The sequence below is a fragment of the Echiichthys vipera genome (assembly GCF_963691815.1).
Source record: "Echiichthys vipera genome assembly, chromosome: 19".
Taxonomy (NCBI): domain Eukaryota; kingdom Metazoa; phylum Chordata; class Actinopteri; order Perciformes; family Trachinidae; genus Echiichthys; species Echiichthys vipera.
The window spans coordinates 462,732-592,561 of NC_139844.1; the positions used below are offsets into that span (position 1 = coordinate 462,732).

At 42.1% G+C, this 129,830-nt stretch overlaps 1 protein-coding gene across 1 annotated transcript; it reads left to right on the top strand.

Annotated features, from left to right (window-relative positions):
- The first annotated feature begins 3,979 nt into the window (after positions 1-3,979).
- On the top strand, positions 3,980-119,397 carry ube2j1 (ubiquitin-conjugating enzyme E2, J1). Its single transcript, XM_083934018.1, has 8 exons — positions 3,980-4,482; positions 38,263-38,336; positions 56,735-56,866; positions 57,353-57,437; positions 80,311-80,416; positions 108,309-108,438; positions 109,989-110,117; positions 115,952-119,397. Exons 1-8 carry the CDS (start codon positions 4,452-4,454, stop codon positions 116,234-116,236), a joined length of 972 nt encoding a protein of 323 aa, XP_083790144.1. The 5' UTR covers positions 3,980-4,451; the 3' UTR covers positions 116,237-119,397.
- The last annotated feature ends 10,433 nt before the right edge of the window (positions 119,398-129,830 follow it).

Here is a 129,830-nt window from a genome sequence, read left to right on the forward strand (position 1 = left end):
TGTGGTGGCCAGTGTACTTTTCTGTGCTGTGGTTTGTTGGGGAAACAGCATTGGGGCCAGCGACACCAACAGATTCAACAAACTGATCAGGAAGGCTGGCTCTGTGATTGGCTGCAAACAGGACACTCTGGAGGCTGTGGTGGAGAGGAGGACACTTAAAAAACTGTTATCCATCATGGATAATCCTCTCCACCCTCTCCAACTCACACTGGTCAGACAGCGGAGCACCTTCTCCAGAAGGCTGCTTCAGCTTCGCTGTCGTAGCAACAGATACAGGAAATCTTTCATGCCACTATCCATCACTTTTTATAATAACTCTCTCGCCTCTGCCTGTTTTGTTGTATATATTATTATTGTTATAGTATATTTTGCATATTTTGTTTTGTTGTATACATTATTGTTTATTGTTTATAGCACACTGTGCACTGTATATATACACTATGTATATATTGGATTCTATTTATGTTATGTACAAAGTTTTTATTTGCTGACCCACTACTACTGCTGTTACAAAATAATTTCCCAATCTGGGATCATTAAAGTAATTCTATTCTATTCTATTCTATACTTCAGGACAAACTGAACAGGATGGGAGTCGACCCCCTATCAGTTGGACTGGGTCAGAGACTACCTCACTGACGTCAGGCTGAAGGACACCACATCTGACACTGTGATCAGCAGCACTGAAGCCTCTCAGGGCACAGTGCTGGCCCCTCTTCTCTTCACCCTGTACACCTTGGACTTCTGCTACAACTTGGAGCTGTGCCACATACAGAAGTACGCCGATGATACAGCCATTGTTGGATGCATTAGGAGCGACAGAGAGGAAGAGTACCGGAGTCTGGTTGGGGACTTTGCTCTCTGGTGCCACACTAACAACCTACAGCTCAACACCTCCAAGACGAAGTTCATTGATTTTGGGAGGTCCAGACCAAGACCGCGACCAGTCCTGCTAGAGGGAGCTGAGGTGGAGGCTGTGGACTCAAATACCTCGGGCTGTGGCTGGGCAATAAACTGGACTGGACAACACACACCAACAAACTGCTGGACATTATGGACAATGCCAGCCACCCCCTGCAGCCAGAGGAGCCTGTTCAGTGGAAGGCTGCTCCTGCCCAAGTGTAGGACCAACAGGCTCAAGAACTCCTTTGTCCCTCAGACCATCATCTCCTCACTCGGGGGGAGGAGGAAATAAGGAGGACAGAAGGGAAGGAGTGGGAGCCACTCACTGTGCAATTAATAATCTACTCATACATACCTGGACACTTATCTTCTTTTCTTTTTTGTGCAATAACTTTATCCACCTCTTAAGTGTAATCATTTAATCTTACTGCTCATTTCTGTCATATACAGTAATACGTATTTTATGTTGTACATTTTCTCTACAATTAACTTATCTGATTTAATTTTCCATGAATTTTATTTTACCTGTAATCTTACATCTACCTCATAGCTGCTGGAAATTCAATTTCCTTGTGAGAGTCATCCCAAAGGGATCAATTAACAGAATTCTAAGTCTAAGTCTGAGTCTATGCTATTGAGTACAAGAAGAAGAAGAAGAAGAAGAAGAAGAAGAAGAAGAAGAAGAATTACTTTATTTATCCCGCAAGGGGAAATTGAATTTTTTCACTCTTATTATTATACATGTTACACACACAGGCCTGAAATACACACATGCACAAACAGGACCTATACATGCAATTAAGGAGAGATGTTAGAGCGAGGGGGCTGCCATTGACCAGCGCCCCGAGCAGTTGGGGGTTTGGTGCCTTGCTCAACAGCACTTCGGCAGTGCCCAGGAGATGAACTGGCACCTCTCCAGCCACCAGTCAAGAGACTCAGAGCTAAGGCACGTGTCATCAAGGAGGCAAAGAAACATAGTTGGAGATATTTTTGTGGTAAATTAGGACCAGATACGCCCAAAAAACGATTTGGAGTCTTGTTCATAGAATGACAGGGGTGTTTCAGCAGGCAGCAATCTCTGTCCTTCACTGTGAGGGAGCTGAAGCAGTAAATAACAAAGAAAAAGCAAATATGCTGGTCAAACAATTCCATGAAGTAGTTCAAACAATGTAAGTGACGTAAATAGGAGGAGGCGATTTAAAGTATTAGGGAAGCAACTGGTTAAACTGCAAATTAACAGTGATAACTCTGATCATATTAATTTGTCAGAGAAAAAATACCTCTCCAAGTAGGGACGGACTGGGCTATCGATTATTTAAACATTCTGGAGTACTGATGGGGGAGGAAGAAGCAGTAATTGTTCCAATTGAAACCTGGAAAGCAATCAGATAACCCTAGTGCCTATAGACCAATTGCCTTGACCTCTGTCTTATGCAAGATTATGGAACGTATGATAACGGATAGACTTGTGGACAAGCTGGAGAAAAGTAATTATTGTGTGACTCACCAGAGTGGATTTAGGCAGGGACATTCAACATTAGATGCTGTTTTAAGTTTAGACATGGACATAAAGAAAGCTATTGCAAATAAGGAAGCCTTTGTAGCCGTTTTTCTGGATATTGTAAAAGCTTCCCTCTAAAGCATGACATGCTTGGGAGGGAATGGTTATTAATTGCACTTTATGACGCTGGAATCAGAGGGAGAATGTTTAACTGGATCAAGAATTTTTTATGGAATCAGTCAATTCAAGTGAGGATTGGAAATTAACTATAAGTTGAGTTTGAGGTGGGGAATGGAACCCCTCAAGGAAGTCCACTTCTTTTTAATATTCTGGTTAATGGCATGTTTAGTATAATGGGGAAAGGATTTTGTTTTTCGTTATTTGCAGATGGTGGGGCTATCTGGAAGCAACCTACCTGTTTAACTAAATTCAAGGTGCTTTAGAGAAAGTGACTGAATGGGCTAATGATTGGGGCTTTAAAATTTCTACAGATAAAACTAAGTAATGGTGTTTGCAAATAATAAAAGTAAGCCGGCTCAGCAAATACAATTGTATAATAATAGTATTGAAAAGTATAGAAAAGTATAGTCAAGTATTTCAATTTTTTAGGAATGTAGTTGGATGAAAGGATGAAAGGGAAAAACATATTGAAATGGTTTCGTTGAAGTGTGGGAAAATAATTAATGACCTCAGCTGCCGGATCAGATTGGCTTCTCTAGCTGCTAGAGAATCACTGATGATGATTTACAGAGCAATGATAAGATCAGCTATTGATTATGGAAGTATGGTTTATGTTTATGTCAGAGGTTGTAGTAAAGGAGGTTGAAGTGTAGCTAAAACTAAACTAAACTAAAATGGGGAGACAACCTACAAATGTACACAGATGGGTCAAAAGATCATGAGAATGGGAAAGCGGCAGTTGGTATTAGCATTCCTGAAATTAGGTATAAAAAATGATACAGAATTTCAGATCATATGTCAGTCTTCACAGCTGAAATGTTGGCAGTTCTGTTGGAAACAAAATGGATTGAGGACAATAAACAGGGAAATTCAGTCATATGCAGTATGTAGTGAGTATTGTGAAAGAATAAACAGGTCTCTAAAAGAAAAGTGACAGAAGTCTTGGGAGAAGGAGAGGAAAGGAAGGGCGTATTTTTCAGTGCAGGAAAGCGTAAGTAAAGACAGGTGCACTTACAGGTGCAGTAGAAAAGACTCAGTTGTAATCTCAAGATTGAGGCTTGGACACTGTGGGCTGAGGAGTGGGCTGGCTCTCATTGGAAAGCATCCTGGTGGCAGATGTGAGTGTGGAGAAAGTGAGACACTTAAACATGTTTTACTCCAGTGCAAAATTTAGTCCAGTCAAAGAAGGACTCTCTTCGGGAAACTGTTTGTAATATGTGCACAGTACTAAACCTAATAATAGAATAGAATAAAGAAAGAAATTGGTGGATTATCTTCACAATACAGGATTGTCAAAATGATTTGATGTAGTTCTCAATAACAAACAGTAGGGGCATAGCTGCGTCTAGTCTGCCTAACTAAAGAAGAAAAAGAAGGAGAAGAAGAAGAAGAAGAAGCAGAAGCAGAAGCAGAAGAAGAAGAAGAAGAAGAAGAAGAAGAAGAAGAAGAAGTAGCAGCAGCAGCAGCAGCAGCCGCAGCAGCCCCCGCAGCAGCCCCCGCAGCAGCCCCCGCAGCAGCCCCCGCAGCAGCCCCCGCCCCAGCCCCCGCCCCTCAGTTGTCAGTCACTTCCTGTTTACGTTTCCATAGATGGCGTCACATAGATAACGTTTAACAAACAGTTTCAAAACCGAAACAGCGGATAACTTAAGAAACAACTCTACAGTATTCTTGTGACGGTTGTATTCAACTATCTCCTACCCTAGCTCCATACCGGGAGAGTGGACGAGCTGCGGTTTCATCAGTCCTGCTCATACTGAACGACCGAAGGAAGCTAGCTGCTGAGTGAAGCTAACGCCGAGAGCTAACTTAGCTAGCGACTTAGCAACAGGAACTCAACAGCACTTCAGAGTGCTCAACATCTGTTAGTATGGAAAATAAATATAACCTCAAGAGTCCAGGTAAGCTCACTTTCAAATGTTTGCCCTGTTCCGCAGCTGTCAGCGAATTATTTAACATGACCGACAACCCACCGCTTCATTGTTGATTTCTTAATTGAAATCATTTAAAATAAGTCATTGTGGACAAACTTAACACAAATGAATTAGTACACTGTCATGAGCCAGTTACTATTGTTTTTCCCCCCAATTGTTAAGTCCATATTGACATACTTTATTTAGTTACTACTTAGTATTCAGAATAAAAACGTCGAAATTCATTCACCTTCCCTTAGAACGGCATAGTTACAGACCAGGGGTGTCAAACTCATTTTAGTTCAGGAGCCACAAGTGGGCCGGACCAGGTCCAAGTCCTAGCATAATAACCACAAATAACAACAACCCCAGATTTTTTTGTTTTTGTTTTAGTGCAAAAAAAGTACAAGTACATTCTAAAAATTCACAAATGGTTAACTATTTTTTGCCAAAAATTATGAACCTGACATAATCCTAAATGTTATAAATCTCTAATAAGGCATTTAGTTGCATTTGGACAGAAACTATGCAGGTTCCTGCAGGGTCTGATTTGGGCCTTCAAAGCTCTTGCATGCATGAGCTTTAATAAGAGTTTTTACATACTAATTATTGAGCTTCTTTGACAACTTCCTGGAAGTGAAACAAGGCCAGATAGTCTGTTTGAGTCAACATTTGATACTCTCAATAAATTGAACAATATAAGCTTCATATGTACAGTGTTTATTGGAAAGCTAGTATATTGTAAATACTTTTTTTCATCCCAAATTAAATATCTTAATTAAGGGCCCGTCCACATGAAGACACATTTTCCTGTAACTGCACAACTTGAGTATTGTTTTGGCCAACCATCCACATGCAGCCGGCGTCATCGGAGCCTGAAAACGGTATCTTTTGTAACCGGGTCCAAAAGTGGGAAGATTTGAAATCGCCCCCAGAAGCTGCATACTTTGTTAAACGATGCCGTCATTGCCCCACCTCAGACCTCTAACCCCCGCTGCGTCACACAACAACAACAACAGTGCTGCTGCGTGGAGAGAGAAGGACCCATAGACTGTATACACTAACTACAGAGTGATTGGTGCATCAGAGTGTCCTAAACACTACAAAAATCTCCAATAACACAAGAAACAGTCGCTAAATTTCTCTCTAGGTTGGATGAGAATTTGGTAGGTCGCCAGATTTGGCATGAAAGTCTCCGGTGTTTATATTATGATTCTACAGCGCTCCCTCTATTCTTCTCCATTGTTGGTGTATTTCTCTGGCAGTTACAGCGCCACATCCAGGCCTGGGATGTGTATTACAGCGTTTTTAGCTGGTTTAACTGGTTTTGTGTGGACCCAGATATTTCTTGAGCCTTTTAAAAATGATGGAGAAAAAAGGGTTGTTTTCAATCAGGTGGACATACCCTAAAACTTCAATTAAATGCTTACTGTGGCCCCTTATATTAAAGAGTATAATATATTATACTAGAATATCTCATCTCATCTCATCTTCAACCGCTTATCCGGCGTTGGGTCGCAGGGGCAGCAGTTCTAGCAGGGGACCCCAAACTTTCCTTTCCCAGGCCACATTAACCAGCTCTAATTTGGGGATCCCGAGGTGTTCCCAGGCCAGTGGGGAGATAAAATCTCTCCACCTAGTCCTGGGTCTTCCCCAAGGCCTCCTCCCACCTCCCTAGGGAGGAGCCCAGGGGGCATCCTTACTAGATGCCCGAACCACCTCAACTGGCTCCTTTCAACGCAAAGGAGCAGCTGCTCTACTCCGAGTTTCTCACGGATGGTTGAACTTCTCACCCTATCTCTAAGGGAGACTCCAGCCACCCTCCTGAGAAAACCCATGTCTGCCGCTTGTACTGGCGACCTCGTTCTTTAGGTCATGACCCAGCTTTCATGACCATAGGTGAGGGTAGGAACGAAGATTGACCGGTAGATCAAGAGCTTTGCCTTCAGTCTCAGCTCTCTTTTCGTTGCGGTAGAGCGACTGCAACACCGCCCCCACTGCTCCGTTTTTCCGGTCAAACTCACGCTCCATCGACCCCTCACCCGTGAACATGATCCCGAGGTACTTGAACTCCTTCACTTGGTGTATGGCCTCAGATTTAGAGGTGCTGATCCTCATCCCAGCCATTTCACACTCGGCTGCAAACCGATCCAGTGAGTGCTGAAGGTCACTGACCGACGATGCCATCAGGACCACATCATCTGTAAAAAGCAGAGACGAGATCCTCAGCCCACCGAACTGCAACCCCTCCCCACCACGACTACGCCTTGATATTCTGTCATTGAAAATCACGAACAGGATTGGTGACAAAGTCCACCCCTGGCGGAGGCCAACCCCCACTGGGAATGAATCTGACTTACTGCAGAGGATCCGGACACAGCTCTCGCTTTGGGTGTACAGAGATTAGATGGTCCACAGAAGTGACCCCCTCACCCCATACTCCGGCAGCACCTCCCACAGTATCTCCCAAAGGACCCGGTCATATGCCTCCTCCAGATCCACGAAACACATGTAGACTGGATGGGCATACTCCCAGGCCCCCTCCAGGATCCTTGTGAGAGTGAAGAGCTGGTCCGTTGTTCCCTGTCCAGGACGGAATCCGCATTGTTCCTCTTCAATCTGAGGTTTGCCTATAGGACGAACCCTCCTTTCCAGCACCTTGGAGTAGACTTTACCAGGGAGGCTGAGTAGTGTAATTGGCACACACCCTAGGGGAACCACCGCCCCGGTCTGCCACTCCCTTGGTACTGCCACAGACTTCCACGCAATGTTGAAGAGACGTGTCAACCAAGACAGCCCCTCCAAACCCAAAGCTTTCAGCATTTCTGGACGAATCTCATCCATCCCTGGGGCTTTGCCACTGTGGAGTTATTTGACTACCTCAGGGATTTCCGCCAGGGATATTGACAATGATTCTCCATCAGCTTCTACAAAAGAGGGCGTGTTAGTCGGATTAAGGAGTTCCTTAAAGTGCTCCTTTTGACGTCCGATTACCTCATGACCTCGGCTGAGGTCTCTTGCGTCCCATCCTTTCTGTAAACAGCTTGGACAGTTCCCCGTTTCCCCCTCCTGAGGTTTCGAATGGTTTTCCAGAAGCACCTTGGTGCCGCTCAAAAGTCTTTCTCCATGACTTCTCCTAACTCCTCTCACACCTGCTCCTTTGCATTTGACACAGCAGAGGCTGCAGCCCTTCTGGCCCGTCGGTACCTTGCAACCTCCTCCGGAGTCTTCTGGGATAACATATCTCGGAAGGCCTCCTTCTTCAGTCGGGCAGCTTCCCTGACCACCGGTGTCCACCACGGTGTTCGAGGGTTACCGCCCCTTGAGGCACCTTGAGGCCGCAGCTCTCCGCTGCAGCTTCAGCAATGGAAGCTTTGAACATTGCCCACTCCAGTCCAATGCCCCCAACCTCCACAGAGATGCCAAAAAAGGCCCAGCCGGGGTTTGTCTTTTGGACAGGGGCCTCCCCCAGACGTTCCCAGTTCACCCGCACTCCTCGTTTGGGCTTACCTGGTCCGTCCACAATCTTCCCCCATCCTCTGACCCAACTGATCACCACATGGTGATCAGTTGACAGCTCTGCCCCTCTCTTCACTCGAGTGTCCAAAACATACGGCCTCAGATCAGATGATACGATCACAAAACCGATCATCAACCTTTGGCCTAGGGTGCTCTGGTACCACGTACACTTATGAGCATCCTTATGTTTGAACATGGTGTTTGTTATAGACAATCCGTGACTAGCACAGAAGTCTAAAAACTGACGACCGCTCAGATTTATTTCAGGGAGGCCGTTCCTCCCAATCACGCCTCTCCAGGTGTCTCCATCATTGCCCACGTGGGCGTTGAAGTCTCCCAGCAAAACTATGGAGTCCCCTACTGGAGCCCCATGCAGGACTCCATTCATTCGGTGCATATGCACAAACAACAGTCAGAGTTTCCCCCCCCCACCATCCGCAGGCGTATGGTGGCGACCCTCTCGTCCACCGGGGTGAACTCCAACACTGCAGCACTCAGCTGGGGATTTGTGAGTATCCCCACACCCGCCCGGCACCTCACACACACACACACACACACACGTAAGAACAGGATCCAAGCCCTATCCAGGACTACGGTTCCAGAACCCAGACTGTCTGTGGCTTCACTGCCACCCGTGCAGCAGCGCACCCGGCCACAGCGGTTCCTCCTGCGAGTAGTGGGCCCACTGGATGGAGAGGAGGGAGATGCCACATGACTTTTTCGGGCTGTGCCCGGCCGGGCTACGCGGCAACCCCGGCCACTAGGCGCTCGCAGGCGAGCCCTCCGTCTGGGCCTGGCTCCAGACGGGGGCCCCGGGCTTCCTCCGGGCAGGGTCTCTCTTCCTCTTCCTCATTTGTCCATGGAGTCTTTGTGAACCATTCTTAGTTGAGTGAGACCACTCTGCCATGGGAGACCCTACCAGGAGCACTAGGCTCCAGATAACACAGCCCTCAGATTCACAGGGACACACAAACCTCTCTACCACGATATGGTGATGGTTCGCGGAGAGGTATACTAGAATAGAATATATTTTATTATATCCATGACATATTTATGACAGTGTTTGTGCTTGACGATGCACGTCTTCTATTTCTGTGCCAAAATATTATAAGCGATGAACGAAAGTAGGACGAAAGAATGTGACGGACCTGGTGATGGACAGGAAGTTGACCACTAAAAGCCAAAACCAAGCCAACAATGCACCAAAGCACCTTTGCTTGACCGATGTTGCCTTACAAAAGGTGAGGGTTAGGGTTAGACATGAAAAACACTTGGTTAGGATTAGAAAAAAGGCCATGTTTTGGTTTAGTATGTCAATCATCATATTGAAAAATTGCAATCCATGTCTTCTCTTTTTTGTACACTTTGAAAAGTCACCCCGTGGGTCTGATTGGACCATGGCGGGCCAGTCCTCCTTTTCAACGGAATTCCGTTGCTAGACAACAGCCTTATTAACTTATTATCAGCTGATGTCATTCACATTTACCTCAACAGGATTCAAACTTGGACACATAGAATGTTGAAAAGACCGATAGATCTCTTCCTGGGCTGAAATAATGTGTGGTGCTCAGTTGTGTAACATTACTCTTTGTTTAGGATGCGTCTGCATGTGTAGCTGTCATGAGTCATGATCATTTATGAACAGTACTTCACTGGTTGTAGATAAAAACCCAAACCCTGTTTTAATATAGTAAACATAACACGTAGGCACCTATATAGGACTACTTTTGATAAATCACGACAATAGTTCCATTATTTAAAAGTAAGCCTAGACTTTCTATTTAGGTTGCAGTGACTGGAAGATTGTTAGACCAGTTAAAGGCAAAATTCATTCATCCTGAGGAAAATTTGTGACATGCATGAGTACCATAATAGAAACTTGGATACTGTGGCATCATGTATACCATCTCTTCGGCTTTGGCTTCAGTTTCTGATCACTGTTTGTTATGGGTCCAGGTGTTTCATAAACTTGACTTACGTCAGCAGCATTTAATCATTAAAGCAAAAATATGATATTTACTATATAATGATGATCTGCATTGTGATAAAGGTAAAAATCTGTTGCTGGTGCTGAGGACAAACATGGTGTGGGACACATGTTTGAATATTTACTAAATGTTTCCCCTTTCTGATTTGTGCATTATGTTAGAATAAGGTCTAGTCATGAGTTTTAGGACGAAACTGAAAATTTCAATGGTCAGCAGGCAGAAAAAGCTACTGGTAACAATGAAAGCACTGAGTTCATGCCACGTATACCTATGTCCTCACAAGATTGTCATGTAAGCATGTTGTTTGCTCTGTGGGTGTACAGTGTGAAAGAAATTCTCTGGAGTCCTCAGTGTTTCTCAAATCATATCTTTACTAAATACTGCTGCAGACAGGAGAGAGGTCAGACCAACAGCCGGGTTTCAATAATCTCTGCCTGTCTCCAAATTTCTTCAGCAGATATACAAGTCAGATCAAAGCATCTTACAAACACAATGACATTAGAATATACAAAACACACTACCCCATGTTTATGTCCCCCGTGGAAGTTATCAGAATTACGACCCCCCTTTTGTCACCATTTGCAAACCCCTGTGACTCCTATCTACAATCCCCCCAGCAGTCATTCTCAGCGTGACTGTTATGCTAATCAAGGATTTACAATCATAGATAAATAAGGTTTTGGTTATTTCTCACAACAGCGCTCGCTCCAAGGACAGACACACACAGACACATGACGCTGCTCAGTACCCAAAGATAGTATACATTATTTGTTGAGAGCTGTTGGGTTGGAACTGGAAAGTAAAGTTTTTCAGTTTCAGTTTTCAGAATGACTGTTCCATAGAGCTGATCTTACCGGACTTATTAATGCACATAGTAAATCACCACAATTTGAATTAGGTTAATCAATTATCAGAATAGTAACTTATGTATTTTCTTTTACTTAGTTATTTGACAAACCATTTCACCTCGTTGAATGTCTCAGAAACAGCAAAGCCTCATAAATGAAAACACATGATATGTTGATCCCTTAGTGGTCAGTTGTTTTAGTGTAGTGGCAGCTTGAAAACATTGCTACTCTTCATTTTCACTAGGCCCTGCTTTGGCTTTGCAACATTACCAGTGCTTTTTGTGTGTTTAATCATTAATCACATTCCAATGACTCAGCTAATCTATTAATTTATCCAATATCCAATCTGGACTAGAGCTTTACCCAAATCGCAATATTTGGGGTATCTGGTATCAGTGAGTACTAATGCGATACCAGTGTGCGAAAAAAACTTTATGGACTATATAATTATATTATTTTATGTTTCATGTTTTATGATCAGCTGTATACTGCTAATCCTGTATGGACTGGTTCAGGTTAAACCCTTTTTTATAACCTAAACAAATTATGCCATGAAAGTTTTTTTTATTAGGCTTTTATTTCGTTTGACAGTCATTGCAGAAAATAACAAAATAACATTAACTACTTTGAAATATATTTTTATTCTTTAGTTGAATATGGTGGAAGCAGTAGCAACAGATCAGCATTTATAAAGTGCTCGGACTTTGGAGTGTTTTCCATCCCTTTTCTGTGCTCTGATGCTCCTTTCACATCTTTGGAGTTAGCTCGTTATTATGCAACAGTCTCTAGTATCTCCCTTCAGGACCAACTATGAATCATATCCAGTGGCAAACACTCAAATATCTTGCATAAGATGATTTGGCATACAGGGATTATCACCCTATATTCTTGGACCAGTGACCGGACCCCTGTGAATCCAGCCGAGGCCAGGAAAGGGCTTTTCTTTGTAATCTTAGCTTACTGTTACAGGAAGGAACAGCCAAAAATGGGCATGGGCTATAGACCACTGGAACGCCTGTAACAGTGTATAGAGGGCCAGTAGTGTTTAGAGGATGCTGTGCTGAAACCTGGAATGCCTCCCCCTCCCATATCATCCCTTGTGACAGTACGCTAATAATGGACAGATCAGCAATGAACAGTCTACATCCAGTGCCAATGCAGGAAGTAGTGTGCAGGAAGTAAGGGTGTGGAGGTCTGGGTAGTGAATGGATGGACTGTGAGCAGCCATAAAAGGGTACAGCCACTCATAAAGGAATACTACTCTAAATAAATACTTGGTACTCTACAAACTGCAATTTCAGTCAAAAGCAACTGGACTTGGTTATTTGTCTAGGAAGATGTTTCACCTGTCATCCAAGAGGCTTCATAAGTTCATGTACGGATCTGACCAGGCTGGGACTGGTCCAATTAACTGGTGTGGAGATCCAGGTATTTAACCTCTCACAAGGCCGATGATGTCACTGGAAGTCCAGTTGCTTTTGACTGAGATTACTTTCCTGAATGTTATGTTCACTTGCCCAAATAAAAACAAAAACCTGTTTAACAATTATGAGTATAATTTAATTAGACCTTTTAGAAGCAATGTCACTTACATGCAAACACTCATTACTAGTCACATCCTGACCACATAAAACCAACATTTACAGCATATTTTGCACAGGAAAACACCATCTTCTGCTTAATGCTGCACCCATGGTAGATCCATGGTCCAGTCATCAACAAATTCACACATACAGTGTAATTCGTATTTTCTTGTAGTTTGGAGTTGACATGTTTTTTTAAGGAATATCAGCATATTTATATTTTTCAGAAGCTGAGATCTCTGCACATCACTCTGAAATAAGTTACGTGCAGTCACAACTTCCTCCACACTGCTACGAGCCACAAGTGTCACTAAGAGCGCATAGGACAGGAAATCAGTGGATGAAGATACACAACTTCTTTCACTTCTTAAAGGCAAAACAGAGTTTGAACCTCTGTCAAAACATCCGCCATCTTTGCATCACTGAGACAACTGAAAACTTCAACAAAGTCAAAAGTAGAAAGCGCCATCCTATTCATTTGTCATCTCAACCAATTAGTAGGCACATTTCAATCGATTTTTAACTGTCTCAAGATGCATCGTTACATCCATAGTTCAGATTTCAGCACCAACTAGAAGTTAGAGCGAAAACTGCACACACACTGTGAAAACCCCCCGACCCTGAATCAATTTGTGGCACTCACTGTTGATTATTTGGGGCAGCGCCACACATTGGTCTATGTATTGTATTAAACACTGTAAAAGTAATTTAAATGGGACATGGTCAAAGACATTAGAAAATAGTCAGCTGAGACAAAGTTGTGGAGAAATTTTAAACATCCTAAAAAGGCACTGTAGTAGAAGATTGGCATTGAATTGACTGGCCTTTGATGATTTATGTTTCAGTGTTAAACCCAGTACATTGCTTTGTGTTTTATAGTTGTACTCCATAAGAATTGAGATAACGTTGTTTCTTGTGGCCTCTTTGGTGCGAAGATGTAGGCTAATTGCAAGTGAGCCTGTTCTTTAGAGCCCTCCATCTTGTCACATTTACAGATCTCTTTTGTAAACTTTATTGAAACCCAAGGCTGTAAGGCTAGTGGTCGCCACTCGCCAAATGCGACTAAAATATTCCCCATGTTACTTAATTTTGAAGGGCTATGTGCCACGAGGCGCATAAATGTTTGTCCTGATGGTCATGCTCGTGAAATAAGTTATGCATGATACAGCAAAACATTGGAGTAGCTATAAAATGATAAATTATGATGGTAGCAAACGAATGTTACGAATGTAACTACGGTTCTATGAATGACCGCCAGAGGCAATGCTTAACACTGAAAATCTTCTGTCGAGCGCAGGTCGAGTATTAATATAAAAAAAAGTCACATGTGACCTCGGATGACCCCCGGCTGGGGTATAAGTTCCGGTGTCATCCACGAGATCACTTCCTACGGAATCTTATCGCGGTTAACGAGATGACCTGGATCTCTGGCGGTCATCCAGGATTTATAGAACCCTAGTAACATTCGTAACTTTCGTTCTATTTCATCCTGACTGACCGCCAGAGGCAGTGCTTAACACTAAATGACTCATACCAACAGAGTCACAAGGAATCCCGGATACCCACCTATACGGATGAGTTGAAGGGAGTCTGTCGGAGAACCACGCCCAATCACATTGTAATATCTGGAGAACATGCTTGGTGATGCCCATGAGGCCGCGGCACATATGACCTCGAAGGGCACACCTCTCAGGGCAGCCTATGATGTCGAAACACTCCTAGTAAAGTGGCATTTCACCCCAGATGGTAAAGAGAGGCCGCTCAACTCATATGCCGCGGTAAAGATCCTACAATCGAGTGGGACAGGCGTTGGTTGGTCACAGCACGACCTTTCCTAGGTCCACCGTGACAGATAAAGAGCTGTTCGGACAGCCTCATGTCTACAGTACAAAGGCTCTAAGGGCCCGCACTAGGCATAGCAGCTCAGAGTTATCACCCCTAATGGGGGTTCAAATCATGCCAGTCGGATAGGCATGGTTGAGCTGCGAGCGCGCCAGCACCGTAGGAAGAAAAGCCATGTTTGGCCACAAAGTAACGCCAGAGCCGTCTGAGTTTCACCTCAAGCATGAATTGCTCACAGACAAGGCGTGCAGCTCACCTACACGCTTTTTCAAAGTGATGGCCAGTAGGAAGGCAGTTTTGGCAGACAAAGACCTCAGCTCTGCCTGTGTCAACGGTTCAAAAGATGGCAAGCATAGGGCGTCCAACACCAGAGGCAGGTCCCATGCAGGAGCTCTAGGGGTGCTAGGAGGGTGTAATCTCAGTGACGACGGTGACCGTTATGCACCGTGGCCTGAAGTTGTCTGGAGGGAAAGCGCGCAGGCTCCTGATGGCTGAGGACAGACCCTGGTAGAGTGCTGAGGCCCACAGTAGCCCCTGGGGGCAGATGCCGAGCCCCATACCCTGCGGGGGGTGGGGTGGGGGTGTGGTAATTAAAAAAATGCCTTTTTAAAATTATTTATTTTTTATTTATTTATTTTTTACCTGCTATAGTGACAGGGGAGTGAGGAAACACCCCTTCACTAATATGGCAGTTATCAATAAGAAACCAGCAACGCTTCTGCTAGCATACCCCATTAAGGCAGCCTGAGCGCGAGCACTCCGCTAGCAGCCACAGGACATGTAACCACAAAGTAACGCAACAAAAATGAGCTTGCTTCATTAGTGAAAAACACCATGAAGTAAGAAAACAACGATACAGGCAAGGAGAGGGGAGCGAGAGCACTCACTTCACTGATACCGTTTCAACATTTGCTAACTCCTGCTAGCATAATATAACAAACCAATCGATCTTACCAAATGGTGATGGCTAGTTAGCTTGCTTTATCAGGGAAGAACACCATGAAGTAAGAATTCAATGATACGAGCAAGGAGAGGGGCCTGAGGGCACTCACTTCACTGACACCGTATCAACATTTGCTAACTCCTGCTAGCACAATGACAATCCAAACGATCTTTTCAAATGGTGACGGTAGTTAACTTGCTTCATTAGCGAGAAACACCATGAAGTAAGAAAACAATGATGCGGGCCAGGAGAGGGGAGTGCTCACTTCACTGATACTGTATCAACATTTGCTAACTCCTGCTAGCATAATATAACAAACCAATCGAGCTTACCAGATGAAGGTAGTTTAGTTCTTCTTTCTCAGTGATGAACGAGGATCGGGGCATCCGTCCGTCCCGACAAAAAGCCGACTGGGCTGTACTGACCAATCCTCCTCAGAGGACAACTTGTCGCAGCCTCTGGAGGGCGAACAATACGCAACTCGGATCTAGAGATCACGAGGCTACAAGCGACGAGCGGAATGTATAGCTAAAGCTAATGATACCGCAGTAACAAGCGTTAACCTGCAAAGCAAGAAGATGAAAAGGAAGTGATCTCGTGGATGTCGGGGTCATCATGTGACTTTATTGATATTAATACTCAACCTGCGCATGCGCTAGACAGAAGATATTCAGTGTTAAGCACTGCCTCTGGCGGTCAGTGAGGATTAAAATTGAACATTAGCACTAAACCGGTAATTGGTTGTGTCGCACTGAAGTAGCTTCCCGACCTTACCGCTGTAGAAAATAGTTCCCCTCATAGCAACGTAGCATACGCGTAACCACTCTTTAAAAGTTTTGTGCGGTGACTTTGAACCAAGCACAGGAGATAGGTGGCTATGATGCTGTGGCACGAGAGTACAGTTAGAAGCAGGTGGCCTGACTATCCGCTTGTTATGATGCTACCAAACGCCCTTTCAAAATATGAATTCCCGTCCAAGCCTACCCAAGCCTTGTATTTCTACAACCATGCAGTGCCGTGTTCCCTGTTCCCTGTTGTTTGAACAAAGCTCAGTTTTTGAAAAAAAAACGACGTTATTGTCATTTTACCTCTTTCTTATCGATGAAAAAGATGTCTAACTGACGAAAGAGGTGATCGCAATTGTTCACATGTTCAGCCGTTGTTACCTGTTTTATTTCAACGGAGCGTTTGGACCCGGAAATCGTGTTTTGAAAGGGTGTTATGTCAGACTTAACAGCTGGTAAGAGTGTGTCTGAGAGGGTGTCTGCTGAAGACCGTGATGAGATGTCTGATTAGAGAGGCAGACTGGAACAGGTTGGTCCCGTCTGTACTGCTGTAACTACGGAAAAAAAAAAGCAAAAATAAATGGCTTTAAAGTGTGTTTACTTTGAACAATTAATATTTGTCACATTGATGATGGATTTTCATTTACTAATTTGCCATTTAATAATTATTATCCAAATCAATCCTAACCTCCATACTTTCAGGCCCAAAATTGGAAAGAAATCCTGTTTGCAAGATGGTAATATGCTCTAAGGTGACTGAAACCCTGAAACAGCAGGTTGTCCAGATGAAGGCTGACTCTCTCAGCCATCAGAGAGAGGTTGGGCCTTTACACTCTGTGATTTCTGGAATATTGAAACTTTACAAGGACACAGATTCATTTAAGTCCCTCAAGGCTGGCTGGTCGTCCATGTAAAACAAGTGCACAAGAGGACAGGATTATGCAAAGACTCAATGGGGAATCAGTTCAACACTGCAGCTGGAGTTGCTCGCCAGTTCAGTGCTGAACAGGGCAAGGATCTGTCTTGGCACACAGTGTCTCACCGTTTAAGACTTCAACCTCTCAAACCTCTCATCAGCAGGAAGAATGCAAAACCATCACAGGATCACCCCATCACCCCCCCCCCCCCCCACACACACACACACACACACACACACTACTCCTCCTTACAGACCCTTTGTCTGCCCCTCACCACCTCACTTCACACTTACCTATTCAACCACCCCCACCCCCGCTCTACATCATGTCCTCCGCAACCTGATGACTTCAGCCCTCCCCCAACGAACACCTCTACAGTGTCCTTCACGCCTGACCTGGTGAGAAGACAGCTGACGAGACTCCACTCTGGCAAAGCTACAGGCCCCGATGGTGTATATCCTAGGGTGCCTCAAGCCTGTGCCCCCCAGCTGTGTGGAGTACTGAGGCAAGAGTTCAGCCTGAGCCTGCACCTCCAGAGGGTCCCTGTGCTGTGGAAGACGTCCTGCCGCGTCCCAGTGGCCCTTAGGACTACAGACCGGTGGCCCTGACATCCCACATCATGAAGACCATGGAGAGACTTGTCCTGGAGCAGCTAAGGGCTATGGTCAGGCACTTCACTAACTGCTACAGTTCGCTTACCAGCCCCGCCTGGGAGTTGCGGACTGCATCACCTACCTGTCATCTGGACAAGACTGCAAGCACTGTGGGAGTCATGTTCTTTGACTTCTGCATTTAGCACCTTCCATCCGGCTCTACTGGGTGAGAAGATGTTTGCGATGCAGGTAGAGGCCCCCATCGTGTCCTGGATTGTGGATTACCTGATGGGCAGACCACAGTACAGAACTGTGTGTCTGACAGGGTGGTCAGCAACACTGGGGGCCCAAAGGGGACTGTCCTCTCTCCCTTCCTCTTCACCCTCTTCACCTCAGACTTCAACAATTGCACTCCTGTCAAGTCCTTCCACCTTCAGAAGTTTTCTGATGACTCAGCAATAGTTGGCTGCATTGGAAACTTTGTCACTTGGAGTTAGCCAAATCATCATCATCATTATGAAGAGCAAAATACGACAACGGAGACCCTGGACTGTTTAGCAACTGAAGTTGTACATAAAGCAAGAATGGGAAAGAATTCCACCTACAACGCCTGAACAATTAGTGTCCACAGTTCCCGAAACTTATTGAGTGTTAAACAGAAAACGTGATGTAAGACAGTGGTAAGAGTCATGGTTTTCATGTGTTTCCAACCCACTATAGTGTGTTGCCTGAATGTTCTTTTATTGGCGTGCTATGGTAGAACAATGTATTATAAAAATAGAAAGGTCTACAAGGAGTCAGAAGAGAGGTCTCACAGCCATCGAGGGGACTTTATTGAATCAAGTTTTAACACACTCATTACAGAGTTCCAAAATCCAAAATCCCAAAATTCCAAGTGTCTCTTAACAGAACTTCCCGTCTTATACTGATGTTCGTGTTGACAATGTTTACACCCCCCATCAGGTTTTTCCAATACACACCCATACATTTACAATCAGTAGAGTCTACTTTGTGTCCAGACGTCATCATGCCCAAATACAGTTCTATTATTTGCTATGTCCCCAGTACACGGTGACCTCATCCTGTTATTCACTTTGTCAATCATGTTTTCTTGCACATTGCCAGCCAGTGTTTAATGAGACAAGTTGATCGTGAGGTTCGTTATAAAGGTCAATCCCAACATGGGTAAATGAATCAGCGTTAACACATTAATGAACCCACCTACAAAAATTCGCCAGGATCACCATTGTACAAACAATAATCAGAGCCACAATGCAAACCCATTTCAGTTTCAGCTAAGGCCAAAGCATATTGGCGCTGCTTCAGCCGGCCGCTTGTCACAGCAGCTCCCGTCGTGTTTTTTTAACGTGTTTATTTGTTGATTCAGTCTTTTCACTTGTTTTGTCGAATTAATCACATTCTGTACATAAACATTGAGCCTATGGCTGGCTTAAGTTTTGTTACTGTTCTCCGCGTTCGTCTGTTACTTTTTCTACTTTTTGTAACAGAGAACCTTGGCGGTAGTAGTGGGGGCATTGTTTACATGCGTAGGCTGCTGAATTCCCTGTGCTGCTGCCCAGAGACAGACCTGTGATCCCGCAGGAGCTACGGAGGAACCGCCGGGCCTGCAGGGCTGAAAACAAACGGCGGGAGAAAAGAAAAGACATAAGCCAGCGGTCCCAGCGATTATATTGGGAAATGTAAGGTCTTTGGGAAAAAAGATGGATGAACTTTCAGCACTGATGAAGACCCAGAGGGAGTACCGTGAGTGTAGCTTATTTGCTTCAGTGAAAGTTGGCTGCAGTCGCACATCCCGGATGCAACGTCAAGGTTCCCGGTTACTGTTTGGTACGTGAAGACAGAGATTGTTCCAAAAGTCGGAAGAAGGGTGGTGGGCTTGCACTTTATGTGAGTGAGATGTGGTGCAATCCTGGACATGTCTGTGTAAAGGGACGTCTCTGTACCCCGGAATTGAACTGCTGACCGTGGGGATGCGTCTGTATTATTTGCAGAGGGCGTTCACGTCAGCCATTGTTATCGCTGTCTACATACCCCTGTCAGCTGATGCAGCGGTGGCTTGTGAAGTTCTCAGCTCCGCCACCGCAAAACTGTAAACTGAACATCCAGATATGTTCATGGTTATTACAGTCAATTTTAATCATGCCTCACTAAACAACACCTTAAAAAATTTCCATCAGTATGTTGAATGCTCCACCAGAGACAATAAAACATTGGATTTATTACATGCTAATGCCATGGACACATATGAGGCCACAGCCCTTCCCCCCTCGGCAGGTCAGACCACAACCTGGTCATGATGACCCCAAATTATGTCCCTCTTGTGAGAAGGCAGCCTGTGAACACCAGGGCATTGAGGAGCTGGACACAGGAGATTGCTGAGATACTGCAGGACTGCTTTGGGTCAACAGACTGGGATGTACTCTGTGAGCCACATGGGGAGGACATTGACAAAATGACAGACTGCATTACGGATATTAGATTCTGTGAGGACACCACCATGCCAGCCCGGACCGTTAACTGCTTCTCCAATATAAAGCCCTGGATTACCAGTGACCTGAAGGTCAGGAGACAGAGAAGAGCAGAGGAGAGTGCAGCATGAACTCAGAGAGATACTAAGGAAGTGCAAGGAAAACTACAGGAGAAAGCTGGAGGCCAAACTCCAACAGAATAGTGTAAGGGATGTGTGTGCAGGAATAAAGCACATCACACGGATGAAGGGGAAAGACAGGCAGACATCTGGGAGCCTGGATACAGCTAACCAGTATAACCATTTTTTTTTGTTTTATTTATACTTTTTTTTTTTATTGGAATTTTCATACAACAATTACAGTGTCAGGGTTAACATACTTCTCAAAGCAATCATACTCATAGCTGTGACCTTCTTGTCCAGTGGTGATGGTGGTGTCCTCTTCATGTGCTCTTTTTTTGGTTTTTAAACATATTATTTATTTAAGTTTCCTTTCAACAATTACAGTGACCAGTTTTACACACTCCATAAAGCAATAAATCACATATCGGTGTCATTACTGTCCAGTAGTATTGGTTATGTCCTCCTGCTGTGTTCTATAATCTGTCCATTTTTCCTGAAATTGTGTCTCTTGAAGTCATAGTTTGTGTCATTTTTTACATTACATATATTTCTTCCACAGTGCTCACCCACTGCCCCTCGGTCGGTCATAACCTTATAATGGCTTTTTTACTAGCAGATAGCAGAACTTTAACAAAATACTCATCATCTTTTCGTATTATGTCTAGTGTTAGATTTCCCAAATAGAGTATCTTACATGACTTAGGTATCTCGTATCCTATTATTTTTCTTAAACCCCGGCATATTTTATCCTAATATCCTATTATCCCTTGGCAAGACCAAAAAATATGCATATGGGCAACATTTATGTCGCCACATAGTCTCCAGCATGGTTGATGGTTTCCTTCCTAATGTTTGGGGTTATAAAAAACCTGGCCATATTTTTCCAATTGAATTCTCTCCAACTCCTGGAGCTAGTGGACGTGCACTGTGTTTTACAAATAACAAACCATTCCTCCTCAGTAATTTGTTCCTTCAACTCTTTTTCCCATTTTTCTTTGATATAAAGAGAGGAGGTCTTTCTGTAAGACAACAAACCTTTGTATAGGTTGAGATTACTTTACATTTTTTCCCTTCATAGGCTTTCAAAAATACATTAATAACTTCATTGTCAGTGTCAGTTTTTATCTCCTTCTCATAATAATCCCTTATCTGTCGGTATCGAAATAGTTCATGCTCATCTAAACCAAATTGAAATCAAAATTGGTCATTGACCATCTCTCCAAGTCCCTCCTAATTTCTTGACTTATTTTTGTGTAATTCACAAAGCTTGTCTAGTCCTTTTGTGATATTTACCCCTAGATACCTTATTGACTTAGCATTCCACTTGAGCTTATATGTGTCCTTTAACACCTGAGATGGAGAATAGTTTATTGATAGTATAACCAGTTTTTCAACAGGTTTAGCTCACCCCCTGCTACCCCTTCGACACCCCCAACCCCCCACACACTCACACTTTCCCAAATGGCTCGACCCTCCCCCCAGCGTTCTCCTGTACAACAGCTCTCAATCTGCCCCCCTCCTCTACTGATGACATCTGCACCAACCCCCACCCAAAGACGACTACAGGCCAGCTAAACAGGCAGCTGGAAAGACTACATCAGCGTATGCAGGGCTCCAGACTAACTTTTTGAATTGGTTGCAGTGGTGCTCCTTACTTTTTTTTTTAGGTGCACTGGCACAAAATTTAGGTGCACTCGAATTTTAACGCCATAAGGAGACCTTTCTGGCTCCATAACTTTAATATAACGTGAATGATTTCCAAACAAGATAAAGATATTGAGAAATCCTTGTCTTTATTTGAGGGACATTGACATAAGAAAAATAAGGTGCTTGACATTAAGACAAAACATTAAGCACAATAAAACATTACAAAATAAAACAGTGCTTGTGCTTAAAGTGCAAACATTTCAAGTAAAATAAGACATTTTCAAATAAAAAGTGCTAATCGTTAAAGGAGACATATTCTGCCCCCTTTTCCCATTATCAAGTCAAGTCTTACAGCTGGTCTCCTCTTGCTGTCACTTGCCACTCAGATGGCCAGCACTTGTAATTTGGCCTTCTCGCCCGTTGGCCTTGGCTAAACCAGCTTGCCACACTCTCCCTTGCATCGAAATCCTCCAAACTGGGCCCCTCCACACTGATCCTGATCAGGTCTTCCACTGTGTCTGTGTGAAGTGATGCTCTAGCATCTGACTTAATCCTCTTCTGTGTGGAGAATCCTCTCTCACAAACAGCAGATGACACGGGGAGGACCAGCAGAATGTGGACAAGATGCAGTATGTTCTGAAAAATATACAAACCACATTCTCATTGGGATGTACAAGCTGTCTTAGTTGTTTTTATGTCAAAGTTGACGTTGATTTTGATATCAAAATGTAATAAAAAAAACAAGTAAAACCTTGTACTCTGAACAGTATGGCTCTCTGGTCAACATTAGCTCCCGAAGGTTGAGGTAGGTCTTGTCCTTGAACATCCTGGCAATTAACAGCCTCAGGCCCACAAACTCTTCTTTTGCCAACTCCGTGTTAATAACCATTTCTGACATGTAATAAACATCCAATCAGTGTTTAAATTAACATGATTGCCACCAGCCCTACTATTATGTAGTGGTCCATTATGCTACCTTGTGAGGACAGGGGAGAAGTGATCCAGGAGGACTGCTAGGTCATCAGCACCATGGTCCACTAAGTCCTGTTGGTTTTCTGGCCAGCTATCATGATTAAAGATGTTAAAGCATTTGACAGCCTTGCCTGTGGCAGTGGCAGATTCGGTGGCATTATCTCCTATTGGAAGGATAAAGACAAATTAATAAACATTAATAGACATTTCTGGTCTGTGTTCATAAGACAGATGAGTACACTTGCCTAGGAGGCTACAGAATCTTGCTTTCAAGTGTTTGACAGTGGAGTTAATTGTTGCCTCCATTGCTCTCTGTAGTCTATTGATAGCACCACCATCCTCTACCAGGTTAGAGACTTCTCCTTTGAGTGTAACTGTCTGTGTGGGACATAAAGCATAAACACATATTCTAGTTAGATATTATAAATACTGTATATATTCATATAATATGTTTTCCTATGTCAGAAACAAAACCACAAATGTACTTGGAATTTGTAGAGTGGCATTTCACTCTGCTCATCCTGCTGCCTCTTCTGCAGCCTGAGGTCAGCCATGAACTTTGACAGTCTGCCCCCAGGCTTAGGTCTGGCAGCCATCACCTCTGTTGTCACCAGCAGATTTTCAAGAGCACAAACTGCCTGTTAAGATATATCAAGCAACAATTGACAATTTAACAATCATAACTGAAAATTAAATTCCATGTCCTCTCCCTTACCTGAGGTAGGATGGTCTCATTTTTCTGAAGCAGGAGGCTAAACTTGGTTATTCCAGCAAAAACATCCGCCAGAAAGTGACAAAAAGCCACAAAAGTGCCATCTTCCATTGATTTCTTGACCTGTATCATACAACCACAGTAACTATTCATATAGCTTTTAACATGAATTAAAAATCTGCCCAGGGAAAATGGCACTAATTTAGTAAATTCCCTGTGGAAATCCACTTACCTTTCTGGCTCGGCCTGCAATATCTGCATTGGAAGAAGACTCTGCCAAATGGTCCATATGAAAGTACACTGCAGTGAACTGGCCATGGCCATTCTGTCCGGGTCTGAGGAATGTCTCCAGGGCCCTGGAGACGTGGAAGCCATCGTGTTCCTTTAACCCCACCGGGGACTAGGACATCCACTCCCAGGTCTGCTCCAATGGCTTTCAGCTCCCTCATTGATTCGGGGCTAAAATGGTAGGTCTTCCACACCAAATGTAGCAGATCATATACTTGACCCACCATAACGTTGTCCCTCTGGACTGACAACATGGCCTATTCCAATCAAAAGCTTTCTTTGTGGCAGCATAAATTCCTAAAGAAAAAAAATGCAGGTTACCAGCCTATAGATTGTAAAGGGGAAACTGTGATATTTTATTTATCAGTTTACTTCTCCTTTTTCAATAGGCTAACAGCCAGGACTATACAATTTTCTTAAGATTTTATTTATTTACTTATTTATGTTATGTATAATCTCTCATGCTGTTATGTGTCTGGGCTTCAAACATACCTTGTGCATGTGCATGCTCCACCTCGATATGTCCAATTAACATGTTGACTGGTCTCCCTTTGCGCAAAATGCGGTTGTAGACGATCACACACTCCTTTGTAGATACGTCTGTGTCCCCGTCAATCATGAAGGCCATGTATGTGGCGTTTCCGACATCCACAGCTGTCTTTTGTTTGATGGTGTCAGCTATTACCCCAATGAATTGGGCACATGCAGTATCATTGCTGTACGTCGGGTTGACGTTTAATCCGTTCTTCTTCATCAGAATAATTTCGGATTTAAATTTAGTGAAAGGCAGCTTTGGCGATGTTGTATGCAACATTAAATTTTATAATCATTTCTGATTCCTCAGAGGACCTGATTGCTGTTGCCTGCCGCTGAAATGCAGCTGGGAGAGGGGCAACTTTCTCCACACACCGGTCCCGGCATGTTGTGTGTGTTTTGGACACGCTGTGTTTTTTTAAAGTTTCGATACGAAACGTTGTTGACCCGCTTACAAATGCGCTATTACCGGCCATACTCAGGGAAACTGATTTAACCAGTCCTGCCTGAAAGAGTAGGTTTTGACCTTCTTGCTCGGAGTCTCAGGGCCGGGCTCTGATTCGGTTGTCTCCTCTGGTTCTGCGTCTGATGCCGCCGAAGGACCGGGGCTTGGCATCTCAGCAGGAACCGAAGGAGTGGCAGTAGAGGTGGTTGTCGGCTTAGACTGTTTAGTGAAAAACGTTTCAATACCTCTGCCCCTCTTCATTTTTGCCTCGTTTTGTCTGTTTTCCTTTACCTTCCGCTGCTGTGGCGCTCAGGTTTTTTTTTATATTTTGCCGCTCGCAAATTTTAAATACACGCAACGGAGAGCAGTGATCACAGCCAATCTGAGGCAAAGTTCCGCCCAAACTCTGTCTCTTATTGGTTTAGACCAAGATAATTATCTACCATGATTGTCAGTTCAGTCACAGGAGAACACACAGAGATGATGTGCTTGCAAAGCACATTTATATTTTTTAGACGCACCGGTGCGACCTCGAAAAATCCTTAGGTGCACTCTTAAAATTTTTGGTCGCATATGCGACCAAAATGGTCGCACTCTGGAGCCCTGGTATGGCTGCAGAACCTGATGGCATCTCACCCAGGATCCTAAAGACCCGCCAGCTGTCGCCTGTACTTGGACATCTGTACAACCTGAGCCTGAGTCAGGAGAAAGTCCTGTTGCTGTGGAAGGCCTCTTGCTTGGTCCCAGTCCCCAAGAAGTCAAGGCCATCTAACTACAGACCAGTCGCCCTGACATCTCATGTGATGAAGGTCCTGGAGAGACTGGTCTTGGCCCAGCTGAGGCCACAGGTGAGGATGTTTCTGGACCCTCTGCAGTTTGCCTATCAGCCCCATTTAGGAGTTTGTGATGCTGACATCTACCTGCTTCAACGAGCCCATATGCATCTGGATGGTGGGGGAGGCACTGTGAGGATCACTTTCTTTGATTTCTCCAGTGCTTTCCACACCATTCAGCTTCTGCTCATAGGTAAGAAGCTGCCGATGGTGGGTGTTGACGACTCAATGATCTCCTGGATTACTGACTACTTGACGGGCAGGCCACAGTTTGTCCGTCTGGGCAGTGTCCTGTCTGACGTGGTGGTCAGTGATACAGGAGCTCCACAGGGAACTTTGCTTTCTCCCTTCCTCTTCACCTTATACACCACTGACTTTTAGTACAACAGTGAGTCATGTCATTTGCAAAGTTTTCTGACGACTCAGCTGTTTGTAGTGTAGCTTCGGGTGTGTAAGGGGAGGGTATGAGAGTATGTACAGGACACTGGTAGACAACTTTGTAGAGCGGTCCGAACAGAATCACCTGAAGCTGTCCTTCCTGTCGATGGTAATCGAGGATGCCTTCACAGCCACTACGGATCAGGGGGGAGGTGGTGGAGGAGATGGAGGACTACAAATACTTGGGAGTGGTGACGACAAAAGACTGGACTGGAAATTTAACACAGAGGTTGTGTACAAGAAGGGGATGAGCAGACTCTATTTCCTGAGGAAGCTGAGATTCTTTCAACGTGTGCAGCAAAATATTGGAGATCTTCTACCCCTCAGTTGTTGCTAGTGCCATTTTCTTTGCTGCTGTGTTTTAGGGCAGCTCACTCAGGCTGCTCAAGCTGTATCTGTCCCTGCCACATGCCATCACCCTGTACAATTACAGTTAAACTTTTCAGAACAATACAATCGGAAGCACCTTATGTTTTTTCTCACAATCTGTCCACTGCACCTTAGATTTTTATACGTTGTAGGTGCAACTGGCATCCTAAAGATGATTGTTCATTTCTGGATTAATATGAACTTTCATTTTGATTATGAGAAGGCCTCAGTCTGATCAAACAAAGGAAAAGACTAGGCCCAAAAGCCTGGTAGCCTTTGTCCCTGAGCGCATGGTCACAGAAAAAGGCCTACCATGCAACTCTCCCCCAACAGGTCACACCCAGGTGTGAACTGTTAGTCCATTGGCTGACCTGACCTCTGGTGATGACATCACCATGGAGTCTATAAAACTGTAGGACACCTCCTGCTCACTCTCTTTCTTGGACTCTTTTCTTAGATTCACTCAACTCGACGCTCTCCTGCTGGAGTTTGTGTGTTGCATTTATTAATTTGTTAATAAATGTTTGTGTTTACTATATGTCTTTTTATTTAATATTACACAAAGATGAATGAGCCAGCCTCTACTTAGAAAATAACTTTTAAATCCTTCAACTGATTCAACTATTACATTTATCGGTGTTCAACCCTTAATAAGTAGTTTAATATATTTAATGAGACTTAGTTGTCATTCCGCCTATGACGGTGGTGCCCCAAGGAACTCTGGTTTAACTAGAGTAAATTTTATTATTATCTTTGATAATTATTGTTGATAGCTAATATTTACTTGATTAACAATACGTTTATTGAGAGTACACAATCTTATAATTTGAACGTGAGTCAAGGCCCTACATTTAATTGGTTCTCGGTGTAAAGTTTTTAATAAATTAAAGTTATTAATTTTTGGTAATTTCTCTTTATTCATTTTCTTTTTCAAATATTTCACTTGATAGTCACACTTTTTATCCAATTAACCTAAAGTACCTTGTACCAGGGAGCTCGCTTTGGTTTGCTTGGACAAGAGAAAACTGACTTTTTCACCCTATCCAGCTGTGCAGATTTCTCCTCCATGTCAGGAAAGTAGGAATGAAAATCCCAATCAATTGGCCAGATGTCCCACTATGACCAGCTTGACTGGAGCTCTGTCCACATCCTCACTAGAGAGAAAATCATCCAGCTGAGGAAAGCAGGTGAAATCCTCCTGTGTACCTCTCCACAGCTCTGCTTTCTTCAAGAAGCCACCCACCTTGTCATACAGGGTTAAAATGCTGGTGTCCTTGCCCTGCAGAGCCATATTCAGTAAATTCAGTTTGCTGAATATATCTGCGAGATAGCAAAACTTTGCCACCCAGTCGGTGTCCTGGAACAAGGTGGCATTGGGAGATCTGTGCTCAATCAGAAAGGCGTTAACTTCGGATCTCAATTCCAACAGCCGGTTGAGGATACATCAAATATATCCTCTCCTGTTGTTTTCCCCTCCAAACTTTTGCAGAATAGTATGTGCTCATAAATGTCGTCAGTATCAACGTACCTCACAAAAGCAACAAGTTGCGCATTTCCACTGACATCTGTGGATTTATCCAGCTGGAGTGAAAAAGAAGCGCCAAGTCCAATCAAAACATAATCTTCATGATACAGCCGGAATTTTGCCGGCTCTGGTTTGGCCTTCTTTGCCACTTGTCCCTCCGTGTTCTCAGATGAATTGCTTTTACGCTTCAACCACTACTCCATTGTTTGAGTTTTGACAGTGATTGACAGGTGGCATATGACAGGTTGGGTAGAATCATCCTAGTATGGGGGAGACTCTGGTTTTTAGGATAGTGAAACTGAATAGCTTACTGAATATAAAATTCATTTTATGAACTTGTACTTGTATTTTCTTGAAAATGTATTAGATGATACATTTTAAAGGATTTTTGCATGGATGCAACTTTTAAAATATATTTTAAGATCTCAAGTACGCCCTGGAGTGCCTTCACGTACCACCATTTAAGAACCACTGCCTTAGTGCATATTAAGATAAATAATATAAGGCTATTTAGTTTGTTTACTAAAAGGACAAGCTGTTCTATAGGAAAGGTATCCTTAAAGGACTCCTGTTGTCATCTGACTCTATTCAGAAAATCCAATTAAATAAAATTAACTTGACTTTCAAAGAGGGCGGGCGCCCCATTATATATTAATATACACTAGCTACAAAAGTAATTCTGCCAGTAAAATGACATTTGTTTTGGATAAAATCATGGAATGCATTACAGTGTAAAATGAATACAGGGAAGGAATACAAAAATGTTCTGATAAGCTGTGTGTATAGAAAACCTGGTTCTTTTAGATGAACTATATAACAACATAAATAACATGAAAATGGTGTTTGTCTGTGGAGACTTCAATATTGATCTACTAAACCCGCAAGAAAACGATTCAACAGCAGAATTCATCGATTCAATGTATAGCAACAGCCTACATCCTACAATCACACCACCAACCAGAATAACAACACACAGTGCCACACTTATTGACAACATGATAAAAAGTAACTACAAAAACCAACAACCACTGAGCAATGTCCTTACCACACAACACCAAGATTGCCATGCCAACTACAGCTGAATTGGACAAACTGCAGAGGATGGAAATGCTAATGGAGCCCTGCAGGTATATTTTACGACCTATATTTCGTCCTACCTGAGTGCGTGTTAGAGAGAAATTGAGTGTGTGTGTTTGAAAATATAGCATGAATATGTAGAGGAATTTAGTAGTAGTAATAACTTTTTTATATAAGTAAGTGAATGCAATACATTTGGAATTTAATGGGTTTCGATTTTTTTTCTGTTGCATGTATTTGGCTGAACTTCTGGTAAGAAAAAGTATGTTTCATGATCTGTGGTTCTGCCTGCTTTTAGCCATCTCTCTTGGGTGATCAGGTCATATGATGACCTGAAGATACGCAAAAAAAATGCCAACATTGCTTATCTGAAGATGGCAAATAGCTTTGGTTTTATATTTGATTTGATTAAATTAACGTTTAAGTTGAGATTTACAATAAATATTTTAACTCCTACTGTGTAAAGGGAATACTGCTGTTTAAAAAGCACCTTTTTTTCAACATTTGTTAATAGTGTTTGCAAACCAAATGTTCTTGCACATTTGTTCATATAGCAGTACTTTAAAAAAATAGTGTGTTCAAACTCCTTTTGAATTAATTATTGAATTTTGCACATAACAATGAGATAAAAATAAAGTTTGCATAAAATTGTCACCCAGCACTTATTATAATATGTTAAGTAATAATAAGTATACTAGTAATGTTATATCTTATTTGTGCAGCACCGCTCTAGAGATGGCCATACCAGTCTGCCAATCAGTGAGTCTGTTCACTGCTTTGGTCTGGATTGAAATATCTCAAATATTTGAAGGATTGCTGTTAAATTTGGTTCAGATATTCATTCTGCCAAGAGGATGAATCCTACTGACTTTGAAGATCCTATGACTCACCCATTACCTTTACATTTTATAATTTTATTGAAATATTGCAACATCATTTTGATGTATTGATGTTAAATTTGATTCAGGGACGTTAATGTTCCCCTCAGAATGTATAATAATAATTTTGATCCTCTAACCTCTCATCTGTGCCATTGTCAGGACAAATTTTTAGTTTGTTCAATACTTTAATGGTTTATGACCAAAATTTCTGCGAAACTAATACCATAACCATTAAAGCTGTGATTGGCCCCGATCCTAGAAGAACCTGCATAGTTTCTGGCCAACCCTGACCCAAGCCTGAACCGCTGCAGCAGTTTTGAGCCGAAGCCTAATAAAAATCCATGTGTGTAAGTTTAAAAACGACATATCCAGAAGACGGTGGTCACACACAGCTGTACACATCCCATATATTATTAATGACATTAGCAAAAGTGTCTGTATTAAACACAAAAACAATGACCCAGGAAGGGCATGGAGAACAAGCCTAAAGTATGTGTATATATATATATATATATATATATATATATATATATATATATATATATATATATATATATATATATCAAAGACACAGAACACAGCACAGAGAGCCCCTGATCCAGACCACAGTCCCTGAGCAGCTGAGGTGAATGATGGGGATGAATTTGTTTGAGTGGTCAAAAAAAACATACCTGCTTATTTTGGACTACTTTTCTTGTTACTTTGAGGTAGCAGAGCTCAAGGTCACATAAGCTGAGGTGACACTTTGAGCTGTGAGGGAGGCTTTCACCCGTCAAGGATATCCAGAGACGGTCGTATCGAACAATTGGCCACAGTTCTCATCAGAGACATTCAGAACATTTGCACAAGAGAGTGTGTAAAACACTTTCATAACAAGCCTCCTTACCCACAAGCAAACAGTGAGGTGGAACGGGCTGTGCGGTCTGTTAAGAACCTTTGGAAAAAAGACAGCAACCATGTCAGAGCAATACTGGCATACAGAGCCACACCATTGGAGCATGGACTCTCACCAGCGCATTTACTGATAGGGAGAAACCTGCGCACATCACTACCCCAGCCTTCAAGTAAACTGGATCCTAACTGGCCAGATTTGCAGGCTCTTCGCAGGAAGGATGAGGACTGGAGGCATAAGCAAGCTGCACATTACAACCTCTACCACCGTTTCAGAACACTTCCAGAGCTCACCTCTGGACAGAAAGTGTGGATCGCCACAGAGGAAGCTCCAGGAATTGTGTGAAAAACTGCACATATGCCATGGTCATGCTTGGAGGAGACTAACAGGGGCATTCTAAGGAGGAACAGGATCCACTTTAGAGCCACAGGGAATCCTCCTGAAAAAACAGCAGGCAGAGTTTCAAAGGTTCCTTAGAGACTGGAACTATGAGTTAAAAGTTCATGTGAAGATGCAAAGTTTATATCGGTTTACCAGGTAATACTTTTCGTAAAAGTTTAAACAAATAATGAATTAATGAAAAGATGCCTTAACAGTTAAGTTAAAAGTATGGCTTATGTTTGAAAGTCTATTGCTGAGCATAAAAGAGATGTAGCAGTAGAGACTACAGTATTCATATAAGGGCTTCCCGGGGTTTTGGGGCAGTTAACAGTTTTCATTACGGTAACCCATGGCGTCCTGTCTCATTTCATTCATTATACAGTCTTTACACAGAGCAGCTGATTGACACAGGCTAATCACACTTACAAAGACCACACTCGCAGCCTTCCGGTTGTGGGATAGTCTTTTAGGCTCAGCATTTTTGAATTTGAAATGTTACGTTGCTACCAATGATGGATGGAGCTCACACTGTGGAGTGCTACAACATCATGTTGAGCTGTTCACAGATTACTGCACAGTTAAGCTTCCTGTCTGTTATTTAATTTGTTGGCTCAAATGTGCGGGGCCACATGGTAAAACAGCTTTCTCTTATTTTGGGGTTTCTGTTGAAGCTTAACATTTTCAGAAAACTGAACAGATTGTCATTGATGAAGATGGAATTAGGTATGCATACGTGTAGAGAGCAGAGATGACACATTAAAGTCTCATGCTGGCCTGCTCAAATATCACATTTTTATAAATCTGATGGAAGTGTAGCTACACTCTTTTGTTTTGGAGTTGCCATTCAGTGAAAAAGACATCTGTCAGCTGGCAGATATGGTTGTTTTGCATTGAAAAGCAGTGGAAAATATCCTGAATCCTTATTATTTCCCCCCAATACACTGGACATCAAAATAACAACAAAGTATTCATTCTTGATGTATTCTGAAATACTTTATTTTTTTTTGTGGTTATACCACTGCTGTACTAGCATGTTTTTAAAAAAACAAAAAACATAGGCACTTCAACGAAAACCTTTTATTTTGAGAAAAAAACAGATCAATGAGCAAAATTAGAGAACAGAACCATTGTGTCAGAAGAGAAGATTTCAACAATGTTTTCTTCTATGGGATTAAAAAATGAATAGGAAGTGTAGAGGCCACAGCTTTGAATGACTTTCTCACACTGCTCTGGTTTGATCTTCTGTTCATTCTTCTTCAGTCTCTTCCACAGTTAAGTAACTGTAGCGTGTTGCATGCATTCTGTATTTGTGCTTCTGCTTTGCGTGGTGTGATGTGTCTTGCATCTTGAATGATGTTTTCGAAATTGATGTTATATATGCTATTTTGTCATGGTTGTTAACTTCTGTGCATGTTTTGTAGATTGCCCTGGCTAGTAATTTTAATCAATTGTTTTCTATATTCTGTTCTGTTTTTAGGGTGACTTTAGCATCTGTCTAGGGACTACAGATGAAAAATAGCCTCTTGGCTAATTCTGGCGAATTTGCAGTAATGTTATTAATGTGCACTGTCCCTGTTTTCAAATAAACTAAACTACACAGGTTTCTTATCAATTACTTTACCGATGATTTTCCAGAGATTCTCTATGGGGTTTAGATCTGGCCTCTGGGCTGGCTATTTCATTGTTTCAATTCAATATTCTTAGCTTCAAGGAACTGCTTCACCTGTTTTGCAGTGTGACAAGGGGCATTGTCTTGTATGAAAATTTCAGCTGATGGAGACAGTGAAAGTAATGCATGTTGCCGAAGGAGGTAAACATTTGCAATCACCCTGCCATGTTGCTGTACAAGAGGCCAACCCCTGCTGCAGAAAACATCCCCCAAACTAGGGATGGGCATTCGATTAAATTATCTTAGTTGATCGTCGTGAGAATTAGCGATTGATTTTCAAAAAATCATTAATATTTTTACATTAAAATGAACTATATTTTATGCTATATTCAAAATGCAATGAAAATACAAAACACAGCGTGATTTTGATTTTTATGGACAGGATCTCAAGGCGCAGCCAGGGGGATGAGTGTCGAATTTGGGAACCTTAGAATTGCGCCTCTGCTCTTTGTGGAAAATCTGGTTCTGTTGGCTTCACCAGAACATGCACACACCCTCAGCACGCAATGGAGCAGTTTTGCAGCAGAGTCTAGAGCAGTCAGGATGGAAATCAGTACCTCCACGTCTGAGGCCTTGGTAGGCTGCCAGAAAGCGGTGAATTGCTCCCTTCAGCTTCTGCGGAGTTACTGCCTGCAGTGAAACAGTTCAAATATCATGGGGTTCTTTTCTCGAGTGAGGGTATTTGGAGCGTGAGATGGACAGGCGGTTTAGTGCTGCATCAGTAGTGTACATGGCACTGTAAAGGGCCACTGTGGTGAAGAGGGAGCTGATCAAGAAGGCAAAATTCTTAATTTATCTGTTCATCTATGTCCCAACCCTGACCTATGGTCATGAGCTTTGTGTAGCGACTGATTGAATTTCTTATGTAGTCTGGCAGGGCTCAGCCTTAGAGATATTGTGAGGAGCTCAAACATTCAGATTGAGCTTGGAGTAGTGCCACCTTCACGTCAAAAGGGGCCAGTCGAAGTGGTTCGGGCATCTGGTCACGATTCCTCCCATTAGAGGTTTTCCGGGTGCGTCCAACTGGACAAAGTCCCCAGGGTAGACCCAGAACACACTGGAGTGATTATTTTTCTTGTTTGGCAAGGGAACAACTTGGGGTCCCCCAGCAGGAGCTGAAAACCATTGCTGGGGAGAGGGGTGTCTGGAATACTCCGTTTGGCCTTCTGCCCCCGTGATCTGGCACCGGATAAGCGTTGCTGAGAGCAGGACGAAACTTTAACCATCTTTTTAACCTTTTAACAGCCACTGGTTTGTCAGCAATCAAATTCTTCAGTATGGTGATTAGCATATGAGCTTGCAATACAGCTGTGCACCCAGCAGTCAGTTATATGGCTTTATTTTTACCATCGGATCACATTTCTGCTGGAACATGTCTTGTGTAGTGTTTGGTTTTAAAGCCTTTATCTGTAATTTTTGAGGGTAGAAATTGCTGCTATATTCCCTCTCACTCCATGTTAACTACCATGTAGCTACATTCTAAAGCAGACAAAGCTGGTGATATTGGTTGCTTATGTTTTCAATTTTTCGCAAGATTTGGATCAGACTCCTGCTGAACATGTCTGATTGTGTGGTCTTTGGTTTAGAATACTTTATTGGTTATTTTTGATGGGAGAAAATGCCACATTATACTCAGTAGTATATATACGCAGTAGTACGGAGAACCGAGAGCTAGAAGTGCTGACCAATCAGAGCAGACAGGGCTTTTTGGGAGGGATTCTTAAAGAGACAGGCGCTGTAACAGAAGGTGCAGCAGCCATGAGCAGTATGAGAAAAATAAAGCGTTTTTTTTTAACATTAAAGCATGTAAACATGTTCTAGTAGAAACACAAAATTAATTTATGAACCTGAAAAAGATTATAATAGGTACCCTTTAATAGTTATAAGCTTGAGTAAGACTGCAAGCACTTCATGACCTCTTGCACTGTTGTGCATTTAGGAAAAGGGTTAGGGTTATGGTTAGGATTAGGGTTAGGGCTAGTAAACACAAGTGCACAGACTTTTCCCACATTCTCCTTGTGTTTACAATGTGAGATTACTGTGGTTGGTTCACATATTCACTGAAGAGTGTCTGTCTTCAGGTAGAATCAGAATGAACGAATGCCCTGAAAGCTGTGTGGTGTCAGGCCATCTTTCTGCTCCACTGCTTCTTTCACCCCTGCAGCCTGCACATCTTCTCAACTCGCCTCACTTTAATCCCTGTTATTTGCCCTCCCACCCATTCCCACTGCTGCTCTTCCTCTTTCCCTTTGTTTATTCATTCACACTTGATTGAATTCCAAAGGAATTTTGCCATCATGAATACTTCTTAGTTCCGCTTTACTTTCGCGGTTTTCAGCTTAATTCTTTTTCCTCTTGCAGTGGGCTGGTAGCTGATAGCTTGAGCTCTAGTATCAGCCCATCAGATAGCAAAAGCAGTCAAACTGACCTTGCCGTCCAATAACTCAAAAACTCATTTGAACTTGCAATGAGCCCTTTGTTATCATGTCAGCCCTGGTGTTGTGATTCATGACCTCGTGTGAAAGTATGATGGGATATTTAACCTAAGTCTCTGCCCTAGATGACCTCACTTTCAGGCCTTGCCTCTTGTACTCTGACTGGTGTAGTAGCTGCAGCCTGGTAGTCAGCATTAAATCAAGGAACATATTTGTGTCCTTTATTGCCAGGGCAGTGAATAAATCCCCCAACAATCATCATCATCACCACCAAGCTGGGCTTGTGTAACCATCCTCCCTAGAGTGATGAGGTTGTTAATATTCAGATTAACACAGCAGGTCTGAGTGTGTTGTCGGTCATGACACATGGGTTAATGCCAGCAGATGTTTGTCCGCCACATCATTCTGAGACTATGTTGCGTCTGCACATGAACTCACAGAATGCTGGGTTTATATCATGCAGCAGGAACATACAGTAAGTCCTGCTGCCGTCTGCTAGTCAACTGCTCACCTTCAATAAGCAACTTATTAGCAATCTGTCAATTTGACAACAGTGGGTTCAACTCTAATGTTCTTGCCTTTTTAAAAGGAAGGATTTAGTTGCCAGTAACCTTTTGGCTCAGATGCCAAGGGGACCGGTAGATGAAATAATCTACAGTCCAAGTAAACTTTTTTAAAGGCTAAATAATAAATTATGAATAAAGTATTATTTAAAAACACATTTTAATATTACTAATTGATTTTCAAAACTTTGCAAATTGAAAACTTTTACAGTGCAAAACTTTGACAAAGGAAACACTCACAACATATTAATTACTCATCAGAACTACAGATGGGGCCGAGCCGATCCAGTGTGCATCTCTAATCAGAACTACTCCTCACTGTCTTCAGCAGACACCCTCTTTGCACTATCATCTATGTAGTCAGGCCGCCCGTTTCTAACTGAGCTCTCGTGCCACAGCATCATAGTGTGTCCGGCAGACGGAGCAAAACATGACACCCGTTGAGTCGTCATACTGAAGCCATTCCCATTCAGTCTTCCACTTCTCACTGAACTTCCTCACTCCTGCTTTTTTCGTCAATGTTTCGTCTTCTTTATCACCTTCCTTTCCACCAATCTCCTCTGTGTTTTTCACAATTATTATCATTATTGATGAGTCTGACAATTAATTTTACAAATAACATAGATAAGTGAAATGCAAATACAACCCCATTTCCAAAAATGTTGGGGCGTCGCGTAAAATGCAAATACAAACAGAATGTGATGATTTGCAAAACATTGCAAAGAATTTGGGGAAGTTCATTCATCGTCTACAGTGCATCATCATCAAAAGATTAAGAGATTCTGAAGAAATCTTTGAATGCAAAGGACAAGGCTGAAAACCAATATCCGTCACCTGCACATTTGTGAAGGCACCATTAATGCTGAACCATACAGGTTTTGGAGCGACATATGCTGCAAAGTAGATAACGCTATTTTCAGGGAATGTCTTGCTTATTTAAGCAGGACAATGCCAAACCACATTCTGCATGTATTTCAACAGCACTGCTCCATAGTAAAAGAGGCTGGGTGCTAAACTGGCCTCCTGCAGTCCAGACTTGTCACCCATTGAAAATGTTTGGCACATTATGAAAGGTAAAATACGACAAAGGAGACCCCAAACTGTTGAGCAGCTGAAATTCTACATCAAGCAAGAATAGAAAACATCCCACTTTCAAAATGACAGCAATTGGTCTCCTTAGTTCCCAAATGCTCACAAAGTGGTATTAAAAGAAGAGGTGATGCAACAGAGTGGTAAACCTGACCTTGTCCCAACTTTCTTGAAATATGTTGCTGGCATGACATTCTAAATGTCGATATAATTTTCAAAAACAATTATATTTTGCTGTTTTAACCTTTGAAACGTCTTTGCGCTGTGGTGGGTGGACAGAGGCACAAGAAGAGAACTACTACCAAACCTTCTTTTGGATCATATTTTCAAGGACTTTAACTTTTGGATTATCTATGTTATAATTTAAAGGCAAACAAAGTGAAAAGAAAATAAGAAAGGGTAACATGACGCCTGCTGCATTATAGTACGCTTGAGTAGGGTCTTAAAATTCAACCACAGTAAGTCAGAAATGTTCCTTTAACAGTCATGTCATCAGTCATATCTTAAGGAGCTTGAAACTACTCTAAAAGGCAGATGTGAATATGAGAGATGACGGTTGCTTTCTTGTTAAATCCATTAATTATTTTATCAATTACCTATAATAAAAGAGAAGAAAACTTAAAAATATTCCCATTTGCACAAGCAGTGAATTCTGGCTTATTTGGGGGGGGGGAAAAGACTTCCACAATGGATAATTAGGGTTTAAGAGTTAGGTTAAGTTACTATCAATTAAGCTCAGCACTTCCATGTGATGCTTCACATTAAAACCTTGAATGAAACTGTATTGTACTGATGGAGTTAGTGCTGTGGAAATGTAGCCTACGTTATACTGAATTTAGACAACAGGTAATTGTTGAGTTTGTATTAACGGCAAATAAAAAAAATAAAACTGGGGAGGCCTTATGAAACAAGGAACATTACTAACTAAATATGTACACTTCTGCTTTCTCACATGCATGCATTATGTCAGTACACACAGAAAGGGCTTAGTAGGAGACTGTCTTGTTGAATTGTCGTGAAGAAACAGAATCGCCAAAGGTTGCTTTAAACCAAGACACATTTGTAAGAGCCTCCTTGCTCTAGCTCTCTGAATGAGTGACAGTCAGTTTGATTTTTAGCAGAGACTTGCCAGTACATGGATCCCTGTCCTTCTGTTTGCTCGCCATCTGTCAGTCTTTGTTAACTCATTTGCTACCATCTGAATCTGAAAATCAGGAATGTTAGCCTGTGAAATTGCTGTCGCTGTTGATGGGTGTGGGGTTTCACACACACACAATGCATTGTGATGGACACTGACTGTAAGCTGTAATCATGACGATGTGAACCCTGTTTTACCCTGAAGGCACTAACCTCAAATTTCTTGTGTCTTTGTTTCCATTGAATAACTAGCGGTAAAGAGGCTGATGAAAGAAGCTGCTGAACTGAGGGATCCCACAGAGCACTACCATGCCCAGCCACTTGAAGTAAGTTCACCACAGGACAGGGCTGTGCTGTAGTGCCTGTATAGTGCCAGGATTATTTGAACAATATTACTTTAATTGAGGTTCACAACACCACCATAGTAGAGCCAGACCGTATCTATATCGTTCAGCTGATATTATCTGCTCATTTTGACCTATAACACAGGGTTTTTCCTGCATTAAAATTTTTTAAGGCGGCCGCCTCGCTGAAATTGTCTTGCCGCGCTGGAATCTTGATTGAAAATCAATGTAGTTCTACGGAAGCTGAGTGGCGATGTTTTCACTTTCAAAAAGTGCAAATAGTCCCACAACAGTCAACCAAAGTTAAATTAACATAAACATCCATATTATAACAACTGTTTCAAATCAATAGGCCTAAATTAAAACATAGTCCAGTCATCTTTCCATTATGGAAAGGGCCACATTAACCAGCTCTAACTGGGGGATCCCGAGGCGTTACCAGGCCAGTGTTGAGATATAATCTCTCCACCTAGTCCTGGGTCTTCCCCGATGCCTCATCCCAGCTGGACGTGCCTGGAACACCTCCCTAGGGTATCTGAATCAATTAAATAAAAAATACATACACACATACACACATTGCGGAACTGTGTGGCAAGTGGCAACGAATCTAGTCAAGATTTTTCACCAGAAAAACCAGCATGTTTACTTTGTCTGGCTTTAACAGGGCACGTTGTGGACTGACAACTTTACCTGCGGTGCTTAAAACCCGCTCTGATGGTGAGCTTTGTAGCACAGACACACAGGTACATTCGAGTCACTCGCGACATCTGGGAAAAGTGCCCGGCAGCACATTTCCACCAGAGAAGTGGGTCCTCATCTCCTTGAATAACTGGCTCCAAACAGTAAGCTGCTATTTCAGCTCCGACTCGGTCCTCTGCATTGCCGACGGGACCCGCCACTGCATCGGCCTGTTTTTGCAGGAGACTTTCCAGAGTCATCTTTTTTCGTGGGGGTTCGGTTGCGTCTCTCCCTCTTCCACTCTGATGGCCACTGGACCTGCTGGTGCTTGCCTCACTAAGCTCACAATCTGAGCATGTAATTCAGCCTTAGTCTCAGCCAATGCGTTTTCATCAGTCTCATATCCTCCACGGTAGCCTCCAGCTTTGTTAGAATTCCAGTTTTTATTGACTTTGTTAGCTGGAGGTCGTTTTCTGACACAGCCAACACATTGTCCCTGCAAAGCTGGACTATGGGGACAATAGAGGAACTGGTCACATCATTTTCTCCTGACAAAATATCAGTGAAGTCACCGACTAGTTTTCAGTGCGTCTTGAACATTTTTCAAGACGTCTATGTCCTGCCAGGTCAGAGACAGGCTGCTCCTTCTGTCATCAGACAGGACGTGTCTGACCACTTGGGCCTGCTCGAGGATGCGCTCCACCATTGCCAGTTTGGAGCCCCAGTGAATTGCGCAGTCCTGCCGATGGATGAATGAATGAATGAATGAATAGGCCTAAATAAAAAAATGTGCACGCTTACGTTGCCAGTTGTGTGAAAAGGCCCCGACAATATTACGGCATAGTCCGAGGGCACAAGTTTAGATTGTGACCGAAGCAGTTAAGCCACGACCAATGATGGGACCTGATTGCGGCAGAAACGTTGGCAGCGTTGTCAGTGGTTATGGCTGAAAGTTTTTTCTTGTCAATTTGCCAGTGCAGCTCTGAGCGCACAAGATTGTCAAATGCATCCTTGCAGCAGTGAGTGGGTGATTGTTTCGGACATGCGTCCTTTGGTTAGAGGTGTTTCCATCTCTTGCGGACACCTATTTACAAATTGCCTCGTGAGTATTTACCGCCTCTCCCTTTTCATTAGGTCGGAGCCCGAAATACTGCCAAACTGCAGAAGTCGTGTTCTTCTTTGAGACCAGGTCACTCGGTGCACGACTGGCCATCTTTCCCCCTCTTTCTCTCTCTTTCTCCTCCACACAGTCACGTGATAACAACCACAAATGCATGTTTAGGCATTAAATAAATTAGTTTTAATATTTAATCCTTGTCTTATATATAAGTGCATTACATGTTTTAAATGCCGGTATTGAAACTGATACGTTGCTATTTTTAAGACCCGTGGTATACCGTATTACCTTATAACCGCCCAAGCCTAGTGTCCACACTGACAAGTGATAACTTCATAATCAAACTTAACGCAGACTGACTTGATAACTTCACAATCAAGCAGATTGACTTGCCGGTTTAACGAGTGACCCTGTTAACTGGAGTGCCTCTGTAGTTGCAGAAGATGAAAACAGGATTGTGTTTTTAAGAGATACTCATAGACTGTATAAAAAGGGAATACTCTGAGATACTACAGTAAACCAGAGTGACAGGTTCGTGGCTGTTGGAGCACCAAGTTAATCTAATCTAATTTTTATTTATTTATTTTTTTCTATCTGAATAAAATTCTAGATGTTTACACAAGCAGGTTTCAAAGAAAAATAGATTAATTCTCATCTCATCTTCATCCGCTTATCCGGGGTTGGGTCGCGGGGGCAGCAGCTTTAGCAGGGGACCCCAAACTTCCCTTTCCCGGGCCACATTAAGCAGCTCTAACTGGGGGATCACGAGGTGTTCCCAGGCCAGTGTGGAGATATAATCTCTCCCCCTAGTCCTGGGTCTTCCCCGAGGCCTCCTCCAAGCTGGACGTGCCTGGAACACCTCCCTAGGGAGGCGCCATGGGGACATCCTTACTAGATGCCCAAACCACCTCAACTGGCTCCTTTCAACGCAAAGGAGCAGCGGCTCTACTCCGAGTTCCTCACAGATGGCTGAACTTCTCACCCTATCTCCAGGGAGACTCCAGCCACCCTCCTGAGAAAACTCATTTCGGCCGCTTGTACCCGCGACCTCGTTCTTTCGGTCATGACCCAGCTTTCATGACCATAGGTGAGGGTAGGAAAGAAGATTGACCGGTAGATCGAGAGCTTTGCCTTCCGGCTCAGCTCTCTTTTCGTCACAACGGTGCGGTAGAGCGACTGCAAAACCGCCCCCGCTGCTCCGATTCTCCGGCCAAACTCACGCTCCATCATCCCCTCACTCTTGAACATGATCCCGAGGTACTTGAACTCTTTCACTTGGGGTAAGCACTCATTCCCTACCCGGAGTAAGCAATCCACCGGTTTACTGCTGAGAGCCATGGCCTCAGATTTAGAGGTGCTGATCCTCATCCCAGCCGCTTCACACTCGGCTGCAAATCGATCCAGTGAGTGTTGAAGGTCACTGACCAACGATGCCATCAGGACCACATCGTCTGCAAAAAGCAGAGACGAAATCCTCAACCCACCGAACTGCAACCCCTCCCCACCACTACTACGCCTCGATATCCTGTCCATGAAAATCACGAACAGGATTGGTGACAAAGCGCACCCCTGGCAGAGGCCAACCCCCACCGAGAACGAATCCGACTTACTGCCGAGGATCCGTACACAGCTCTCGCTTTGGGTGTACAGAGATTGGATGGCCCACAGAAGTGACCCCCTCACCCCATACTCCGGCAGCACCTCCCACAGTATCTCCCGAGGGACCCGGTCATATGCCTTCTCCAGATCCACAAAACACATGTAGACTGGATGGGCATACTCCCAAGCCCCCTCAAGGATCCCTGTGAGAGTGAAGAGCTGGTCCGTTGTTCCACGTCCAGGACGGAATCCACATTGTTCCTCTTCAATCTGAGGTTCGATTATAGGACGAACCCTCTTTTCCAGCACTGTGGAGTAGACTTTACCAGGGAGGCTGAATAGTGTGATACCCCTGTAATTGGCACACACCCTCTGGTCCCCCTTTTTAAACAGAGGAACCACCACGCCACTCCCTTGGCACTGCCCCAGACTTCCATGCAATGTTGAAGAGACATGTCAACCAAGACAGCCCCTCCAAACCCAAAGTTTTCAGCATTTCTGGACAAATCTCATCAATCCCTGGGGCTTTGCCACTGTGGAATTGTTTGACTACCTCAGTGACTACCGCCAGGGATATTGACAATGATTCCCCATCAGCCTCCAGCTCTGCCTCTACAAAAGAGGGCGTGTTAGTCGGATTAAGGAGTTCCTCAAAGTGCTCCTTCCACCGCCCTTCCGGGATGTGTTATCCCGGAAGGCCTCCTTCTTCAGTCGGACAGCTTCCCTGACCACCGGTGTCCACCACAGTGTTCGAGGGTTACCGCCCCTTGAGGCACCTAAGACCTTGAGGCCACAGCTCACCGCTGTAGCTTCAGCAATGGAAGCTTTGAACATTGCCCACTCCGGTTCAATGCCCCCAACCTCCACAGGGATGCCAGAAAAGCTCCGCCGGAGGTGTGAGTTGAAGATCTCTCGGACAGGGGCCTCCTCCAGACGTTCCCCGTTCACCCACACTCCTCGTTTGGGCTTACCTGGTCCGTCCAGGATCTTCCCCCATCCTCTGACCCAACTCATCACCAGATGGTGATCGGTTGACAGCTCTGCCCCTCTCTTCACTCGAGTGTCCAAAACATACGGCCTCAGATCAGATGATACGATCACAAAATTGATCATCGACCTTTGGCCTAGGGTGCTCTGGTGCCACGTACACTTATGAGCATCCTTATGTTCGAACATGGTGTTAGTTATAGACAATCTGTGACTAGCACAGAAGTCTAATAACTGACGACCACTCAGATTTAGATCAGGGAGGCCGTTTTTCCCAATCACACCTCTCCAGTTGTCTCCATCATTGCCCACGTGGGCGTTGAAGTCTCCCAGCAGAACTATGGAGTCTTCTCCTGGAGCCCCATGCAGGACTCCATTCAGGGTTTCCAAGAAGGTCGAATGCTCTGAACTGTTGTCCGGTGCATATGCACAAACAACATTAAGAGTTTTCCCCCCTACCACCCGCAGGCGTAAGGAGGTGACCCTCTCGTCCACTGGGGTGAACTCCAACACCGCGGCGCTCAGCCGGGGGTTTGTGAGTATCCCCACACCCGCCCGGTGCCTCACACCCTGGGCAACTCCAGAGAAGAATAGGGTCCAACCCCTATCCAGGAGTACGGTTCCAGAACTGAGACTGTGTGTGGAGGTAAGCCCCACCAGATCTAACTGGTAGCGCTCCACCTGCCACACAAGCTCCGGCCCCTCACCTTCACTGTCACCCATGCAGCAGCGCACCCGACCCCGGCGAGCCCTCCGTCTGGGCCTGGCTTGAGACAGGGGCCTCGGGCTTCCTCCGGGCAGGGTCGCTCTTCCTCGTTTGTCCATTGAATCTTTGTGAACCATTCTTAGTCCGGCCCCTCGCCTGAGACCACTTTGTTTACTGTAACAACAAGCAACGAACAAAACGCCACTGATATATTTACTCAAACAAAACTATTAAGACTGATCAGGTAGGTAATTGACAGCTACGCATTCTCTTGTTTTTATTAACCAACATCTGCCGTCACAATGGCAACTGCAGACTCTTTCAGCTGAAAGTGTCCAGTTAACGGGTCACTCTTTAAACCCAAACACCGGTCAGGAGAGAAAACGTCGGTCGGAGCAGTGATGTCTTCGAGTGTGCACAGTTTCAGGAGACCTGCAGTGGATTCAACGCGATCTACTTGACATCGGGTCGGTGCATGTCAGTGTTTCTGTGGCTGTAGGCCGTTCTTATGTCTCATTCTGCTGCTGGTGTCTGTGCTGACCTTTCTTAACAGAAACATTACAAATACATACATCACAAACAAATACACATACACATGCTACTCACACACACACACAGACACACACACACACGCTAGTCTCACACACACACACACACACACAGACACACACACACACACGCTAGTCTCAGACACAGACACACAGACACACACACACACACACAAGCTCGCTTGTCTCACACAGACACACACACACATCCTATTCTCACACACAGACACACACACACACGCACACATACATTTTCTCAGCTCCAGTGGCTAACGTTTAAAGCTAGTGTTAAAGTCCGACACATTAACCGTAGCCTCATGTCGCATGAGCTTTCTAAAACAGAAAGTATCGTTACGTTAATGTCTTGACTTAGCTAAATGTCATTATGGGATGCCCTGAGATGTCTGTTAAGATTTGTTGTGTTTTTTCCTGTGATTTTGTGGTCGCATTTCTCGGCATCTTTTTCCACAACACCTACCGTTTTCTGTTCCATGTCTATGTAATGAAAGTGTTTCTACTTTTTCTCCCAAAGACGACCCCCGGCTGGTGTCAGACTTTGTTCTCATTTTTCTCTCTCAGTTGTCGTTAACGCTAACCCACAACAGCTGCATCTTCTGAATCTAAATAATGCCGTGTGTGGGGATTGAGGAAGTGACGTCGCCCAGACGCGAGACTGGGATAAAACTACAAAATAATAATAATAATAACGTGACTGTACTTTGCACATTATTACGTTACATTACTTTTGATCTGTACATATTACTTTTGGAAATTTTATATTTTTATATATATATATATATATATATAGTTATACATAAAGTTATATACAGTATATACTGTTTTATATTTTTGTTTTTACAAATAAATGTTATCTGTATAATATTGTTGGCGTTAAATATGTTGTTTGTATAGCTGGAGTTTGAAACGAAAACAATTCCCCCCTGGGATTATTAAAGTATTTCTGATTCTGATTCATAAAAGGGTCCTGTTTGAGCCGACAAATGTAATCTTATATACTGACTTTCACTATATCATAGTTTCAGGCACACTTCAGTACATGCCAGTGGTCTTAGTATCAGTTTATGCGCCCAGCTGGGACAATTTTATAAGGCTATTTGCCAAAATCCCAAACGCTGATCCTTGGAGGTTTAGAAATCCCCATGGGAAAGCTTTCTCCTTTTTTTCCCCAAGTACACCACACATTCTCCTGAATTGATTTATTCGAACTCGATAACAATCTCCTTCGACTCTGTGAATGCATGTGAATATCACCCAATAGTCACTTCTGACCATGCTCCCACCAAAGACATTATTTTTCCACGGGATACTATTCCACCATGGAGGTATACTTCACACTTACTGTTGGATAGTAAGTTTAAAGATTTTGTTGCGACCCAAGTCGGCTCTTGCATAGAATTTAATGACACCCCCGACGTCAGCAGTGGCACTCTGTGGAAAGTGCTTGAAGCGCTTATTCAGGAACAAGTGATATCCTATATTTCTCAAATGAGATGGGCTGAACAGGCTAGGCTGGTGGAAATTGTGGAGGAATTGTTAAAACTCGATGGAACTTACGCCACACCAAATATCGCTAGGGAACTTTGTATCATCTATGTAGCATCTTGCTGTTGGAGGTGCATGAGAATGTTAATTTCATGTTTTGGACGTGCTGACATGTCACGGTGACGTATTGCGTAATTTTGTATGTGTTGGTCACTCGTTTCACTGTTTGCTGCTCTTGCTAAATTCAGCTGTTTTTGCTATAATATTCACCCGAGTGGTAACTAATGCTTAACATTTAATCATCCACTAGTTCTACTCAAGCACTCACAGCTCTCCTTCTTTCAGTCACTTTTCATGTAATTCTACAGTCTTTTAGCCACTTCAGGTCAGCAGATAGCTTCACGGCTGGTGACAGCCAGGGTCCTCCTGGGTGACTGAGAGGAAAGCGTAGATCTAAATGGAAGCCTATGGTCCGCCCATTCACGTTTCAAACAAGTTTTCTCCACTCAGTGACACACCCGCTGAGAAAAAAACATTAGTTATTGGGAGCTCCATTCTGAGAAACGTGAACCCAGCGACACCAGGGACCCTAGTAAAATGTGTCCCAGGGGCCAGAGCGGGCGGCATTGAGTTCTATTTGAAACTGCTGGCTAAGGATAAACGTAAAAATGGTAAAATTGTTATTCACGGTGGCAGTAATGACACCCGATTACGTCAATTGGAAGTCACTAAAATTAATGTGGAGTCGGTGTGTGCATATGCAAAAACTGTGTCGCACTCCGTAATTTTCTCTGGTCCCCTGCCCAACTTGACTTGCGATGACATGTATAGCCGCATGTCATCATTCCGTCACTGGCTGTCTGGATGGTGCTGTAAAAACAAATAAAAATGCTAAAAGAGGATGCAGCAAAATGTGCCAAAATCATTGACATGTTTGCTGCTACCACAAGCTCGGCGGTTGTCGTTGGGTCGAGTGCAGCAGTCCTGGACCCGGCGCAGGCAGCGAGTGCACAGGTGGTTGTCGGAGAGATAGCAGAGGAGGAGAAGGAGGGAGAGGAGGAGAAGAAGGGAGAGGATGATAATGATGAGAGAGACGTGACCCAGCAGCAGCAGGGACAGATTGAGGTCTTAGAGGCCACTGAAATATTAGAACCAATGTGGCATCACCAATGAAAATGTTATTGGATGTGTACTGGGGAAAATGTAGGCTTATGCAAATGGTCAACCTAGGAATTTATTATACATATAATAATATTAATATATTAATTTTATTTAGGCAAGGTAAGGCAAGGCAACTTTATTTGTATAGCACTTTTCATACACAAGGCAGACTCAAAGTGCTTCACAGCACATGTCATGAATTAAAATGCATTACAGAAAGACAAAGATAATAAAAACATAGACAATAATAAAAACAGTGCGGACGTTAAAAGTGCAAAGATTTAGCAGAAAGCTAAGGTGAACATAAAAGTTTTCAGTCTAGTTTTAAAAGTGGTCAGAGTGGGTGAAAGTCCTACATCTTCGGGAAGTTTATTCCAGCTGTTTGTTGCATAATGACTGAAAGATGCTTTCCCATGATTTGAGTTTACTCTGCGAACCACTAACAGATTGGCCTCAGAGGATCTTAGTGATCTAGAAGGCTTATGTAGTGGGAGCATATCAGTGATATACTTCGGCCCTAGACCATGTAGTGATTTATTTATTTTGAAATCGATTCTCTGACGTACAGGAAGCCGGTGTAATGTGCTCACATTTTTTGGACTTTGTTAGAACTCTAGCAGCAGCGTTCTAAACAATGGGAAGACCTGCAAGGAGACTATTACAGTAGTCTAGCCTACTGGTAATGAAGGCATGGACGAGTTTTTCTAAGTCTTGAGCTGACATGAGCCCTCTAAGTCTCTAAGGCTGAATTTGTTACTGATTTGATGTGACTGTCGAAATGTAAATCAGAATCCATAATAACCCCAAGATTTCTGGCTTTATTTGAGGTTTTCAGGGACAGTGATTGAAGGCTGTTGGGTGACTTTAAACCTTTCTTTCTTAGCACCAAAAACAATTATCTCGGTTTTATCCTCATTTAGTTGAAGGACATTTTGGCACATCCAGTGTTTGACTTGCTCAATGCACTGGCACAGAAGATCTATGGGGCGATAGTCATTTGGTGATAGCGCTACATAGATTTGGGTGTCATCGGCATAGCAATGGTAGTCAATGTTATTATTTTGCATGATTTGTCCTAGTGGGAGCATATAGATGTTAAAAAAGTCAGCCCCAAGATTGAACCTTGGGGGACTCCACACGTTACGTTGGTTTGTTCTGATACAAAGTCGCCAATGGAAACAAAATAGTTCCTATCTTGTAGATATGACTTGAACCAGTTTAAGACTGTGCCTGAGAGCCCCACTCAGTTTTCCAACCTGTCCAAAAGTATTGAGTGGTCAACAGTGTCAAATGCAGCACTGAGGTCCAATAGCATTAATACTGAAGTTTTGCCAGAGTCTGTGTTAAGACGGATGTCATTTATAACTTTAATAAGGGCCGTCTCGGGGCTATGAAAAGGTCGAAATCCTGACTGGAGGTTGTTGTGGCAGCCAGTAGAAGCCAAGAAGTGATTTAGTTGTTGGAGTACAACTTTCTCAATTATTTTACTTATGAATGGTAGATTGGAAATTGGTCTGTAGTTGTTGATAATAGAGGCATCTAGGCTCCGCTTTTTTAGAAGAGGTTTAATGACTGCAGTTTTGAAGGCCTTTGGGAAATTGCCCGATTGAATAGAGTTATCAACTATTTGCAATACGTCTGTTGATAGGCAGTCAAAAACATTCTTAAAGAAGTTGGTAGGTAAAGCATCAAGACAGCAGGTGGTTGGCTTTAGATCTGTCACTGTTTCCACTAGAGTTTTAGAGTCTATGGCATTAAAGCTTGCCGTCATTGCTGTGTTATTTTGGCCTAAACGGGGTGGTGATCCAACTTTTTTGTTTGAGATATTGATGGCACGTCTGATGCCTTCAATTTTATCAGTATAAAAGAATGCAAACTCATTGCATTTCTGTGTGGAATGGAGTTCGGCTGGTATTTGTGTTGGGGGGTTGGTCAGTCTGTCAACAATTGCAAATAGGGTTTTGGCCTTATTAGTGTTGCTGTTTATGATATTGGAGAAGAATGTTTCACTAGCACTTTTTAAGACTAAATTTTAGGCCTGGAGCCTCTCTTTATAGATGTCATGGTGAATATGAAGTTTTGTATTTCGCCAGATTCTTTCAGCCTTCCTGCACTCTCTTCTCTGGGCTGTTACAACAGCAGCTTTTCTCCAGGGTGCCTTTTGCTTACCAGAAATCGTTTTAACTGTAACAGGTGCAATGACATCTATGATATTCACAATTTTGGAATTTAAGTTGTTTACAAGATCATCAGCATGGCATGGGTTTAGAGGTGGTAGCAAGGAGATGGCATCTTTAAGTACATTAGCATGTTCATTGATGTAGCGCTTTTTGACATTCTTTGATTCTGTTTGTGTTTCCGGAATTAAAGAAATATTAAAGAAAACACAGAAGTGATCAGACAATGAAAGATCAGTCACAAGAACGTCAGAAACATTGAGACCTTTTGTGATAATCAGGTCCAGGGTGTGTCCTTTACAATGAATAGCCTTTGTAGCCTCAGTAGCCTTTCACATGTTGAGACAGTTCAAATGTATCTAAAATAGTAAAAAGTTCCTTTGCACCCCTGTCATTCAAATCGTCAATATGAAAATTAAAGTCACCAGTTATAAGTAGGCAGTCAAAGTCAGTGGAGATGCTAGACAATAATTCGGTAAAATCATCGAAAAAATTTGCTGAGTATTAAGGTGGCCTGTAAATAATTAACAGGAGAATTTTGGGAGAGCATTTCAACACAGCACACAGGTGTATTCGAATGATGCAAAATCACCAAGTGACATCTGTTTCCCCTGAAATATGTTTTTAAATATAGCAGCAACCCCTCCCCCCCTTTTCCCAGATCTAAATGCATCAATAAATTTATAGTTGGGGAGTGCTGTCTCGATCAGAATGCTTGCACTGTTATTTTGCTCCAGCCATGTTTCAGTTAAAAACATAAAATCAAGTTTGGAAGTGGTAATAAAACCGTTGACTAAAAATGATTTTTTATTCAGAGACCTAACATTGAGCAGAGAAGGGGGTGCCACTGAGATGACGCTGAGGGGGGTAAAAATATAAGTTAGCTCCCGGAACTCCAAGGGAGAGAAGAGGGGAGAAAGGCTTATTTGAGGAAGGGAGGATGGAGACCTGGATGGAGGCTTGGGGGGTGTGGGGGAGGGATCTTCATGCGCATTCGAAATGAAGGGGGCGGTAGAGGGGGATGGACACCTCACCTCTTTGCTCTGGTGTCTCTCATGGTCAGTGCTCTCCTTTTGCAATGGTGGTCCTCCTTCGACGTTCATGATTAGCTGTGTTGTGTCTGTCTTTTTCGTTCGTTCCTCTTGTCTCTTGTCCTTGGCAGTGATGATAGATGGATGACGCAGGAAGTAAGACATGTTGGTCATGAAAAGCTTTACTCCCAGCTTATTTAGACAAAGTCCGTCTGCCTTAAAAAGATGCCTGCGGTCCCAGAAAAAGCTAAAATTGTCAATAAAATGCATTGAACGAGGAAGAAAAGCGCTGGAGAGCCACTCATTCAGCGAGTAAAGTCGACCGAATCTCTCAGCTCCTCTCCTGATCGGGGGTAGAAGACCACTGATAAACACCTCAGCATTCACAGCGCTGACTGTTTCAAAGAGTTTATTGAAGTGCTCTCTCAGCTCCCTTGATTGTTGTTTTTCAATGTCATTAAAACCAATGTGCAGAATGATAATTTTTAACATTTGGGTGTGCAGCCACAAACCTGTTCTTTAGTTGAACACTTGCTTGCTGGGGAGGTTTCTTGGTACTTTTCCTCTTCTCAGCTGTCTGCTGCTGTGTCCTACGCAGCAGTGGAGTTGATGAAGCGCTATGCCTGGATAGAGATGGTAGCGCAGGCCAATCGGTCAGATCAGAGATATCGGGGCGCTGGGTCCTCCCAGTTATCCATTCACCCTTGTCGCAGGGAGTTGGTCTTCTCTTTGGCTTTGCACTAAGTGTGTTCCAGGGAGGATTATCGCTGGTAGATTTATTACCCTGTACAGGGACCTCCCATTTCCTCGTAGCTTCATCATTGCTAGTTAGCTGGGTTCTGGCATGCCCCTGTCCACTGTTTTCAGTCAGTGCTAGAGTGGTATTGTTTCCACAATATCCATTCACTTCTATATATACTTCTAACCGATTAATTTTTGTTTCCAACAGTAAAATCTTCTGTAGTAGTTTGTGGTAATCTTCCGTAGAGAAGGGAGGCATCTTCTGCTGATAACCTTTAGCACTGTAGCACAGGCTCAGGCTTATCTTGAATGATAGGCCTCCCTGCCTAGCGTTGAGGAAGTCGTAAAAATATTGAAAAATGCCTCTGTTATCTAAAAGAAATATAATCCCACTGGTTTTGTAAGTATCCAGGAGCTGTTGCTCTTTGTTTCTTATTGAGGAGAAGCAAATAGTAGCAGATAGTAGAAAAAATGCAAGCAAAGGCGAGAGCAAGCAGAAAAGCGTCCGCACTGTAGCAAAGCAGGAAGCAAAGCTTCACTCGGAAATTTGTCAGCACATCAGACTTAGTCAGACTTAAAACATACGTGTGTGTGTGTGTGTGTGTGTGTGTGTTGCCTTTATAGCCTATATTGCCAAATAATGCTTTGAGTAGATCGATTGTATTCCTAATGTCTTCTTTATCTAGTCAGACAAATTAGTTGTATGGTAAGGACAAACTGGTTGGGGAACTTTATTTTGAAGGCCAGGTCAGCTGTTTTCATAAAATGTCATACCTGGAAGAAAACAGCAGCTCTGAGGAAGGCTGGAGTACAGCCGAAACTGCCAGCTAAGAAAAGGTAAGAGGACATCCTTACCATACAATCAACTTGTCTGACTAGAAGAAACTTTAACTTTCAAAATGCTTTGAGTAGATTTCGTGTCCAACTCAGTGTTATTTATTTTAGCTTGCCATAAAGTTATAGTTTGCAGGTGTTGCAGCTTACAGTTAGGCCTATTATTATCACATAATAGTAGTGAAACATTTCTTTGCTGATATGGATGATTAATCATTGGTAAACAGAGAAGAAACACTAGTGACACTAACATCCCTGCCTCTCTCTCTTTCCTTTGTCTGCCTGTCTCTGCATATCCCTCTTTCTTACTGTAGGCCTCATTGTCTTGTGTAAATTGTATGTTTAATTAAACACTGAAAGACATCTCTAGCAGTGTTTCTTTGACAACCACTTTCACTTCAAGTTTGAATTTTGGCACTGTGGTTGTCTCCCCCAAGAAGAAGGTCTCTGTGAGTAGTAAGAGCATATACATTTTTTAAAACATGGTTACTCTCTTCCATGTAGGCTACTGCACTTTATTTTAATTTTTGAAACTTCACAATGTGCACATACATCCTCTGGTATGGCGTGTGCTTACACATATCATGTAAATGACTATGGTGGGCCACCAGGGACGAAAATGCCAAGCCCATTTTTTGGTCCCAGTCCAGCCCTGGTCTAAAACCATGACAACCCAATGTTCGGATCAGGAAGCAGCGTCACAGTTTAATACACCTCTCTGCGCTGCCCTTATCACATATTCCCAGGAAGCAGAGTTGCAGTCTTACACACCTCTCTGCGCCCCACGATCATTTAAATTAACTAAATCAAAATGTAATAGAAGAGGAGCTATACAGAAAAACGTGATAAAAATTAACAATAATGATCTGATATCAGATAATCAAATTGATTTACTCTGTCTGACTAAAACCTAAATGTGTCATGAAGAATATTTTAGCCGAAATTAATCCACTACTCACAGTCATATTAATACTCATATTCCTCAAGGCAGTGGTTGAGGAGGAGGCGTTGCAGGTAAGTTATGACTCAGGCCTATTAATCAACCCTAAACCTAAACTAAATTATAATTCATTTGAAACTCTTGTTCTTAGTCTTTCACATTCAACCTGGAAAACCGTGCAGCCAATTATATTCGTTCGTAGTGTACCATGCTCCTGGTCCGCATTCTAAATTTCTATCTGAATTCTCAGAGTTTCTGTCAAATTTAGTCAATCTGATAAAGTAATCATTGTAGGAGATTTTAATATTCACGTTGACATTGATAATAATAGCCTAAGTACCGCGTTTATCTCTCTATTAGATTCAATTGGTTTTAGTCAGAGTGTACATAAACCTACTCACTGTTAGTCACACCCTTGACCTTGTTTTGGCTTATGGTGTGGAAATGACTTAATAGTCTTTTCACAGAATCATATTATATCAGACCCTTACTTTTGAATTCATATTACAGGACTAGGAGGGCTAAAGTTTCTACACTAGAGGTTTATCTGATAGTGCTACAAATAAATTTAAGGAAGCAATTCCATTTGCATTTAATTTAAGGCCTTATCCTTATATTCAAAATTCCTGTACCTACATCAGTGTTGACAGTGTTGCAGGCTCACTACGAACAACACTCGACTTTGTTACTCCTTTAAAAATAGAAGATAATGAAATAAAGGAAGTTAGCTCCATGGTATAACTCACAAACCCTTGAATTACAAGAAGTATCGCGAAAACTGAAAAGTAAATGGAGTTCCACTAAATTGGAGGAATCTAGCTTAGTTTTGCAAGAACGTCAGTAAAGTAAAAACATATAGGAAGGCCCTCCATAATGCCAAAGCAGCCTATTACTTCATCTTTAATGGAGGGAAAAAAGAACGGTCCACAGCTCTATTGAGCCATGTATTCCTATAACTCTCAGTAGTAATCAGCCTGTGAATGTTCTCATTTGTCCAGGTCATCGTTATCCCGAAAGCATTTCAGTCAAAAGCAACTGGACTTGGTTAGGAAGTCATTTCACCTCTTATACAAGAGGCTCCATCAGTTCATGTACGCATCTGACCAGGCTGGGACTGGTCGAACTATCTGGTGTGGAGATCCAGGTAATTAACCCTTCACAAGGCCGATGATGTCATTGGAACACTTTGCGCTCCAAGTGCCAACGACAACCGTTAGAGTGACAGTCATTGATGAGATGTTGGTTTCGGCTTTGTTAGTGCTCTATTGGGTCTTAACGACGGCTTCTTTTACTCCTCTTTCAAACCATCTTTACTTGTCCCCAAAGGCCTCCAAAACTCAATATCTAAAGATATTGTTACTCTGGATGATGTTGCGTTGTCCTCCAGCACCACAGTAAGGAATCTGGGTGTTATTTTTGATCAGGATATGTCCTTCAATTTTCATATAAAACTAACGACAAAGAATACATATTTTCACCTGCGTAATATTGCGAAAATTAGTAACATTGTGTCAGTTACTGCTTTTGTTACTTCTAGGCTGGACTATTGCAACTCCTTATCATGCTTATTCTTATGAGGCTGCTCCAATAAGTCTGTAAAAAGTCTCCAATTGGTCAAAATGCTGCAGCTCGAGTAATTACTAAAACCAATCAAAGAGAACATGTTTCTCCTGTATTAGCTTCTTTGCACTGGCTACCTGTAAAATCTAGAATATAACTTAGAATAATTTTTCTTACCTACAAAGCTCTTATTGGTCAGGCTCTGTAGTATCTTAAAGAGCTCATAGTACCGTATTACCTGACTAGATCGCTGCGCTCTGAGAATACAGGGCTACTTGTTGTTCCTACAGTCTCCAAAAGTAGAATGGGAGGCAGAGCCTTCAGCTACCAAGCTCTTCTCCTGTGGAACCAACTTCCAAGTGTTGTTCGGGAGGCAGACACTGTCCCCATATTTGTTTGTCCCCATAACTTAAAACTTTCCTCTTAAAAGCTTATAGCTCGGGCTTGTGGCGCTAGATGCAGAGAAAGCATTTGGCCGGGTATGGTGGGGCTTTCTATTTTTCCTTATGGAGAAATTTGGCTTTGATTTTAATTTTATTTCTAGGGTTAAGCTTCTGTATGTAACCCCCTCTGCACCTGTAAACACTCACGGTTTCCGTTCATTACATTTTCCTCTCAAATTTGGGACCCGGTAGGGCTGTCTGCTCTCACCCTTGTTGTTCAACATAGCCATCGAGCCATTAGCCATCTGGCTTCGAAACCAGAATGAGTTTGAAGGCATTACCCATTTCGGTCTAGTCCACAAACTCTTCTTACATGCGGATGACTTCCTCTTATTTATTTCAAACCCCACATCCTCCTTTCCCCCCAGTTTTAGTAATTCTGGATCAGTTTGGGCACCTATCAGGGTATAAATTGAATATTCAGAAAAGTGAGTTATTTTTTGTCAACAACTTGGCGAGATCACTCCCACAATCCATATTCCCCTTTAAAACAGCTGACAAGGGGTTCAGGTATTTGGGGGTGTTCACCAGCTCCTTCAGGGACCTTTTTCAAAAGAACTTCCAGCCGCTATTGGACAAACACAAGTCAGACTTGTCTAGATGGGCGGGCCTCCCCCTGTCCCTTGCAGGCCGGGTTAATGTTATTAGGATGGTAATTTTACCAAAGTTTCTGTACCTACTGTCAACATCTCACTTTGTCTTACCAAATCATTTTTTACTAATCTAGACCAACAACTTAACATCTTTATTTGGCAGGATAAACCAGCCCATATCAGAAAACATATTCTTCAACTCCCTAAACCTGAAGGGGGACTGGCAGTCCCTAATTTCAGTTTATTTATGTTGGGCTTGCAACATAAATAAACTTTTTGGAAGGAGGAATGGTGAGATTCATGTGGGGTTTTTTTTGTTTTTTTTGTTTTTTTCAATTTAAAGAAGACACACTGTACGGCTATTATGCCTTTTTTTGTGTACTTGTCTGAAAAATCCAATAAAAAAATTTGGAAAAATAAAACTTACTAAGGCACTTCAACAAAAACCTTTATTTTGTGAAAAAAAGCTGTGAGCAAAATTAGAGAACACTACCTCCCAGTTATTGGTGTTAGTCTGGTACCTGGTGACAATTTACTTAATTGTTGGAAATACCCTATTTATGTGGCAGCTCTCCTGGTTACTTTGCAAGATGGCAAGCTACTCTAAGGTCACTGCAACAGCAGGTTGTCCAGATGAAGGCCAAAGGGATGAACCTCTCAGCCATTCCAAGAGAGGTGTAGTTCCAAATCTGTGATTTAAAGAATATCAGAATAAAGATACTTTACAAGGACACAATATCTCTCTCAAAAAGGCTGATCGTCCACCTAAAACAAGTGAACGAGAGGACAGGATTATGCAAAGACTCTCAATGGGGAATCGACCTAGCCCAAAATGTGTAAAGAAGTCAATTATTGGAGGAGGAAGTGTCATGGTTTGGGGGATGTTTTCTGCAAGTGTAGTTGGGCCTCTTGTACAGCTACATGGCAGGGTAAATGCAAATGTTTATGTAAATCTTCTTCAGCAACATGCAATACATCCACTGCAATTGTCTCCCAATCAGCCTGCAATTTTCATGTAAGACAATGCCCCCTCTCACACTGCGAAAAAGGTTAAGCAGTTCCTTGAAGCTAAGAATATTGAAACAATGAAATGGCCCGACCAAAGTTCAGATCTAAACCCCATAGAGAATCTCTGGAAAATCCCTGTCAACAAAGTAATGTCTAAGACTTCACGAACTGTGGAAGAGACTGCAAGAAGAATGGACCAAGATCAAACCAAAGCAGTGTGAGAAATTAGTGATGTCCTGTGGGCACAGATATGCTGAGGTCATCCAAAGCTGTGGCCTCACACTTCCTATTCATTTTTTAATCCTATAGCCCTAAGAAAACAGTGTTGAAGTATTCTCTTCTGACACAATGCAGTAACTGCTCTCTAATTTTGCTCACTGTTTCTTTCACAAAATAAAAGTTTTTGTTGAAGTGCCTTGGTTTTTTTTTTTTTAAACATGCTAGCACAGCAGTGGTACAGCCACAGCAAATATTCTATTAAATTATGAACAATGAAAGCTAACAGTATTTCAGAATAAATCTGTAAAACATGTTAATAAAGGTAGAGAAAATGGGGGGGCTAGACTTAAATTCTAAAGATTCATAATTTAAGACCTAGTGATGTTTTCATAGAAATAGAATAGATAATACATTAGCACACTTCACAGGACACTTCCCTGTCAGTATTGTCACTTTAAATAGACATGAGAAGTAACAGGTTTGGTATCTCCTACTGAACGTGTCAGTTATATGTGACATTTATGTCTCCTTGCAGGATAATCTCTTTGAATGGCACTTCTCCGTTCGTGGGCCCCCAGATTCTGACTTCGATGGCGGCGTTTACCACGGCAGGATCGTGCTTCCCCCAGAGTACCCCATGAAGCCCCCAAGTATCATCCTCCTCACAGTAAGATGCCAGCGAAGGCCACCTCTCAATTACATCAGATTATAAAAAAGTGGAACAGGAAGATGTCAAATCAGATGATCAAAGAGTGGAAAATGGACAGCATATCATTTAACTCGCAGCCTTTTCTGGTTACATCACACATCGTGACAGTTGTCAGATCAAAGCTGTCATCACATTGTCAAGGGGAATTGCACAGGTTTCGTGGGAATATGAGACTGTCTTATTATATCAGACAGCTGTATGACACTTGCACTAATGACAGGCTGATAAAAGTTAAGAGCACTATGAATAATTTGTAAGCCACTCTTTCATTTTGTCCAGCTTTTCTTATGAACTAGTCAAATGACCACAGCAAACAGTTCAATGTCCGTTCTACTCCCATTCTTTTTCTATGCTCTTAACTGTGTCTGTATAGACAATGTGTTTTATTAATTTATTTCCACCACATACTTACCTTCACCTTCTTTTTATTGCCTTTCTTACTAGCCAAATGGAAGATTCGAAGTTGGGAAAAAAATTTGTCTGAGCATCTCTGGCCACCATCCAGAGACCTGGCAGCCCTCCTGGAGCAGTAAGTTTCCACAAAGACATTGTAGCTCATGCCCTGAGTTCCTCTAATTAGTTATTTCTCTTAATACAAGTCACTGTTTTAAGAGTCACGATTAAACAAATTGAGTATGGTGCAATCATCTGTAGTCCAATGGTTCACAGGGTACATTCAGCAAAATGTACGTTTTCACAGCACTACTTCATCAGTACAGCAGGTGTATTGCATTCAATACTCTGCTGCGCTGACATGCTGTTTTTATTCACTTATTCAATAATGGTGTGCATCTCTTTTTTATAAGACAATCCAATATGTGTATATTTACATGGGCTATGATACAGGGAATGACATGTTTTAATATATAACAATGCTATACCATGCAATTTGATAAAGTTCTCAACATTTGTTTAATGGAGACATACATTTTCCGTAATAAATTAAAAAGAGAATTCTATAAAAGTGGCACTGCTGCTTACCTTCAAATAAATACATTTTTATCAAAGACCAGGGAATGAAAGTAAAGTATTTTTGTTAGCCTACATTATGACCTGGGTAGAAAATGGAATACAAATGACAAAGCAGAGATAAAATCATCAATACAAATCATTTCCGAATAACATGCCATTGTGTTTACTACTTTTCCAATAGACACAGATAGACAAAGAAGTCTTACCATTAACACATATCATACCTACTCTATGAACAAACAAACTCTAACGTACAGGTCTTTGGTAAAACCAAAAGTTAACGTTCACTTTTTTAAAGTTTAAGTTGTAGTCATAACAAGGTTGTCAAAAAATATCAATACTATGAAATAAATTATACAAAAAATGTGTTTGGATTAGGTACTAACTAATGTATTGATACCTCTGCCATCAACAGTGCAGCCTCCTCCTCCTCTAGTTGACCAATAATGTCACCCAGCAGTGCTGCAGACAAAACAAGACAGAAGCTACAGCTCGTCTTTGTGAGCACATGAACACTAGTTCATCACATTAACAACACTGAGCTTGACTGAACACTGAGCACACCTTCAGACCAGTTTTAGTAGAAAATGAACAAAGTAAAAGTGCAATTCGGAAGTATTTAGCCTAAGAGGCTAACGACCAGGGAAAGGCTAAGAATGTAAACAAGCTGCTAGAATCTAATAACAAACAGCTACGTTAACGGTGGAGCTAAGCTGTCTAATGTTAAGAGATGTTAATTCAATAGAAGGACACAATGACGTGTCTGAAAAGTCAACCAACAACGAGATAGTAACAGTGGCAGCTGTTTTGCCAACTCTATTTAATCAGCAATGAAAATATGGAGCCAAGTAAGCAGAAGCATCAAAGACAAACATGACTGTAGCAGAATCCATTAGCATGGACCAGATCCCTGTTTACACTGTGGAGAAACCTGACTAACAACAACTGATTTACCCACTGAATCCCAGATTTAACCTCCTTCATGGAATCATTTAATGTCCACACCAATCCCTGAGCTATAAAACACAGTAAAACAATCAGAGTTTGAAAATATTTGTCATATTTATACACCCTACAGTTATGTTTTCGTTTTTCTTTTCACTATGAGACAACTTTCTAAAAGTTTTGTTATTGACGTTTGTATTGTTCTAATCTTCATTTTTCATAATCTCCTAATCAATTATTTTTTGTAGTTTTCTCTCTATGGTGTTATGTATGTATGAATATTTTCTTGGGGATCCGTATCGACTTTCAAATTCTGGTATTGTACAACCCTAGTCCGTGAGATTTTCCTCTAGTTAATTCAATTCAATTTTATTTATAGTGCCAAATCATAACAAAAGTTATCTCAGAACACTTTACAGAGTAGGTATAGACCACACTCTATGACTTATTTATGATTTACATAGACCCAACAATTCCCCCATTGAGTATGGTGGCAACGAAAACTTTCCCTTTAACAGGCAGGAACGTTGGAAAGACCCAGCTCTTTGGAGGACGGACATTTGTCTTGACTGATTGGGGAGGAAGAAAAGGAGGGAAAAAGAGAGAAAAGATGGAGAGAGAGACAAAGACAGACAGAGAAACACTTCCAGAGATGCAAGCAACCAAAAAGTAACAGTAAATATAATAATATCTATAGTAATGTGAATATGACTTATATGTTATGGCAGTTAATATAGCAGTATAGTAAGAAACATGCACAGCTAAGGTGACTATGAAAATGATATTAGTTATGGTGTCAAACATGATCAATGATGAGTAGTGCAATACAGCAAGACATACCACTGATGGTGTTTTTATGGCTCCAAATTTATAATTTATAAGACTAATGATAGCATATATGGCTAATAGTGATAATAATAGCAGGAAGCGTCATGCAGGACCATGGCAGCAGGCACCACCCCGATCAGCAGTCACCACCCCGATCAGCAGAGACCTGCGAGACGACAAAGCACAAACAACTCCGGGGAAGAAATTGAATTAGTAACAATATCTTTAGATATGGAGTTTCGGAGGCCTTCAGGTCCAAGTACAATAACTTCAGTTTTATCTGAGTTTAACATCAGGAAATTGCAGGTCATCCAACTTTTTATTTCCTTAATGCAAATTGAAGTTTATCTAACTGATCAGTTTCAGGGTTTGTCATTAACATGTAAAAACTGAGATCTATCTGATAAATAAGACTTAAACCAGCTTAATGCGGTTCCTTTAATGCCAGTTAGATGCCCCAGTCTCTGTAACAGGATGCAATGGTCAATAGTGTCAAAGGCTGCACTAAGATCTAGTAAAACAAGTACAGAGATGAGTTCTTTGTCTGAAGCTATAGGGTCATAAGTAATTTTTAGAAGTGCTGTTTCAGTGCTATGATTCGATCCTGACTGGAAGTCCTCAAATAACTCATTATTATGTAAAAAGTCACACAGCTGATTGTTGACTAATTTCTCGAGGATCTTAGAGAGAAAAGGAAGGTTAAATATAGGTTTATAGTTGACTAGTACCTCTTCATCAAGACTGAGCTTTTTAAGAAGAGGTTTAATTACAGCTACTTTAAAAGAATGTGGTACATAACCTGCTGATAAAGACATATTAATCATATCTAATACAGGAGTGCCAACTAAATGTAACACTTCTTTAAGTAACCTAGTTGGAATAGAGTCTAGGAGACAAGTAGAAGGCTTTGATGCCGAAATAGTAGAGGTTAATTTGTTAAGGTCAACTGTAGAAAAGCAAAGAAAAGAAAAGAAAAGAAAAATTGGTGCCAAGCGAGTTGATTTAGTCTCTAATGGTTATAATTTTATCATTAAAGAAGGTCATGAAGTCGTTGCTACTGAGGGTTATAGGAATACATGGCTCAATAGAGCTGTGGCTTTCTGTCAGCCTGGCTACAGTGCTGAAAAGAAATCTAGGATTGTTCTTATTCTCCTCTATTAAAGATGAGTAATAGGCTGCTCTGGCATTACCAAGGGCCTTCCTATATGTTTTTAGACTTTCTTGACAAACTAAGCGAGATTCCTCCAATTTAGTGCAACTTCATTTACTTTCTAATTTACTCCATAGTTGTTTTTCACAGGTTTTTTAGTTATACCATGGAGCTTACTTCCTCTGTTTCGTTATCTTCTTTTTTAAAGGAGCAACAGAGTTGAGTGTTGTTCGTAGTGAGCCTGCAACACTGTCAACAAGGTGATCGATTTCAGAGAAACTAATGTTAGTACAGGAATCTTGAATATTAGGATAAGGCATTAAATTAAATGCAGATGGAATTGCTTCTTTAAATTTAGTTACAGCACTATCAGATAAACATCTAGTGTAGAAACCTTTGCCCATAGGTGAGTAGTCCTGTAATACGAATTCAAAAGTTATTAAATAATAATAATAATACATAAATAAATAATGAATAAAATAGGATTCTGTGGAAAGACTATTAACTATTTAATTTCCACACTATAAGCCAAAACACGGTCGAGGTTGTGATTAAAACAGTAAGTAGGTTTATGCACACTCTGACTAAAACCAATCGAATCTAATAGAGAGATAAACGCAGTATTAAGTACAATTTGATTATCTGATATCAGATAATTTACCAATACAGCTTTAGATGGCACAGATCTGATGTTTAAAAGTCCACATTTTATTTTACAACTTTGTTGCATTATTGCAGATTTGGTGTTAATTTTTATCAATTTTTTCCGTATAGCTCCTCTTCTGTTAATTTTTGATTTCATTAATTTAAATGATCGTGGGGCAGACAGCATTTGTATAGGATACTGAGCTGGAAAGTGCTCCACAGGAAGCGCAGAGAGGTGTGTAAGACTGCAACTCTGCTTCCTGGGCATCTGTGATAGGGGCAGCGCAGAAAATTCCAACATAGTTTTTGCATATGCACACACCGACTAATTTTAGTGACTTCCAATTGACATAATCGGGTGTCATTACCCCCACCGTAAATAACAATCTTACCATATTTACGTTTATCCTTAGCCAGCAGTTTCAAATAGGACTCAATGTCGCCCGATCTTGCCCCTTGGATGCATTTAACTATGGTCCCCTGTGTCACTCAGTTCACGTTTCTCAGAATAGAGCTGCCAATAACCAGTGTGTAGGCATGGTTACGCTCACTACTGTTGGCTGCTGCTTTATTGTATACATATGCTACGCCTGAATATTTAATAAATTGTTGGTAAGTAATTCAAAAATTTCTTCTGATGTGACTTTGGAGAAGATTTACATTTTCACATTTCGCATATTGCTTTGTAAAATTGTTGTCGGACCGTTAAGCTGAACCAAAACCAGAGCCATACTACAGTCTTTCAAAATCTTGCCCCAGGTCGAGTTTAGAACCAGGTTTCGGTACCCATCCCTACTACTCTTGGATTTAGTGAGTAATAAAAACAATTGAATCTCATATGTACAAGATAAACTTTAAGGCTTAATTAGTGCCTGCTGTTTGTTGCTCGGATTGTGTCACCGCTGCAGGTGTATGTTCGCCTGCCACTTATATATAATATTATTATTATATATTATTATATATTATACTATTATTTGTGACTCTTTCGAAAAGTTACCAATTTGTGGCTCTGATGGACACTCAAAGACGCTGCCGCTTCTCCTGACGTCCATACTGCCACATCTACGGCATCTCTGTTGGTTACCTCGCAAAAGTCGCTACAGAAGATGCCGAAAGCGAGGAGGGATCCTAATTAAAGTGAAAACTTATGACCTATCTGGTCGATGCTCAGTTCACCTGGCGCTGTTAAACACCAGATCTCTCACAAATAAGACCTTTCTTTTGAATGACTTTTCACAACACGCAATCTGGATTTCCTCCTGTTGACAGAGGCCTGGTTGAAACCAGATCAGCGCCTTCTCAGAGCTCCTCCCACCCAGCTGTTCCTTCTTCAGCATGCCCCGAGCTGCGGGTTGTGGCGGCCGTTTGACTGCTATATTTAAAGAGAGCTTCAGATGCGAAATAATAACTTCTAATAATTATCCCAGCTTTGAGCTGCAGTTGTTCATGATCGACCTCTCTTGTCCTGTGCTGTGTGCCACAGTTTATTGCTCACCCAATTTTAAAAAGAACCTTCTCCAAGAATTCTCTGAGTTCTTGTCTGATTTTATTCCAAAATTTGATAGACTCTTGATTTGTGGGGACTTAAATATTCATGTTTGCTGTGCAGAAAATCAACTGGCAAATGAGTTTAAAGGCCTTTTGGATTCGTTTGGCCTCACTCAATCTGTTAATGCACCAACACACGAACATGGGCACACTCTTGATCTTGTCATTTTTCATGGGCTTTCAGTTTCCCTTAGAGAAATAGTGGACACTGCTATCTCGGATCACCTCCCCATTGTTTTTGACCTGCCAATAAGCCTGTTTCCCCAGCCCGCAGACGCCGTATCTTCACTCCATCAACGGCCAGAAAATTTGCTGTTGCCTTTTGGGGACTCTCAGCTGCATGCAGCAGTGGCTGACAGCGGACTTGTTCCTCCCCTTTGTCCAGACACCTTACTCTATGCCGATCCCTGGTTAAATGACTACACCCATCTGCTCAGACAACAATGCAGACAGGCTGAGCGGCGGTGGAAAAAGGGCAAACCGCATGTATCACTGGGCTGGTCAAAGGACAGTTTGGCTGCTTATCAGAGAGCTGTGAAGGAGGCCAAGTCCAAATATTTGTCCTCTTTTATAGCCAACAGCTCTAATCATCAGAGTGCTATTTAAAGCGAGAAGGCCGCCTATTTCAGCCAGTGCACTACTGCGTTGCACTGGTCGAGGTTTTTTTTGAGTTCCCTTGATGAGCTGAGACTTTGGAGAAGATCTCAGAGCCATTGGAGGAGATCTCAGAGAATTAGAGACTTCAGAGAGAGAACCTTTTCCAGTACTGAGCCCACGAGATAAAGAACCTGAAGCCACAGTAAGAGGGATGTGAACTGAGCACCTACGTCAAGTGCGGTAGGAATGAACTGTACACACATACAGAGGACAGAGAACATATCTTCCTTCATACCAGTGACACACTGGATTTTGATTGCGAACTGTGACTCTCAAAGAGACAATGAACTACCCGGGTCTTTCTTTATTTCTTTATGTGCGAACAGTTAATTTTTTAATGTTTGTTATTTTCTATGTGAACCTGTGATTCGACCTTACCTATTGAACTTACCTTGGGGATTCCACCTGCTACTACCTGTTCAAATAAGCAATATACAGGTACAGTTAAAATTTACTTTGTCTCATGTGTTTTCTATTTCATTGTGATCATCCATCCTCTTGGCTCCAGTCAAACCTGAAGTCCTCTGAGACTGGTCCAATCCTTACAATTATCCTTAATATCATTTTCTCATACTGTACTTAATGGTAACACATACTGGTTACATTTGTCTCTTTTTTTATATACAAAGTGGCATCAGTCAGAATATCAGTAATATGCTTATGTCACCTGATGATGTATGTGCTCTTCCTGCACAATCTGCTGTTTTTTGAGCAATTTGAGACTATTTCTCTGTCATCTCTCACTAAGGTGGTTAGTGTCCCTTAGACAATCATCCCAGCACAGTTTCTGAAGGAGTTTTTTAGTTCTGTTGGATCAAGTTTGCTGTTTTTATAAACACATGTCTTAACTCAGGGTCTGTCCCAGCTGCCTTCAAACACACTGTGGTTAGGCCCCTCCTCAAAATACCATGACCCCACTGTGTCTCCCACTTACCCTTTCTTTCTAAGATATCGGTTTTTATTCAATTACAAACATTTTTAGAGATTAATTCCGTTCGTGATAAATTTCAGTCTGGTTTTAGTTCTGGACAAAGTCAGCAATGTTAAAGGTGCATATTGCCCTGTCCGTGGATGCTGGGAGCCCTGCTGTGGACCTCACAGCGGCTTTTGATAAAGTTGACCATGCAATCCTTGTATCTCGCCTAGAGCAGTATGTAGGCATCCGTGGCAACGTTCTCCAATGGTTTAGGTTGTACCTGGCAAATAGGAGTTTTATGATTGGTGACCTCTGCTACTCACAGAGGTCGCCTTTTGTGGGATGCCACAGGGCTCTATTCTTGGCCCTATTCTGTTTTCATTGTATATTCTGCCGCTGGGATCAGTTGTAAAAAACACAATCTGTCTTTGAATTTTTATGCTGATGATTTACAGTTATATTTGTCGATGAGACCCAATGAAAACATTGCACTTACTCAGTTACTGGACTTTATCACTGATGTAAAAACAGTGCATGGCTCTGAACTTTTTGCACCTGAATGACTGTAAAACCGAATGTATTTTGTTTGGCACGCCATCTGTGTTTTAGTTAAAACTTTGCGACTCTGGCACCCTTTTGTTTAAATCACATCTTGGGGTAACATTTGACAATGGGTTCAGATTTAATAAACAGATTAGGTCTTCGAGAAGGAGATCCACGCTTCATCAGTTCAAGACTGGACTACTGCAATGCACTTTATGTCGCCTCAGCCAGTCTTTAATCTCGCATCCCCAATTTGTTTAGAACACAGCTCCTCCGTTCTTCCGGCCAGCTCCTCTTAAAGGTCCCAAGGTCAAGATTCAGACAGTGGGGCGATCGTTGTTTTGCTGTCACAGCTTCTAGACTGTGGAACAGACTGCCCCCCGACATTCGCACCACTACTGACCTCAGCCTTTTTAAATCGAAGCTGAAGACACACTTTTTTAGATTAGCACTTAACTCTGTCTAGGGCAGTTCTATGTACTTATTTTTGCTTGTTTTTATACTTTATGTTCTTTAAAGGGCCTTAAACACCCTGCAGCACTAGTAGCACTTTCTTGTGTTTTTATATATTGTTTTATGTATTATTTTATTGCTTTGTGGTAAAGCACTTTGGGTACCGTCTGGCTATTGTAAAGGACTATACAAATAAAATTTGATTGATTGATTTGATTAATATAAGGTCTGATGAAATTATATTGTGAAGAGACTGCCGGTGTGGACCCGGTCATATGCCTTCTCCAGATCCAAAAAGCACATGTAGACTGGATAAGCATACTCCCAGGACCCTCCAGGATCCTTACAAGAGTGAAGAGCTGGTCAGTTGTTCCACATCCGGGACAGAATCCGCATTGTTCTCTTCAATCTGAGATTCGACTATAGGACGAACCCTCCTTTCCAGCACCTTGGAGTAGACTTTACCAGGGCGGCTGAGTAGTGTGATACCCCTGTAATTGGCACACACTCTCTGGACCCCCTTTAAAAACAGGGGAACCACCACCCCGGTATGCCACTCCTTTGGCAATGTCCCAGACTTCCACGCAATGTTGAAAAGACGTGTCAACCAAGACAGCCCCTCCCGACCCAAGCTTTCAGTATTTCCGGACGAATCTCATCACCCCTGGGGCTTTGCCATTGTGGAGTTGTTTGACTATCTCAGTGACTTCCGCCAGAGATATTGACAATTATCCAATTATCAATTATCCCCCTCCCCCTCCCCCCTCTATAAAAGGCAGAGCTGGAGGTTAGTCGAAATAAAAAGTTCCTCAAAGTGCTCCTTCCGCCGTCCGGTGACCTCATCAGCTGAGGTCACCTGCGTCCCATCCTTAATGTAAACGGCTTGGATGGTTCCCCGTTTCCCCCTCCTGAGGTGCCGAATGGTTTTCCAGAAGCACCTAGGTGCCGTCAGAAAGTCCTTCTCCATGATTTTATCCGAACTTCTCCCACACCCGCTGCTTTGCCTCTGACATGGCAGAGCCTGCAGCACTTCTGGCCTGTAGGTACCTTGCAACTACCTCCTTCTTTAGTCGGAAAGCTTCCCTGACCATCGTAGTCCACCACAGTGTTTGAAGGTTACCGTCCCTTGAGGCACCTAAGACCTTTAGGCCACAGCTCACCGCCACAGCTTGGAACATTGCCCACTCCGGTTCAATGCCCCCCATCCTCCACAGGGATGCCAGAAAAGCTCCGCTGGAGGTGTGAGTTCAAGATCTCTCAGACAGGGGCCTCCTCCAGACGTTCCCAGTTCACCCGCACTACTCGTTTGGGCTTACCCGGTCTGTCCAGAATCTTCCCCCATCCTCTGACCCAACTCATAACCAGATGGTGATCAGTTGATAGCTCTGCCCCTCTCTTCACTCGAGTGTCCAAAACATACGGCCTCAGATCAGATGATACAATAACAAAATCGATCATCAACCTTTTGCCTAGGGTGCTCTGGTACCACGTACACTTATGAGCATCCTTATGTTTGAACATGGTGTTTGTTATAGACAATCCGTTCCTCCCAATCACGCCTTTTCAGCTGTCTCCATCATCGCCCACGCGGGCGTTTAAGTCTCCCAGCAGAACTATGGAGTCCCCTGCTGGAGCCCCACACAGGACTCCATTTAGGGTCTCAAAGAAGGCAGAATACTCTGAACTGCTGTCCGGTGCAGAGTCTTTGTGAACCATTCTTAGTCCAGCCCCTCCCCTGAAACCCCTCTGCCGTGGGAGACCCTACCAGGAGCACCAGGCTCCCGAAAACACAGCCCTCAGGTTCACAGGGACACATAAACCTCTCCATCATGATGAGGTACTGGTTCCCGGAGAGGACATTTGGGTAAATCTCTGTAAATCATGACTAAGTCATGAATTGTGGTCTTTATCTACTGTATGTGTAAAGTGTCTTGAGATAACTTTTGTTATGATTTGGCACTATGAATAAAATTTGATTGAATTGAGTACATTTTGGAAATAATACATTTAAAAGAATGTTGGAAATGTTGGAAAAAAAATATGTCTTCTACTGTTTGCTTTCATGCCTGGTGATTATTCTAAATTTACCATAACATATGCTTGGGCTATGATTTTGCAAACATCATGATTTGCACACTGATCAAGAGACCCTGCATAAGCAAGACGCTCGGTTTTGTGGCCTTTAATGGGTAATACAGTGACACTGATGTTGATGATTTTTGATTCGTGAAGCGCACATCATGAATTCAATTCAATTTAGTTTAATTTACAGTGCCAAATCAAAACAAAATTCATCGTAGGACACTTTACAGAGTAGTTATAGACCACACTCTATGACCTATTAATGATTTACATAGACATAGCAATGCCCCCTTTGAGCACAGTGGCAACGAAACCTTCCCTTTAACAGGCAGGAACGTGGAACTGACCCAGCTCTATGGACGACGGCCATCTGTCTTGATCGGCTGGGGAGGAAGAAAAGAAGAGAGAAAAGGCAGACAGATGGACAGAGAGAGTCAAAGACAGACAGAGAGACACTTCCAGAGATCTAAGCAACCACAAAAGTAACAGTACTATAATAATATAATAATAACTATAATAATATCTATAGTAATGTTAATATGACTTATATGTTATGGCAGTTAATATAGCAGAATACAAGCACAGCCAAGGTGATAGAATATGACCATGATAATAACAATAAGGGTGGGAAATATGAACAATGATGAGTAGTGGTAATAACAATAAATAACAAGGTGTTCAAGGTATTGTGCATTGTTACATTGCTTGAGTATCTTATAACAGCGGCTATTGTAGATTATTGGAAAAAGCCATCTAACTTTGACAATATAACTTATCAGTTACGGTTCTAGGTCTGACTATTGCTATTAGTATTAGTTTTGTTTAAAAATGCAGGATTTCATGGCTCATTGTTATTTGGACGCGATGCAAAGACAAACCATAAGGAAGTGTGATCAAGCTACATTGTAAATATGTATAACCCTACATGAGAAATCAAAGCTCTTACTATATTAAAAAGTATTATAAGTTCATTCTTTATTTTTTCCATCTAATGATCACACTTTATGTCCCTCCAGCCCTCTACCCTTACCTGAAATTTTACCGGCGCTTTGGCAACAAGTACAAGCTGCTGTTGCCTTTCAAAAAACAATAAATAAATAAAATTCAGCACTATTAAACAAAACTAATTACAACTACCAACAGTTATAATATGAAAATACTTAGGGATCCACTTCTTCAATGCTGTGTAGAAGAAGACAAAATCTGTTCCCTTGTGGAAGTAAATCTGTGCCATCAAATTTTGAAATTAAAAGTTATTGAATTTCTAGCACTGAATATTTATGCATTGAAAATATTTATCTGTGGCCGTATTCACAAAACATCTGAAGTCCTAACTCTGATTTAGGAGTAACTCTTAAAAATAAGGGGAGTTTAAGTCCTAATTTTAGGACTCCTAACTTTTTAAGGTAAGTGTAAGTCACAAAGCGTTTTAGCACAGGAGTTCTCTGAGGACTCCTAAGTCACTAAGAGTTAATCAAGAGAGGACCTAACATGGCTGCTGCAGTCAACATTTTGGAGAGATAAAATTATTGTGAGCTTTTAAAAAGGTATCACCTTAATGGAAATGGCATTATGAACGTGGTAGAGCTGGTCAGGGATGCCATCACATCACCAACCAATAATAGCCACCCTATATCACTGCAGATTAAAGTTAGGAGTCCCTCCCACTCTTAAGGAAAAGTTGGTCTCAGAGGGTTTGGGAATAGGTTTGAAGAAATTACTCTTTACTAAGAACTTTTAGTGCTCCTTGGGAGTACTCTCAAGATAAAACATTTTGTGAATACAACCCCTGAATGTTTTGACTCTGAATTTAACTCTTCGTTTTTCAATGTTCCTACATTCAAGGTTAAATAATTCAACATTAAAAAATTCAATATACCATATACAGCTGCAAAATACAGTGTATAAAATTCAGTGTTGACAACCAAGGAAGTGCAATCGATTCTAAATACTACTCAGAGTAGAGAGAGTGGCTGCTAGTCGGCTAATTCCACCACAGACTGGATATACAGGCATAAACTTAATAATCTATGATCCACCATGCTTTCGTGGTACACTGGTTAATTTCTGATTCAAAGTGAAATTTAAAGTCAGTCAGTTAAACTGAACTCATACTACCATAATCCATCGTCAGTGTGCCAAATATTCATTTGTTGGGACAATACATTTTTAACTTAAATGTTTTCATAGTTACTGCACTTTGGCTTTGTAGGGCAGTATAGGCCACATTATACTGTATAGCACCATTCATAAACACTAAGCGAAAATGTAATCTACTAGTCCGTTTCCTTGTGTAATTTCATTCAATTTTGGAGGGGATTATGAAAACTATATTTTTGGAAACCTTATAATATGAAGAATCAGACAAAAAGTGATTGACAAATTTCCAAGGTCAATATGGAGGCCATCTTAGATTTTTTTAAATGGCTGCCTTTAAATACTGATTTCTCAATCTCCAGGATTACCTAGAATTTAATTTCCAGAAGTCAGATTGTCACGTTGGATGGCAAGAAATCGTGTTAAATTGATTTAGAACAGAGTCAGTCAAACTGTACTCATAATACCATAATCCATCATCAGTGTGCCAAATATTCACTCTGTGGGAATTGTGGCTCCACCTGTCATGCCACTAGGGCTCAGGACTGCCCTGCTAAACATGCATGACACTGTCAGAAACCTAACCACTTTGCTAAATGGTGCCAGTCTGCTCCGGCTGACTACCCTGAACAGTCACGTGACTCGGCGTTGCCAGTGAGCACCATAGGCTCCCACACAGTGACCCTCTTCAGGTGCCTCGTATACCTGGATGGCGGCTGTGTCCCTCTTCTCGACACTGGGGCCAAAGAGTCACTGCTGAATGTTGACATCTGTAACCCACTCTTCCCAAACAGACAGTTGCAACACCCAGCCACTGCTCTCTGTGGCTATAGCCACAGCAAAATTGACGTTGTCTGCCTACTTTACCTCCCAGTTCACTACGCCTCTACAAATGTGGGCCACTTCCCATTCCACATTATGCGCTGCAGCGAGAACATCATGGGCCTTGACCTCTTTCTCAGCTTTGGCTTTACTCTACAGGACAACAACGGAACATAAATACTACAAGGGGGTTCCTCTTGGCAACAAAGCCAGCCTGAACTGTTCAGTGGCCTTGGGTGTCTCACCTCCTTCACACACAAACTGCTCCTGGAACACAGCTTGCCTCCCATGGTCCAGTCGCTTCATCTTGTTCCCCTGGCTCTGCGGGACGGCGTTACACAGGAACTCCAATGGCTCCAGGCTGATGGCATCATTGAACCCATTGATGCCTCTCCGTGGGTGTCCAACCTCGTCATCGCCAAGAAGAAGTCAGGTGGATTGAGAGTCTGCATTGACCATCGCCAGGTTGACAAGGCAGTGGTGCCTGACAAGTACCCTCTCCCAACAACAGAAGAACATACAACCCACTTCTATGGCTCCAGGGTAATTTCTAATTTGGACTTCATCAGGACTACTTACAAATTCCTCTCCACTCAAGAGTCCCTTTTCTAGTCGAATGTGGCAGCCCAGCACCCCGCAATTCCCCACCCCCACGACAGCCTCGCAGCTGGCTTTGTTGTTGTTGGGGATGACAGCCTACTACATGTGTTCCCTGCCTCAGTACTCCTCCGTCACAGCCCCACAGAGGATGCTGCTCAGGCAGGATGCTCCCTGGACCTAGACTCCTGAATTCCAGGGCATTTGTGACCCGTGATGCGTCTGCTTTGGCTATTCTGTCACAGCTCCATGACGACATAGAGAGGCCCGTAGGCTTCCCCTCCCGGGTGCTCAGCCCCACCAACCAGAAATACAGAATACATGCATTTAGGCATGCAAGAAGTGGCATTTGTACCTGTATAATTCAGGATGCCTGTTGTACGCACATTTTGACACTAGGGCCACTGTAGGTGTGCTGTTTTGTTTCTGGTTCTGGTTCATAATTAAGTGCTTAAGTACCTTAAGTTTATTTTTTTACCTTATATCACCTGAGAGCAAGGCACCCATTTTTGAATGAAAATTCCAAGAAACTGGGGACCAGATTTAAATGCTATGCTGTGGATTTGCATTAAGGACCCTTTGAATTTTCTTAAAATGCTGTATAACAACTTTTCCTCAAAGATTTTTACCTCACTGTTTCTTAATTAAGTCTTAGGCAAGACGGCAGCAAATTAGCCCACGGTGTTTTTAGTGTAATAGTACACCATTTTCAGGACCAAATGGACTGCAGTAAAGACTTCGAAAAATTGTCAATCAAAGATTTTCTGCTTCTTCGGTCTGTAAGGATTCCAAAAATATATAGTTTTACAAATCCCCCCCAAAAATTTAACAAACAAATTAGTGTGAACATAATGTCCTTGACAATAGTAAATTTAAGCCATAGGCCTACAGAACCTTTTCGCATCCTATTCAAAAATAAAAAAATAAAATACATTACTCGAACCCTTCAAGATAAAAGCAGTCACTGACTAATAAATTAATGACAATCAATAACTGTCATTATTAGCATATTTTATTTTAATTTTACAATAGATTGAAATAACTGGCGTTCCACAATCTACTTCATACATCATCACCATACACCGTACGGTTTTCTCCAAGGCTGCAGCTGGATACTGTGGGACAGGGGAAAAATCAAATGCCAATAGGCTATAAGCAGCAGATTCACTTTGTGAGAGTGCTTACGCCCAACTTTTTACCTCAACTTTTGCCTTTGACCAGAGGACAACCTAAGAGAGAATGTATCAATCATATACAAGTATATCAGTGGCGTCTGCTGGTCTTTCAAGGAGGGGAAGCTCATTTTTCCGGCCTACATCATAAATGTGTTTGTTTATTTCGTGTAAATTCTACCCTTAGTTCCTTTTCAAGAAAATGATCTGTGACTTTGCGTACCAACTAGGCGCCTTTTCCAGGGACTTGACCAGTGTCCTCTCAATGGCAGCAGAGCTAGGCTGCTTGAACGGCCTTGGCCCACTGTCCCATAGACCCCCAGAGACACTGAGCATCCGATTGGCGGGACAAAGCCCAGCATTTATCCACTGACCATATAGTTTCGCTGCAGTGGAACAACCAGCTCTACGCTTCCCCATTGAAGTCAGTGGAAGCTCAGCGTCCAACTCTGTAAAGCGCTGTGGGGATGAATGAGGAGGAAGTTGATTCAAGATTCAAGGTCAAGATTCAAGAAGCTTTATTTATCCCGAGGGAAATTATTGTGCAACAGTTTCAATACAAAGTGGGAAAGGATCAGAGTGACAATAAGCTAACAAAATCAGATCAAAATAAGTGGGACAGAGTGCAACAGACATTGTGGTTAAGCGTAGGTATATACAATATACAATACGCACCGTGCCGTTTAGCAGCATATTGAAATAAAATAAGTACAAACTAAATAAGTGATTAGGAGCGATAAGTGAAAACAGTGTTAAAAATGTAGCATGATTTCCTACAGAACTAAGTTACAGTAAAGCACAGTAAAGTGTAGCAGCAGTAAGTTACAGTACCACTAAATAAAGTGTTGTAGTGGTGATATAAAGTGACAGTGAAGTGTAGCAGCCTTTCTTACTGAAGTAAGTGACAGTACAACTTCATAAAGTGATGCAGTGATGATATAAAGTGACAAAGTGACATTTTCTCAGGATACAGTGTCTCCACTGTTCCTTACCTGACCTGTAGATGAATTATAGAGTTTGATGGCCACCGGAAGAAAAGACTTCCTCTGGCGTTCAGTGTTACACTGGGGGAGAATGAGGGAATAACTGAAGGTGCTTCTGCTGGAGGTCAGCAGCTGGTGGAGAGGGTGAGTGTTGTTGTCCAGGATGCTGTGCAGTTTAGACATCATCCTCCTCTCAGACACCGACGCCAAAGAGTCCAGTTTGACCCCCCAGGATGGAGCCTGCCTTCCTGATGATCTTACTGATTATCTTGGCGTCTGCTGCCCTCAGTATGCTGCCCCAGCACACAACAGCAAAGAAGATGGCACTGGCTACAACCGACTGGTAGAACATCCTCAGCATGGTGTTACCTACATTGAATGACAGGAGCCTCCTCAAGAAATAGAGACGACTCTGGCCCTTCTTGTAAACAGCCTCAGTGTTCTTGGACCAGTCCAGTTTATTATCCAGGTATACTCCAAGGTATTTGTAATCCTGGACAACATCCACAGTCACACCGTTGATGTAGATGGGTGTGGGGGCCGATTTACTCCTGCGGAAATCCACCACTAGCTCCTTAGTCTTGGTGGCGTTTAGAATCAGGTGATTAGCTGCACACCAGTCGACGAAGGAGTCCACAAAGCCCCTGTACTCCTCCTCCTTCACCTCACTGACACAGCCAACAATTGCAGAATCGTCAGCAAACTTCTGCAGGTGGCAGGACTCAGAGAGGAGCTGAAAGTCTGAGGTGTACAGGGTGAACAGAAAGGGGAAAAGAACGGTTCCCTGTGGAGCTCCAGTGCTGCTGACCACAGTGTCAGACACTCCGTCCTGCAGTCTGACATACTGTGGTCGACCAGTCAAGTAATCCAGGAAACCACAGGGTCCACCTGCATAAAAATATAATAAAATAGGCAAATAATGACAGTTGTCAAATTGTTATTGTCATACATTTATTTTCAGTATTTTAATCTCTTGTTTATTACTATTAGACTACAGTTTTGCTTAGTGTTTATGAATGGCGCTATATAACATGGCCTATACTGCCCTACAAAAAGTGCAGTAAGCAAAAAAAAAGTTTAAACATTTTTTTACAGTTAGTTTTTTTGTCCCAACAAATTAATATTTGGCATACTGTTGATGGATTATGGTTAACGAGTTTGCTTTTTAATAATTATTAAAAGAAGCTGCCTTGTGTATAATGGGCACGGCGAGCGCAGAAAGAAAAACCCTCGAGCAGTAAAGCTGCTTCTCCCCTGAGCGAAATGCATGTTTTATCGCATGAGTGCTTCATGGCACTACAGTGGCACCATACCATTTTCTCTCAGTTTGCGAATCTGTGCGCACAGATCTCACAACTGACACTAGGGGGATATGTATCCATTAATTAGCAATGTACGTTTTTTTTCCCCGCCCCAACTCAGCACTATCCTCATATGCGCTCTTACCCTGTAAATGGCATCTTCTGTCCTGTCTTTTAGTGGTTTTAATTTTTGTTATTATAACTAGGAAATGAAAATCAAATTGTTTTTTTAATTTACTCCATCCCTTTCTGACCTTGATGAAAAAAAAAAAGCTTTGTACTTGGATTTAAATTTTCAAATCAAGTAACCACAGTTAAGCTGAACCTTATCAATACACCTGTTCAACAGGCATTATTTAAATATGTAGAACACCGCTGCCGCTGTATGTAGTCTCAATGTTCATAGTCAGCAAATTCTTGGAAACTCAGCTAGGTCCACATGGCAACTTTATATTCATGACGTCATCGGACTTCAGAATTAGAAATACTTTGATAATCCCAGTGGAAATAATTTTTGTTGCAAACTCCAGCTATACAAGCAACATATTAACAACAAAAATATATACATGCATTTATACAATAAACTATAAATTTTGAAAAAAAAAAAAAAATATATATATATATATATATATATATATATATATATATATATTCATCCCCCTTTCCAATCCAGTCAACTATTGCTGAGTCATCAGAAAACTCCTGAAGGTGACAGGACTCGGGTGCAATAGGTGAAGAGGAAGGGAGAGAGGACAGTCCCCTGTGGGGCCCCAGCGTTGCTGACCACCCTGTCAGACACTCAGTTATGCAGGCGTACATACTGTGGTCTGCCTATCAGGTAATCCACAATCCAGGACAAGATGGGGGCCTCCACCTGCATCGCAGCCATCTTCTCACCAAGTAGAGCCGGACAGATGGTGTTGAATGCACGGGAGAAGTCAAAGAACTTGACTCCCACAGTGCTCGCAGGCTTGTCCAGATGACTGTAGACTCTGTTCAGCAGGTAGGTGATGCAGTCCTTAACTCCCAGGCGGGGCTGGTAAGCAAACTGTAGTTGGTCAGTGAAGGGTCTGACCATAGGCCTTAGCTACTCCAGGAGTCTCTCCATGGTCTTCATATCGTGGGACGTCAGGGCAACCGGTCTGTAGTCCTGAGGGCCACTGGGACACCGCGTCTTTGGCACAGGCACGAGGCAGGACATCTTCCACATCACAGGATTATGTCTCATAAGCCTCCTCACAGTCCTTGTGGTCGTAGGCTTCCCCTTCACCAGAGGAACATAGCAGGGTTTGGTCTGACCTACCCAGAGGGGGGAGAGAAGAGGAGATGTATTCATCCTTAATGTTAGCATACATCAGGTCCAGAGTCCTCTCCTCCAGCCTGATAATAAGGAGTTGCAATAGTCCAGCCTAAAAGTAACAAATGCATGGACTAGTTTTTCTGCATCTTTCTGAGACACAATATTCCTAATTTTCGCAATATTACGCAGGTTAAAATATGCATTGTATGCATTGTCGTAAGTTTTATGTGAGAATCGAAGGACATATCCTGATCAAAAATAACACCCAGATTCCTTACTGTGGTGCTGGAGGACAACACAACATCATCCAGAATAACAATGTCTTTAGCTATTGAGTTTCAGAGGCCTTTTGGGCCAAGTACAATGACTTCAGTTTTATCTGAGTTTATCATCAGAAAATTGCAGGTCATCCAGCTTTTTATTTCCTTAATGCACATTTGAAGTTTATCTAACTGATCGACAAATATAATTATGTATCATCAGCATAACAATGAAAGTTTATGGAGTGCTTCCTTATAATATTTCCTAAGGGAAGCATATATAAGGTGAATAGAATCTGTCCAAGGACAGAACCCTGTGGGACTCTGTGACTAACTTTAGTGTGAATGGGGGATTTGTCCTGAGATCTATCTGATAAATATGACTCGAACCAGCTCGGTTCAGTGCGGTTCCTTTAATGCCAATTAGATGCTCCAGTCTCTGTACTAGGATGTGATGGTCAATAGTGTCGAAGGCACTATTGACCAAGCACTAAAATCTAGTCACACAGCTGATTGGCGACTAATGTCTCGAGGATCTTAGAGAGAAAAGGAAGGTTAGATATAGCTCTATAGTTGGCTAGTACCTCAGGATCAAGACTGGGCTTTTTAAGAAGAGGTCTAATTACAGCTACTTTAAAAGACTGTGGTACATAACCTGCTGATAAAGACATGTTAATCATATCTTATACAGGAGTGCTAACTAAAGGTAACACTTCTTTAAGTAACATAGTTGGAATAGAGTCTAGGAGACAAGTAGAGGGCTTTGATGCTGAAATAGTACATGTTAATTTGTTAGGGTCGACTGCAGAAAAGCAGTCCAAGAACACATTAGGTCGTACAGTTAGTTCCTGAGTCCCTGGGTTTGAAGAAAAATGTTTGCCAAGCCAGTTGATTTTGTCTCTAATAGTTATAATTTAGTCATTAAAGAAGGTCATGAAGTCGTTACTACTGAGGGTTATAGGAATACATGACTCAATAGAGCTGTGGCTCTCTGTCAGCCTGGCTACAGTGCTGAAAAGAAATCTAGGATTGTTCTTAATCTCCTCTATTAAAGATGAGTAATAGGCTACTCTGGCATTACGGAGGGCCTTCCTACATGTTTTTAGACATTCATGCCAAGCTAAGCGATATTCCTCCAATTTAGTAGAGCGCCATTTACTTTCTAATTTTCGGGATACTATTTAACGGGTTTGTGAGTTATGCCACGGAGCTAACTTCCTCTGTTCCATCTTCTTTTTTAACGGAGCAACAGAGTCAAGTGTTGTTCGTAGTGAGCCTGCAACACTGTCAACAAGGTGATCAATTTCAGAGAAACTAACGTTAGTGCAGGAATCTTGAATATTAGGATAAGGCATTAAATAAAATGTAGATGGAATCGATTCCTTAAATTTAGTTATAGCACTATCAGATAAACATCTAGTGTAGAAACTTTTGCCCAGAGGTGAGTAGTCCTGTAATACGAATTCAAAAGTTATTAAATAATGGTCTGATAAAATAGGATTCTGTGGAAAGACTATTAAGTCATTGATTTCCACACCATAAGCCAAAACAAGGTCGAGGGTGTGATTAAAACAGTGAGTAGGTTTATGTACACTCTGAGTAAAACCAATAGAATCTAATAGAGAGATAAACGCAGTACTAAGGCTATTATTATCAATGTCCACGAGAATATTAAAATCTCCTACAATGATTACTTTATCAGATTTAAGGACTAAATTTGACAGAAACTCTGAGAATTCAGATAGAAACTCAGAGTACGGACCAGGAGCACAGTACACTATAACAAGTATAATTGGCTGCCCAGTTTTCCAGGTTGAATGTGAAAGACAAAGAACAAGGCCTCCCCCTCGACCACTGCCTCGAGGAATATGAGTATTTATTAATATGACTGGGAGGAGTGGATTCATTTAGGCTAACATATTCTTCAGGATACAGCCATGTTTCAGTCAGACAGTTCTTTGTCAATATGGTTATCTAATATCAGATCGTTTACTAATACAACTTGACAGAGATCTGATGTTTATTAGTCCACATTTTATTTTCTGATTTTGTTGCATTATTGCAGATTTGGTGTTGATTTGTATCAGGTTTTTCTGTATAGCCCCTCTTCTGTTCATTTTTGATCTGGTTAATTTAGATGAAGGGCACACAGCGTTTGTATACTATACTGAGCTGGAAAATACGCCTCAGGGAGCGCAGAGAGGTGTATTAGACTGCCACTCTGCTTCCTGGGCACCTGCAATAAGGGCAGCGCAGAATGATGTATTAAACTGTGACTCTGCTTCCTGATCCCAACGCTGGGTGGCATGGTTTTAGACTGCTAACAACTGCGTCCAAGTTCTTAGATATGAGAGCAGCACCCTCCAAAGTAGGATGAATACCATCTCTCCTAATAAGACCAGGTTTTCCACAGAAAGACTGCCAATTATCTAGGAAGCCCACATTATTTACTGGGCACCATCCAGACAGCCAGTGACGGAATGATGACTTGCGGCTATACATGTCATTGCAGGTCAAGTTGGGCAGGGGACCAGAGAAAATTACGGAGTCCGACATAGTTTTTGCATATGCACAAACCGACTCCACATTAATTTTAGTGACCTCCGATTGACGTAATCGGGTGTCATTACTGCCGACATGAATAACAATCTAATCATATTTACGTTTAACCTTAGCCAGCAGTTTCAAATAGGACTCAATGTCACCCGCTCTGGCCCCTGGGAAGCATTTTACTATGATCCCTGGTGTCGCTATATTCACATTTCTCAGAATGGAGCTGCCAATAACCAGTGTTGTTTGCTCAGCATGTGTGTCACCGAGTGAAGAAAACTTGTTTGAAACGTGAACGGGTGTATGGTTAACCATGGGCTTAGATTTAGAACTATGCTTTCCTCTCAGTCACCCAGGAGGACCCTGGCTGCTCAGGGATTGGAATTATTGGGAGGGTTAACAGAAGCTAACGCTACACTATGTGGCTTGGCACCGGCTAAAGTTATAGGTGGCCGGCTAGCTACCATAGCACAAGACTGAGCTTCCATGGTGCTGATCCGTGCCTCTAACTCACTGGGCCTCGCCTCCAGCGCTACAAATACACTACACATATAACATTTTCCATTATCACTAAAGGAGGCAGAGGAGTAGCTAAACATCAGACACTCCGATGCAGAGATCAATGGTCAAAAAAGATGGCCAAAGTAGATAGCGATCAGGGCTCCAGACTTCGACTAAAATTTGAGTGTGCGTAACTGAAATTTAAATTCCAAATGTCTCGCCATATCAATATGTAAGTTGCTAAACAGCAACAGAGTGACAGAAAAGACAGGACAATATATAAGCACTGTAAGAAGATAGTACTGTCAGCACCGTAACACAAACACATAGCCTCACACGTGAGCCCCACAGCTTTCATTAACATCAGGCTCCAAGTTATAACCACAGTGTCGCACCTGATGGCCCCGAAGCCGCCGTATGTGATGAGCTCCCGGCAGTCTCTGCCGTCTGTTGGCAGCTCCCAAGCCGAGTGACAGCAGAAATTTACTTAACCAAAATAGTTTTCATGTCGGTGTTTAACTGATTCATTGACGTTGTTTCTCCACCCAGCGCAGCGATTGAGGCAGCCGGCAGCAGGTGACGCACACAGACTGACCTGCTCAGTCAATGTAGATGCGGTTCATATGTTTATATGTTTAAAACACAGCGGGAGAAAACTCGGGCGGGAGTCAATCCACTTAACGTATCTGTTCTGTGAGATGAGCGAGTCACATCGCTTGTAATCTCGCTCTCGATATGTTGGATAGACTGAAGCACAGACGAAACAGCCAGTCATAACACATGACATGACACAAACAAACCCTTGACCCTTGTAAAACATGTCCTGTGCCAGCTGGAGAAAGTGTGAGTACGAACACACATAGTGGATGTCCTCAAATAGGCCATTGTAAATCCAGGCTTACACTCAGAAAACAAAGCATCATTCCCACTTACGTAACACGGGCACTAAACATGATGACATGTGCAGCCCGCAATGTAATTTAACCTTCTCTGTTTTACCCAAGAATATTGAACATGCTCTGATTTTAATGTTTCTCACATCCACTTTGTTTTTTCTCCTCTTGTGTCTTTCTCTTGCAGTCCGGACTGCCCTAATAGCAATAATCGGATTCATGCCAACAAAAGGAGAGGGAGCAATAGGATCTCTTGATTATACTCCAGAGGAGAGGAGGGCCCTTGCCAAAAAGTAAGATTTGTTAAACGATAATCTTTCAAATGTTTACTCTCTGCAGAGTATGTGTTGTGTGTGCACTGCCATGGATAGAGAATGATAATGAGGTGAGTGGTGTGGAAAGTAATCAGCACCTGAGCTTTGGTGGACATGTCTCCCACTAATAACTCACAAAGGTGACAGAGTGCACCAAAGCCAATCCTGCTTTTGCAAGAAGACCAATTCATATTTGCCAAAACACACAGTCTCAGGAGGGAGCATGTTTTGGTATGTTGCTCTTCATTTCACACCACATTTTCCTCTGAGGAAACAGTACAAAGCCAGAAATGTTTCTATTAGCAGATGAGATGTGTGTGTGTGTGTGTGTGTGTGTGTGTGTGTGTGTGTGTGTGTGTGTGTGTGTGTGTGTGTGTGTGTGTGTGTGTGTGTGTGTGTGTGTGTGTGTGTGTGTGTGTGTGTGTGTGTGTGTGTGTGTGTCAGTCATCCAGGATGGTCCTGGTAATCCATGATTTGTGGTTGTGGAATGATTTAACTGTAGTTTTTGAGGTCATCAGCGACTTCTACAGCAGTGTCCTGGAAAGTTTTCCAGACATCATCATGTAGTGCAGACTCTGGGCAGCTTCTGATTGGCCTGACCATTTCCTGACCTCTCTCTCTGTGACCCTCCCTGTGCAGGGGTGTGTACTTGACCCCAACTTTGACATCTGCAAAATTACCGAAATCGTTGCTCTTCACGGACGCGGGTATTGAGCCGGTTTTGAATAGCTAATAGCAGTGATCCAGAGTATTTATTGGCCTTGTGGCATAGTCAGTATTTTGATGGAAGTCAGTCATAACCATCTTAAGGTTAGCAGAGATGGTCTTGCTTGTCCATGTTAGGGCTGAGCTAACAACTATTTTGATAATCGACTTCTCATGGGTTATTGAAACGATTAGTCAGCTAATTGGATTAGAAATCGCACTATTATTCAATGGCTTTCTTTACCTACCAGTTTTTAAATTTACCTTGATGTTGTTTAGGGCATGTGCTAACTAGCAATAAAGACAATACAAATACTTGATTCAAAGTATTTTTTTTTTTTAAATAAACATTGCTGCTGTTTAGGATACTACTACAAAAGATAAATGAAAATGCTTAAATAAAATTTTTGCTGATATAAGAAATAAAAAAATACAAAAATGAAGTATCAATTTTATTGTAAACCAAGGAATCATGAACTAGAAAATAATGTTTTAAAACCTTTTCCTTGATAAAAAGAAAATTAAAGTGCATTTGCCATGAATTTTGTGTTCAGCAATCTGTACTCTTTGTCGTGCTCGTGCATTACCAACGTGCTCCTGTGATAAGCAAACTCGGCTTTGAAAATTTTACATGATTTTTTTTTTCCTGGGTGCGTCCAGTGTGGAATGTTCCCATATATGGCTGTGCGATCTGACAATATCGTATGGTGATAGTCCATCATTTCATATCTTACTCTAGCGTTTATCTTGCAGTGTCATGAATCATGCACTTTAGAGACCGAGGGGTGGGTGAAGATGTAGTTAGCCAAAGTCACCCCGAGCGTTGTTAGCGTGGCATTAACTGTGTTTCTCTCTTCATTAAATTGCCAGAAAACTACTATGACACACACACACACACACAGACCTATCTACAGTACACACACCAGGGGCACGACACACGCTCCGTTTGTGACTCTGACACAGGCTCCTAATAAGCATATGGCACTCTAAAATGTAAAAGAAATCCACCAGGTGTTGAAACTCATCAATATTCAATTCTCATATATTTCTCATATACTGACCAATCATTTTATCCGGTAAAGTGCACTGGAATGCCTGACAAAGTGGAACCTCTTACTAGCAAATTCGGGGTAGGTCAATCTCCCTCGAATTCAATAGTAAGATGCACTGTGGTCTGGTGGAAAATTATAGTTTATGCTGAAATATGATGCACGTTTATGCTTATTGAAGAAATGGTACTTGGCTTGGTTTATGGCGCTGTGGAAAGAAACTGCAGTAAACTGCGTCGGCCAAAAGGATTAATCAGTCGACCTCTAATAGCCAATGCAGAGAAGCTTATACAGGAGAAATACAGTATGATCCCTTCAATTGGTTTTATTCACTACACGAGCTGAAGCATTTTGGACCAATTGGAGACTCTTAACAGACTTATTGGAGCAGCCTGATAAAAAAGACTTGCAGTAGTCCAGCCTAGAAGTAATAGATACATGTACTAGTTTTTCTGCATCTTTCTGAGACACAATGTTCTTAATTTTCACAATATTACACAGGTGAAAATATGCAGTCCTTGTTCTTAGTTTTAATGTGGGAATTGAAGGACATACACCCAGATTCCTGACTGTAGTGCTGGAAGACAACACAACACCAGCCAGAGTAACAATATCTTTAGATATTGAGTTTATGAGGCCTTCTCGGCCAATAACTTCAGTTTTATCTGAGTTTAACATCAGAAAATTGCAGGTCATCCAGCTTTTTATTTCCTTAATGCACGCTTGAAGTTTAGGAGACTGATATATTTGATTCGATTGATACCAGAAGAAATCTATCTGGGTATCATCAGCATAATAACAAAAATTTGCGTGCTTCCTCATAATATTTCCTTAGGGAAGCATATATGCTAGAACCCTGTGGAACTTCGTTACTGACTTTAGTGTGCATGGGTTTGTCATTAACATGTACAAACTGAGATCAATTTAATAAATAAGACTTCAACCAACCTAATGCGGTTCCTTTAATGCCAATTAGATGCTTCAGGATTTGATGATCAATAGTGTTGAAGGCAGCACTAAGATCTAGTAAAACAATTCCAGACAAGTCCTTTGGTAAAAATTACTAATGACCTTCTAATAGCTTCAGTCAGTGTCGTCTTAGTGCTATGATTCATTCTAAATCCTGACTAGAAGGCCTCAAAAAACCCATTATTATGTAACCAGTCAGACACTATTTTCTCAAGGATCTTAGAGAGAAAATGATGGTTAGATATAGGTCTATAGTTGGCTAGAAACTCTGAATCAGAGTTTTGATTACAGGTTTGATTACAGCTACTTTAAAAGACTGTGGTACAAAACCTGCTGATGAAGACATATTAATCATATCTAATACAGTAGTACTAACCAAAGGTAATACTTCTTTAACCTAGTTGGAATAGAGTCTTAAGAGACAAGTAGATGGCTTTGATGACGAAACAGTTGAGGTTAGTTTGTTAAGGTCAATTGTAGAATAGCAGTTCAACTGTCCAGTGTAGATCAAAATTAGTAATAAACTAATAAATACTTGATTTATTCTGAATACTGTTAGTTTTTTGTCCAGAATTTGACAGAATATCTGCTGTAGCTATACCACTGCTGCATGTTTTTTTTTAAATAACCAAGGCACTTCAAAAACAACCTTGATTTTGTGAAAACTGAGCAAAATTAGAGAACAATTTCCTATACCTCCCAGATACTTGTGTTAATCTGGCATTTGGTGACAATTAAAACTTAACTTATGTTCATGTCCCAAAGGATGAAGTTGTTGAATTTGTTGAGACTCTTCTCCAGATTCGTGGACCTTGGCAGTGAGAGGGCATGCCAGTTATTGGATGTTATGCCCCTCTTCCCTCTTCCCCTGTGGCCCAGGCCCACTCACATTAATTGAAATGATCTGAGCCTCAGTTCAAATGCTTCTTGCTTAAAGGTCATCACCCTTCTGAGATTTAGTTTTGTCTGACTATTTTTGAACATTTCATCTGAACAAATCTGCAGTAAACACTCCACCTCTGCATCAGACCACCGCAAACCGCTCAGCAGCATCATTTTAAATGTCTGTCACAGGGAACAGTCAAATATAAATAGACATCAGGACTGCCATAAATGCTTGTGCTCCTACATGTGCATCCATGCTTTGCTAAAGCCCAACTCTCTCAAATGGGCCGCGGCTAGCAAGCATGCACGGTACGAATGGACAGTGTGAGTGCGCTCTAAAAGAACATTTGCCATGCCTTGCAAATAGCCTGATGCCTAAAAAGCCCAGCTTCTTCCTAGCTACTTTACTTCTTCACTTCTTGGATGAAAATCAATTTCAGTCTGGTTAAAAAAAAGACACTGATTTGAATAATTTAAACAATAACGTATCCAAACCTTTCCATGCCACCTTTAGCCTGGGGAGCGCCACAGTTATGATGTGGTGTTCCTCAGAGTATAAGTCATGCCTACTCTTCACAGCTGTATTTTTTTCTAAGAAAAATCCACAAAAAACTCTTTAATGTGTTAGGGGTAGGGGTAGGGTTAGGGTTTTCCCCACCTCACTGCACTTAGGGGCTATGTTGATCTTTCTGTTAGCAATATTGCACTGAACCTTGGGGTGTAAAGATCCACACAGCCATGTGAATCCTTAGCAGGGACCTGGCATGTGAATGTGCTACAGGTCGCGGAGGTAAAAACATGCTTGTAAGCTGCTGAACACGTACACTGAGGCAACCAACAATACCAACAGACAGTCGATGCCAAATACCCCTGTTCACATACACAGATGCACACAACTTTTGAAGCTGGGTGTTCTGCCAGTTTGTTGACAGGATTCATACACATCCCTAAAAAGTGTGGGCAGCTTAGTCTAAAAGTTTTTGTAGTAATTGGTAAATTACCACTGGTTGAGCACCAGTAACAGTAGAATTTTCTTTGGCAGAAAAAATCAATGGGCCACCCACTGTACCGGCTGCTGACTTTGGGGAATATAACTTTTAAACGCATAACTAATTGAGTTCAGAGCTCTTTGTCTGGATTCCCCTTTGTTTGTGTCAGCCAACAGATCTGAAGTGCTGTATCAAACACACTGTTGACTGGATACCTGGCACACTGCTCTGTGAAATAATTCTCTGTGTTTCCTCATGGTAAATGGTAAATGGACTTGTACTTATATAGCGCCTTTCTAGTCTTCTGACTACTCAAGGCGCTTTCACACTATTTGTCACATTCACCCATTCACACTGACATTCACACAGATGGCGGTTGACATCTTCATAGGATCTAATCTAACCATTCACACGACATTTACACACCCATGCGCAGCACGGGGAGCAATTCAGGGTTCAGTGTCTTGCCCAAGCACACTTCAACATGTCGAGCGGGGGAGCTGAAGATCGAACCGCCGATCTCTCAAACGGAGGACGACCCACTCTTACACTGAGCCACAGCCGCCTTTGTGGCGATGTTCATGTTTACATCGCCACAGTGAGGACATTTTTGGCAGCCATCACCTCTTCATGATTTAAGGGGTCAGGTTTGAGTTACTTTACATCTTGGATCTTATTTTCATAGTTTTACAAATAGCTGTGATAAAACATTGTATTCACCAAAGTAATGAGATGTTAGCCAGAGAGATAGACCGACAGATTTATAGATGTTGATAGATCGATAGATATTTTATTGACCCAGAGGGAAATGTAGGCATCCAGTGGCTTGTTACAACATACAAAACACTGACACACACAGAAATGAAAAAAAGAAAGATAAGAATAAAAACAGTAGTGAAGTGACAGTCTAGACCTTGGTTGTCCAACCCTGCTCCTAGAGGGCCACTGTCCTGCATGTTATAGGTTTGTCCTTTGTGCTATACACACCTGATTCTAATGATGTTCTCGTTATCAAGCAGCTGAAGCTTGTCACAGGTGTGATTATTGTTAGACTCAGGTGTGTTAGGGCAGGGAGAAACCTAAACATGCAGAAAAGTGGCCCTCCAGGAGCAGGATTGGACACCCCCCGTCTAGCCACTAGAACTACGACAGAGAGCTGTCACTACTTTACGCAGGGTTCTCTTTCATAATATTGTGTTCAATGTCTCACTATGGGATGCACGCCTTGCTGCAGCCCTCAGAAGCATTTATCTCAATGCGCCAATCCTGATTGGCTGGTAGAAGGTGTCCATCCGCCACAGGTAGTCCCATCTACCTTAAATAGCTCATGCGGACGGCACCACCTCATTCAAACACCTCTTCTCACTCGGAGCATATCTCTGTGTCCGACGTGTCTTCCGTCTTTGGATGACAACATCACTGTCTGAGGGCTCACTGATGTCTAGAGATGATGGGGGAATGACATAGACAGACAGACAGACAGACAGACAGACAGACAGACAGACAGACAGACAGACAGACTGACTGACTGACTGACTGACTGACTGACTGACTGACTGACTGACTGACTGACTGACTGACTGACTGACTGACTGACTGATTATGGCTTACCATGGGGATTTTTTAAATCTTTTTTTATCAAGGCTAAGTTAACTGTTCGGTGCAATATTGGGAGCTTTGAATCTGATATTATTCCAGAGGTATAGATTTAACAAATATGTTAAACTACAAGTTCATCTCATCTCATCTTCATCCGCTTATCCGGGGTCGGGTCACGGACTACAACTTCACCAGATGGTTAATGAAAGAAGGCCTACTTCGAAAATGGATACAATGCCCCTCTTGCTCTCATGTTATGAAGCTGAAACAGCCCTATGGCGAAAAGGAGGCAGCATTGTGAGTAGAACAAGTAGACATGTGCCTTATTTATTAATTTTTTATGTGTGTGTAAGCATAGCAGCATGCAGCCATCAAATATCTGCTAGAATTCAGTGCCAAATCCTATATTTTACGACATTTTTTTAAACTACAGAAGATATGACACAAAATATGCTAAGTCACATGTAGAAAGTCACAATACAGATCACACAACTGCAAATTTTAGTTTTTAAGTAAGTTAATGTTAATTTGGTAGATCGGGGTGTTCTGCATGTGTACAAAATCTGAAATGAAAACAATGTTACATTTTTATTAATTTAGTTTTTATTTATTTATTGAAATCAGTACAGTATCATGGGTTTTTATTTTGTTACATTAAGCTTTGGAATTACTCATCAGGATATGCCGAGATGCCGAAAACAATGTCGAGGTCCATCCGAAGTGGCTCCATATTTGAGAATTCAAATATCACATTAGACTGCATACATGGATGCATTACATCTACAGGTGCGTGGTTTTACATTGTATAATAACAAAAGACATCAAAGACAAACTATAACTCAGACCATTATGTTTTCTTTGAATGTTCACACTGTACTGTTGGTTGGGATGGGTCCTATAAGGGCCAATGCTTACAAGACATGAGTTTATAAAGTGTATGAGAAGAATTCTGAATATTGGTCAAAAATATCAAGCATGTGTAATTGTATAAGTGCTGGGTTGCAAAGAGTCCAATGTAGTACAAAGGTCTTGTGGATTTTTAGGTTTTAGGTGGTTCCCGGAAATTGTCTCAAAAGACAACCCACAAAAGGACTTAACTTTTCTATACAATTTCACTTCACTGTGCTAATTTACTCAGCATCCATTTTTTCAGTTGTTTCTTAAAATTATTTAAAGATACAGCAGATTTAATTTGTTATCAGGTTTTATTCCATTCCTCCCCTCATACAGGGAATCCCTGCTTTGCTTTTGAGATTTGTTGTTTCAAGTTCAATACACTTTTATATTCAGGGTATGAGTATCTACTCTGTCTGCAAATGGTACTGCAAATGGGATTGCAAATGAGAAATTATGGTTATAATTATGGTTATAAAAAGACCAATGACAAACTTTTAACCCACCACTTCTAAATTGTGTCATTGAAATATTTATCTGGTTGATATATTACAGATTCGCCCAAGGCCTTCGACTGAGACAAGTGGACATGCTGCAGGAAGGAATTACTTGGAGTTCTGCAACTCTGAGTAAACTTGCAGACAAGCTGCGGAGAGTTTGCAAATCAGGAATGAAAAGAATGAGAGGCAAGCAGACTGTTGGACAAAGAGCAGATATTGTTATGATAGATGAAAGCAAATTTGTCCATGAAAGAAAGATATGAAAGTTACTTAAACACTTGTGAGTATTACTTTGATGCCAAATACATGCTTTTGTGTTTAAAAACATGCATTTAATGTTGGTTAAGTCTGTGCTAAACTCTGAAATTATAGACAATATACACACATTTAAAACCTGTTTTTGCCTGAGGTGTTTTGAGGTGTATCTGCTGTATCTCAAGGAGTAACTACTGCATTATGGAATAAGGTACATTGTAGTTCATTGATGCAATCGAGGGGAATGTCGGTTTTAAGATACCACATTATTCCTACACCCCAGAACAGTGCAGTATTTGTAAACATGCACCACTACTCCAAAGCTAGAGAGACTTTTTGAATTTGCTCTTGTGAATTTCAGTACAACAGAGGATTGGCAAGCAACAGGAGTTCTTGGGTGTTCGGAATGCTAGGGATTAAGAATGACAGGAGAAGACCCATTCTTAAGATTGTGCCCTCTAATAAAGAAGCACGTCATTTCAGATGGGTGGAGGTCTTAGCTGTCTTCAGGATGAAGGTTACAATCACCTGAAGATTTTTTTGTCGACCCTGTTACAGGTGCTCATACACAAAACCTGGAGAGATTTTGGGGCTATTTGGTGACAAAGAGGGAACCGCACACAAAAACTACTGTGGATGTAATTGAGTGGACTTATTGCCGCGGAAACCATCACAGTAATGGAACACTTGCTTTTGCATGACATAAGGAAAAAATATCCAGTATGAAACCTGTCTGAAATGTAGATAAAAATATCAGGTGTATATGTACACTACAGGTCAAAAGTTATGAAACAATAAATGTACTGTTACCTCTGAGAAAAAAGGCTATTATCATGGACATGAAGGCCAAATGCCAACTCCTTCCTAACATGCAAGTGAGCTTTTTTGTTCAGTTAAAATGCTGTTATATGTATTGGAAAAGAAAAATATTTGTGCACTGGGGAAATAAATCACCTGATGCAGTAATTCTAGAGTAGGTTTAAGCTCTAAAGTGCAATGTTTGTACAGTTCAGTACATTTGTTCTAAGCATTGACAAGTGTAGTTTACCTGATAAAGAGCAAGTTCATGTTGAGCTGTGCAGGGTTTTTTTTTTTAGATTTCGCAATATTTTGTATTTTTGTACTTAATATTGTGCAGTATTTTATGTTGTGCTGTTTTTTGTAAGCAGGTAGATTTTGGTTAAAGGATCACACAGATCTTTAACAATAGAGGACCTGTATACAGTATGTCATACTGTCATACAGTATGACCTGCTTATACATTTGATTCCATATTGTATGACAGGTTTATACTTGTCAGTGTTTGAATTTTCAGGCAGACCTCATTACCTGTAAGTTAAACTACACAGCAAGTTAATGCAGTATTTGTTGTCAGCCTTGGGAAAATCTGAACCAGTGGTTTAATAAATGCCTTATTTGTACTTGCATTTTTAGGCGATACAGTGGGGCTCAGAAGAGCAATCTTATTATAAATGACAGATATCAGTCGCTTGCGTTGTACGTTTAGAGCCAGGAATTGGTCCATCTCAGCTTCAGGCAGTTCAAAAATGTGGGAATGGATTTTGGATAAAATATCTCATTTGAAGGTACTGAAAAAAGTGACTATCAGGCAGGCTGTATTAGTCAGACATCATCATCATCTGCAGCTCAGCGTGACTAAAACAAAGGAGCTCGTAGTGGATCTGACGAGGGTGAAAACACAGGTGACCCCTCTCTCCATCCACGGGGTTCCTGTGGACACTGTAGAGGAGTATAAGTACCTGGGGGTGTACTTGGTGTACTTCAATAATAAGTTGAACAAAACTAGACTAGGACGCAGAGGCTGTCTACAAAAAGGGCCAAAGTCAACTCTTTTTCCTGAGGAGGCTGAGGTCCTTTAACATCTGCTGGATGATGCTGAGGATGTTTTATGAGTCTGTTGTGGCCAGTGCGATCTTCTTCGCTGTCACATGCTGGGGGCTGGGGCTGCAAAATTTATAATGCAGAAAAAAACCCTGTTCATATAATATTCAAGAGCAGAGCCAAGGAGAGTTTCAAATATATACACTAAACATAGAGCATATCTGAATTGTTTAAAAAAAAAAAGCTTTCTTATTTTTCGAGTCAAAGACTGTTTTGATGTGCTGTCCAGTTTCCTTACCAAAAGCAATAAGACCTAAATAATAAACCTTCTACCTTTGTCAACAATACTCGTCCTTTTAAGGATGAATCTCTCTGCTACCATCATTTCATCTTCAACTGCTTATCCGGGCGGGTCGCGGGGGCAGCAGCTTCTTTACACACTCTAAAGCCTTCACTTCCTTCAGGAATTTCATTTCATATTTTAAAGAGGCATTATTCAGTTGAACAACTGAAGCATTGTTTACTTTTATTATGTGGTTGGAAACTGGACTATACAACCACACCGTTATACTTAGTGATCACATGTATCAACATTTTGTGTATTTTACCAGTTGTGCATGGTAACGTTGATAGAATGATTAACAATTGCTAACGTCCATTAGGATAAGTCCCCTGTTCATTGTTTATTATGAATGATAAGAAAACAATTTACATGTTTGAAAGTACAGCAAAAACAGCAAAAAACCATATCTGAGAAAATAATTTTACATAAGAAAAATATTCCCATATTTAAACAATGAGGTTATAATAATTATATAATATTATAACCTCTCTGTTTAAACTTAACACTAATCAGTCTAAAGACAGCTGGTCATTAGGCTGGTTATAAGTGTGGGGGGCAGGGGTTATCGTGAGCAAGCGACATTTCTTGAAGCCATAGGAAGCTGGAAATACAGAGCTTTTGTAACAACACAATATACCCTCTTAGTATTAACGTTTACTATTGACGCAAAATCCAAGCAATCGTCGGTACAGGAGTACAAACTGTCTCCCTGGAGTATGGCCGTTGTCAGAGGTACAGAAGAAACTAGAGGGAGCCTCAGAGAAATCCCCATTTAACGTATACAGACACGGCGTGACTATCGTCGGACAGTGATACATTGCTACAGAGTTCAACCAACCTCACTTAACCTGGTAAGTTTCACTTTTCATTTATTTTGGTTTACCAATTTAACGTTACTCCCTACGTTAGTAACGGTATCCATTAGTAGCGATGCTAGCTTGGGTAATGTAAGCTGGCCAGCTAGTGTTCTATCGCTAACAGTAGCTAATGTTAGCATTCATGCTAACGCTACTTTCTAACGCTGCCATTGAATCACTAAACGTTAGTAATTACTAGTGCTGTCAGATGATTAAAATATCTAATCACGATCAATCCCATCAACGTCATAGTTAACTCACAATTAATAACACATTTTTATCTATTCTAAATGTCCCTTGATTTCTTCTTGTCCCATTCATTTTTCTCATTTTATTGCTCTTATCAACAAAGGAAAAGTGGATTGGCTTGCTTTATGCAAATGTTCTTTTTTATTGAAAGAAAACATTAGCAAACGAAGCGGTACAAATAATTGAATTATAAAGTGCACGTCAGGTAAACTAAGCCATGGCTTACTACTTTCTTTTTCTCAAGTTTGCTTTGAACATAGCAGTCAGGCTACTGCTCATTATTTACCAGAGGCTCATCAACCCAGCCTCTTATTTCAGAAAGAATGGTAACAGTTAGCTTACCAATAAAAGGTAAGCCTGCTACTTCTTTGCTTTGAGCCAGTTACTCAAACAGACAAGCCTGTTGACATTTTCAGACAACAGGGAAGCTCTCTTCTTTTGCCCAGACACTGAAAACAACCTTTCTGAAGGTACTGATGTTGCCGGTGCTGCTAAGTACTTGCGTGCAAGGCAGGCCATTTTCCTGTGTCATCCATGCCAGTAAGAGGCTCTAACTTGTAGCGCTCTAGACATTGCTCAATACTGTCCTCCTCTTCATCAGACGAAGTATCGTGTGCAAGTATGAGAGGTGGTTTCTTCGTAGGAGGCTCAGGCGTGACTTGATTATCCGGCTGTGCAGGCCTCTCCCTCTCTATCTCCTGGAGCAAGGCGCAGATTGTACCCCACACCTCAGCCCTGTCATGTTTACTCAGACACTTGAGGTCCTTAAACCTTGAAATTAAATGAAATTCAACTTTAACACAATTGCAGGTGCCGGTATAAAAAAATTGCGACAATACCCCTATATCTACAGTGCTAAATTAAAAAATACAAGGTAAAGACGCAAGCAAGCAACCTAACAAAACAAACACACTGAGAGAAACACAATGCTGATAATGGGGATGAGTGTAACAATGAAGCATGGCAATCTAACCTTGGGTCAAGTGCTGTTGCAACTCTCAGCCATGTGATGTTGGTCTCCTCCTTACGACCCTCCATGTCTGCTGCAAAGACTCCCTTGAAATTGAGCATGTATGCCGGGTCATCCTCCGTGACCTCCATTACTCGCGACAGATGACACAATGCTGGCAGCACCGCTGAGCAAGACACAAACTTCTCTCCTCCTAGAAGTTCAGACACATACCTGCAATAATATACAGAAGCACTTTAGTGGGGAACTATTAAGGCCTACTGTAATTTCACAGTTTTTTCACTCACTAAGGTCACAACCGCACGCACATAAACACACACCCGATCATTAACATACCTGTTATGACACAGATCTACTTTGATTATTAAACAAACAATAAATTACCTGCAGTGCTCCAGCACAGCTTCGAGCTTCTTCAGGTTCTCCAGCTTAGCAGCTGTTGGCATGGCGACGTTGGTTGTGTGCAGAGCCAGTGCATCTCTCAGAGGTTCAGCATTCCGCTGCACACACCTGATTTTTTCCAGGGTACTATTCCATCCGGTTGACACTTCATGTGCAAGTGACTCTTACTTCTGATGTTGTGCGACTTGTTGCTGCTCGAGCTCCGCTTGGTTTGCTGGGCTATGCTTAAAATGTCCAACAACTTTTCTGCATTTTTCCAATGCACTGTCAAACGGGCTGTTGCTTAGAGAAACCGTTACAGCTCGTTGCACACTGTGCAATGCACAACATGTGCTCAAATGGGAGCTGCCTGGCCGCTGCAATTATATTACGTGCACTATCTGTTGTCATTTAGACAACTTTGTGTTCGATGTCCTACCCTCTAGCTACTTTCATAAAGTGCTCTGCAACTACGTCAGCGAAGTGCCTATCTTCTGTCTTCATAACAGTGAAAGCATATGACTGAAGTTTCCATTGTGGATCAAATAAATGGGCTGTGACCCCGAGGTAGTTTCTGAGGGACGTTCAGTAATCACCAGTGAGCGCGACTGCTTTTGTCTTCTCCAATGCCTGCTGTACCTTAGCCTTCTTCGTTTCATTCAATTTCTTTACGTGGCTTGTTATGGTGGCTCTCGAAGGCAATCCATAGGTCCAGTCATTGGATGCTATGCGAATTATATCAGCTAGACCCTCGTCCTCCACAACGTTAACAGGCCTACATGCAGTAGCCACCCATTTAGCTATAGCTGCAGTAAGTTTGTTCTTGGTTGAGGTATTCAAGTGCTTCTGTCGGAAGTCATCTTTTGTTGCCTGGTTACTACGAGGGAGCAGAGAATTCGCATCAGCTGTGTGCTTTGCCATCAAGTGACATTTAAGACTGGATGTTCTACGATGATAGCTCAGTTCGCAATGACAATAGACATAGATCACTTTTTTCTAGGGATGTCCGATAATATCGGCCCACCGATATTATCGGCCGATATTGAGTTAAAAATGTAATATCGGGAATTATCGGTATCGGGTTTTTACATCCGATGTTAGTTCTGTAGGCTTCAGCATTTCCGAGTGTACCTGAATGCAACACGGGCCGTTTACAGGCGCGTGCTTGATGACGTATAACAACAACAACACGCTTCACTCGTAGGTTGCTAACCGTGGCTAACAAGCTCCAGCTCTCCCGGTGCATGAGATGTCCGTGGTTTGGAAGTATTTCCAAGTGTCATCTACTAATAGTATATGTGCGCTTTGCAATGACTGCAAGGCGTTAGTTATGAGAGGAGGAAAGAAGGCGTCTTCCTTTAGAACATCAAATTTGATCACCCACCTCAAGAAGATTCATGGGGAGTGATAAGCTACATCTGTGCAGCAAAGTGATGGAAAGAAGCAACAGCCGACACCGAGAAAAAAACTTTTTCTATCGTTCAAGATGCCGGATTCACCAAACGGTGGAGTTCCTCGAGCCCCGTTATGTCTGTATAACGCCCAGTCGCAAGTATTTCTCAGACCAGTGCTTACCCGAATTGCACAGCATTGTTTACTGTCACGTCGAGAAGCTAATTTCTGGTGCTGTATACGTTAGATCCAATACAGGTTAGCATGTTGAGCTTAACTGCTAATTTATTGATTGTATTATTTGCCAAGTTACGGCCGGTTACTCAGTCTGGAAAAAGAGGACTATGGTTGTTTACTACTCTGGACTGAAGCTATGCATCTTCCTTGTTGTGATGTTGTCTGTAGTGTTGTTTGAGGCAAAATATTCTCTCTAAAAAGACAAACAAATAAATGAATGGCACTTTTTTCAATAACTTATTTTGGACAGACTGTGTTTACATTTGAAAAGCCGTGTTGCATTTATGTATGCATCCAGTGGGGCATCACATAAAATTAGGCATAATGTGTTAATTCCATAATAGGTGATATGTGATGAATTTTGGTGTAAAAAGGCTGCATATATCGGTATCGGGTGATATCGGTATCGGAAATTAAGGGTTGGACAATATCGGAATATCGGATATCGGCAGAAAAGCCAATATCGAGCATCCCTACTTTTTTCTTGCAAATGGAACCATTAGGCAACTGTTTAAAAGTAAACTTTCCATTCAGGATTGTATCGGCATCCATTTCTGCGTCTCGCGCTCACCATCCACTCAAAATATAACCTCCTACTCCTTGGCCGGTGTGACTGTTGTTTTGCTTCCAGTCTAGCTAGATCTGGTGTGGTGTTGTAGTTTTTTTTAACGTTACTAGCTGTCGCAACAGCATGTAAAAAAAACTTAATCTTGTGATAAAAAACTTTTCGCCGTTAAAACGACTTTGCGTTAACGCCGTGGATAACGCGTTTAACAGCAGTAGTAATTACCCAAGTAACTTAACACCTGGCTTCACAAAAAGCTGACACTGTGTAGAGTGTAGTGGACAAGTTTGTGGCTTGTGACTGTTCTCTTGTTTGTTGTTGTTGTTTATAGAGCTGTCGGCCATCGAAGATAATGAAACCGAACGGGGCCCAGAACGCAGGCCCAACAAACTCTGAGCCTGACCTCTGAGTTGATCCTGAAATGGTTGACTCTGCCTTTTCTGAACAGCTGATCAGAGTTACTTCAATCAATGCAAGCATGTAAGACTTATTATGTGACACTCCAGAACAGCTACAGCTACAGAACCAGTCAGCCAGACTCTGCACCCCAAGCTGAAGCCATGAGAGGTTCAACCCAGAGAAGAAAGAGGGTAAGGGCCCATTCACACTTTCCATTTGTACCGTGCCCAAGAACGCTTAACAGCTAAAGTCTAGTTTGTTTGACCAGTGTTAGTGCAACTGTTCCAAGCCCAGGCGAGGCACGCTTTTGGCTTTGGGCTTTTGTAAAGCGCGGATGCACATGTACGGGCACCCATGTAACCCATGTGCACACTCGCACACACAATACCAGAGAACAGCACTAATGTATTACTTGTGTGTCCAGCTGCTGGATGCGAGGATCCAGGAGCTGTCTGAACTGTGTTCAGTTTTGCAGTAGAGACAACCCACCCTGCATATTGTGCCACCCTCAGCGAGACCAGCTCTGACATCATATGAACCTGATGCAGCCAAGAGACCCTTCATTCAAATGTTAAAGCATGTGATCCAGACCAGGGAAACACAGTGGACAGTGTTTGTTTTTAATTTATTTTTTTAATAAAGCTTTACTATTTCAGTATGTTCCTTCCTTTGTCTCTTTTACTCTCAATAAACTGCTACTGTGACAGGTTAATAATAGCAATAAAGATCATTAGTAGTAGCGGTTATCTCATTAGTTGTATTATTATTATTATTAGTAGTAGTAGTAGTAGTAGTAGTGGAATCATTATTATTATTAATATAATCATTAATAATAGTATTATCGTTATTATTATAAAAATGACCACATGTCCCAAAGCTGACCAATGAGTGAGGGATTTGCTGTCCAATCACAGGTGACTTTACTTATGAGCTGTCTGGTGTTTCATTCAATGGTTGGTTGTCATTCAGGCAGGCCAGATGAGTGTGACATTAAAAAAAATGCTAATTAGAGCCATTCGCACCTAGCAGGGTCTACGCATCCCCCGTCAACCCGTTTTTTGACGGTAATACAATTCCACGTTCATCATGGAGGTTCAGCTCACACTTAATGTTGGATAGTAAGTTTAAAGATTCTGTTGTGACTCAAATCTGCTCTTACATAGAGTTTAATGACACCCCTGAAGTTCTTTTTGAGCAAGGAGATAAGGCAGGGAGTCTCTTGGAGCAGCAGGCCCGTGCAACTAGTGCTTCTAGACTGATCTCTAAAATTCAACTACCAGACGGAAGGCACACTTCTGATCCAGTCGTTTTCTGATTTTTAAACTAGACTATATACTTCTGAATGCAGCCCAATAACTGCAGCGACCCTTAATCCCATGGAATGTCTAACGTACCCTCAGATTGATATAGATAATCTATGAATATATAAATCTCTGTTGAAGTTGCATTAAGTGAACAAGTCTATGCAAAACAGGAAATCTTCTGGACCCGATGGTTTTACAGTTGAATTCTTTTACCGAAGGCAGACTGCCAGCGACCTTGTACGAGGCATCTTTTTCATTGCTCCTGAAGAAACACAGGGATCCTACCTCATGTGGCAGCTACAAATTCTACTAGATGGTAATTCTACCAAAGTTTCTGTATCTTTTTCAGCATCTCCCAATTTGTCTGAACAAATCGTTTTTTACTTATCTAGACCAACAACTTAATGCCTTTATTTGGCAGAATAAACCAGCTCTTATCAAAAATCATATTCTTCAACTCCCTAAACCTGAAGGGGGACTAGCACTCCCTAATTTCCGCCACTACTTCTGGGCTTGCAACATCGATAAACTTTTAAACTGGCTCCGCGGTGAAGTTGCAGGCATCTGCCCACCCTGGGCTCATACCAAGATAACATCTTCTTCCTGCTCTTTGCACGATTTGCTCACAGCTTCCCATAACTGCCCACAAGGTCTCATCTAATCCGGTTGTCGTTAATACCATTACAATTTGGATCCAGCTCAGGAAGCAGTTCGGCTTGCAAAGGACTTTGATACTTGCATACATAGTTTTGAATGACTATGCATTTCTCCTTTCCTGCACCGAATTGACATTCTGCATATGGTCGGATAAGGGCCTCAAAGTGCTTAACGACCTGTATGACGAAGGTGTTTTTGCTTCCTTTGCTCCAACGCTTTTCAAACTGTGAAGGGTCTAAGGTGTCGGGGATGTTCTTTTTGATGTGTGTCATGACTATCCTCTCGAAACACTTAGTGCAATGGGACGATAGTCATTCAGACAGGTCACAATGTTTTTCTTTGGGAGGGGAACGATGGTGGTGGATTTGAAGCAGACAGAAACAACAGCTTGTGCTAGTGACAGGTTGTAGATATCAGCAAGCACATCAGCCAGTTCCCATGAACAGACCCTGAGGGCACGCCCGGAGATGTTGTCTGTGCCGGCTGCTTTCTGTGGATTCGTTCTCCTCAGAGCTGTGTACACCTCAGCTGTTGTCACAGTGAGTGGTGAGTTTTGTGCACGCTCCGTAGTCAGTGGTCCTCTCTTTTGGTTGGTGTTGAGGGCCTCGATGCGGGCATAGAACTCATTAAACTCATCTGCTAGTGAGGGCTGGCTGGTTGTGGCCCATCTGCTCCCCTGTTGGTAGTCAGTGATGTGCTGCAGTCCTTGCCACATGCGACGGGAATCTGTGGTGGAGTAGAAACCCTCCAGCTTCACTCTGTATTGCCTCTTGGCATCTCTGATGGACCTACGCAGGTCATATCTGGCCTTTTTGTAGTCCTCAGCGCTGCCTGAGGCAAATGCAGTGGAGCGTGCACGCAGCATGGACCGAACTTCACAGTTGATCCAGGGCTTTTGGTTTGGGTATATCCTGCGACGTTTTGTGGGTACAATGTTTTTTTCACATGTACTGATGTAGCATGTTACACTGGAGGCATATTCCTGCAAGTCCACAATACAGTCAGTCCCTGTAGCAGCAGCTTTAAAAATGTCCCAATTTGTACTACCAAAGCAGTCCTGAAGCACCAGTTCAGTTTCTTCATTCCACACTTTAACAGTAGTACTTACTGGGGGGGGCTTGCTTGAGGCGTTGTCTGTATGCCGCGTAGAGGAAAGCTGAGATGTGGTCGGACTGACCAAAGTGAGGCTGAGGCACAGCCTTGTAGGCTCCCTTTATGTTGCAGTAGACCTGGTCCAGAGTGTTGTTCTCCCTCGTCGGAAAGTTCACTTGTTGGTGGTATTTGGGGAGAACACTCTTGAGGTTGCGGTGGTTAAAATCGCCGGCAGCAACGAACACTGCGTCTGGTTGTGTGGTCTCGTATTTCACTGATTCTTGAAACTTTGGCAAAAACATGTCCCACTAAAAAAGTGCTAATTCTGTTGGAAATTAATACAATTTTCATGAATAAAAAGAATCAATGTTATAATCAGAGGGTCCTTTGCACATATGTAAGGTTCTTTTTTGGGTTTATTTTTAATTTTTATTATTTGATGATTATATGCTGGCCCATTGCCTACAAAAGCAGGTGTCCTCGGATAGGAGATAATCATTTCAACTTGATTAAAAAAACAAAATTTAATAATTTTATTGAAAAATATCTTTACCACATGAAAGAGTACATTGTAATATGTATTAAAAACTAGAAACAGTGAGTTTTTAACAATATTTACTATTATTTTTGGGATGCTCAAAATGTGTCCCACATATTCGTCACCACCGTCAGATATTTATAAAAAGCAATAAAATCAGGCAACTACAGGGTCAACTACATTCCTGAGGACCCCCTTTTGAAATCTTCAGCTCAACCGCATACTTCAAGATCACTCAAGCTCATGTAAGTTTTCTAGTTTCTCTTAAACTTGTTCATATTTTTGGACACTTCTATTGTCACAACCATAACATGTCACCACCGTCTCTTTCGTATAAAAAAATATTAGATTAGATAATGACATAAATGTTTACTTTTTAAGAAGAGGTCTGAAGTAGCTAGCAACAGAGGGGAAACAAGATGGCTAATGTGAACAACTCATGCATATCATGTGAAAGTGTAGGTTTTTGTCACCACCGTCAGACGTCACCACCGTCAGGTTTTCTATCTGACGGTGGTGACGCACAGTCTGATGGTGGTGACAAAAACCTCCAAATGGTCCTCAACGGAGGCTAGAATATAATTGTTGATCAGTAATGTTTCATTAACCTCTTTAATATTTTCTAATTATGCAATTCCCCCTATATTTCTTCCATATTGTCCAACTCGAGGGGATGGGTGTGCCTTCCCTCTCTCTCAATTCACTATTATGCCATGTTCATTTGACTTATATCATTTGGGACGCACATAGTGCACCTACTACCTACCTACATAGCACATTGTATATGTATATATATATATATATATATATATATATATATATATATATATATATATATATATATATATAGTAGTGATGTAGGCTATGCATCTCCAGTGACTAAAAGCCAAATGAAAATGGCATGACAGCATTTAATCAAATCTAACATTCACTCTAATTCCCCACAATTTCATAGTCATTACACTCAACTTTGACTTTATGTATTTTAGGAAATTATGGCTAGGCAGCAGTTTAGGAAATTATGGCTAGGCGGCAGTTATCTGTGGAGGAGAGAAGGAGAAGAAACAGGGAATATCAAAAGAAGCGTAGAGAGAAAACACACAGTGATCCTGAGTTAAAGGAGGAATTCCTCAGAATGGAAAGGCAAAGATGGAAGAAGAGGGTGGAGGAAGGGAAGATAAAACATATCAATGACTTGAATGAAAGTATCAAGAGAATGTAAGAAACAGGGCTCAGATCCACAGTCCAGTGGATCAGGCCATACATGAGCCAGCTCGGAGTAGGCAGGCTATAGCAGGAGAAAGGGAAAGAAAGAAAACAAGAGCAAGATACTCTAGAGAGATGAAAGCGATGAGAAATAAACTTGAAAAGTTAACAAAGGATAGGAACAGAATGAAAAAGCGTTGGGTACGAGAAAAAGCTTGGAATAAAAAAACACAAGAATCACCAAAAAGAAAAACAGAGCAGCTGCTGCTGGGAAGCCAACTCAGAAACCCCTCCGTCAAGAAAACTCTGCTGTTCCACAATGCACTCATTCATGAATTAAAACAAAACAAGTCTGCCCACAAGAACAAGAACTTGACTCTGTCAGGCAAGGTTCTGAAAAAATATCGGCTAATTCACCAGACAAGGCAATTTGGCGTAACATATAACACACTGCGGAAGAGGAGGCCTACTGACAAAAAACCTACATACATTCAAGCAATTACTCAGCAGGTTCATGATTTCTTTCATAATGCAGCACGAATGACAACTGACAAACAGGACACAATCACACGCAAGAAAATAAAGCATCAGAGAATGATTCTGACTGATACAGTATTGAACCTCCACAAGGAGTTCACCAAGAAGGAACCAAGAGTGAAGCTTAGTTATTCTTCCTTCTGTGCCTTACGTCCATTCTATGTCACAGCACCGAGACCGTCGGATCGTAAGACATGTCAATGTCAGTACCATGAGAATGCTAAGCTGATGCTTGAAGTCCTAAGAGAAAATGGTGTAATCAAGTCTAGCAAGCTGGAGGATAGTTTTGAACTTGTCTTCTGCGCTCCTGCACCCGGTGTCTCCACAAACATACACTTCCCACACCCCAGCAAGACCAGACCAATGTTGAATGGCAGCAATGGGAACGAGTTCAGGATCAAACAGCAGATGGGCCCCACTTCAACACAAGACTTATGATGCACAGTGGCACGCTGGGAGAGCTTCTCCAACAATATGAGGACAAACTGAAAACAGAAACAACAACACATGTGTGCTCTGTTCAGAACCAGACCAGAGAATACAGGAGCACGATCGAGAAGTGCAATGATAGCACAGTAATTGTGCATGTGGACTTTTCTGAGGCGTGGAAATGCAAATATAGTTCTGAGGTACAGTCATGCCATTTTGGTCAGATCCTCCCACAGCACACTGGCATGTACTATACAAAAGAAGAGAAGACCGGCTTTTGCACAGTATCAGAATCCAAGCGACAAGATGCGTCTGCCATTTGGACTCACATGGAACCAGTCCTTACAGATATTCATTTAAAGTTTACAAAAGTTGATACTATTCACTTTTGGTCAGATGGCCCCAGCAAACAATACAAAAACAAGAAGAATTTTTCTTTCCTCTGCAGTGTCCCTCCAACTCTAGGTTTCAAGAGAACAACTTGGAACTTCTTCCCCACCTCACATGGGAAGGGAGCCTCAGACGGCATTGGAGGAACTGTGAAAAGGATTGCAGACAGCCTTATACTTCGAGGGAATGACATTGTGAATGGGAAGATCTTCCATGAGATGGTTGGCAGAAGCCTCTGCAGCACTAAGCTCTATATCATTACTGAAGCTGACATGCAGCCATATGATGCACTCCTTTCTCAACCACTAAAACCTGTACCTGCAACAAGGAAACTCCATCAGGTCACACCGACACACCGAAACCACTCTGAGATCCATTGCAGATCACTTTCCTGTTTCTGCAGTGAACCACAGATGTGCAAGTGTTTCAGCCCAACAATATTCCAGTTGAGTGCCAACACACCCAGGGTACAGGTTGAGGATGATGGTCCTATGCCAATGCAAAACAGGAAAGGTCCTTTGGCAATGTTGATCGAGGAAATGGAACGGGAGCAAAGTGAGCAGGAGGAACTGGAAGGGGAGGAAGGTGAGCAAGAGTCAATGGGGCAAGAACCAATGACCAGGTGTGGTCCTGACGGGACTGTGACAGATCTATCTGCTGATGTAGTTCGTTGTGGAGATTGGCTTGCGGTCATTTATGACCAGAACTGGTGGTTAGCAAAGGCTGTCACTGTGGACGCTCATCATCAAGATGTGGAAGTGGAGTTTTTCCATCCTCCTGGGCCCAACACACAATTCTATCCGAAAAGAGGTGGAAAGGATACATGCTTCATACCATTTCACCATATTCTGGTCAAACTTGTGGAACCGTCATCACCAGGTCGTGCAAGCAGGACAAGGGAGATATACAACCTGTCTGCCGAAGTCATGGGCTTCATAGAGGAGAAACATATACACCATATACTTCCTGATAAAGCTAAATGAGTGCTGGGGCGATGTAAAACAGCCAGGGAGTACTCACAGGAGTTCACAAATTATCATTATTGTTGTGCCAGATGTGTTTTGTGGTATATACACAGAATGCTTTCTGTACTCCTAAACATTTCAGTTTATGGAAAAGACTGTAAGTCGTAGTTATTCCTTTATCTGTTCTTCATGTTGAATATACAGTTTATAGTTTACTTAACAACAGAATATGATCTATATAATTTTATGAGTGGGGAGCACTACATGCAATGTAAATATGAGGTCAGTGATGAATTCTATCGTACAGCTACGAGTGATGACTTCTATTTAACTTGTGATGATTATTAGGGGTACTTTTATAAATGATAGCCGATTGCTTATTGAGCATGTTTTCTTATTGAATGTTTGTCACAGTGTTCACAATTGTTATTTGTTATCTGTTATTCACATCCAATATACAGTTTACAGTCCAGTTTACAGAATAATATAATGTATTCTTTTATGAGTAGGGGGCACTAGATGACAGTTTAAGATGAAGTCAGTGATGCATTGTACATTATTCCTACTGGTAATTACTTTATTTTTTACAATGTTGATTTGATATTTGATGATATGGATACTTTTATTGATATTGCTCATTTTTACCTTATATTCCTTTAAAAATGTTTATGACAGTCCTGAGGATTGTTATTTTTTTGATCAAATAGTTAAATAAAGTTGATAAGCACTAGGGCATTGACTTGAGTTGTGTACATTTTGGAATTGTATGTTGTAATGAGGCCACTCTCACCACCGTCAGATTAGTGTCACCACCGTCAGTTCTAAAGTCACCACCGTCAGAGGGTGTTTTATTTGTTTTCAATTAATATGATACAATATGTTTCTTCAGTGCTGTTGAGTAATTAAAGTAATAGTCTCTTTTAATACAAAAATATGTTTGTCAAATAAAAAAACATTACTTTTTCTAATTAAGCTTAAAGTAAATCTTGTATGATGTTAGATTTTGTAAAGGAGTACACGAGAAACAGTATAAAAGAGGAATAAAAGGGAATATTCAACATTTAACAGCATATATGTATACTAAGAATGCCAGATAATGATTAAAACACTCTAAATACTTATTAGGCCAAATAAATAAAAATAAATATGCTTTTAATTGTGTCTGACGGTGTTGACAAAAACAAAGTATTAACTGGAAAAACGCCTATTTTATGAAAAAAATACAACATGAGGAGGTTGCACCGGTACATTGCTGAACAGCCAAGACCTTGATCTATGATGATATACCTTCAGATTTTGTCATTTAAATGACTTTTTATTTTCAAAATGAAAACCTGTTTTATCCAAATTCCCAAGAATCAGTAATTTGTTAATGATGTCATTCAGCAGCCTCAGCGCCGTGGCGGAGTCCGCCCGCGGCATGATGTAAACACTCAGCAAAAACACAGCACTGAACTCCCTAGGCAGATAGAATGGTCTGCATTTCACCATTAAAAGTTCGATATAAGACGAGCAGTGTCTTTCCCCCACCTGTACGTCCGAGCACCAACTGTTGTTTACGTAGACGCACACGCTGCCGCCTCTCTTCCTTTCCGAAGCCACTGTACGGTCTCCACGGTGGACAGAGTGCGTTTTAAGATGAATGGCAGAGTCTGGGATGCTTGTCCGAAAGCCAGGTTTCCGTGAAAATAAGAGCATAGCATTCTCTTATCTCACGCTGTGTTGTTATCCTGGTCCTCAGCTCAACCATCTTGTTATCGATAGAGCGAAAGTTGGCTAGCAGCAAGCTAGGTAGGGGTGGGCGTGTAGCCCTTGCCTTTAGCGTAGCATGTAGCCCCCCTCTCTTGCCGCGTAGCCGCCTTGTCCGCTCTCTCCGTCTGCTGAGCTGGTCACCCACTGCCGGTGCTGTTGGGCCTTCCTGGTTGTGATTAGTGGGGTTTCGGCGTAACAGGAAGTTAAAGTCTGTCAAGCTGAAAGTGAGCTCATGGTGAGCTAATCCAATCTCCAAAAGCGCATCTCTGCTCTATCTAACTGCAGCATGGCCAAGCTTAAAGTCTAGGGTGCAAATCAAAACAATAATATAAACAAAACAAAGTAGTTGCCGGGGAGACGACGCAAACACGTCCGCCGCAGTTGGCGCCATGTTGCTCTAAGCTCTAGTCTCTGTAACAGAATGTGATGGGCAATAGTGTCGAAGGCAGCACTAAGATCTAGTAAAACAAGTACAGAGACAAGTCCTTTATCTGAAGCTATATATATAAGCTAAGGTCATTAGTCATTTTCACCAGTGCCGTCTCAGCGCTATGATTCATTCTAAATCCTGACTGGAAGTCCTCAAATAACTCATTATTATGTAAAAAGTCACACAGCTGATTGGCGACCGATTTCTTGAGGATTTTAGAGAGAAAAGGAAGGTTAGATAAAGGTCTATAGTTTGCTAGAACCTCAGGATCAAGACTGGGCTTTTTGAGAAGAGGTTTAATTACAGCTACTTTAAAAGACTGTGGTACATAACCTGCTGATAAAGACATATTAATCATATCTAGTGCAGGAATGCTAACTAAAGGTAACCTAGTTAAGTAACCTGGTTGGAATAGAGCCAAGTAGAGACAAGTAGATAGCTTTTTGATGAAATAGTTGAGGTTAATTTGTTAAGGTCAATTGTAGAAAAGCAGTCCAAGTATACATCAAGACGAACAGTTGTTTCTAAGGTTCCTGGGTTTGAAGAAAAATTGGCGTCAGTCGAGTTGAATTGTTCTCTAATTATTATCATTAAAGAGCGTCATGAAGTTGTTAATACTGAGGATTATAGGAATACATTAATTGTGCATTCTTACAATCAATGCACAAACAGCTGTTTGATCAATTTTCTCTTCAGTGCAAAAAAACAACAAGATGTAGGATCGTAAATTCAAATTAAGTTATCTTTGAAAAAAAAACTCAAAACCTAAATATGTTCTGTAATTATTAAACAATACTTGCATATTTTGGAGTTTATTTTAATAAATCATACGGTGTAGCGCCTCGACTCACATTCAGATTATGAGATTCAATTTTGTGTGTGTGTGTGTGTTTGTGTGTGCGCATGTGAATGAGAGGAACAAAGAGAAGGGGGGATGTGTGGGTCTGCACCCCTCTTTCAAGGTGTGATTTTCTGGTCACACAATAGGCAAGCAGCTGAAACAATATAAAAAGGTCTAAAAAGCCAAATCCAAGTTATGTGTGTGTAGTTATAGTTAACAGAGTGTTAGTGCGTGCAATAACTGTGCCGATCATTGCTAACAAACTTCCTAAACTTCACTGAATCAACACTATCACACATAATCATCATCAAACTCATAACAGTTTTAGTTCCACAACGTGCTAAGCCCAGTTGGTGTTTAGTTACCACTCCATGAGATAGGATAGATAAGTTGCGGTCCTACTCCATACAGGCCATGTTCAGGGCCTAGGGACAGATGGCAGCTGGTCCCTGGATCCAGCAGAAGAGAGTCAAGAAGAAGAGGGATCCAAGTGAAGAGCCGAGAGGAATAGAAAGAGAAAATGGCACCCTCCAGTTTTGTAGACACGATGAACATCAGCCAGAGGTCAGGTCAGCCAATGGACTGACAGTTTGGGGTCTTTGGAGGGTTTTCATACCTGGGTGTGAACTATGTGATCCTTCCGGGTCACAGGGCAGTTTCTTTGTGGCGGGCAAACCGGCTTCTGGGCCTTGTCTTTTCCGTTGTTTGATCAGGCTGAGGCCTTGTCTGAACTAAACTGAAAGTTCACATTAATCCAGAAATTAACAATCATCTGTGGAATTCCAGTTGCACCTACAGCAGTGAACAGGACGAATAATGTTTACACGCTGATGCTGTTATCGATGCCTCCGTCTGGCAGATAGGGGCATAATTTTAATATGGTTATCATATACAATATCACAGTGTTTAATACAGTCTTTATTTTTATGGCTTTAGTTCATTATAATTTTGTTTTCAATGTGTTTATTTCTATTAGAAAACATATCAGATTAATTCCCACACCTGTAGCTTTTTAGATCAATCAAATCAAATGGATAGATCTAAAAAGGCATGACATCACAATGTGTAATGACGCACACTCACTGATTCACTGACAGATGAGGACAAGCGGCTTATGAGCCGGTTCTGACTGCAGCACACTGTTCTCTTGGTTCATTTGGATCTCTGGGAACAGGCAAATAAAAAAGCAAAAGTTGCAACAATGTCCTGTTTCTCGAAGATCGGTGCTGTTGACTGCACTCATGTTGCTATAAGAGCACTGAGTTAAAATGAAAATGCTTTCATTCATCTCTTTTTCATTTCTTCCACAGTCCGAACTTCTGACACTGCATTAATTGTGTCTGTATCATGTCTCCACTTTACGGCCGTTTGGTCATTAGTCATGTCCACACTGTGCCCTCCAAACAACATGTTTTTTTCTTTTTTCCACCTCTCTAACAAGAACGTCAATCTCACATTGATTGTTGTGTCTTTTTTTGTTTTCCTCTCTGGGTTTGTCATGTTGTCGGTATGAATGAATATTAATTTTGGGCGTTTCATTGACTATTTATAAGCATCTATGGTGACATGAAGCCACAAAAGCTGTGCCACATTTAGTTGATTGAGATTCAATTAAATTCAATTTATATTAGACTGCCAAATCATAACAAAGGTTATTTCAGGACACTTTACAAACTAGGTACAGACCACACTCTATGACTTATTATGATTTACATAGACCCAACAATTCCCCCGTAGAGTACGCCGGCAACGAAAACCTTTCCTATAACAGGCAGGAACGTCGGACAGACCCAGCTCTATGGTGGGCGGACATCTGTCTTGACTGGTTGGGGAGGAAGAAAGGGAGAGAGAAAGAGAGAAAAGACAGACAGATGGACAGAGAGAGACAAGGACAGACACAAAGACAGAGACAGACACACTTCCAGTGACTATAATAATATCTATAGTAATGTGAATATGACTTACGGCAGTTAATACAGCAGAATAGTAGAAACAAGCACAGCTAAGGTGATAGATTATAAGACAGATGGCAGCTGGTCCCTGGATAGATTTATTAAGGGAACCTCACTGTTTTATAAATCCCAATATTTTGATATGCACACAAGTCCTATGTTTGTCCGTATGTTACCTTTGATGTGAATTATATACACAGTTTTATAAATGAGGCCCTAGGAGAACTGTACACTATAACAAATAGAATTGGCTGCACGGTTTTCCAGGTTGAATATAAAACACTAAGAACAAGACTTTCAGATTAATTATAATTTACTTTAGCTTTAGGGTTGATTCATTGGCCTGAGTCATAAATAGCTGCAACGTTAGGAATATGAGTATTAATTTAACTAGGAGGAGTGGATTCATTTAGGCTAACATATTCTTCATGACACAGCTAGGTTTCAGTCAGACAGAGTAAATCAATATGGTAATCTGATATCAGATCATTTACTAATACAGCTTTAGATGGCAGAGATATGATGTTTAAAAGTCCACATTCTATTTTCTGATTTTGTTGCAATATTTCAGAGTTGGTGTTAATTTGTATCAAGTTTTTCTGTATAGCTCCTCTTCTGTTAAATTTTGATTTAATTAATTTAAACAATAGGGGGGAAGACAGCGTGTTATAGGATACTAACTGTCTGTTTTCCGGCAGATCCCAGGACTTTTGCTGTGAGGCGTGTGGTTGCTCCATGCACTCCGCCCTGCTGGCTCTGACCCCCAACAGTAACCCCAGTGCAGAGGACCACAAGGCTAAACAGCTGGCCCAGCAAATCAACTTCAAGGTACAAACACTGGTTATTAGGCGAGTACTGTTTGATGTTAAGGCTGGAGAATAAACCTTTATCTCATACCCATTTAAATTTATTTTATCACCTTTTTCAATAAATTGTCTAAATACTGTACAATTTAAGTGAGAATACTAAACTAATAAATGGTGTCCAGGGCCTTTATTTACCTTACGAGATGATAGATATAGCAGGCTTTTATTTGAAACAGGCTTATAATTTACTGAAGAGAAACAAGCCCACAACATAATCCTGCCACTACCATGCTTCACTGTAGGGATGGTGTGTTTTGGGTGGTGTGCTGTGTTTTCTGCCAGACATAGCGGAGTACAGCCCAGAAAGTTCAATTTTGGTCTCATCTGACCATATAACCTTTTGTCACATGGCATCAGAATCTTCAATATGTTTTTTAACGAGACTCAGTGTGACATTATTTCAGAAGAGGCTTCTTTCTTGCCACCCTGCCATGCATGTAGAACTTGTGAAATTGTTGTCACATGCACAGATCGACCAACCTCCGCCATTAAGACTTGTAACTTTTTCAAGGTCACCATGGGCCTCTTGGTAGCTTCCCTGATCAATCTTTTCCTAGCTCGGTCATCCAGTGTGGAGGGACGGCCCGATCTAGGCAAGGTCTGTGTGGAGCCATATGCCTTCCACTTCTGGAAAATACTCTGAATGGTACTCAGAGTTAAAGCCTTTGAAATCTTTTAATATCCTTCTCCTAACCTGTGCCTATCCACAACTTTATACTGGAGCTCTTCTGAAAGTATCTTTGCAACCATGGTGAATTTGTCGTGTTACCATGCCCTACTAGGAGTGGAATCCTCAAGGAACAGCTGATTATTTTTCTAACTTTGTGTGTAATCTGGAAGGCGATTGGTTATACCTGATAATGTTTATCATTGTTGTTCTAACGAGACTAAACACTTCTCCAACCCTGCTATTCCCGTTTTACATTTTTTATTCATTTTTAGAAATTCGGAAAAAAAAAATCACTTAAATGTTGTAAGGCAAAATGTGCTCCATATACCGAGACTGAGTCCTCACCGCAGCGGCCCGGGACTGAGACCTGTAAGCAATAATAAAAATGACATCTAACCAGTCAATCAATCAGCCCACAGTCCAGTAGAGAATGTTTAACTGGTAATTAATCAGCCATAACTAGGGATGGGTGTGAGTGATCAATTCCTCGAGTAGTCCTTGCTTCAAATTACTCGATCGGTAAACGGATCCAGTTTTTTCCGATCCAATCCGATACCGATACCTTGCTCTGAGCATATCAGCCAATACTTGATAACGATCCGATACTACTGTTGAATGAATGAACCGTATACCTTGCCATGTGAGTGAAGGCATCAGGCTTGACATAAACATTTAGCCTTGTTAGAAAAAGGTAACCAATCAACACAGATAAAATGTATTTATTATATGTTGTTGAAGTAAATGACAGTTTATCAAGATGAAGATTCAAGGTCATGTCTTCCAGCCCTATGACAAGAATCAAGGCACAGTGTAAAAGACTTCTGTTCTTTGTGTGAATGCAGGCAGATTCCAGTTTATCCAGAACGGCAAGTGAGAATGGAAGTGTAGAAAGCGAGGCTTCCACACTCACCCAGGGGGACACTTCCACATCTGCAGGCCTGGAAGCCTCTGAAAGGTCCCGGGCTGAGCAGGTAGGAGTAATACTGCCACTCTGGGGTTACACAAGACAGCACATAACCTGCTTGCAGCCAACACACTACCTGCAGAACACACCATCCCCTTGGTTTTACATCTTTTAGACTATCAACTAAAAATTGAACTTCACTGACAACCATTTCACAATGCATAATGTTATTAGATGGCTTTACTGTCCAACCAGCCATTTGTTTCTTTCAGTATTCAATAGAAAGTTATTCTTGCTGAACTCCAGTGATTTAACCTCTCACCTTGCTGCAGTGGTGTAGCAGTGTACTCCAGCAGGGTGTTGTGTTCACATTTCTTACAAAAATACATACATACAGTACACTAGAGATCAAAATTGGAGAACAAAGTATTAATACTTGATTTATTCTAAAATATTGTTACAGTATTAAAATACTTTTTAACAAAATAAAGGTTTTTGTTGAAGTGCCTTGGTTATTTAAAAACATTCTAGTACAGCAGTGGAATAGCCAAACTGGACATTCTATCAAATTATGAACACTAAAAAATAATGGAATAGAATAGCATTTCTATTCTATTCTATTATTATTTTTTATTATTTATTATTAAATCTTCTCTTCTGACACAATAGTTACTGCTCTGTAATTTTATTCACTATTTTTTTCTACAAAATAAACGTTTTCGTTTAAGTGCCTTGTTTATTTAAATACCATGCCAGTACAGCAGTGGTATAGTCACAGTGGATATTCTATCAAATTCTGAACGATAAGAAATTAATAATATTTTAGAATAAATCAAGTATTATATGTGTGTTCTGGAGCTCTCATCCCAGGCTTAAATATAAACTGATTTGAATTTAGGAGAAAATAAAAGATATCTATTCATCATATTGGTATATTTATTTGTATTCATTATTTATTTTAAGTCAACATCTTATCTGTAAATGTGCAGAGCATCCTTATAGCTTTTGTTGAATGTATTGAGTGATTGGGAAAGTGCCAATATAGTATAATATCTTACAATAATATTTAATTTAAAATTGTTTAAAAAATAATCAACTTTCTGTGTACATACAGTATAGTATATACATGTATTACAGTGGCAGCCTTAGCTCTGTTTCACCTGTCAATTAAAATGGGCCCTGCCTTCACAAGGGTCCCTACATGCTGGCAAGATTTAATAATTCACCCGTTTTCTAAACATTTTTACTCGGCCCTGTCCCTCTCTTTACTTGTCATTAATGAGAGCATGCTGTTTACATATCCCAGGGCTAGAGGGATGGACTGGCCATCGGAAGGATCATGCGATTTTCCATACGGCCGGTCCATCCCTGGCCCAACCGGCCAGCGGCCATATTTCAATTTCCGTTGGTTGCAGTCATGGACGTATTAAAACAGGTGACGGTACGGCCCTCAGCCGCAACATTAGCTACTGTGGCTTTCGCATCCGCAGACAGCACAAAACTGAGCTCTGGCACAGCAGTCAGCAGAACAGCACTTCCAAACTTGGACCCCTCTTTTTTTTAGTTCAATCTGATTGGCTCAGCCTAACCCTCGGCCACGTCATTTACTTCCCTCTGAAGTTACACAGAGAAAATGTCCAGTGACTATAGTGGAGGTAATGCTGGGACACAATGTGACTCAAGTCATGGTGATGATGAGGAGGAAAAAAAAAGGATGAAGAGGAGAAGAACAGGCAGGAGGAACCAGCAAAGATACAGTCAAGTGTGCAGGGCTTGATAGGGCTTGAATCTGCTGTAGCTGCGTTAGGGTCAGGGCTGCTAGCTCTGTTGCTACCATACAGTCTATAGCCACTACTGTTGCTGTAAAACGGTGGATAAATAGTTTGGAATGGCAAAACCATTGGTGAAATGACTCGTTTCACTGTCAAAATTCGATTCGGTTGGGAAGATTGAAAGAGCCACATGATTTAATTATTTAAATGTCATCTTCATCAACGTTAAATTAATTTGTGAAGAACTTATATTATTTAGTCCCTGGAATTGGGCTCCAGTTTAGCTCTTTAAACATGCCCCCAGATGCTTAAAGCCGCCTCTGATATGGGGGGGGGGGGGGGGGGGTGTTGTTCAAGCTGTCTGCAAATAATTTCAACTCAATAAGTTATTTTTGTGTAATTTGGGCTTTAACTAGAACTCAGGTAGTTGCTTTCGCAATAGCCTATGGGCCAATGGTTTGCACTAAAAAGCCATTGGAGAATTCTTATTTGAAATCATGGATAAACAACAATGAACATAGTTAAACAAAGGCCCACCTTATCAACAAGAGCCATGTATGATGAAACTGTTATTTGTCTGGGTGCCAATCACCCACAAAAACTTCATGCCCTATGCTGAATATGTTTCATTTAAACATTTGTGTAAAACCTCAGAAGTGTAAACAACAGTATATGTAGTTGCTTAAGCCTGTGAATGTTCTCATTTGTCCAGGTCATCGTTATCCCAAAGCAATTTTAGTCAAAAGCAACTGCACAAGCAGAGTATTTCCTCTTATGAACAATCAAAAACAAAATCTTTAAAAAGACTATATTGAAAATAAGAGGCCTCAAAGTAGAAACGCAATGCAACAAAAGTGAATACACCTGTGATCACTGAAACAAAATTGAGTACACCTGTGATTTCCAATTACACTAATTGTATGAACATTGTTATCAAATGACCTATGGACACCAGAACTTTCTCAGTTTTGGACCTATGGGCTTTGTCCATCTGCATGTCTGCATCATGGCTCCAAATGGAAAGAATTGCCAGAGGAATTGAAACATCTGATTGTCGTTGAAACATCGGATTGTCGATTTCAGAAAGATGGAAAAGGATACTGAGACCAACTAAAAATCAGTGGAAACACAGCTGCAGCAGTAATCAGGAGTTATAGAACGAGCCATCGCACCTCTAACCAGAGCCGCAGTGACCATCCTCCTAAAATGACGCCACAAACAGTAAACTACTTGCACAATCTAGCTCTGAAAAACAGACGGGCAAGTGCTTCAGACTTGGCACAGGGGTTATCAAAGGTAATCAGAGTTTCTGTGACAGCTCAGACAGTGCGAAGGACATTGCCTAAAGTCAACCTCTATGGACGGCGTCCAAGAAAAAAACCCTTGCTTGCTCTTTGGCACAAAACTGCAAGATTAAACTTTGCTAAAGAACATGAAAATGAGCCTGATACATTTTGGGAGCACATTTTTTGGTCAGATGAGACCAAGATAAATTTGTTCAGCTCAGATGGGGTCCAGCATGTTTAGCCTGATCCTGGCCAGGACTACCACAGTACATTGTGCATCACAATGCATCGTCCCAACAGTGAAGCAAGAAGGTGGTAGTGTGATGATGTGGGGCTGAGTGCAGTAGGTGTTGGAGAGATGCCATTTTTAGATGGCACCATGAGTACATGTGGATATACTAAAATACTGACTGACAAGATGACTCCCAGTCTCCAGAAGATTGGCAGAAGAGGAATATTCTATGATAACGATGCAAAGCACACTGCCAAAATGACACAAAAGTGAAAACTATGACCTGGCCAAGTATGTCAACACACAACACATTTGGGGTATTTTAAAGAGAAAGGTAGAGCAACACAACCCCTCTAGCAAAGAACAGCTGAAAAAAAATATCACTGAAGAATGACAGAGCATCTCTCCAGAAATTTGTGCAACACTTGTGTACTCCAGGCCAAGGAGGATTGAGTCGGTTAACCCTAACCCATGGACATACGAAGTATTGACAAAATACAAGATTTGAATCTCACTAATGAAAGGTGTACTGACTTTTGTTGCTACTGTGGGACCTGTATTTTTTATATAGTAAATTGCAACTTACTTTTTTAAATTTTACATTAGAGCAAATACCCGACTGTTCAACTCAGAAGTGATGCAATTACTGTGAGAAGATACAATTTTGTATCGTTTGACATTTATGTGATGTTGCAAAGGGGTGTACTCACTTCTGCTGTATACTGTAGTTTGGGTATAGACAATTTTAGGGAATAGTTTTTAAAGACAGGAAACAACTTTTGAAGAGGAAGATTGAGGTGGTTGATGGGTCACACAAACAAAGAACTTTCACCTGGGAGAGTGGAGTGTACCCAAATCTGACCAAATAGTTTTGTAACCTAACCCTAACTAAGTGCTTTTATTGCCTAAACCTAATCAAATCATTTTGTTACCTAAATCAAAGTACTTTCATTGCCCAAACCTAACCAAATTATCTTGTTACCTACAGCAAACATGAGTAGTTTTATTGCCTAAACCTAACCAAATAATTTTGTTGTCTTAACCTTAACCTTCTGCAATTTCCCAGTTTTGGATCAATAAAGTATTTATATTCTATTCTATTGTAACCATGTACAGTAGTTTTGTTGCCTAAATCTAACCGTATAGTTTTGTTGTCTAAACCTAACCATGTAGTTTTGTTGTCTAACCCTCACCAAGTACATTCGTTGATTACACTAACCATGTTGTTTTCTTGTATAAACCTACCCATGTACTTGTGTTGCCTAAACCTAACCAAGTACTTTTGTTGATTACACCAACCATGTTGATTTCTTGCATAAACCTATGCATGTACTTTTTGCCTACACATAACCATGTCATTTTGTTGTCTAAACCTAACCATGTACTATTGGTGCTTAAACCCAACCATGTAGTTTTGTTACCTAAACCACACCAAGTACGTTTGTTGCCTAAACCTAACCAAGTTATGTTGTTGACTACACCAACCATGTTTTATCTTGTATAAACCTACCCATGTATTTTTGTTGTCTAAACCTAACCAAGTACTTTTGTTGCCTAAACCTAACCAAATACTTTTGTTGCCTAATCCTATCCAAGAACTTTTGTTTTCTAAACCTAACCAAGTAATTTTTTTAAACCTGACTTGATGAATCATATACCACTGAACATAAATCTCATTCACAGACATGTAGCACAGTTGATACTTTGGATTATTTAGGCTTTGCTAATTTCTTCTCCTGTTGTTTAGCAAAATTAAAAGCCTGACCTGTCCTCCGTATTCTGTGGTCGGTTTTTCAATCCATTTAAGCTACAAAGTATAAGGCAAAGCAGTGGGTGTTCTGATGCTCAACAGTTTACAATCAAATGGATTATATGGTGCTGTCTGTTTGCAGTCAATTACACATCTTTCACAGTATTCCTTTTAGTTGGTGGCACGCTTCGTCATTGCTGACATCCCACTAAACTCCAAAGTCATTCTGAATATGTATGGGAGGAAATGATAGTGCATCATGCTGACTTTGCAGTAGCAGCATCATGCCAGATGTGTTGATTGCACTGGGTTACTCTAGTTGTGTGAAATCAAGCAACAAGATATCAGCACTTTCTCTTAACATCATATTGGATGTCTACTGGAAGCCTGAATCCTGTGGTACTGTGGCTTCCTTTTACCAGTTCAGAGGATATGGACGTGCGTTGTTGCCTAAGAGGATTGATTTTTGTGCCAGCTGCTGCCAACAGAACTAGTCTGAAGGAGCTGAGAGGAGGATCAACGTAGATTAGTGTTGCTAATTTTAGGTCATGTAAAGAAACATCTGCCTGTGAAGTTGTAGGGACAAAAATTATAACTAGTCTGAAGCAGAAAAGGGTTGGAACCCTAAAGGTGTATGTACAACACAAAATATTTCATCAAAACAACTCCAAACAATATTATATAAACTGTATTATGTTATATCTGCTGAAAACCAGATGCTCCTTCCTTAATGTTTCCAGTTTAATTTAGAACCAAGCTGTAACACAAACCAAACGCAATGCAGCCATATCCAGACGGTATAATCAATAATTGTTTCACCTCTAATGCCAGGTTTTGTCTCAATGCCACCCTCCTCCACAGGCAGGGGCATCTCCAGCCACAGGAATACAGGGAACCCCACCTCCTGCCGCTCCCAGCACTGGCCGCCCACTCAGCCCCCGGCAGCGTCGCGCCCAGCAGCACAGCCAGCTAGGTCAGAGAGAACCAGCCAGCAGGCCGGTGTTCGTCCCGGCTCCTCGCCAACCTCAGGATGAAAGCCATGCAGGCTCGGTAGCCCTCATCGTGGTGCTCACTCTGGCCCTAGCCGCGCTTATCTTCCGCAGGATCTACCTGGCTCACGAGTACAAGTTTGACTATGAGCTGTGACCACACACTCCTCACCCAAGAGTCAACCCCCCTGCTACCACCTTAACAGAACTATGGCCAGCTGAAGTGGAACAAGAGCTGATGCGGTGGCTGACACTGAATTTCTGCCTTCCTTGCTCGTCAGCAGAGGGTTGAGTCTCCGCTGAGGGGAATTTTCATTCTTGCAAAGGAGGTGCTCCACTCACCAACACACCTCCAGGGTGTCTTTTAATCAATGTGAATTTTATCCTCCGGAGTGTCATGCATTTTTAAAAACCCGAAGCTTTGTTGTGTTTGTGGGCAGTTCGGCAGCCACACACAACACATATACCCTTTCATATTATTGTTCTGTCAAAGAGCTGTCGCTTGTTCCCAATTTTTAATTAAAACTGAAATATGCTGTCATTTGTCAACAGGGTTATGGGGGATTTGCTTCTCAAAGTAATTAATTAATCACTGAACCATCAGCAGACTGTATGTACTATAATGACTTCTTCTTTATGTGTTTTAACTTCCTGTTTGTTCAGGTCAGTTATACCATACTACTTTAACAACCACTATCTCATGTCGAACAGTAAATGGATCATATTGTAATTAATATGTTTATGAAATTGGAAAGGAGGCAGTGATGATGGAGGTTTGATGAGCCCTGGTCGGTTTTGTGTAGACGTGTGTGTGGCAGCTTACCTGACGCCGCCAGATGGATTGATTCTCATTTGCTCAGCAGATCCATCAGGGAACTCTCGTTTGAAGATCTTTCGGGAAGGGGCGAAAATACTGGTTGCTCATTGCATAAACCATCCGTCTATCACCAACATACGGGCCAAATCAACCAATCAGATCACCTTATTACATACTAACAGCATCGAGGCAAAGTAAACAACATGTCGGTAAAAGATATTTGCTTTGTGTAACGGGAATTTACGGATAAAGGCACAATTTTAGGTGCCCGGTCCATATTCCAACAGAAGGATCCAAGAGAAGAAGCGTTAGTGAGCGGCTTGCTCCATAGCTGCGCTCATCTCATCTGCGGAAGCCTCCATGTTGTTTACACTAAACAGTTGCTTCTCGTTTCCTCACTTAAATCCGCCCCAACTGATTGTTTCGGTCGCTTGGCAAACTTCTCCAAATTTTCTCCACCACACGTTACAAGACTGATCTGAGAGTAAAATATAATGGAGCTGAGGGATCAGGATGGTCTCACTATGTGCTATGCTATGTGGCAGCACCTTTCAAATCAGAATTATCAACATATGTGCCCTGCAGGGATTTAATGAACTGAAGGATAAGCTTTTCATAAAGTATAAAGTAGCTGTGGACAACAGATACTGTAAGAATCACTGGCATTCATTTATAGATCCATGCAGACCGCTTCACTAACATTTGTATGTTACATGATGTTCTGTGTGTTGTCATGTTTGACTGCAGGGGTGCTATTGAAGAGATGCTGTCACATTTTCTTCAAGTGAGTAGTCGAGAACATGCCTTTAGGTCACAATTTCTGACACAAACGATGTCAATCCAGTATTGTCAGGTACTTGACATCTCTCTCACCTCTTTTTAAAAACTGACCACCTGATATAACGCGATTCAACAGAAGCACAGCAGAAGACAGGTATTTCAGACACTTACTGAGGAAATGTGAGCATGCATGTGTCAGGTACTTAGCCCCTTCTTTCTGCCCTGCATAGACAAGATGACTTTTCATGTGACACATCAACGTGATTCTTGCGTGATTTTGTGTTGCTGTGTGTCAGAATTCGGCTGCGGTGCAAGGAGCACTACTTAAAGCACTACTACTAACCATTTAGCCATGTGTGAAAGGTTTTAAGTTTCCCTTTACAAACAGAATAATAACAAATAAAGATATAGTAATATGGATATTTAAAGTCTAAATGAAAATCCTCGACAACAAGCAACCAGAGGGCACACCTAATAATAGTTACATTCTGCCAAACTAATGTTAGGTGAGCAGCTAGCAAGTATGCTAGTACTCGCTCTCTAGCGTCACACAGCGGACGCAGAAAGCGCTGCAAGAGTTGCATCAGACCGTCCGCAGCCCCGCGTACCCCGCACGGCGTCCTGCGATTCCGTAAAGTTGCGGCTACGGCTAACGAGGTACGGCCGGCTCCAACGATGTTCAACGCTGCTCTCACCTTTAGTTATTATTATCATTATTATTATCACATTAAACTTTATTTTAAAGTTAATTGAAATGCATCTACTGCTTGGAGACAAGACCTCATTTCTACCAAAATACCTGCTTTTTGCTCCCTCATTTCAATAAAACTCTAATACCAAAAGCAAAAGGAGAATCTCAAGTTCAGGAAAATGTCACTTCATGCTCTGGCTTTTAAAGGGGTTTAAATTAAAACGCATAGTGTAATAAGCAGTCCCAGTAGTCCTGGGTAGGGAATGAGTTAACTGATCCAGGATGGACTAAATACAACATGTTTACTGAAACACAGCAGGGGGGGCAGTTTGCTTTGAGCTGTTCTCTTCGCTGCAGTGTTTATTGGTGAGATGCCGTACTTTTAGGGATTATTTGCACCAGTAAACATGACTGTGTTCTACAGAAACCACTTAGAGGTTCAGCCAACTGCCTGTTCATTCTGATTCTACTTTCCAACCTACAGCAGCTTTTATATATTTAATTTGAATCGGGAACTATTTTTTCTGTGATCCTATTCATTTGTATCTGTCCTCCCTCACTGCCTCTCTCCTATCTCCCCACTGTTTCATATTCACACCACGTCCCTGTGCATTAATCTCTTGTGGGGCTTGCCTCCCTGCTTTTATAAATAGACCCAAATACTGTCTAACGTTTACCCTCTTTAATATAATTTGAGTAAGGTGTATCACTCAGATGAGACTTGGAGGAACTGGGAAGCCGTTTCAACTAATTCTTTGCACATGGTAGCTGACCTGTACAACAATTTAGCAGCATACAAATAGCTCAGAGATAGTGGAACCAGTCTACCTGTTAAGGGGAACAATTCTGTCTCTATAGCTTGTTTTTTTATCTGAGCAACATGGTCATACCTTCATGTGTTCAGGTATTGCTTCAAAGCAGCAGAGATTCTCAATGAATATCCATATTCGCAGAATATCTTCCTGTCTCTCTTCAGATATTGTGCCCAAGGCTGGTGTACTGGGATATGAACAAAAAATAAATCTCTTGAATGAAATAAAATGTTTGCCATGTGTCAGGTTTTATAATGTCTTTCTTATACCTTCACATTGGAAATAACATAACTATCACCTTTACATACATTTAGTGTCAGGATTCCGGTCCTGTCAGTCTCTTCCCTCTTCCTTTTGTGTGAGTTTGTCTCCCTCTGTCTGTTTCTCCCTGCTTGTGTCTTTCCCTGTGTGTTTGTATGTCGGAGCTGGTGGGCGTGGTTCCCCCAGCTGTGGCTCATCGCCTCATCACTGTCTGGATAAATAGCCGGATGTGGCTCACACCCGGCGCCAGACCGTTATTGCTATTTCGTGGTTCGTGTCTCTGTCTTGGTTGGCTACATATTTCTTATGATCGTGTTCTCTATCCGTGTTTCTTTGTTTTTTTTGTTATAGTTTCCCAAGGTCCTGTTTTCCACCACCCGTTCGTGTTTCGTCTCATGATCCCTGCGTTTGGTTTTCCCCTCGTCTGGACCCTGTACCTGTCTCCCGTTCCCTGGCTTTGTTTGTTTTCTCTTTTTGTTCATTAATATTTGTTTAAACCTTACTCGGTGTCCTTGTCTGCATTTGGGTCCTGCTCCTCGTAGTTATGCCCCGCACCGTTCAAATGTTTGCCCTGTGTCAGGTTTTATAATGTCTTTCTTATACCTTCACATAGGAAATAACATAACTATCACCTTTACATACATTTAGCTAATGTTTCAAATACATTGCGCTATTTTAAAATCTCACAGTTTCTATTATACATGGATCAAAGGCTACGTAAACACTGCAAGCTTTGGTGCTGTGAACTTTGAATTTTCCCATTTTTTATGTTCCATTAAGTTTTGCTATAACTGGCCCTCAAAGTATACTCAAATACTGTGGGCGGGGCTTATATAACCAAACATGTCACATCTCCTGAACACTTTTTGATATTGTGACCACATTTGATGGACGCGTAGATATGATGTCTGAGTGGCAGTAACAATGTCATTTGGTCAATAGGTGGCGCTGTAGCAGCATCATCTGACTATAAAGGACTTAATCTGTCTGTCTGTGTGTGTATGAAAAGGTTGTGTACAAAACGTCTGATATCTTAGGAAACAGTGAATCGAAGTGGACCGAAAAGTCAACAGCAAAGTCCACATCAAGACGGCGACTGACTAGAAGTGGACCCCGACAGTTGATTTTATTGTCAGGTTTACAGTACCAAAACTACCATTACGTGACCTGTTTTAGCCTACAAAAGGTGACGGTTAGGGTTAGGCATCAAAACAACTTGGTATGGATTAGAAAAAAGATTGTTGTTTGGTTTACATGTTAACGACGAATCATCCACGTACACTAACATTAGTCAAGGGTGCTCCACAGGATTCTGTCCTTGGACCGATTCTATTCACCTTATATATGCTTCCTTTAGGAAATATTATAAGGACGCACTCCATCAGTTAGCTAAACTTCAAATGTGCATTAAGGAATTAAAAAGCTGGATGACCTGCAATTTTCTGATGTTAAACTAAAAAAAACTGAAGTTATTGTACTTGGCCCCGAAGGCCTCTGAAACTCAATAGCTAAAGATATTGTTACCCCGGATGATTCTGTGTTGTCCTCCAGCACAACAGTAAGGAATCTGGGTGTTATTTTTGATTAGGATATGTCCTTCGATTCTCACATAAAACTAACAACAAGGACTGCATATTTTCACCTGCGTAATATCGAAAATTAGGAACATTGTATCTCAGAAAGCTGCAGAAAAACTAGTCAATGCCTTTGTTACTTCTAGGCTGGACTATTGCAATTCTTTATTATCAGGCTGCTCCAATAAGTCTCCAGTTGGTCGAAATGCTGCAGCTCGTGTACTAACTAAAACCAATCGAAGAGAACATATTTTGTCTTTATTAGCTTCTTTGCATTGGCTACCTGTAAAATCTAGAATAGAATTTAAAATCCTTTTCTAACCTACAAAGCCCTTATTGGTCAGGCTCCGTCGTATCTTAAAGAGCTCATAGTACCGTCTTAACCGACTAGATCGCTAGTCTGCCGGAGGATAATACTGTTCCTGGTCCTCTGAGCTTCTATCCTCTCCGTCTGTATCATCCATGTCTCATCAATGCATGTTACTAATTAAACTTCTTCCCTGGAGTTGTTTGTGCTTTGTCGTCTCGCAGGTCTCTGTTGATCGTGGTGGTGCCTGCTCCCGTGGTCCTGCATGAAGCTACCTGCTGCTATTATTGCTTTTACTCAAATATACTAGGGGTGGAAAGTTTTTTTTTTTTTTAATTCTGTCCCGTTCGGTACGCTTGTCACGGTTCAGGACACGTGTGTACCGTTCGGTTTATGAGTTGCAACGTAGTGTAAGTCTTCATGACCACTGTCCTCTCTCGTATCCATCTCAGCGCTATGTCTCAGCGCGTCAAATCCCAGCATGTTAGGAGACTTGCTCCACGCGCTCCCTGTAGGCACACGGCCATAACGCTACGCACACTCCCGCTACGCTCTTCTTCGTGGGTTTCTGAATCCTCCTGGCAGCAGCTCGCTAAACTCCGCTCCGTTTGTTGTTCTCAATCGTTTGTGTCTGGTTAAATCTGTGGTAAAATCACCACATCAATGTCTCTTTCTACTCTGAAAAAAGAGTACAGAGAGTCGACACAGAAAACCAGAGAACGGACAGAGACGTTTTAGTTTCACTATGAGTCACTATGAGGCCTATGTTTACTCTGCAGCCATATCTGAGTGTAAAGAGGATAGAAGGCGTTGAGAAGGTGTTTTTTTTTTTTTTAAACCAAGCTACTCTGCATTTATGTTACGTTCATTTGTGTCAGTCCAGTTTTTGATGAATAAACTAATGTTTCATATGAACTTGTCAGCCTGGTAAGGTAACTAGTAACTGAAGCATTCAGATAAATGTAGTGGAGTAAAAAGTTGAATATTTCCACTGATTTATAGTGAAGTAGAAGTATAAAGTAGCATGTAAATAAAATACTCAAGTAAAAGTAAAAGAGCCTCAAACTTGTACTTTAGTCCAATAATTGAGTGAAAACCTCTGGTTAACAGGTTTGTTTGTCACGAATCCCCGGCCATGAGGTCTGTTTGGGTGTTTTGTTATGTCTTGTGCTGTTTGTCACTTTCCTGACAGTGCTCGGGGGCGTGTCCTTCTTTGGCTGCTCACACACCTGGCTGAGGTCACCCACACACCTGCTCCTCATCAATCCCCTGCAGTACTTAAGGAGCAGCCACACATGCAGTGAACGCCGGATCGTTGTGAAGTATTGTGTATGCTACCGCATTTTCCAGCCACTTTTGTCGTTGCTACTGTTGCTTGTCTGTCTGCCTCAGCCTGCTGGAGCTGGCCTCTTGGAATCCTTATCTGCAACTAACCGTGTCTCTCTGCCTCAGGAATCATTCCAGGAAGTCAGCCCGGGAGCCCAGTCCACTTAGCCCCGCCGCCTGTGAGCCAGCCACTCTCTGGACCTTCCACACCTCTGGGATCCAAACCTCGCCTGCCAGCTTCTCCGTTCTTCACCACCTCACACTTTATCTAATAAACTGTTTAAACACTGCCTTTTGTCCGATCTGCTTCTGGGTCCTCCTCAGAACCTTGACAGTACGATCCGGCCATGACGGACCCAGCGGATTTGGACAGACTACGTCAAGCCATAACCCATCAAGAATCTGTTTTAGGACAACATGGTAAGGCCCTCAGAGAAATCACAACTGGGCTACAGACTCTTACCACCTGCTTGACTGACTTTCGAGCCCAACTCGGCTCACAAGCCAGCGTCGCCTCTATGCCCGGGCCCTCTGCTGCTGCCGCCTCCCCCTCACTCTCCGCCTCCGATCGGGAGCCCTGGGTTCCCGCACCTGAGAGGTATGATGGTAATCTCGGCCATTGTCGCTACTTTTTATTGCAATGTGGACTCGTTTTTGACCAGCAGCCCCGCACCTATGCAACTGAGAGGTCAAAGATAGCTTATTTGATTGGGCTCCTCCGAGGTGAAGCGCTGGAGTGGGCTTCTGCTGCATGGGAGAAGCAGTTACCAGTCACCGCCACCTACGCCGCATTCACAGGGGAGATGCGTAAGCTGTTCGACCATCCTATAAGGGGTAAAGATGCATCTAAGAGGTTGTTTGCACTGCGGCAGGGGGGTCGCAGTGTGGCCGAATACACCATCGAGTTCCGCACTTTAGCAGTGGAGAGCGGGTGGAATGATGATGCACTTTCTGCTGTTTTTTCTAATGGTTTGACTTACCTTTTGAAGGATGAGCTCATCTCTTACCCAGAGAGTTCCAATTTGGACAATTTGATCTCACTCGCTATCCGCATTGACAACCGCTGCCGGGAACGCCGGAGAGAGAGACGCCAGGTTGGAGGCTACGAACGCTCCCGGGCTCCCCGCTCTGCTGGTTCGGTAAGCCCCGCACCCCCCAACCCTGCTCCAGTTCCTCAGGACGTCTCCAGGAGGGAGAGTTCCCCGGCTGCCGAGCCCATGCAGCTGGGTCGTTACCAGTTGGATGAGGAGGAGCGTCAGCGACGCAGAAGAACTAACAGCTGTCTCTACTGCGGCCAGCCCAGTCACTACATTGCCACCTGCTCCCAGCGGCAGTCAAACGGGCAGGCTCGCTAGTAGGAGGAAGCGTCCTAGCGAGTCGTGCCTCTGTTTCCCAAGCTTCCCATCAGCGAACCCCACTTCACATTACCCTCTCCCATAAAGGTCAGTCCATTACACTGCAGGCTTTGATTGATTCAGGGGCAGATGAAAGTTTTCTGGATTCTCTTGTTGTCAAACAGCTCGGCCTCTCCACGGTGCCTCTGGAGGTTCCCTTGGAGGCTAAGACCCTGGATGGCAGACTCCTGGCCAGAGTGAAAATCAAGACCTGCCCAGTCCGTCTCCAGCTCTCTGGTAATCATATTGAGGACATTAGCTTTTTTGTTTTGGACTCGCCTTACATGCCTGTTATCCTCGGTTACACTTGGTTAACCAAACACAATCCCCATATAGACTGGTCTGCAGCCAAAATCCTGAACTGGAGTGTGTTCTGCCATGCAAATTGCCTTAGATCAGCTCAGCCCCAGCCCATCACTAGCCCTAGCTCTAGCCCTGACGCCCCAGAACTTAATCATGTGCCCCCTGTCTATCACGATCTCAAGGATGTGTTTAGCAAACTTCAGGCCTTGTCCCTACCCCCCCATCGCCCATATGACTGCAGTATCGACCTGTTACCTGGTGCCACGTTGCCTGGAGGCCGCCTGTATAACATCTCCAAACCTGAGAGAGAGGCTATGGAGACGTACATTAGGGACTCCTTGGCAGCTGGCATCATCAGGCCTTCCTCCTCGCCACTAGGGGCGGGTTTCTTTTTTGTGAGCAAGAAGGATAAGAGCCTAAGACCATGCATTGACTTCCGGGGCCTCAACAACATAACTGTTAAGAACAAGTATCCTCTACCTCTGATGTCTGCCGCCTTTGATTCCCTCCAGGGGGCGACAGTCTTCACTAAATTGGACCTGCGCAATGCCTACCACCTGGTGCGTATCAGACAAGGGGATGAGTGGAAGACTGCTTTCAATACGCCATTAGGACATTTTGAGTACCTGGTCATGCCTTTCGGGCTTACGAATGCTCCAGCTGTTTTTCAGTGCCTAGTTAATGATGTCCTTAGAGATATGTTGGGTCGTTTTGTTTTTGTGTACCTGGATGATATTCTTATTTTTTCCAAAGACCCCATTGAACATGTCCAGCATGTCCGGCAAGTGTTGCAGAGACTCCTGGAGAATCGCCTTTACGCCAAGGCCGAGAAGTGTGAGTTTCATGCCTCCACTGTCTCATTCCTCGGGTACGTAGTCTCACACGGACAGGTTAAGATGGACTCTGCTAAGGTCCAAGCCGTCCAGGAGTGGCCTCGCCCTGAGTCCAGGAAGCAGCTACAGAGGTTTCTGGGATTTGCTAATTTTTATAGGAGGTTCATTCGGAATTACAGTCGTATTGCTGAACCCTTGACTTCACTCGCCTCTGTTAACAGACCCTATTCCTGGTCCACTGAGGCGGAGAGCGCGTTCCAGGGGCTTAAGGACCTGTTCGCCTCTGCCCCCATCCTCACCCAGCCTGATCCCACCTCTCAGTTCGTGGTTGAGGTGGATGCCTCCAACATCGGGGTTGGAGCGGTTCTCTCTCAGCGCTCCCCTAAGGACGGCAAATTGCATCCATGTGCCTACTTTTCTCGTCGTCTGTCTCCTTCAGAGAGGAATTATGATGTAGGTAACAGGGAGTTGCTGGCGGTGAAGATGGCCTTGGAGGAGTGGCGCCATTGGTTGGAGGGGGCTGAACATCCGTTCTTGGTTTGGACAGATCATAAGAACCTGGAGTATATCCAGACGACTCAACCCTCGCCAGGCCAGGTGGGCTTTGTTTTTCGGTCGCTTTAAGTTCTCTCTGACCTACAGGCCTGGATGCCAGAACACCAAACCAGACGCCTTATCCCGAGTGTTCTGCAAGGAGGGGGATTTGGACGAGGTGGCTGATACCATTGTTCCTCGTTCCTGTGTTGTTGGTGCCATCACCTGGGACATCGAGAAGGAGGTCAGAGAGGCACTGGTGACCCAGCCCGATCCAGGTAACGGCCCTCCTGACCATCTGTTTGTGCCCCAGTCTGTCCGACCCTCTGTGTTGTCGTGGGCTCACGCATCCAGGTTGACCTGCCACCCAGGAATTGCTCGCACCCTAGCCTTCCTCCGCAGAAGGTTTTGGTGGCCATCGGTGGAGGCTGACACGAAGTCCTACGTCTCTGCTTGTCACGTCTGCGCTCAGAACAAGGGCTCCAATCTTCGATCCGCTGGACAACTTCACCCCCTGCCCATTCCTCGGCGTCCGTGGTCCCATATTGCTCTAGACTTTGTAACTGGCCTGCCACCATCTGAGGGTAAGACGGTGGTTCTCACTGTAGTCGACCGATTCAGTAAGTTTGCTAAGTTTCTACCCCTGCCCAAACTCCCTTCTGCCAAGGAGATGGCTGATATTCTGGTCAGGGAGATTTTTTGTGTCCACGGTCTGCCCTGTGACTTGGTGTCTGACAGGGGCCCCCAGTTCGTGTCCTCCATATGGAAAGCGTTCTGCGTTGCTATCGGGGCCTCGGTCAGTTTAACTTCTGGTTTTCATCCCCAGTCCAACGGCCAGGCGGAGCAGGCCAACCAAAAGATGGAGAGCTCCCTCCGTTGCCTGGTCTCCTCAAACCCCACCACCTGGGCTACTCAACTTCCCTGGGTCGAATACGCCCACAACACCTTGCCTACCTCTGCCGCAGGTTTGTCCCCGTTTCAGTGTCTTTATGGTTATCAGCCTCCCCTATTCCCCTCACAGGAGAGAGATGTTGCTGTACCTTCAGTTCAAGCCTACATCAGGCGGTGCCACCGCACTTGGCTCCGTGCCCGCAAGACCCTGCTTAAAGCCTCAGAGCGGTACCAGCTCCACTCCAACCGCAGACGTGCTCCTGCCCCTACATACAGCATAGGAGATAAGGTATGGCTGAGCTCCAAGGATCTGCCACTCAAGACTGACTCTAAGAAGCTGTCCCCTAAGTTTGTCGGCCCTTTTGTCATTGAGAGAGTGATAAACCCGGTGGCCGTCCGCCTCAAGCTGCCCCGCACTCTCCGGGTCCATCCCACTTTTCACGTTTCCCGCATTAAGCCTGTTCTCATCAGCCCTCTGCTCCCACCCCCCCCCCCTCCCCCACCCCCTCCTCGGGTCATCGATAACGAGCCTGCCTACACTGTCCGTCGGATTCTGGATTCCCGTTTCCGGGGTCGTGGCTGCCAGTATCTGGTCGATTGGGAGGGGTATGGACCTGAGGAGAGGTGCTGGGTCCCACGGCGCCAGATTCTGGATGGTACGCTGGTGAGGGAGTTCCACCGTCTGCATCCTGGGAAGCCAGGTGGGGCGCCCAGAGGCGCCCGTCGGAAGGGGGGTACTGTCACGAATCCCCGGCCATGAGGTCTGTTTGGGTGTTTTGTTATGTCTTGTGGTGTTTGTCACTTTCCTGACAGTGCTCGGGGGCGTGTCCTTCTTTGGCTGCTCACACACCTGGCTGAGGTCACCCACACACCTGCTCCTCATCAATCCCCTGCAGTACTTAAGGAGCAGCCACACATGCAGTGAACGCCGAATCGTTGTGAAGTATTGTGTATGCTACCGCATTTTCCAGCCACTTTTGTCGTTGCTACTGTTGCTTGTCTGTCTGCCTCAGCCTGCTGGAGCTGGCCTCTTGGAATCCGTATCTGCAACTAACCATGTCAAACAATTGTTTACCTTTTTGCCAACTAAATATATAAACGCGTAAATGTAGCAATGTGTCTCCTAGTGTTTCAAAATCTCACTTACCTTTGATTTAAGGTTGTTACAGTAATCCCTAAGCATGCTGCCTTATTTCATTTTTTTGCATGATTGCATGACATGTCCTTTAGAATATCTGATTCAATTTTTTTAATTTAAGGCTATAGATCTGATACATGGTATTTTTAGAATCTAAAAAAAACAACGGAACCGAACCAAAAAAATGTGACCCGAAAAACGTGATATGAACCGAACAGTGGATTTTGTGAACCGCTCCACCCATAATATATATTATTACAATATATATTGAATGTGTGTCTGTCTGTCTTTATCTCTGTCTGTTCATCTGTCTATCTACTCTCTCTTTCTCTCTCCTTTTCTTCCTTCCCAACCGGTCAAGACAGATGGCCGTCCTCCATAGAGCTGGGTCTGTCCAACCACCCTGCCTGTTATAGGGAAGGTTTTCATCGCCACTGTGTGCCCAAGATTGCTGTATTAATACTGTATAATATAGTTGTATAGAGTTATACTGTATATAAATCTAATAATAATTACTATTTTAATTAAAGATAATGCAATTGCTGCTCATGTAGGAATTGTTGGGGCTATGTAAACCATAAATAAGTCAGAGTGTGGTCTTTACCTACTCTATATGTAAAGTGTCTTGAGATAACTTTTGTTAGTATTTGGCACTGTAAATAAAATTTAATTTAGCACATCCACCACCCCAACCTGCCTACTGCCGTCTTGTACTACATCTTCTTCTTTTAACACTGGTAAGACACACAAATTAAAGTGCATCGCTTTTTTTAAGATTTAGAGTTTTATTGTACATTTTCCAATATGATCATAAAGAAAATAATAAAAATAAAAGTACGTTTTTGATGTTATATGTACGAAAAATGAATGAGAATAGCTTGGTTTATGTATAACTATCCTTCTCAAATCTCAAGAAGCGTTCAGCCAATCGACCTCATATTTGGCATGTGTGTTACTGAGAACTCAAAGGACAGCAGTGGTGAATGTGAAGTCGATCAAGTGAGCAGTTCTCAACATGTCGCGAGCTGCACTTCCTAAGGCCAAGCAACTGACCTGCTTCGAACGGGCACAGCACACGTCTTTTTTAAGAGAGGGAAATCTATTCTCTTCACATCCTCAAAGCAATTTCAGTCAAAAAACAACTGGACTGGTTGTTTGTCTAGGAAGACGTTTCACCTCTCATCCAAGAGGCTTCATCAGTTCATGTACGCATCTGACCAGGCTGGGACTGGTCCAACTAACTGGTGTGGAGACAACCAGTCCAGTTGTTTTTGACTGAAATTGCTTTGAGGATAACGATGACCTGGACGAATGAGAACATTCACAGGCCTATTCTCTTCACACTTGACTTGTCAATCATTGAATACTTGGCATTCATCAGGCTGGACATAGTCATCTAGAAAAAATGGTTTTGACTGGATACTACTTTCTTATCTTTTAAATTAAAAGTTCTTCAAGTAAAAGAACAGAATGTTCCTCAGCTGACACCACAGGCATGTTCGAAATGCTGCCCAGCCCTGTGAGATATTGTTATTCCACTGGTTTCTGATGCCATTTCAAATCGTCTAAAATTTTCTTTCCGCAATCCAGGCGGCCCGAGAGCAAGACAGACTAAGACTTAAAAAGAGACGGCTTTACTGTGTCCTTCACTGCAAAAGAAATACCTCCAAAACAAACTGTGCAGTCACTATTGAGATTTTAAATCTTTTAAGAGAATTTAGTATGTGAGATTTAATTTCACTTTTTCAAAAATATCAAGTGATAAATGAGTGACAATTTTTACGATAACTAATAAAAATCACTGTGAAACTTACCCAGTTGATTACTTACATTAAGACAAATATTTGTTGTATTATTGTTGCATTATTATGTTGTTTAAATATGCAAATGGTAATTGTCTTGTGAAATATGAGCTCATTTTCATACATTTCCAGAATAGAAATGTTAACACTGGATCAAGCCAGGTTAAAAAAATTTATTTCATTTTGTTGACATATTGGAGTCAAAGGTTTGACAGAAGGGATTTTGTATTTTCATCATTATTTAGAACTCCCTAAATAAGAAAATAGTCAACAGCCTTAAAAAAGTTA

Excerpts from the sequence above, each read along its gene's own strand:
- ube2j1 (XM_083934018.1), top strand. The coding sequence starts at position 4,452 with ATGGAAAATAAATATAACCTCAAGAGTCCAG. Across the intron at positions 38,337-56,734 it reads ACCATGCCCAGCCACTTGAA|GATAATCTCTTTGAATGGCA; the intron begins GTAAGTTCACCA and ends GTCTCCTTGCAG. Across the intron at positions 56,867-57,352 it reads CAAGTATCATCCTCCTCACA|CCAAATGGAAGATTCGAAGT; the intron begins GTAAGATGCCAG and ends CTTTCTTACTAG.